At 45.7% G+C, this 143,768-nt stretch overlaps 3 protein-coding genes and 1 long non-coding RNA gene across 9 annotated transcripts; 2 read left to right on the forward strand and 2 right to left on the reverse strand.

The window, feature by feature from the left end:
• Positions 1–7,802: 7,802 nt before the first annotated feature.
• TMEM44 (transmembrane protein 44) lies at positions 7,803–41,679 on the reverse strand. Of its 6 annotated transcripts, none has more exons than XM_068546469.1 (12): positions 41,294–41,678; positions 38,303–38,429; positions 36,496–36,589; positions 35,253–35,419; positions 34,956–35,042; positions 30,108–30,278; positions 27,350–27,478; positions 25,617–25,721; positions 20,576–20,734; positions 15,722–15,885; positions 11,173–11,205; positions 8,120–8,208 (listed from the first exon to the last, which is right to left on the reverse strand). In XM_068546469.1, the coding sequence occupies exons 1-11, from the start codon at positions 41,428–41,430 to the stop codon at positions 11,184–11,186; spliced, it is 1,362 nt and encodes a 453-aa protein (XP_068402570.1). In that variant the 5' UTR covers positions 41,431–41,678; the 3' UTR covers positions 8,120–8,208; positions 11,173–11,183. The 6 variants fall into 6 exon arrangements, 5 of the variants coding, with proteins under 5 accessions (XP_068402573.1, XP_068402572.1, XP_068402574.1 ...); XM_068546468.1 differs by having other exon boundaries at positions 27,338–27,478; positions 41,294–41,677; XR_011074306.1 differs by having other exon boundaries at positions 8,169–8,208; positions 25,621–25,721; positions 41,294–41,679.
• LOC137766349 (uncharacterized) lies at positions 41,098–57,066 on the forward strand. Its single transcript, XR_011074307.1, has 2 exons — positions 41,098–41,382; positions 56,359–57,066. It is a non-coding gene; the product is annotated as an uncharacterized lncRNA (long non-coding RNA).
• LSG1 (large 60S subunit nuclear export GTPase 1) lies at positions 54,292–78,961 on the reverse strand. The gene is made up of 14 exons (XM_068546467.1): positions 78,797–78,961; positions 77,015–77,141; positions 73,041–73,161; positions 72,774–72,860; positions 72,197–72,283; positions 67,084–67,144; positions 65,771–65,947; positions 62,054–62,452; positions 61,524–61,625; positions 61,234–61,377; positions 60,670–60,793; positions 57,852–57,931; positions 56,257–56,430; positions 54,292–54,765 (listed from the first exon to the last, which is right to left on the reverse strand). Exons 1-14 carry the CDS (start codon positions 78,893–78,895, stop codon positions 54,586–54,588), a joined length of 1,962 nt encoding a protein of 653 aa, XP_068402568.1. The 5' UTR covers positions 78,896–78,961; the 3' UTR covers positions 54,292–54,585.
• Positions 78,962–94,251: 15,290 nt separating this feature from the next.
• Positions 94,252–97,395, forward strand: FAM43A (family with sequence similarity 43 member A). Its single transcript, XM_068546474.1, has one exon. The coding sequence runs from the start codon at positions 95,167–95,169 to the stop codon at positions 96,454–96,456; it is 1,290 nt and encodes a 429-aa protein (XP_068402575.1). The 5' UTR covers positions 94,252–95,166; the 3' UTR covers positions 96,457–97,395.
• The last annotated feature ends 46,373 nt before the right edge of the window (positions 97,396–143,768 follow it).

The raw sequence follows: 143,768 nt of genomic DNA on the forward strand, positions 1-143,768 counted from the left end.
AAAGTTAGCAGAAGGAAAGAACTCATAAAGATCAGGTCAGAAATAAATGAAAAAGAAATGAAGGAAACAATAGCAAAGATCAATAAAACTAAAAGCTGGTTCTTTGAGAAGATTAAAAAATTGATAAACCATTAGCCAGACTCATCAAGAAAAAAAGGGAGAAGACTCAAATCAATAGAATTAGAAATGAAAAAGGAAAAGTAACAACTTACACTGCAGAAATACAAAGGATCATAAGAGATTACTACATGCAACTATATGCCAATAAAATGGACAACCTGGAAGAAATGGACAAATTCTTAGAAAAGCACAACCTTCCAAGACTGAACCAGGAAGAAACAGAAAATATAAACAGACCAATCACAAGTGCTGAAATTGAAACTGTGATTAAACATCTTCCAACAAACAAATGTACAGGACCAGATGGCTTCACAGACAAATTCTATCAAACATTTAGAGAAGAACTAACATCTATCTTTCTCAAACTCTTCCAAAATATAGCAGAGGGAGGAACACTCCCAAACTCATTCTACGAGGCTACCATCACCCTGATACCAAAACCAGACAAAGATATCACAAAGAAAGAAAACTGCAGGCCAATATCACTGATGAACATAGATGCAAAAATCCTCAACAAAATACTAGCAAACAGAATCCAACAGCACATTAAAAGGATCATACACCATGATCAAGTGGGGTTTATCCCAGGAATGCAAGGATTCTTCAATATATGCAAATCAATCAATGTGATACACCATATTAACAAATTGAAGGAGAAAAACCATATGATCATCTCAATAGATGCAGAGAAAACTTTCGACAAAATTCAGCACCCATTTATGATAAAAACCCTCCAGAAAGTAGGCATAGAGGGAACTTACCTCAACACAATAAAGGCCATATATGACAAACCCACAGCCAACATCGCTCTCAATGGTGAAAAACTGAAACCATTTCCTTTAAGATCAGGAACAAGACAAGGTTGTCCACTCTCACCAATATTATTCCACATAGTTTTGGAATTTTTAGCCACAGCAATCAGAGAAGAAAAAGAAATAAAAGGAATCCAAATTGGAAAAGAAGAAGTAAAACTGTCATTGTTTGCAAATGACATGATACTATACATAGAGAGTCCTAAAGATGCTATCAGAAAACTGCTAGAGCTAATCAATGAATTTGGTAAAGTAGCAGGATACAAAATTAATGCACAGAAATCACTTGCATTCCTATACACTAATGATGAAAAATCTGAAAGAGAAATTAAGGAAACACTTTCATTTACCATTGCAACAAAAAGAATAAAATACCTAGGAATAAACCTACCTAAGGAGACAAAAGACCTGTATGCAGAAAACTATAAGACACTGATGAAAGAAATTAAAGATGATACAAACAGATGGAGAGATATACCATGTTCTTGGATTGGAAGAATCAACATTGTGGGGCTTCCCTGGTGGCGCAGTGGTTGAGAATCTGCCTGCTAATGCAGGAGACACGGGTTCGAGCCCTGGTCTGGGAAGATCCCACATGCCGTGGAGCAACTAGGCCCGTGAGCCACAACTACTGAGCCTGAGCGTCTGGAGCCTGTGCTCCGCAACAAGAGATTCCATGACAGTGAAAGGCCCGCGCACCGCGATGAAGAGTGGCCCCCACTTGCCACAACTAGAGAAAGCCCTCGCACAGAAATGAAGACCCAACACAGCCATAAATAAATAAATTTTAAAAAAAAATAGTTCCAAAGAATCTACAAACAAATTATTGTAATTAATAGGTGAGCTGAGTCAGGCTTCTGGATATAAGATTAAAGAACAAAAATTAAAAAAAAAAAAAAAAAAGAATCAACATTGTGAAAATGACTACTACCCAAAGCAATCTACAGATTCAATACAATCCCTACCAAACTACCAATGGCATTTTTCACAGAACTAGAACAAAAAATTTCACAATTTGTATGGAAACACAAAAGACCCTGAATAGCCAAAGCAATCTTGAGAAAGAAAAACGGAGCTGGAGGAATCAGGCTCCCAGACTTCAAACTATACTACAAAGCTACAGTAATCAAGACAGTATGGTACTGGCACAAAAACAGAAATATAGATCAATGGAACAGGATAGAGAGCCCAGAGATAAACCCACACACATATGGTCACCTTATCTTTGATAAAGGAGGCAAGAATATACAATGGAGATAAGACAGCCACTTCAATAAGTGGTGCTCGGAAAACTGGATAGTTACATGTAAAAGAATGAAATTAGAACACTCCCTAACACCACACACAAAAGTAAACTCAAAATGGATTAAAGACCTAAATATAAGGCCAGACACTGTCAAACTCTTGGAGGGAAACATAGGCAGAACACTCTATGACATAAATCACAGCAAGATCCTTTTTGACCCACCTCCAAGAGAAATGGAAATAAAAACAAAAATAAACAAATGGGACCTAATGAAACTTAAAAGCTTTTGCACAGCAAAGGAAACCATAAACAAGATGAAAAGACAACCCAGAATGGGAGAAAAGCAAAGAAAAGCAAAGCAACTGACAAAGGATTAATCTCCCAAATTTACAAGCAGCTCATGCAGCTCAATACCAAAAAAACAAACAACCCAATCCAAAAATGGGCAGAGACATAAATAGACATTTGTCCAATGAAGATATACAGATTGCCAACAAACACATGAAAGGATGCTCAATATCATTAATCATTAGAGAAATGCAAATGAAAACTACAGTGAGGTATCGCCTCACACAGGTCAGAATGGCCATCCTCAAAAAATCTACAAACAATAAATGCTGGAGAGGGTGTGGAGAAAAGGGAACCCTCTTGCCTGTTGGTGGGAATGTAAATTGATACAGCCATTATGGAGAACAGTATGGAGGTTCCTTAAAAAACTAAAAATAGAACTGCCATACCACCCAGCAATCCCACTACGGGGCTTATACCCTGAGAAAACCATAATTCAAAAAGAGTCATGTACCACAATGTCCACTGCGGCCCTATTTACAATAGCCAGGACATGGAAGCAACCTAAGTGTCCATGGACAGATGAATGGATAAAGAAGATGTGGCACATATATACAATGGAATATCACTCAGCCATAAAAAGAAACAAAACTGAGTTATTTGTAGTGAGGTGGATGGACCTAGAGACTGTCACACAGAGTGAAGTAAGTCAGAAAGAGAAAAACAAACACCGTATGCTAACACATATATATGGAATCTAAAAAAAAAAAAAAAAAAAAGGTTCTGATGAACCTAGGGGCAGGACAGGAATAAAAACGCAGACGTAGAGAATGGACTTGAGGACACGGGGAGGGGGAAGGGTAAGCTGGGACGAAGTGAGAGAGTGGCATGGACATATATACACTACCAAATGCTAGTGGGAAGCAGCCGCATAGCACAGGGAGATCAGCTCGGTGCTTTGTGACCACCTAGAGGGGTGGGATAGGGAGGGTGGGAGGGAGACGCAAGAAGGAGGAGATATGGGGATATAAGTATACATATAGCTAATCCACTTTGTTATACAGCAGAAAGTAACACACCACTGTAAAGCAATTATACTCCAATGAAGATGTTAAAAAAAAAAAGTGGACGCACGAGAAGCAGGATCTTTGCGGTCGGAGGAGCAAGGCACTGCTGTTTTCCTTCATAAGCCTTTTGTTACAATCTGATTCTCTTTTTAAAAACTGTGTACCTGCACTATATTTCAAAAAACATTTTAAATGTATTTAAAACCAAATAGGATGTTTTACAGTACACCATAAAGGATGCTGAACGCTGTCAATAATTTGGGAACCATAATCTTGTTATCACCCCCTTACAAAACCAGCGGTGTGAAACGCACGGCAGGATCCGCCCTCTGCAGCTCCCTGGAGGCGGCGAAACAGGACCCCGCGCCGGTCTGGGGCCCCGGGGGCGGCGTGGGACGCGCTGGACTCGCGTGAGGCGGAGGCTGCTTAGTGCGCACTCGCTCGCGGGGCCGGGCATTTCTTCTCTTCCCGGAAGTCCCAGGGCAGTGGTTTGAATGGGAAGCAGGCCGCCGGGGTTAGGCCGCTTCTCTGAGGGAGAGGTAGCCAGTAGCAGGTCGGGATTCACTTCTGACGGTGCCAACAGTGGCCTCCTTCGCTGTCGCAGCTTGAGGAGACCACTTACTGCCCCGCCAGGACGGTCGTGGAGGAGCCCAGTGGAGGGTGAAGAGGGGGCGAGCGCCCCTGACCTACGACAGGGACTAAGCCCTCTTGCAATCACAGCTGCAGGACCCCGAGGACCAGGAAGAGAAGAGCCTGGCCCTCTGCCGCCAATATCGACTGCCCGTGGAAACTTTCCAGTGGAATTGGGAGGGTATGCTGAGTTCTCTAGGCGACAGATTAACTGAGACACTGGAAGTTAACGCGCTGTTCAATGAAGTGTCCAGTCCAGAAGCAGCGGTGCTGGATGCCTGGTGCCTTGTTTGGCTTTCAGAGTTGGGTAAGGAAACAGCAAATCAGATGTGCTCTAAGTCACTTGATTTAGCACCATTCCCTGAACTCTAAGACTGTCTCTCTCACGTGATGATGACCTTTAGAATAATACTGGACAGGCACGTGTAAACTTCTTGAAGAGATGTTCGTCACCATTACACCAAATCTTGGGTTCATTCAAGGTAGAGCCTCCTCTGTCAAAACATCGACTTGAACGTCAGAAAAAAACAATGAAAAGTGGAAGAGAGTAGAGCAATGCCCTCATAGTTGGAAACTGTGGAGGGGGATGATCAAGAAGGGACAGCAAAAGAAGTGGAGAGAATCTTGGAAATGTTGCAAAATTAGTCTTGAAACACTAAGACACTGCTCTTCTTTTTCTTAATGATCGATACAGAATTCTTTTTCTGTCACTGGAAAATATTATTCATATATCACATTTTAAAATTTTCAGTACTGGAAGGAAACTGCAAACATTTTAAACATCAGATGCTGTGATCTCTTCTTGTTACAGCAAAGCCTGGGTTCTTCATAAAAGGGGATTTTTATCTTAAATGGATAGTAAAATCCAAACAGAGAGAAGTGTATATTATATAATGAAACCTATCTTTAAAATATATCTGAAATTTCTCTTGATATTGTCTCTTTCTTGAGAGTTTATGAAGATGTCAGTCTTCTGTAGGAAAAAAAAAAATCACTGGCATATTCATAAAAGGTTAAAAACAAAAAAAGGAAAGAAATCTGTCCTTTCATTTTACAGATGAGGAAAGTGTGACCAGAAAAGGAAATGACTTAACAAGTATCACATTGAATCAGACCTAGGAACTGGACCCCAGCCATGCTCCTTGGCCCAGTGACTCTCCTTGCTCTGGAGGAGCTCATACCCAATTGTAACAATCAGATGTGAGTGTGGCATCAGATGACTGCTCATAAATCTCTTCATCATACTGAAGTACTGGGGGAGATAAGCGAATTGGTTCTTCAGGATCTAGACAGGGTTTTAAGAAAATCTTAGGGATAGAGCTCTCCCTAAATCACACAGACTTCTTTCCTTGGGAGATTAAAATGGGTGAAATCCTTTTTTTTTTTTTTTTTGAGTAGCTTATGAAGGGGTTGGGTAATCACTTATTGGGGTTGTTGTCAAGGCAATTCAATCCTCTGAAGTCCCTTCCATCTGTGGGTCTGATTCTTTGGTTACCAACTGGCTTGCAGGTCATATGTGGCCAGGAATTATAGGGAGGAAGGAAACTAATCCCTCTTCAGTGGCTACTTCGAGTCACGTAGTGTTATGCATTTCATATACGTTATTTAATCTTCACAAGCTTTCTAGATAGGTATGATTCTCAGTCTACCCCAGGAGTTCACAAAGGTTAGGTAACAAGCTCCAAGCCATGCAGATAATAGGCAGCACAACTACAACTATTATACCATCTCTCATCTCCAGATGAGTGGGCAGGAGAGGATGATGACACAGTTGGTTCCCCAGCTTCTCCCTAGTGTAGGTAACCCCCTTGCTCTGCTCAGTGGGTCTTCAGGGCAAGTAACTCCCGTTATCCTCCTGGTCTGACTAACGGCTAGGGATGAAGCTGCCGTGGAGGCCCAGGGTGGGAACACTCCTGCTGGGAGGAAGGCATTTGGGTTGGCGTCTCTTCACAAAGGCTCCAGAGTTCCAGAGCTTTGCATAACAGGCAGATTCTCATCGAACAACGAGGCCAAACTTTGCTGCCAAAATTGTCAGTTTAAAAGTTCACTCTGGGATCCCATTTTGAGACCAGCTTGGACACGATAACAACTGGTTTGTGAAGGAAGAGGCAGGGACGATGGGATCTAGAGAGATGGTTAACATCTGGAGCTCAAGTAGTTCGTGCTGTTCAAAGCCAGCGAGAGCATTTGATGTTCTTGAGTGAATGGCCATTTCCATTAGGATCCAACCAATTTCTGGTGCCCCAGGGACATGAGCCAGCCTCCCGTCGGGAGGGGCGATGTGCTAAAGACAAACTCCAGGGATGTCATCCTATCCCCAGGCCTTCTGCCTTTCCAAAGATGAGCCCTCCTCCTGCCCTGCTGTTACTAATCAAATTCAACATGTTCCCCAAGTTGGTACTGTATCCATGACTGTACATTTCTGTTTCTTGAAAAGTTGTGGCTGCAGGGATGTAAAACTCACCAATCAGCTGGGGCCCACCTGAGGCATGTCAGTCAGCTTCCTACTCTGTATCTTGCAACAGCTACCAGTCAGCCAAAGAATTAAGCACCAACTCCCAGGTTCCTTTCCAGCCTCTTCACCCACGCCCTACACCCATTCTGGCCACATCAGAGTCCTCTTTCCTTAGCTAGATTCCCCTCTTCCCTGCTTCCAATCCTCTGTGTGCTTTCATCTGCTGGAATGTTCTCCCAACCTCCCCCTGTCCCCAGTTAAAAGTTTCATCTTCCCTCCAAGTACAGCTTCAGTGATTAAGATCACAGAGCAAAATTGACTTTAGCAAACTCCATTAAAAGACAACCAGGGTCCAAAGCAGTTGGATAAATAGGGTGGCTTTAGGTTCACTTCTAGTTCAGAGATCATGCAGGGGATTGGAATCTGTGCAGAGACCTGTGGAACAACCTGCTTCCCTGAGGCACCCCCTCTTTCATGCTGCTGGGACTTGCACTACCCCTCAGGAGCAACTGGGCAGCTGCAGCTGAGTCACACAGGCTGCCAGGGGCCAGCTAGGAGCAGAGCTGTGTTTCTTGGCATTTCTCCCAGGTCCCCTGGTGGCCAACTTCCGTGGCTGTGCTGGGATTCAGATGTATCTCTGTGCTCCATGGTGAGATACTTCAGTTCACTCAATCAGGATTTATTCATTGCAGCGTTCCTCCCACCTTAGCTCCAAAATAATCCTGAGAGGGGATTTCGGTGCCTGAATCGAGCCCCTCCCACCATGCCTCTTACCCTTTGCATGCTTTCAGTTACCTCCTGAAGCAGACGGTCCCCTTCACCTGCAGACCCTAGCCCAGCACACACTGGGCCAGGCTGGAGCAAGTCCTGGTACCTAGAGCACTTTGCTTTGCTCACCCTTGCAATACCAGTGACCTTGCAAACACTTGGTTGATCGAACAGTCCTCTCTCAACTTCCAGCAGAAAACTCAAGTGGGTGACTGGAGGGCAGGAGCCAGGTCCCATCAGAACCTGTGATTGTGTCCCAAACCCCCCAAACGCGGGCCCACCCCTCTCTAGGCTTAGCCAGGTCTTACGGAGTGGGGCTTTACTAAGATCCAAACATATTAGCTGTTTGTTAGATGAACTCGTTTGTAGCAGATATTCAGAGTAGGGTTGAATCCAAAGGGAAAGGGAAAAGAGAGGCCAAACTATTTTAGACTATATTTCAAAGCAAGATTGGTTTGTGAACTTTGAATTTTCAGAACAAACTCTGGGTGTGTCCAAGTCTGTCCACGGGGCCCAAGGTCTTAGCTCCATTCTGAGCCATGGTGCAGACCAGCCAAGCTCCGTGACAGCTCCTGGTTCCTCACTTTCATGGGCGGCCTTGGCAGAAGCTTAAATTCCTGCCATGGCTGTCTCTGCAGGTTGATCCCTGCTCAGTTCCTGACAAAACCTTGACCTTGGGCTCTGAGCTGCTTGAGCTGGCTCCAGAAAGTGTTACTTATCAGAGGTCAAGTCCACTGGCTTCATAGACCACCTGTGCACCCGGGGTCTGAATATCTCCATGTTGTCTTTGTTCCCTCCAAGGTTTACGTCTTCAGGATCCCACTGTGGAGAAAAGACACAAGAGGTACCTTGGTGGAATAGGCCCTTCCCATCTTACAATTTCCCCAACAACAGCTCCAATCCTGGTTCTCATGACCCAGGCACAGACAAGAACAAACAGGTAAGGACAAGTTAACCAGGCCTGTGTTTCTAGAACCTAACAGGGCAAGTATAACTTTAAATCAAGGAATTAATGGACAGACACCCTGAACAGACCAGCCCTACTTCCCCTCCTACTCTCTGTTCCCCCGTCTTCACCAAGTCCTTCTCTAGTGAGACTCAGTCATGTTCCCTTTATCCTGAGAATTCCCACCTCCCTGCCTAACTCATTCCTGGAAAAGACCAGGTAAACTCAACCCATTCTTTATGGCCCAGGTAAGTTCCTCCTCTTCCAAGAAGCCTATCCTGACACCCATTGAGCTCTCCCCCACTTCTCTACTGCCTGTACCACTGGTTTGCAGCTGAGCGTGGGCAGCCCTGCCCTGGGTGTCCACCTTGTCCTCTCAGGTAGATGACAGAGCTTCTTAGGAGCAGGGCACTGGTCTGCCCTTGCCCCCCACGTGGTGTTTCCTCTAAACTTGAGGTCAGCAGACTTGTCAAAAACAAACATTTAAAACCTAATCCAGAGGGCTTCCCTGGTGGCGCAGTGGTTGAGAGTCTGCCTGCCAATGCAGGGGACACAGGTTCGAGCCCTGGTCTGGGAAGATCCCACATGCCGCGGAGCAGCTGGGCCCGTGAGCCACAACTACTGAGCCTGCGCGTCTGGAGCCTGTGCTCCGCAACAGGAGAGGCCACAATAGTGAGAGGCCCGCGCACCGCGATGAAGAGCGGCCCCCGCTTGCCGCGGCTAGAGAAGGCCCTCGCACAGAGACGGGGACCCAACACAGCCAAATAAATAAATAAATAAATAAATAAATAAATAATAATTAAAGGTGCTAAAAATAAATAAATAAAATTAAAAAAAAAAATAAAACCTAATCCAGAGTGGTGGTCACTGCCAGTGAATATCTCATCACTCTGACTCAGACAAGTACGGGAAATTGAAATGCGCAGGGGTTAAAAAAAAAAAGGTTAAAAGAAAAAAAAAATAGGTGAGCACACAAGCACTGATGAAGCTGTTTGCAAAATCCTCCTATTGTTCTAAAACGACAGATAAAAGGAGAGCTTTTCATGTGGGCCAAGAGCGAGGGCATCGTCTTCAGTGATTCCAGCCACAGAGGCAAGTAGGGGTCGGGCTCAGGTCCTCTTTCTGCCACTAACTTGCTTTCTCTTCTCTGGATCTTGATTTCTCCATGTGTAAATTGGGAGGCTGAATCAGCAACTAGATAATACGATCTCTCATTTCTGAGTTTCTATGACTGGTGATTCTGAGTCATAAGGTTGCATTTGACAGTAGCAAAAGACCCAGGAAACAACAAGCAAAGGCCACATAGGATATGTCAGCCCGGGCCAGACAATCTATCTGGGCAAGAAAATAGAGCCAGGCATGGACATGCACTCCAAGAAAAGTGTTCCACCAGCTACTCAAACCTGAGCAGAATCAAACAGTCCAGTCCTTAGAGGGTCAGGACAAGGTCCTCAAGGCTCCCTGAGCCACTGAAAGATAATGCTCACACCCCACTAGTTATAAAACACAAATTGTAGCTTTGTTTCCAACAGAAAGAGAGTCCCGTTCAATTACTGATTTACTGCTCATAGCTGAACTGAGCTCTACTACTTGGTCATGAAAAACAGCATCATGTTAAAAAGACCACCTCACCCCCCGTAACCTTGCAGGCCAGGGACTGAGCTGATTTCGTTGGTGCAGCTCAGCCCCTTGTACGTGTCTGGGGCTGTGTCAGGCACATGTGTGCTAATTTCTCGTCCACCTGTGGACGCGGACTTGGGGGGACACATCGAAGCAAATTCCTTCCAGACGTTATCAGAGATCCCAAGTAAAAGAGCTCCCCAGCCCCTCAGCCTCCGAGACCCAGTTGCCTAGTAGTGGAAGTGGGGGCCTGTTCCATTCTCTGAGAATGGACAGTGTGCTTTTTGATGAATTCTGTTTTCAAGTGGAGACCCACGTTCTAGATCTCAGTTCTGGACCAGTCTCACCAGGAGGTCCCAGGGTGCTCATCAAAAAGACTGACGCTGGGGACCCACCCTAGACCCTATCTGTGGGTTGGGACCTAAGGCTTGGCATTTGAACAAGCTCCTAGGGTGATTCTTGGCCGCCCTGATGTGTCAGAACTACTGCCCCAGCTCCTAATATGTCTTCTTAAGAGTTATCCTTGCTACTCCTGACCAATTCCGCTGCCGGCAAACAGAAACAGCCCACCACTCTGGTCAGGTGTGCTCTTTAAAGTGGGTTAAGCCTTCGAAAACAATTTAAATCTCTTCCTTCTGAATTCCCAGAATAATGTGTTTTAAAATGTCATTTTAAGTAATAAAAACATCGCTGGAATCCAGGCATTCAGAGAATTTGAGCAAAAGATAATCTACTCTCTTATCAGAAAAAAAATCCTGGGAGGTGACAGGCACAGGTGGCTGTCATGAATCATGTGCTTATTTGTCACTTGGAGGCGAGGAGGGCATAGAGACAGCAGCCAGCTGCCCAAGGTCTCACAATGACAACAGAGGGGAATGTTGATCTCAACTCCTGCAGCCACTCCCGGCACCACTACCATTAGTGACCTGCTGGGCTTCCTCTTGTTCAAAAACTTTTGTTCCAAGCACGTTTCTTCCTTGGGTTATGCATCTTCTCTGAGCCCCTACTAGATGGTTTGGACAAAGCAGAAAGAACTCTGAAATGGAGAGCCTGGAAAAAACCCTCGACTTTCAGACTCTCCTCTCATTTTCAAATTCTTTTCTTTCCTAGAGGAATCTGGCACTGGCCCAGCCATCCAAGGGGGGCTCACAAAAACAGGAACTGACATCAAGCCACAGGAAGTCCCTTGCGGAATAAAGAGAGAGCACAATTGTCCATACCTGCTCCGAGTTTAGGGCTTCCCAATACTTCTGCTGCAGAATAAAAAGAGAGATTAAAAAAAAAAGTGTTGACTAGATTTTGCCACCATCACAGAGCAGAGATCAGCGCCAGCCCCCGTCTGCTCAGTAAGCCAGAAGGCAGGCCCTCCGCTGGTCCGGAGGCAAAGGAACAACTGACTTCAGCAAGCAAAAAGGCAGCAGCTACTAGTGGCTACAACTTAGTTAAATGGTCAGTAGGATAATTGTGATAATTACGAAGGGCTAAAGGTCCTTGAAAAAATTACCATCTATGCAGATTTTTAAATTACTATTATTAGAAATTATTATTAGGCATAATCATAATAATAAAGATTCCATTTATTAACCACATGGCTGAGATGAGTCAACTCAAACCCATAAAACTAAGAAAGAGAGATGCAAATAAAATCCTCATCTTGAAACTATGGGGTATTTGCTACCAGCCAAGATTCATATTTAATCAACCTTTACTGCACGGTTGGTTCCACCCCAAGCCTCAAATATGTCTGGCTCAGCTTCTTGAAGGGTAGCGTCGCTGTCTGCTCTCATTCGTCCAGCACCTCCTGTAGTGTCCAGGACACGTGTGTGTGTGTGTGTGTGTGTGTTCATGAGCTATGAATCTGCAAATGTCTGTTATACTGATCTGTGTATGTCTGTTACACTGAACTGCTCCCAATCTGCACAGTACACAGGATTTGGCTTTATTGTCACATTGAAACAAAGCCCCTACTGTTCAATTCTTTTAAAATTTCCATTTTGAACAACTTCTGTTTGTTTGCTTTTGTTTGGTCTTTCTGAGCTCCTTGAGGGCTGCAGTTTGACTCAACTTTGAGTCTTCAGGGCTGGCAGGGCTGGCACGGAATGCACTCAGCAAGTCTGTTACGTGAATCTGTATGTGCGTGCGTGTGTGCAGCTGTGTGTCTGTTAAGATTATAAAAACTTTATTGAACACCTCTATTTGTCCGCTGATATCTGTGCTAGCCCAGAGATGGGGCTCTGCTCTGGGGCCTGCACAAGTCCCATTCTGGGTCAGAGCTGGAGTTAGGGGTGGAGTCAGGCAGAGAGGTCTGACCCAGGCTGTGCTGGCAGAGCTGTGCCCCAAGCTCCGTGGCAGGGCACCTGGCAGACTGGAGGTGAAGGGCAGAGGTCCCACCCTGAAACTGAGGAGGGCAGGGAAGGGGCACCAAAGCTGGGTCCTTGGTCAGTGCCCCCCACAAGAGTTCCCTGCTCCCTGCTGGGTAGGATGTGGTGGTCGCTGCAGGAGGGAGGGCAGGATATGGGGGTGTGGGTGGCAGAAATGAAGCTTGACAGTCATCTCCCCAGTTTCTCCCTCTTCCCTCCCTCTCCCACCCACCCCTTCCAGGTCACATGCTTCCAGCCGGGTACCTATGAACTCCTTCCCCCGTTCCACGGGAGAACAGAATGGACCTAGAAAACTTGAGCCACCACTGACTTCAGCTGTACCATGCCTTTTTCTTTTGAACAACTTTTTAATTATAAGATTTTCAGTCATACACAAAAGCAAAAGAATAATCTAATGAACACCCGTGGACATATACTCTTTCATTTGCTCTAGCTCCCCCAATTTTTTATTTGCTGAAGTATTTTAAAGTAAATAATTTCATCTGTAAATACTTCAGTATGTATCTCATAGATAAGGACTTAAAAAATCCTAAGCACAGTGCCATTAATACCTAACAAAACTGTGATAATTCCATAGCATTCATCTTTTAATGACATCCTGCTGGGGAGAACATAAACTAAAAAAAAGATTAAATGGAGAGCACACAAAATTACTAAAAATGATGTTTCCACACACACTGCAAAAGACGGAAATGTTGATGACAACATGGGTGGAAAAAGTTACATAACTTCTGCAAATGTAACAGAAATAAAAAGAGAGATGAAAGAAAATATGCTAAGAATAAGAACATGAACGGAAAAACTGGTGAAATCCAAATAAAGTCTGTACTTTAGTTAATAGTAATGTACTAATGTTAATTTCTCTGTGTTGACAAATGCAGCATGGTGGTGCAAGATGTTAACATTAGAGGGAATTGGATGAAGGTATACAGGAACTCTCTGTCCTACCTTTGCAACTTTTCTGTAAATATAAAATTATTCCAAAAGAAAAAGTGTACTTAAAGACAAGCAAACAAATAAAGAAGTTTAAGAGTCCTCCAACTGAATTTGAAATGAAACCTTGAAACCTCCTTTCCAAAATCTTCAGCATCACAACAATCTAAAATTTCAGAAGAGTACCCTCTAGTGGAAGTAGTAGCCAGGATTTCTTTTTTAAGTTACTTTCTAAACCAATGATAATGTGCCTAAGGAATACAATTAACCCAAATCTTTGTAACTGAGGTCTCTCTCCACCCCCCACAAAGAAGTAAAAATAAATAAACATTTTTGTAGTCTTTTCCCTGTTTCAAGAGCAAAATTTGTTCATTTTTGTATAGAAATTTTTTCAAAACCCAAAATAAAGATTGCCCAGAATTCTATCCCTAAAAGAGGGCCTCTATGAACAGTTATTGAATAGCCCTCTGAAATACACACACACACACACACACCCCCCAAATTATGCAAATGGCTCTTCTCTCTTAAAATATAGTGAGCATTTCCACATATCCTTAAATTGTCTTTAGGACCACAATTCCATCATCTCCGTGAACCACAGCATGTAGGGTTTCAATTCACCTCATTTCTAAAAGCACGCTTTTTCGTGCTTCTGAAACCAAGAGGCAACCTATAGGCCCTGTCCAAGGGCACGTGGTAAGTTCTCCTTTGTTCCTGAAGACTCTGAGGTGTGTCTCAGCCACTGAGGAAACAGGGTCACTTTCTAGGACTGGGAGCCGGATGGGCCCTCAGAAACCATTTGTTCAACTCCCTCCTCTTACATCTGGGGAGAAGTGACTTCCCCAAGATGGGGGAGGTGAAATGGTGTTGAACTCAGGACCCATTATAAAGGTTTTTTGTTTTTTCTGATCATAAAGTTTTGACACTTGCCAGATACACACCAGCTACAGTTCCATCTTAGATTTCATCAAGTAGATTTCCTTTTTGATTTTCCTAGTACCTTACAGGCTTTTAAACCTTAACACCATACTCTTCAAAAATCTCATCCTTTCAATTTCTTTAGTTAGTTAATTAAGCAGTTCTATAGCACTTACTCTGGATCAAGCGCAGTTTCACCTCCCATACTTTCTTTCCTCCTCTACCAGCCCAAACTCCCCACTCAGCTCTTCCTTCCCGGGCTGTCGTGAGGAAAATGGGATGTGAGGAAAAATGGATCACAGGCTGTGGAGTGCTGTATGCAAGGCCCATGGTGAACTGGATCAGTGAGAGAGAAGTTCTGACCCACACTGGGCCGGTTTCCCTTATAAAGATGACAGTTTCACTGCAGGGACATGCCAAGGTTGGGATGAAGGGGAAGCCGAGATGAAGCCCTATGTATTATAACGGTGGGCAGCAAGGGTTGGGAGCGAGCACCTCTGAACTCCACTCACAAGGAGATGCAAATACTGTATTTAGGCCAAACTCCAAGACCACCAGTGGGAAAGGCCTTGGCAACCTTGGCTCCTGTTCCTGATTTTTTTTAAATTATTTTTTCCCATTAAAACAGGAGATATAATTGACATAAAACATTGTATGTTCCTGATTTTTTTGGAAGAAATTTTGCTATTCATATGCTGCTCAGAACCAAAGAAGTGACCCAGGGAAGGGCGGGAAATGGCCACGATCAAGTTGGATTCAGGAGCAGGGCTGCTGCAGATAAAACACAGGATACGCCGTGAAATCTGAATTTCAGATAACAAATAATGTTTTAGTATAGGTGTGTTTATCTGAAATTCAAATTCACTGGCCTCTTGTATTTTTTGCCTGTTAAATCTAGCAACCGTACTCAGGAACACAGGGAAGGCTTCCCGGAGGAAGCAGGATTTAGCCAGGGCCTTGAAGGGCAGGAGAAGACAGATGAGCAAAGGAACCCAGAGAAGGGAAAGCTGGCTGGATGTGCAGAGGAAAACCTGGAGAGTTGGCCCAGAACCAGACAATGAAATGTCCTAGAGGTCAGGCCAAGGGGTCTGGACATAAACTGTAACAGAGGGCCTTAGAGCAGGAAGGCCATGGGGCTGATCGAGTGTTGGGAAGACCTTGGGTAGGACAGCCCTGAAAGGAGGGGAGACGGAGGCAGGACCTCAGTCAGGGGCTCTTCCCTGGATTTCAGGCAGCGCGATGGAAATGCTTCTAGAGACTGCGGAGGCCAGAAGACGTTTTCTGAGCGGCACCCAGGCAGACACAGCAGCCCATTTTGCTGGTGGTTGACCCTGCTGTTTTCCTGATGGAAGCCTTTCCACTTCTAAGAACTGACTCAGTGTAATTAACCTCCGCCTAACTCCTCCAGTACACTTTCTTACTTAAGGTCACTTGCTAAATGGGACCTGAAAGATGGCCCAGCTCAAAGCTCAGCATCTGCGGGAACAGTGCTCTGTCGGAGCCTCACCAGCTCCCTGAGCTCATTATCTCCACTTACAGAGCAAGTCCAGAGGAATGAACGGCGTCGCCTGGCTCAAAGGCTCTCAGGGCCAGCGTAGGTGTCCAAGCCCACTTGCAGCCCGTTGTCCACTGCACTGCATCTAGCACCATCGGCAGGCTGGCAGGGCCCCAGCAGCACCCCATTTGATCCTCAGAATCACTCTGTAATGTAAGTAGGGCAGGTCTCCTGATTCCCATTTACAGAGGGAGAAACTAAAACCCAAGAAGTCCAGGGCAGAACCAAGGCCGCCTGGCCGGTCAGCGAGAGCCTGGACAAGCCAGTGTCCACCCGACCCCTGGTCAGCCCTCTCTCTCCTGCTCAGCCCCGTTGCCCTGGGGGGCCTAGTACAGTCTTTCCTTACCCCCAGGGGAACTAGCTGACTGTCCACACATTTCCGGATGCACCATCTCTCACTGCTGCAGAGCACACAGAGGCACACAGATCTGTGCAGGGCAGATACCATGCCCTGAACTTCATTTCTGGTCTTTGGGACCTATTAGAAATTTCTGGCCTCTTTCTTCATATTATATGTATTTACTTCTAAAATTAGCACTTTTAGAGTCAGTGTGTGTGTGTGTATTCTTTTTATTAACTAATTAATTGTTTTTTCCTTGAAAGAATGATTTGGCTTTAAGACTGACAAACATCCAAGGGACTCTGTCCTGGTCTGCTGGTGCTGGAAGCAGGGTCTGGAGAGGGAACAAGCAGTCCTGGTTGTCAAGAGCCTTAGGCACAGAATTAGCAGGACACGGGGGCCTGGGACGCGAGCCTCTTCAGACAGCAATCTGGTGTCTGGCGTTTGGCTCTGTACACACACACACACACACACACACACACACACACACACACACACACACTGAGCCAGCTCCAGGTACAGTCATTCTCAACATGCAGACTTTCTTCTGTTGACAGAAACAGCCTCCTTGCAGAATTCCTACAAAGCTTCAGTGGCATTGCTAGGAAGCACAGAAGGAAAAAAACGACTAAACACAAAGCTGGACTCAATCTTTTCTGGCATCCCAGAGGCTAGGAGGCAAAAAAAAACTTTAAAAGGCACAGGAGCAGTCTCAAGACTGAGGGAATGTCGACCCTGCGCTCATAAAACAGGTGCTGGCTGCCCCGGCAAGTGAGCAGGCCGCTCCGGAAAGCCCTGCTCCCTCTGGGCCCTGGGCCCTCACCCACAGACCATGAGCCGGTGACCCTTCCTCCACATGTGTTCAGAACGCCCTCCGACGGCTGTGTCAGGAGCCAGGCTGCCTGGTGTCGAGCGGCTGCGTGAGTGAGTGAGTGGGTGCAGTCTCCGTGGAGTCTGCCCTGTCTTGCGGAGACGTCCAGGAATCCGCACAGCCCACGCACATGGCCTGTCTACAGAGTCATGGGTCACATTCAGGCTCCACTGGCATTCGTCTGGTGCCCTGACCAGCCCATCCAGTGGACACTTGCGAAAAGGTGAAAATAACCCAGGTCTCCCTCCACGCAAGCTCCCATGCCTTATCTGTCTCTGCTTCACCTCTTTTCATGGGTGTTCTGCATTCACTGGCATTCCTTGTAAATCCCAATGTTTTATCCTGTCTATTAGACAGGACCCTGCCTGAGAACACAGGTAGCGCATAGGTGAGTGGAGAGAGTCCTGTGGAGAGAGTTTTCTCATCTGTAAAATGGGAATGATAGATAAGAAACTCGGCCCTGGGTAGTTCCTGCCGAGGCAGTGGGGTGTAGTGGGTAACAACAGGGTTTCAGAGCCAGACAGAGCTGGGTTCAAATCCCCAGGTCTGCCAATTATAACGATGACAATGAAGACGATGATGATGATGATGATGATGAAGATGATGTTTTCTTGGGCAGGTTACTTAAACTCACTGAATCCCAGGCTCCTCTTCTGGGAAACAAGAATATTTAAAGGTACTTGCCTCAGGGCTGTTGGGAGGACTATACCAAACAGTGCTTGTAAAGTATAGAACATACCACGCCTGCCTCATGACACACACGCAGTCACTGTGAGCAATGAATTTAAAGACGCGTAGTGAGCTGAGAGCTGTGGATACAGTGTGTGTCGTGTTGAGGGACCTCTCTTCTCTCCACCTCCCCCAGCACGGCAGGAAGTAGGTCTTCAAACCTGTGGGTATGTGCCCCAAGGACATGGACACAAAAGCACCCTCTGAGAGTTAAGTCACAAAGTCGTAAAGGACCACAGAGGTGACAAGCACAACACCTTAGCGACAAAGAGTGCCTCCCAAGCCTCCAGAGTGGGAGCGTGCAAGCATTCACTTATGGACCCACGGGTCAAGCAAAAGCCCAGCTGGCTGGCCAAAGACACAGACGACTGTAGCCAGAGAGCACAGACAGATGCCCTGGGTGGCTCAGCCCAGTGTTAGGAAATATCTGAACTGTGCAATCCATCCTGGGAGTAAAAGGAGTCGCAAACCAGAAGAGGTGATGACCTGGGGCCCCGCCTCAGTCCCTTGGGGGTGTGGTCTGGAGGAGCAAGGTCATGATCAGACTGTGACCAATCTACCAAGTACCTCCCACCACGTGTGGTGGGTCAGGCCAGCCCCCCTGCCCTCATGCATTTTTTCTTTCAAATCCCCCCCCAAGAACATGTTTGCTGAATGAGTGACCCAAACAGGTGGGTGAAATGCAGTGTCACACTCGTCGGCTAAAAGACACGCTCTTGCTCCCCTTCAGCCATCAAGGAGCCAGAACTTTTAAGGAATATTGCTCTGAAAAACTGGGAAGCCCACCCAATCCCACCACCCTGAGGCAGCTGATGGTTGATAGGCTTGTGGCTTAACTTTAATTTTCTTCTTTACATCTTCCAAAATTTCTACAATAAACATGTATTACTTTTAAGCAGAGAATATATAGATTACCAGAAGGCCGGATGGGCCACAAGCCTGACAAGCTACACTGTCCCCTGATCACATTTCATCAGTGTCTGTGTTTAGTGAGATTCTAAGTAACTTCCGATCGGGACTCAGAGCTTTGTCATGTGTAGCGTATGGGTGTTTTGGGGAATGAAGTAGGAGGACTGTGCTGGGGGTTCTGGAGGGGCTGGGTGGGGTGGATGGGGGCACCTGAGCTTCTAAAAATATACTCCTTGTTTAACAAGGGCAAAAGCATTCATCTCCATTTGCCTCATGTATGAGTGCGACCCTGTGCCCTTGGAATTTAAAAGGAAAGAGCGAATAGAGGAGAGGGAGAAAAAGGACTGCAAAACACAGAAACGGCCCAAAACAGCCACAAAGACAAATTTCTGAATTTTTCAAGGTCACTGTCCAATCCTTAGCTCAGTTGAGGGTTTCCACTGAGCGAGCTTGCATCCCGTCCTCCCCAAGCCCCCTCCCCCATCTCACCAACTCAACTGTCCCTTCCCCTCACTGAACACACTCTCTCTCTCCCCTTAGCCTTAGACTCTGCCCAGACTGCTGGCTCCGGGCTGCCAAGCCATGCGCCTTGGGTTGTCCGACACATTCTGGGACCAGATCCAAGAAATAAACAGCACCAAATGAAGGACTCGGGGATACACGGACCCCAAATGGTCCTTGGTCTGGAGCAGAATTTCTCCCTCAAAACCCACCTCTCAATGACCAGCTGTGTGTGTTCCAGGATCAAGAGATAAAGATGAGGGCAGCCCAGGCCCCTAGACCTAAAACCCTGTGCACAGCCTGGCCAGGGAGACAGGTCCCTGCAGCCCTCAGGCTACACGGCAAACAACAGCAGGGGTGGAAGAGGTGTATGCTCTGGGCACCCAAGGGGAGGAGGCTTTAATCTCTGGTGTGTACGTGGAGGGGAGGGGAGTTCACACAGGAGGTGGCATCTGGGTAGGATTCTGACACACGGCAGTTGGGCCAGAGGAAATCCCAGGAAGAAAGGCCCAGAGCCCTGGGGATGAGGGAAGAGTTCACGGCCAAGGAGGACATGTATGTGAGGGCAGGGGAGGGGCACGAGGCTGGGGCAGGTGTGCAAGGCCTGAACCCCACACTAAGGGATCTGGACTCTACCCCGCAGATCAGGGGCTCTAAGTCTTTCGGATTTCAGGGTCCACTACGAGTTGAACGAATCTGGGGGACTGACTCAGGACAGCTGATTGATTACTTTGCCAAATAAGGCCATTAAGACCAACACCAAACCCTCAACACCATCTTAGCACTTCCTATTATCGTCAATTCATAAAAGGGCATTTAAATATCAAAAGAGTGGGAGAACCAACAAACCCAGAATGAAGGACGGCCCCTCCCCCTCCTGGTACCACCTGGCCACTATGCTGTCCTTGTTCTCACTTGCCACAGACAAAGGGAAACTTCCTCCTGACCAGGGCTGGGGGCCACAGCTGTGGGGCTGAGAGTAACAGGACCGCAGACCTGAGAGTTAGACCCATTTCCGGTATCCAAAACGTGATGTGTTTTGTTCAAAGATCCAAAAGTTCAAAATGAGGCAAAGCTTATGAAAGTGCCAGGCACGATGCCCATTGAGGGCCCCCGTGTATGACCCTGACAGCATCACAGGGAGAAGCCTGGTGATCCTTGGGGGGGAGACGAAAGCCTTCCATGGTCAAATGGGTTTGGGAAACACCAAGACTGTTTAAAAAGTTTGTTAGTCAGCATTTATTTCTGTAAGACTTGAATGTGCCCCGTGATTCAGCGTGCAGTGTTTCCATGACTCATTTGACTGCGGAAAATCCTCCTCAGCGCAGACAGCATGGGAAAGTCCTTGGGCAGATGCTTATTCACTACTGAGCGGGCATGAGGCTGGCGTGGGCCGAGGAGAACAGAGCAGTGCAGGCACCACAGAGGCACCGGCAAGCACGGGTGATGGAGGCCCCGTGCACCTGCTGGCGGACACAGCACCTACCTCGAGGTCAGAGTTGATGGACGAGACCTGGGAGGAGCTACTGGAGGACACGCGCGCCCGGATGACCTGAACCGGAGGGTACGAGGGGGGCTCCTGCAGGGACGTGGCTCCCGTGCTTGTCTGTCCATCTCCAGGCAGCCTGGTGGCACTGCAGCTCGCCTGCAAGGTGTGCGGGGAAGGGCAGGCAGGAGACTTGGTTGGCATCTTTGTTTTTTGCACTGTCAGAGCATCCACGTGCTTCAGCATCCAAAAGGCACGAAAGGACACAGCCGCCGCCACCCCTCCTCCTGCGGCCACCCAGCTCCTCCTCAGAGGCAGCCGGCCCTCCTTTGTGTGTCCTTCCCAATAGTCTGTGCACACACGAGCATATGCATGTACATATTTCCCCCATTTCCACTAACGGTAGTACACTCTATACTCTCTTAGGCATCTTGCTTTATTTCACTTAACAACATGCCTTAGAAATAGTTTTATAGCAGATTTTTTTTTTTTGGTAGCATGGTAGAGGTGTTCACAATCTATTTAAACTAGTCCCCTGCTGATGGACGTTTAGGATATTCCCAGTCTCTTGCTTTTACAATCAATCCTGGCTGCAGTAAATTATATTGTACATTAAAAATTTCAGGATATAAAGGATAAATTCTTAGAAGTGGAATTGCTGGATCAGAGGGTATGAGCGCTTGTAATTTGGATAGCTCTTGCCAAAAGTGCGCTCCATAGAGGCTTAACCAACGCACCCGCCAGCAGCATGTGAGAGTGAGTTGGGAAGGGTTAAGGGAGGAAGAAACTTGTGAGATTACCTGTCTGTCCGTCTGTCTGTCTGTCCATCTATCTCAGAAGAGAGCTTCCTCCCACAGGCCTCACAAGGGTGTCCCCAGAGATCCTCAAGGCTCTGGGCTGGGCTCTCAGAGCCGGGCAGTCATCCCACAGACACAGCACAGGGGGAATAACCCGCCTTCTGGACCGTATCTTCCACCAACTAACCATATGACCTCGGCAAAAAACTTATCCTCCTGAGTCTCAGTTTCCTAATCCGTAGAAGGGGCTGGTAACCCCTGCCTTGCTTCCTTTGAACTGGTGTCACAGGGCTCAGGTTTAGTAAACGTCCTGGACACATGAGAAGAACAGCTGCTCGTACTGGTCCCCAAATCACGCAGGGCTCCAGCCCTGGATGGGTCAAGGGCACACAGTTCCCTGTGAGAGTCTGGCTGGAAGGGAGGAAAGTCCACAAAGGAGACAAAGACAGCTTTCTGGGTGGCGGAGGGGGGAGGCGGGGCAGCAGAGGCCTCCCAGGCCACAACAAACAAAAGAATCTATAAATTCCTCAGGTCTGACCACACCGGAGTCAACAGATAAAATGGAGTTTTCAAATGCTGCAAGCTGTTGACTCCTAGGACCCCACGCCCTCGGCCTCCTAGGCTCAGCCTGACCCCAGCTACATCTCCTGGGAAATCTCTCCTTGACCAGTGCTCAGGAGGGGGTGCTGGCAAAGAGTGAGCACCACTCTGGCTCTTTTGCCCACTTCCTGATGGTAGTTCAAACAGGACGTGTATCAAGGCACATGGCCAACAGGGTACCAATATCACCACAACATGCCCATCGGGACATTCTCATGAAAAAAAGAAAATAATTTGCTAATGCAGCAGGCCTGAAATGGTGGCATGAAACGGCGGCATAAAAAGCACGTCCTCTCTATAAGAGTTCAGGTGCCAGAGTCAGACAGGATTAGTCTGAAACCTATTTCTGTGATTTTCTAACTATGGGATCTTGGGCAAGTGAGTTAATCCTCCCTGTGCCTCATTTTAAAAGAATAATAAAATGATTAACTATTAATAAATGACAATAGAAATAATAATAGTATCTACCTCAGGTTGTTATAAGAATCTGCGTTGCTAATAATTGTAAAAAACATTTATCAAGCGCTTACTTGGTGTCAGCCATCATGCCGAGTAAGAAGCAGCATAGCATTTTGGGCAAAGGCACAGACTCGGCAGAGACAGGTCTGAATCCTGGTTCTACCACCAACAAACCGTGTGACCTTGAGCAGGTTGCTTAACCTCTCTGGGCCCCATTTTCCTTCTCTGTAAAATGAGCATAATACCTCAAGGGTTGGCTGTTGGATGAAATGAGTTGATCTATGTAAAGCACTTAGACCAGTACTCCAAGCACTGTGACCAGTAAGTACAATAAGCATCATGGAAGTGTTGGCTGTTATTATTTACTCAGAGCCTGGCAGGTAGTTAGCCCGCAGTAAACAGATCACCTAGAGCCCAGTGAAGTGGCTTCTGCCCAGGCTAGAGGGCGGGGCTCCTGGCTCCCTGCTGGGAGCTGTCTTGGCGGCAACTCTCGCCCTCTGGTGGACACAGAAGGAAGAGGCCGAGTGGAAGTATTTGCTCAAAAAGGTGCTGGCCGGCCTCAGTGGAGGAGAACGGAAGAGGAACACAGTCTTCTCTCTAGGAGTCTGCTCTCCAGCGGGCATCCACTCAAGATGCAGGTACTGGAAGGGTTCAAGTGAATGCAACTTTTGCACTATTATTTTTCACAAGTTCCACGGCTTAAAAATTTCTAGTGCAAAGCGTTGGCCAGATGCTGCCAGGGCTCCCTGTGCTTTCCCCAGGGCTTCCCATCACCCACCCACCCACCCACCCTCTTGACAGAAGAAGAGCTTAATGGCCGAAGTGGGCTCTTAATCGTGAAAGCGTGCTCCAAACCTCCCAGAACTCCACTTACGTCACATATAGGTTATTTACACCCACTTTCCAAGGAACAACAACAAAGAGTAAAACCTCTCTCTCAGGCCCAAAGTAGAGTGTCAGCCCGTCCCAGGGGCAGCCCAGCGGGGCGGCTATCACTGCACTCTGCGTTCCAAACACACCTGTACGGACAGCCCATGACCTGACGCACCAGGGTTTTGGCAAACAAGACAGAAGGAGACAAAGTTTATATCCCAGCAGGAAACAGAAAACAAACAAAAGTAAAAGATCACGATAAGTGCTTTGCAGAGCATTTCAAAAGGTAATAAAATAAACAGCAGAGGGGTGGAAGCAACTTTTGAATGAGTGGTGGGGGAAGGAGAAGGTGGCATTTTTACTGAAATTGGAAAGACTAGAAAGAAGCATCCATGCAAAAAATCAGGAGGAAGAGCATGTAGGCAGAGGAACGGAGAGAAATTCTGTGCAGCCAGAGAGAAGTGAAGAGGGGAGAATAGGAGGCAGTGAGGGAGGGGGAAAGCGAGGGGCTGTGTCAGGAGATTAGATTTTATTCTGCGTGAAATGGGAAGCCAGACAAGTCTTTTAAACCAAAGAGGAACAAGATGTCATTTACATTTCTAAGAGACCCTTCTGGTTACTGGTTGTAAATGGAGGGGGTGGGACAAGAATAGCAGTGAGAGGAAAAACAGTTAGGAGGCTCTTGGATCTACTGGGTATTTTCTTTCTTTATTGAAGTAAAGTTGATTTACAATATTGTGTTAGTTTCAGGTGTACAGCAAAGCGATTCATTTCTACATATTTATATGAATATACCTATATTCTTTTTTTCCAGTTCTTTTCTATTACAGCTTATTACAAGATATTGAATATAGTTCCCTGTGCTATTCAGTAAAACCTTGTCGTTTATCTATTTTATATATGGTTGTGTGCATCTGTTAATCCCATACTTCCAATTTATCCCTCCCCCCTACCCTTCCACTTTGGTAACCATAAGTTTGTTTTCTATGTCTGTGAGTCTGTTTCTGTTTTGTAAATAAGTTCATTTGTAATTTTTGGGGGTACTATTTTTTAGATTCCACATATACGTGATATCATATGATATTTGCCTTTCTCTGTCTCACTTCCCTCAGTATGATAATCTCTGGGTTGGATCTACTTTAAAAGAAGTATTTGCAAGACTCACAAATGGGTGATATGGGCACGGGCGTATAGTGAGGGAAAGAGAGGAATCTGAGTTTGACCCACTGCACCGACAGTGGTGTCGCTTACTGACATGAGGAAGGTGGGGAGAGGAGCCGGTCTGGACATGGAAATCCAGAATTCCGTATTGGACACAGCACGTGTGAGATGCCACATGGTGACGATGAAGAGGGAGGATGACGAGGTAGTGGGGCAGCCAAGACTGGAACTGAAGGAGAGGAAAAGGATGGAGACACAGTCCAGGGAAATCAGCCAGAGCTGGCAGGTAGGGCTATGGGACTGGAAGAGTGTACCCAGAGAAGGGAGCCCTCCTGAGGTGGAGCTGGGGTACTGCAACCTTGAAGTCAGCTCACCAGGAGAAGCCCGCAGAGGTGAGGGTGGCGGAAAAACCAGAACAGGGAGGGGCCCAGAAATCAGAAGAAGCAGGTGGCCAAATAAGTTGAACCTCAACTAGGACAGAAATGACCCCGGGATTTAGCAACTGGGAGGTCGCTGTAGCCTCGACAGGAATGACTTAGTGGGGTGTGGGACATGGAGTGGGCTTCTTGTCGCCTCTTTCCCTCCAAACCTCTTCCTCCTGAAGGCCCCCCCGTGCAGGCCAGAACCCTGGGAGTCATCTGGAGCACGCGGTCCTCCTCACCACCACATCCTCACTACCCCCACTGCTCTACCTGCCAACTCCACTGCAGCTCTGCTTCTCCATCGGCTGCAGCCTTGGTTCAGGCCACACCATGTCTTTCCTGGACTTACAACTGTCCCTCGCTGACCCCCTTGCTTTTAGTCTCCACTCCCTAGTCTGCCCCCCAACGCTGCCTGAGTGACGGCTCTAAAATGCACGTCTGACCCTGAGTCTCCAGTCCAAGACTCCCGTCACCCTCTGATGATAGTCAGCTTCCGCAGTGTGACGATCTCACCCTTACCTCGCCTCCACCCTTTCATCTCCCAACTCCCCTTCATCTGACCGCCACCGCCCGCCCCCCACCAAGGCCTCCGAGAGTTCCTTCCTCTTTTTACAGGCTTTCCTGCCTCATTCCGCCCCTCCTGCAGCTAAAATGTCACTTCCTCCAGGAAGCCTTCCAGGACTACCTCCCACCCTTCTGGACACCCGGCTGTGGCCCACAGCCACTTACCTGCTGCACAGGCTCGATGGTCAGCTCCAGGTAGTGGCTGACGGCTGCCATCCTCTTGAGGGGCTTGCAGTACGGTAGTGTGGTGAGAGGCACCCAGTCCGAATTCTTTCAAGCGGGGATGGGGAGACAGAAAGGGGGATTCTTAAAGTCAGGAGACCTTTTCTAAAAATAGGATCCCAGTTTCTTCAAAAGAACCCCTACAGTATTTGTTTTCTATTCTTTTATGGCACATCTCACTTTCTGCTTCCTGTAAGATGTATCTTATCTGTCTCTTTGAGGTCACAGTAGGTGGGTGGGTCCCAAACTTTGCTACACCGTGGAATCACCTGGGCTTCTTAAAAAACCAAACAACTGAAGTTTAGCTCTCACCCTCCCACCCCGCCCCACACCAGACATTCTGATTTAATTGGTATGGATGTGACTTACAGAGTTTAAAAGCCCCCCAGATAATTCTAAAGTATGGCAAAGTTTGGGAATCACTGGAGTGGGTGCTAAATAAATGCTTTTGTAAAGCAGTGGTTCTTGAACTTTACTGCATACCAGAAGCACCCAGAGGACTTATAAAAACACCCCGAGTTTTGGATTTGGTAGAGCTGGGTGGAGCCCTAGAATTTGCATTTCTAACAAGTTTCCAGGCAGTGCTGGTCTGGGGACCACACTTTGAGAACCACTGATGGAAAGACTGCTGAAGAGATTACAAAGGCTCCACTTCCTCTCTTCAAAATACTAAACACACGGGGCCCTCTTTAAATACCTTAGCTCCCCATTGGGATATAATTTTGTAACAGTTTCTAGAACGGAATGAAAATAACTTCCCACTAGAGCCTTCTTGGGAACTTGGATCTTTGGTCTAAGCACCTGTATATCCCCTTTTACCTTGGTCATACCCACACTATCTTCTACTTCATTAACTCAGTCAGATTACACTGTTAAACCTAGAAAATTCCGAGGAGTGGACCCGGTTCACTCACATGGAGCCTCATTTCTACTCTGAAAGAAATGAGGGTAATGAGGAGCCCAGGTAGTAGGCGAGATTTTTTTTTCCTCAAAAAATGATCTTAGAAACGAGGGAGCTGCTTTATGTTCAACTCTTTACGAGCTCTCTTATTATTATGAGGCACTTTCTCAATTATTTGCAACCAAGGACTTTTGACAAAGAAAAATTGCCTCAGTTAGCATAGTTCTGCTTACTTAGAGGGGTCACCTGATTAAATCAGCAAAAGACAGAGACAGACACATTTACTGGTATGACATAATTGTAAAGGGTGGATGTTATTTGTAAACAGCACTTTTAAAAATCAGCTTTTTAGTAATACCAACTTTTTAAAAAAAAGCTGTGTTAGCGGTGGCGATACTGTGGATGTCAGATGCATGCAAAAGTGGGAACTTAAGTTCTTACGAAATGAGGGCAAAAAGCACATTACTTCTAAACTAACGTATTAGTTTATATAGCATGTGAACTTAAATATATATATGTAAATTACCAAATAACATAATAGCAAACTTAAAAAAAAATATTTTGTACTTGAGAAAACAGAGGATCCTATTTATTCAGGGCACTCGGCATTGCGCGTAACAGTAGTTCTTTAAAGTGACCAACTGGCCAAGCTCCATGTGGGGACCCCCAGGATTCCCAGGCCCGGCCCCGGTGAGGCTCGCTGCCTCTGCCCATGCTGTGCACAAACACCGGGGGGGCCCCCCGTCCAGCTGTGAGACCTTGCCTCGGTCCTTGCCTCCTGGTTTTCTTCCTCCTTCTCTGCACAGGTCAAAAGGGCTTGGGTGTCGGCGTTCTCTCTGGCTTCAGAGGCAAATCCCAAGGCATGCCTCATCTTGCTCTTCATCACCCAGGAAAGGAAAATGATCTGAGAAGTGAAGTTAAGGTCCACGGAGGCGGAGACCTTCAGCCACCGGTGCTGCCTTCACCTCTGCACCCTGAGGGCTCCACCCTGGGCTGGTTCCTTCCCTCCCCGGGATCCTCCTGCCGGGTCGGCCCCAGAACAGACCCAGCTCACCAGAGGACAGAGCCAGGTCCGACACTCCCTAGTTCCTGTCCCCCTGAGGGCCCAGCACCCAGCCAGACAAAGCCTCTAACAAGCACTTAGTAGATACTTGTTACACAGAAGGATTTTGAAAACCATTTTCCCTGGCTTACAGGAACAGTACACGTAGTGGGTTGAATAGTGTCCTCCCAAAATTCATATCCACTCAGAACCTCAGAATGTGATCTTATTTGGAAACAGGATCTTTGCTGATATAATTTGTTAAGATGAGGTGGCAGTGGATTAGGGTGGATAAGGTAAGTCCTGTGGCAGGAACCTCACAGGAAGAAGAGAAGTAATGCAGAGACACACAAAGGGAAAAAGGCCAGGTGAAGATGGAGGCAGAAATTAAAATTATGCTGCCAGCTCAATATCAGAAAACAAACAACCCAATCCCGAAATGGACAGAAGACCTAAATAGACATTTCTCCAAAGAAGACATACAGATGGCCAACAAACACATGAAAGGATGCTCAACATCACTAATCATTAGAGAAATGCAAATCAAAACCACAGTGAGGTATCACGTCACACCAGTCAGAATGGCCATCATCAAAAAATCTACAAACAATAAATGCTGAAGAGGGTGTGGAGAAAAGGGAACCCTCTTGCACTGTTGGTGGGAATGTAAATTGATATAGCCACTATGGAGAACAGTATGGAAGGTCCTTAAAAAACTAAAAATAGAACTACCATACCACCCAGCAATCCCACTACTGGGCAAATACCCTGAGAAAACCATAATTCAAAAAGAGTCATGTACCACAATGTTCATTGCAGCTCTATTTACAATAGCCAGGACATGGAAGCAACCTAAGTGTCCATTGACAGATGAATGGATAAAGAAGATGTGGCACATATATACAATGGAATATTACTCAGCCATAAAAAGAAACAAAATTGAGTTATTTGTAGTGAGATGGATCGACCTAGAGACTGTCATACAGAGTGAAGTAAGTCAGAAAGAGAAAAACAAATACTGTATGCTAACACAAATATATGGAATCTAAAAAAAAAAAAATTGTTCTGACGAACCTAGGGGCAGGACAGGAATAAAGACGTAGACGTAGAGAATGGACTTGAGGACACGGGGAGGGGGAAGGGTAAGCTGGGACAAAGTGAGAGAGTGGCATGGACATATATACACTACCAAATGTAAAATAGATAGCTAGTGGGAAGCAGCCGCATAGCACATGGAGATCAGCTTCATGCTTTGTGTCCACCTAGAGGGGTGGGATAGGGAGGGTGGGAGGGAGGGAGACGCAAGAAGGAGGGGATATGGGGATATATGTATATGTATAGCTGATTCACTTTGTTATAAAGCAGAAACTAACACACCATTGTAAAGCAATTATACTCCAATAAAGATGTTAAAAAATTAAAAAAAATTATGCTGCCAGGAGCCAAAGAACCCCAGGAGCCACCAGAAGTTGGAAGAGTCAGGGAAAGATTCTCCCCTAGAACCTCTGGAGAGAGTATGGCTCTGCCTGGATTTCGGACTTCTGGCTTCCAAATCTGAGAGAATAAATTCCTGTGGTTTAAGCCATCAAGTTTGTGGTAATGTGTTACGGCAGCCCTCGCAGACTCAAATAGTACGTGATAAAATCCATTTCTGAACTATTTATGCTAAATCCACAGGTTTTCCACCCCTCCCCCGACCCCACCCAGCATCTCCACTCGCCACTGTCTGAGCTTAGCTTGCCCTTGAGGCCCTCACACCAAGGTCACTGGTGTGTCAGCACATCAGGCAACACCCCCTTGGGGATCAGAAAGGGGGTCAGCAATCACTGACAGCTTTTCTCTCTGTTTCCCCACCCCAGGCTCCAGCACCGAAGAGGACAGAAAGCAGATGATCCCGTGCAGGGCAGGTCAGCTCGCAAAGCCCTTCCCAGCCTGTGAGAAAGACAAGGCAAAGGTGAGGAAAACAGGTTCACAGAGGGCGGGGACCAATCCAGGTGGGGAGCAGCACCGAGACAGGAGCCAGGCTCTTCTGTGATCCCAAGGCCAGGAAGCTTCATACTCCCCTCTGCTGTTTCACAAAGCTCCAGTCAAGAGATATTTCTTCTTATTTAAAAAAAAAAAAAAAAAAAAAAAAAGGAGGAGGGACTTCCCTGGTGGCGCAGTGGGTAAGACTCTGCACTCCCAATGCAGGGCGCCCAGGTTCGATCCCTGGTCAGGGAACTAGATCCCACACGCATGCCGCAACTAAGAAGCCAGCGAGCTGCAACTAAGGAGCCAGCCTGCCGCAACTAAGACCCGGTGCAACCAAATAAATGAATAAATAATTAAAATTAAAAAAGGACACAAAGCACAAAACTGCACATTGCAATTGTGTGTGCCTCCCCCAGGATTCAAACCACCACCCTGGCTACTGGGAAAGAATTCTTTCTAGCAAGAGGGTAGGAGGGCAGATCAGACACAGCAGCCAAGCCCCCTGGCCTGGGGTGGATACGGCGAGGTCCAGCGCTGCACGGCCGAGGGAGGTCAGGAACCAGGGTGTGGCCCGTAGCAGGTATTCAGGCCGCCGGTCATGGGCCACGATGGCCGAGGCGTAGAGGAGGCCAGCCAGGGCCGACAGGAGCCGGGTCCACAGGTAGATGGAGGGAAATGTCTTACCCCAGCACTGGGCAGAGAGAGAAGGGGGCTGGGCTGGGAGGAACACTGCCACCTCCGTCAGCTCCCTTAAAGCTGATTCTGAGACCCAGGCCCCTGGTGATGTAAGAGGTTGGAGGGCAAGCCCTCTGCCCATGGCCAGTCCCCAGAGGTGCCACTTCTGTTGGGCTTCAAGCTGCTTCCAGGAATTCCCTGGCAGTCCAGTGGTTAGAGCCCCTCGCTTCCACTGCAGAGGGCATGGGTTCGATCCCTGGTTGGTGAACTAAGATCCCGCAAGCCGCGTGGCGTGGCCAAAAAAAGGAAAGCTGTTTCCTTTGTCTGGTGAACTCCTATTCATCCCTCAGAACCTGGCTTAAACCCAACTCTGGGAAACCATCCCTTAACACCTCCACCCTAAGGGGAGCAAGTTATTCCCTCTTCAGGGTCCCTCACACCTCTGACGTATCCCTCTATTGGAGTGCCTTTCACCCTGATCATGACTTAGCTCCTTACACATCTGTCGGTCCAACAGACAGAGGGCTCCTGAGAGCAGGGCTGAGGTCCTCACCATCTCGGTGCCCTGAAACCCAGCACTGGGCAGGGGCTCGTGAATGTCAGTGGGGAGAGCAGGACGGAGACTGAATTATGGAGAGCCAAGGGCCCACCCTTCTTGTCTCAGGGCCACCAACTCTGAACCAGGCGAGATGGGAAAGTCAGGAAAATTAGAGATAACATTCTGGAAATTTTGAAGCCAAGGGGATATTTCTGGAGAATGAGCAATGGAAATACTGGTTTTTAAAAAAGGAAACAAGCAATATTTATATGTAAGTATCCTTTACAGGTATAAAGTCACTTTATATACGCATTAAGTATATATACAAATATTATGTATTTCCAATTATATACAATTACATAGGTATTTAAATTAATACATAAATATAAATTATATATATATATATATATATATATAAAACTTAATTTGCTCATTAGATGACCGTACTTAGAGACATACAGGCCTTGGTTAAGGAATGGAAAAAATTCAAGAGAAAAAGCATGCTTTAGCCGATTTTCTCCATTTTAATTTTAACCCTCAAAAAGATTCCTGGGACTTCCCTGGTGGTGCAGTGGATAAGAATCCACCTGCCAATGCAGGGGATATGGGTTCGAGCCCTGGTCCGGGAAGATCCCACATGCCACAGAACAACTAAGCCCGTGCGCCACAACTACTGAGCCTGCGCTCTAGAGCCCGCGAGCCACAACTACTGAAGCTCGTGTGCCTAGAGCCCGTGCTCTGCAGCAAGAGAAGCCACCCACCGCAATGAGAAGCCCACCCACAGCAACGCAGAGTAGCCCCCGCTTGCCGCAACTAGAGAAAGCCCACGCACAGCAACGAAGACCCAGCATAGCCAAAAATAAATTTAAAAAAAAGAAAAGAAAAAAAAGATTCCTGGGAATTACCCGGCGGTCCAGTGGTTGGGTCTCCACGCTTTCAATGCCAAGGGCCTGGGTTCAATCCCTGGTTGGGGAACTAGTTTCCCACAAGCCGCGCAGCGCGGCCAAGGAAAGGGGAAGAAAAAAAAAAAAGATTCCTCAGGAGTGTTACATCTCCCTCTGCATCTCTTCTAGTTTTGTTCCCGGGCCTCCCTGTTCCTGGCCCGCCACCCCCTGAGCAGACGGCACGCAGCTGGGGACGGTGGCCCCTGGCCCACTGGCCCCAGAGGCTGCGGGTGGAGTGTCACCCTGTCCCATCAGCCCGTCCCACCTCACACGGCCCAGGCAGCACTGCTATGGCGGGAAGACTTTGGGGTCCTCCAGCCCACCCACCCCCACTTTACAGAGGACATTGATGGCCAGAGGGGAAGGTGACTTGCAGAGCCGGGCTGGGCCCTGAGCTGGACGAGGCCAAGCTGGGGGGGCCCTCCGCTCTCACTCCAGTGCCAACCCATGCCCAGCGCCCACTGACTCAGAACTCAAGCTCTTCTCAGGGTCGGTGCTAGGGTCTAGAGGGCTCCGCCTGCGGCGCTGAACTCACAGCAGTGCTCCAAGCATCACTGCTTGAAGACTGGAACTGGCTTGGTGACTCAAGATGTGGTATGAATTTCTCCAGCACACACAGGCCTGTCTAGCAGGTCAGGACAGACGGCTGGGAGGACGACCTGCCTGGTGGCTTCCCGGCAAATCCGCACTGGGGACTGGAAGCGGGCTGTGCCTCAGACACTCTTACAGCAGCAGTGATTCCCGGCGTTGTCAGCACAACGCTTTACTGATCAGTGCGTGTTTCACACCCTTTGTCCTATTCAAGGACTTGCTCCTGGAAAAATGGGAACTCTTCCCACCAAAGCCACCCAGCCAGGCTGCTCCTCAGCGCCCCCTCCAGGGTTAAATTAGAAGCGGCTTCTGGGGGATCCAGGGTCCAAGTCCAGGCTGGCTTGGCTTGGCTTCCCATAGCACTGCAACCCTGCTGGCTTTCTCCCTAATGAGGGAACCCTGGCTCTGGGTTATTCATGGGACCAGAGACACTCAGGGCTGGCAGCCCCTCCGAGATTGCCCAGCTCAGTCCCCTTGCAATCTCCCTCTATCTTCTTGCCAAGGGGCCATCAGGCTTGAATGGCTCTAGTGATGAGGAGCTCACTACCTCCTAAAGCAGGAATAACAATACCAATTGTTCTCAACATGCCAGGCACTGGGCAAAGTGTCTAACCCATGGAATTCTTCCTTTCACCGAATGGGAAGCGGCCCTCCCAGTAACCTCTTGGTTATTGATTCTGGTCTTGGTCCTGTTCTCCAAGACTGAGAAGAACAAGGCTGCTCTTTCTGCCCCAAGACAGCCCTCTGTTTCCTGTATCCATGAGCTTCCTTTTTTCTAGGCCAAATGCAGTGATTCATTAAGAAGTGTCTGCTGGAACATACCCTGGGCAGACCCCAAGCACGTGGAACACAGTGCGAAATAGAACAGACAAGGTCACTGCTCTCACAGGGCTGATGCTCTGCGAGGGGACCAGGCAGCAACTTGGTAAATAACTAAAGGAGCTAATTCAGGCTGTGATAAATGCGATGAAGAAAGTGAAGCAGAGGGAGGGACACAGAGGTGGGGCTGGCCTGGGGCTATCTTAGGTGGGATGGTGTTATGGGTTGAATTGTGTCCCCCCAAAAAGATGTTGGAGTCCCAACCGCCAGAGGTAGTGAATGTGGCCTTATCTGGAAATAGGGTTTTTGCAGATGATCAAGGTAAGCTGAGGTTATTACGGTGGGCTCTAATCCAAGATGACTGTGTCCTTGTGAAAAGGGCAAAGTCAGACACAGAAATGTACGGAGGGAAGCCATGTGACCACACACACACACACACACACACACACACACACACAGGGAGAACTCCACACACATCCTGGGGTTGTGCTGCCACCAGCCAAGGAACTACCAGAAGCTTAGAGAAAGGCCTGGAACGGATCCCTCTCTAGGGCCTTCAGAAAGAGCGTGGCCCTGCTGACACTTTGGTATCGGACCTCTGGCCTCCAGGACTTAAAGACAGTACGTTTCTGTTGTTCAGAGTCTGGGATACTTTGTTATGGCAGCAGCAGGAAGCTAATACAGGTGGTCAGGGCACTGCAGCAGTTCCTTCAGAGGTCCTCATGTGGCACGGCGTCCCAGCCCTGACCACACCCTGGAGGCCCGTCCCAGCGGTGGCTGAACTGAGCACAGTGCCCCCCATGCCCCCCTCCCTTGCCCTGGAGACAGCATCTTTGCTGGTGAGGCCCTGTGCCCCGGGAGGTTTCAGGCTGCAGCTCCCACGAGTGGTCAACTAAGCACCCGCCTCCTCAAATCCTGTTCTCCTGGGATTGCTATTAAACCACAGTGCTCTTGGGCAAGACTAAATGATGGGCCGTCACATTTCTGGTGTCAGGCCCGGCCATTTTCACGCGTCCATGATACGTGGCTCTTCGGCAGGCGCTCTCCCGCCTCGGTGGCCTTTCCCGCACACTCGCCTCTGCCCTGGGCGCCTTCCCTTCGCCTCTGCCTCCTCAGACCCCACCTGGCCTTCACTGCCAACCTGGGCCCTCGCTAGCACCCAGTGCCTGGCAGTGTGAACAGTTTTCACCCTCGCTCATTTGAATAATGTAGGAGGCTTCTCTCTTTCTTCCAAAACCCCAAACATTTGATTCTTTCTTAGAGCATTCAAACATCCTGCTTTCCATTTCTGTGTCTTCCTTGGGGAGACTGTGAGCTCCCCAAGGGCAAGCAGGGCATCTCAAGGCACGTCTGTTTCCCCCAAGGGACTGGCCATCACAGGGCTTCCCTCACCCCAGATGCCTGGAAAATATCTGCCAACAAGACACTCTCGAATACACAGACCGCAGGAGCTGCATGATCCTGTTCTCTAAAACCTCAGATCTTCTCATTCCTTAATGGGGTGCTTGCCCATCCAAACTCAGGGGCTCCTTCCGGAGAGTCTGCTTTTCACTTGCTACGAGAAATGGAGAGAACACAGTGCCCTCTCCCTGTGAGCCTCAGGACCCCCCGAGGCCTGGGGGTGGCTGCCCGCTGCCCGCACACACATGTATACACGCACACACACCCACATACACACCCACACGCGCACATGTGAACGGAGACACCACCTCTCCACCCCGGTGACCTGGAGCTGGGAGGATACTCCCAGATGCCCTGAGACCAGACCAGCTGGAACCCACAGTCCCGGCCCCAGACTCACGATTCTGAAGAGTTGGGGGATCCGGGAAGCCCAGGAGCCCAAGGCTGCGATGCCGCCCAGCAGGTAGCCAAGGATTTCAGTATTGTCCTGCGGGAAGAGTGATACACCCAGCACCCTGAGGAGATGCCCATGCACCCCAGGCCCGTCCTTTTCTGCTTTTAGGAGGTTCTTCCCAACAAGGCCTAACCCTGACGCCCACCCCCAGGGCATTTGTTGGAACTAGGAGGAGGGGAGGGGCCCGCATTCCCCCCCCCACCCCCGCCACCGTCAGGTCCCCCTGAGCAGGCTTGGCCTCACCTGTACCAGGCTTCCCAGCAGCCTCCGCTGTGGCCCTCGGATGGGGCCTGAAGCCTTCGGGACAGCAGCCCACAGAGCCCAGCCTGGGCCCAGGCTCAGCGGCAGGACCAGGGCAAATATGCTGGCCCTGAGCTGCTGCCTCCTCTTTCTCTCCCGGGAGCCCTGACCTGCAACAGACACCAAGATCCCACAGGGCTCCCAGGATCTGGAACTCGACAGACAGCTGCGTGGGAAGAACTGGTGTCGACCCCAGACCCGAGGCCAGGATGGGCTCCCACACTGTTCCACAGGCCAGCCCCTCACCCCCCTTCAAGGGCCTGTGGTTGGGTTTTCCCCCCTTCCCCTTATCCCCCCACCCCCCCATGACTGGCACTCTTCCCCCACAGTGTTTTATGTTTCAAGGCAGGGCAACGTGATCCTTTATCATATGCGTCTGCACGCACACAGAGTCGCCCATCCTAGACTGGAGACCGCTGAAGGCAGGCACCGTGCCCGGCCAGTTCTATAATCTGCACGGAGCCCGGCACAGAGTGGAACCAGCACAAGCTTGGTGAATGTATTATGAGTGGGCACACTGGTGCCAAGGCACCAAAGCTGTGAGTAGGATAAGCATCGTCTTTGAAAGTCTCCTTGAAATAGAAGACAGATCCTCCTCTGAACAACTCCAAAAAGAACATTCCTCCTCTGGGCAGCCTCGAGCATCTTACATTACCCCCGATGCAAGCATTTCCTTTTGGGACAAGGGTCCGAGCACACTGTTGCCCCTTCTCAGGAACGTCCCAGTCCCACATGCTTAAGGCTACTCGTCCCATCTCAGTCACTTCCAGCCCCTGCTCGGCCTGAGGCAGCCCAGGTGCTTCGCTTGGAGCCCCTGGACTTGCACACCGAGTATCGCTGTCCATCCCCAAAGCCCTGCCCCCTCCCCTTCCTGACCTCTGCCCATGCTGCTCTTTCACCTGGAAGGCCCCTCCTTGCGGCCCCAGTTCCGACGTCACATCCTTCTCTGACACCTGCAGCCCCTCCCCTCCTCTGGTTGCCCATTGTGTGCCCACACCCCCTTACTAGCAGCGCTAACTACCTTTTAGGCCCCTGACTCCCCCCCTCTGGGTGAAGCCAGGGAGCTCGCCCATTCGTCTGTGCCTGGCAGTGTCCAGGCTCGGGCGTGACAGGGAGAGGCACTCAGCACACTGATGGATGAAATGAGTGGATGGATGAAGACAGGAACAGATGGCAGCACACTTACCTGAATTGGACTTGACTTTGGAGCTGCAGACTGGGAAGAGAATGGACACAAAGTTCACCAGGTCAACAGCTGCTAGGTAGGCACCAGTGAAGACCTGGGAGCAAAGGAAAGAGGGTCTTGGTGTTCAAACGCCTTTCAGCAACTGTAGCACCTGTCATTCTGGATCTCCTCTACCACGTGTGTTCCACTGATGTAGGGTTTCCAGGGACACCTCCAACCCCAGGAAAGGTTGGTTATCACCTCCAGTTGACTAACGAGTAGATGGGGTGCTTAAGTAACAAATTCCATTATGCAGACGCCCATCAGAGAGATGGGACAAGAACTCAGCCCGCCCCACTTGCCACTGGACAGCATAGTCTCTGCTGTGCAACTCTGGCCCAGCCACTGAACTTCCCTGGGCCTCGGTTTCCTCATCTATAAAGCAGGGATAATAACAGTGCCTCCCTCATTGTTAAGTAGATTGTATGGGCCGATACATGGGAAGTTGCTTAGGCCAGCGACTGGAGGAAAGTAAAATGCACCCACCCATACATGCACTAGCTACTGACAGTATAGTTGACACTTGAACAACTCAGGGGTTGGGGCACCAACTCCTCTGCAGTGGAAATTCCAAGTATAACTTTACAGTCAGCCCTCTGTATCCGAGGTTCTGCATCCATGGATTCAACCAACTGTGGATCCTGTAGTGTGTAGTGTGTATTTATTGAAAAAACTCCACGTATAAGTGGACACACACAGTTCAAACCCATGTTGTTCAAGGGTCCACTGTACTTAGTGCTTAAGAGCACGCATTCTGGGATTTGAATCCTGACTCTGTACTTACTAGAGGGTGACTTTAGCAAGGTTATTTAACCTCTCTATGCCTCAGTTTCCACATGTATAAAACAGGGATAATGAGAGCACCCACGTCATAGGTCGATTTGAGGATTAAATGAGTTAATACATGAAAAGCCCTTAATGTCAAGTACATAGTTTAGTATTTAATAAATATCAGCTATTATTATTGGACTTGAGCTAGGCCTCATTATAGTCTATCAGCTAATGAGAACGGGCTCCCAGAATGAAAGGTGATTTGTTTCTGATAGAATGCTGCTCACAGCAGGGTCTAGAACTCTCCAGATCTGTGTCCAACCACTAGGCTCCCCTCCTTCACATCTACCTGGATGGCAAAAGGCCAGGACCAGCCCCCTGAAGTGGGACCCATAGGTCCTCCTTGGGATATGTGTTTTGGGATAAGCCCCTTCTACACAGATTTGTTTGAGGGTCTAGACTTTGGAAAAACTTGAAACTGCTTCTCACTTGCTCCAAAGCCCACATCACCACCTGGGAAAGGATTCACACACCCCTGCCTCAGCTGCGGCTGGGCCCTGGGCTCTAAAAACAGTAAGAGCAACAATCCCTTTTTATTGGACATCTACTATGCTTCAGCTGCTGTTTTAAGTGATGGGGATATGGTAGCGAATAAAAATTTTTGCCTTTATGGAGCTGACAGCCTAGTAGGGGTTAACATACAATAAGCCATAAACATAATGAATAAGTAAAGTCGATGGTATATTAGGGAAAAATAGAGCAAGATGAGGTGGTCTGGAGCACCTGTGGTAGAGGCAGGGCACACTTTTAAACAGGTGATCAGGGAGGGCTTATTGAGAAGGAGATATTTGAGCAAAGACTTAAAGGAGGTGAGCAGTGAGCCACGTGGGTATTGGAGGAGCAGGAAGACCAGCAGGGGCACAAGCCCTGAGGTGAAACTGCCTCGCATGGGGAAGGAACAAGACAGAAACCACTGTCACCTGTGGGCCCAACACACCTGGATGGTGAGCTGTTTGGCCAGAATCGCCCCGATGGTGTCACACAGGCTGGTCAGGAGGCAGCAGGCAGCACACAGCGCCGACTGGTCCCGTCCGGATTTCTTCCCACATCTCAGATAGAGAAGGCTGCGGGGACAGACAGGCGTGTGGGCAGAACACAGAGATGTGAGTTTGGGTTCCCAAAGCAGGTGTCTGAAAAGGGCAATTGTGACTTTATGTCCTTCAGAATCACTTTCTTCCCGATATTCAGCAGGTGGTTTTGACCTTAGTTTACAGATGGGAAAAGAAAGGATGGAAAGCCTCCGAGCCTCTGACCAACAAGCCCATGGCAGGAGGCAGACCTCATGAAAGGAGGAAAGAAATTCCTCCTACAAATCTGGCTGCCTCAAGTTCATGACCCACCACTCAGTGCTGACAAATGAGCTGTCAGCTTTTACGTTTTGAAAGGAAACAGGAGGGTTATAAAAGTAACCCAATCATTGCAGTTTAACTGCAGAGCAGAGTTAATTGCCTGGATTAAAAAGGCAACTTGCTTCTTTGAAATTAAAATGAAATCCTTCTAATCCATCTGTGCAGTGAAATGGCCTGGCTTCTGCCAGCTGCATCCAAACTGATTTCATTTTGGGTGCATGTTTTTCACACACTGGGGGAGACTCCTTGAAGTTGCGATGGCACTTTGGGCTGACCTCCCCCTAGGGGCCCCACTGCTGGCTTCTCTCCCTTACTGCCTGCTTTCCACCCCCAGGAACAAGCACAGGAAGGCAGGACAGACTGGAAGGGGCCAGATGTCTCTCTGTCAGCATCATTGATCGGACCTTGGAAATACTTTGTTCTAGATGTTTCCCTGCTCCATTTCTATGGAGAAACTGAGGCATGATTGCAGTTCTGGTTTCATTTCCTTTAACCACAGGGTGGTACTCACTGTACATCATTAGGACCATTTGACTGGTTCTGAGCGTCAGCCCTTGGGACTAATGAATGAGGACAGAAGGCCATTGGGCTCCCAAACATTCCCCGACTGGCCAGCTGAAGCCCAAAGCTCACAGTGGGAACACCAACTGTTAATTTGGGTCCTGAAACTGTTTCAAGGCCCAGGAGTGAAGACTCCTACATTAGAGACTCTCTGAGTTGGACCCAAATTAGAAATAATTCATTTAGGGCTTCCCTGGTGGCGCAGTGGTTAAGAATCCGCCTGCCAATGCAGGGGACACGGGTTCGAGCCCTGGTCCGGGAAGATCCCACATGCCATGGAGCAACTAAGCCCGCTCACCACAACTACTGAGCCAGCGCTCTAGAACCCACAAGCCACAACTACTGAGCCCGCGTGCCGCAACTCCTGAGGCCTGCGCGCCTGGAGCCCGTGCTCCGCAACAAAAGAAGCCACTGCCATGAGAAGCCCGCGCACCGCAACGAAGAGTAGCCCCCGCTCACCGCAACCAGAGAAAGCCCGTGTGCAGCAACCAAGACCCAACGCAGCCAAAAAAATAAAACAAACAAATAAATAAATAAATTTATAAAAAAAGAGAAGTAATTCATTTCAACCCTCCCATTTGAGAAAGGAGAAAACTGAGGCCTATGGTGAAAGGTGAGTTAATGGCAGGCCTTCTGCTTTACGTGGGGCGGCTCTGCGTGTGCCCTGCGGCTCTTCGGCCACTTCCCCAGCTCTCAGGGGTCACGGATCCCGGGCTGACCCTGACCCAGTCCCCACACAGCTGAGGCAAGGCGAAAAGGCAGAGGCTGTGCTCTCAGCCTGGCCACTGGGCATTCTCGAGGGAGCTCCTTAACCTCTCCACGCCTTAGTTCCTGGAGGGTAAGACGTCTAATAATACTGGCTTCAGAGGGAGGCGGTGAGGGACAAGTGAGATAATGCACGAAAAGTGCCTTGTTAGTTCCCATCCTCTCATCTGGGTAGTTTACCTCACAAGCCCGCCCCCTTCTGTAGGTTCTGGGATTTCGGTTCTCCCCATTCACTCAGGCAAGTTAGTTAACCTCTCAGCAGCTCAGGCTTCTCATCTAAGCGGGGTCAATGACAGTCCCTACCCCATGGGGCTGTGGCAGGGATCAGTGAGTTAAGGCAGCACAAGGCCCTCAGTCACTGTTCTAAGTGTCTTCTTATTCATATTCCAGGGACTGGGCAGTGGGGCTGCAGAATCTCTCCACCAGCGTCAAATGCCTGAGGGGAACGTGATTGCCTGTCGAAGGTGAGCCGGTGCCAGCCTCCCTCAGGGGTGGTCCTTCTCCCCTGCCAGGGAATACGTGGGTGGCACCATCCTCCAGAGCTTGGGACAGGGTGGCAGAAGATCTGGAGACCATCTTTAGCCAGACTTCACCCTTAGAACCCAGGTTATGGGGACCACTTGGCCAAACCACTCCAGGTGTCGGACAGACCAGGGCAAAATCTGTGGCCAGAGTCGGGTACTAGCCTCCCCACTTCTCAGCTAAGAGGGCCAGTAAATTGAGGCCCGAAACATTGAGAGACTTGTCCAAGGCCCTTGCCCTCCGCCAAGGGTTGATGGCAGTGTTGGAGCAATAATAATGCTGTTTAATGAGCACTTAGTAAGAGCTTTGCCAGCACTATTTGATCCTCCCAGCCGTATTATGTGCTATCATCCCCATTTACGTGAGGAAAACGAGCCCCAGGGATCTTATAGCTCGCCCAGCTCACATAGCCAGTAAATGGGGAAAGGCTGACGCTAGAACCCAGGACTGGCTGCTTCCGGTCCACGGCCCCGTCCACTGCACCACCCAGCCTCCTCCTGCTGGCTCCCAGCCCAGCCTCCTTGTGCGTGGAATCCGGAAAGAAGTATCTGATTTCAGTCTACAGCAAAATGTTCCTCTCGATGCTGCAATTGTGCTGCCTCCCGCCTCCTCCCTTTCTGCCCCCTTCCCTCTAGATCTCCAAGCGCGAGTTAGCGGAGGGCAGCGCCCCATTGCCCCCCGCGGCCGCCCCGGTCCCCGCCCCGGCGCCGCCCGGCCCCAGTCCCCATTACAGCGCGTGGACGGCGACCCAGCAGGAAAAGGCGCAGATCCACAGGCCGAAGGAGATGCAGACACGGTGGCGGGCGAAGCAATGGTCCAGGTAGTCCCAGTTCCAGAGCGCGGGCGCGGGGCTGGGCGCCTCCTCCATGGCTGTCTCGGCTCCGCCTGGCCCGGTGCCCGCGCCTCCCTCTGGCCGGGGACTCGCGCGCAGCCTCCCCCCGCTGCCCGCCGCCCCGGGCGCTGCCTCCCCGCGCGTCCCCTTCTCCGAGTCTGTTCCTTCGCGGCGGCCCCAGCCGAGCGCGCCGACCGCCGGCCGGAGATGGGCGCGCCCAGCTCCGCGCTCCCGGGGGCGGGCGGTGGCGGTCAAGACTCGAGGGAAAAGTTTCCGGGAACGCGCGGCTCCCCACCCCTCGCGCTATTGTCGGGGGTCGGCGGGCGGGAGGCCGCCCCCAGCGGCGGAAGCCGGGAACAGCCTCTGCACAAAGGCTGCGCCCCCCGCCCCCCAGACAGCGCCAGCGCGGCTCCCGCGGACCCCTTCGCTGTCACGCACCCCCAAACCCGGCGGCCAGAGCGGAATACAGTGACCTGCCGGCGCACTGTGAGGCACCTCGTCCGTTCATTAACCCACCATATTTCCTGAGTCAAACAATACATACTTGGCGCCTGGGGAGCTTGCTTGGGCGCTGGGGATCCCGCGATGAGTGGGGCTTGGTCCAGATCGTTAAAATGGCACAATACAAAGGGTGCTGTGGGAGGCCAAGGAGGAATCAAACGCGCCCCTCTGCATCCTCCCTCACTCTTTTCTGAGGCTGGAGCTGCACCCTGTGTCCCTGCTCCGTTGCCCAAGCGGGGCTCTGGAGGCGAAGTCCTCTTACCCGGCGACCCCTGCAGCCAGGGAGCCCCGTGATTTTTGCATTCTGTCCCCTCCCATCCAGCCACACTGCCATCAGTTCAAGTACACAGGGCTATTGTTCTTGAAAACAAACTATTATTATGTTTTAAAATTTTCCTTGTTGATTTTAATAACTTTTCTTAAAGGACATGACTATATCATTTCTTATTTTTTATTTTTAAAAATAGCTTTACTGAGATCCCATTCATATATCATAAAATTCACCCATTTAAAGTGTGCAATTCAGTGGTTTTTAATATATCCACAGAGTTGTGCAACCACCGCCATTATCTAATTTTTGAACATTTTCATTACCTGCCAAAAAACCTAGTACCCACTAGCAGTTACTCTCCAGCCCCCCTCAAGCACTCCCAGCCCTAGGCAACCACACATCTACCTCTGTCTCTATGGAGTTGCCTATGCTGGACATTCCTTATAAATGGAATCATCCAATAGTGACCTTTTTGTGACTGACTTCTTTCACTTAGCATAATGTTTTTAAGCGTCATCCATGTTGTAGCATGTATCCATATGTTATTTCTTTTTATGGCTGAAAAATAATCCATTGTATGGTTGTGCCACATTTTTTTATCCTTTCATCAGTTGATGGACATTTGAGTTGTTTCCACTTTTTGGCTGTTATGAATAATGCTGCTGTGAACATTTGTCTACAAGTTTTTGTGTGGACATAGGTTTTCAGTCCTCTTGGGCACATACCTAGGAGTGGAATTCCTGGGTCCCATGGTAACTCTGTGTTTCAAGTTTCGAGGAACTACTGGACTGTTTTCCAAAGTGGCTACACTATTTTATTGGTTCATTCTTTTTTTTTTTTTTTTTTAGATATGTAACTTTTTTAAAAAAATTTAATTAATTAATTAATTAATTTATGGCTGTGTTGGGTCTTTGTTTCTGTGTGAGGGCTTTCTCTAGTTGTGGCAAGCGGGGGCCACTCTTCATCGCGGTGCGCGGGCCTCTCACTATCGCGGCCTCTCTTGTTGCAGAGAACAGGCTCCAGATGCGCAGGCTCAGTAATTGTGGCTCACGGGCCCAGTTGCTCCGCAGCACGTGGGATCTTCCCAGACCAGGGCTCGAACCCGTGTCCCCTGCATTAGCAGGCAGATTCTCCACCACTGCACCACCAGGGAAGCCCTGGTTCATTCATTTTTAAAAGTTATGACCACACACGGGAGAAATAAAACACTATCTGTCAGGCATTGTGCTAGGAGCGGGGGACACATTGTTGAGAAAAACAGATGTTTTTTCTACCTCAGTGGAATTTACAGTCCAGTAGAAAAGAGAGAGATATTAAACAGGCAATCGAGCAAATAAAGATAAAATTAACATGTTATTAAACAAAAGGGGCCAAAATTCAAATAGTAAAATGATTAAGATGAATTGATATAAAATTCATGCCAACTAAGACAAGATTAAAGGGTTAAATTGAAAGGAAAAATATATGTAACCCAAGTTTCTCATTGTGTATAAACAATAAATGCTCCTAGTCTGAAACCTCTGCCTTCTGATTCTTTTTTTGTTTCTTCTTCATCTTTTTTTTTTCTTCTTTGTTTTTGCCTTCTGGTTCTTTTCGGGCTCTTCCGGTGTTTGTCCTCTGTGCTTACAAATGGTCATCTCTGCCTTGCTCTCCTGTGGGTGCTGACCGGTGACTGCCTAGATCCTGGGTTCCTCTAGTGGTGCTGTCTACTTACTGCTCCCAAAGGCAGATCCATCCAAAGATAATCTATTCCACTAATTATCTCACTGAAGTGAGGACACAGCCCACAGTCTTGTGTCACTCTCTCACTAGGCCCTAAGGTTGCCTTATGCTCTCAGTTTTGTTTTGACTTGAAGATACCACTATTTAATTTGATTCAATCTTTGTTCCGGTTTCCTTCTCTCTCAGGTTCAGCATAGACCCTGGGGAGGTGGGCCTAATTTAAAAGTTGCAGGGACTTCCCTGGCTGTCCAGTGGTTAAGGCCCCGTGCTTCCAATGCTGGGGGCACGGGTTCGATCCCTGGTCGGGGAACTGAGATCCCACAAGCTGCATGGTGCGGCCGAAAAAAAAATAAAAAATAAAAGTTGCTTCAGGGAATTCCCTGGTGGTCCAGTGGTTAGAACTCCACGCTTTCACTGCCATGGCCCCGGTTCGATCCCTGGTCGGGGAACTAAGAACCCTGCTTGGCCAATTCTCCTCACCCACCTTGGACCAGGTTTACACACATTAACGTCTTTTTCTTAAATTAGTAATTCTTAAATTACTTAAATTAGTAAATTTAATTTAGTAAATTTAATTTACTTAAATTAGTAAATTAGTAAATCTTAAATTAGTAATTTCTTAAATTAGTAATTAGTAATTAGTAACGTCTTTTTCTTAAATTAGAAATTCTTCATCTAATTTAAGGATGAAGAAAACCTCATCCCTGAAAAATATGAACTTGTGTGCACACCCACACACAGTTTCTTGTATAATCTTAAGGAATTCATGGAACTCCTGAAATTCAACTATGGATTCCATAGCAGAATAGACCCAGACTAAAAACCCCTAGTTTAAGGGTTTAAGTCCTACAGGTCCCCTGCCTGAGCAGTTGAGGCGGTGTGGCCCACAGATTGTCGGTATCAGAATCACTCTGGCTGCCTGTCAAAAAGCAGACCTACTAAATCCAACTCCCTGGTCATGTGTCCTTGGAATCTACATGGGTTAGTTTCCTGGAGTTGCTGAAACAAATCACCACAAACGCAGTGGTTTAAAGAAACAAAAATGTATTCCCTCAGTTCTGGAGGCCAAAAGTCTGAAATCACTTTTCACTGGACCAAAATCAAGGTGTTGGCTGGGCTGCCTCTCCATGGCAGCTCTTGGGGAGAAGCTGTTTCTTGCCCTGCCTCTTCCAGCTTCTGGTGGCTGCCAGCGTTCCTTGCCTTATGGCTGCATCCCTCTGATCGGTCTCTGCCTCCTGCCTCCGTGGCTGCATTGCCTTCTCCTCTTCTGTGTGTTAAATCTCCCTCTGCCTTTCTCTTATAAAGACACTGTGACTGCATTTGTGGCCTACTCAGATAATCCACGATAATCTTCTTGTCTCAAGTTCTTTAACTTAATCACGTCTGCAAAGACCCTTTTTCCACATAAGGTAACATTTACAGGTTCCAAGGATTAGGATTTGAAATCTTTGGGGGCCATTATTTAGTCAACTACACTGCTTTGCACAAGCTTCTTAGGAGATTCTTTTTTTTTTTTAATTTATTTATTTTATTTATTTATTTTTGTCTGCGTTGGGTCTTCATTGCTACATGCGGGCTTTCTCTAGTTGTGGCGAGCGGGGGCTACTCTTCGTTGCAGTGTGCGGGCTTCTCATTGCGGTGGCCTCTCTTGTTGTGGAGCACAGGCTCTAGGCACGCAGACTTCAGTAGTTGTGGCATGCGGGCTCAGGAGTTGTGGCTCGCGGGCTCTAGGGCGTAGGCTCAATGGTTGTGGTGCATGGGCTTAGTTGCTCCATGGCATGTGGGACCTTCCCGGACCAGGGCTCGAACCCATGTCCCCTGCATTGGCAGGCAGATTCTTAACCACTGCGCCACCAGGGAAGTCCCTTCTTAGGAGATTCTTATGAGACACACTGGGTTATGAGATGGCCCTCAGTGGGGCTGGAGAAGCTGCGGGGAGCTGTTCCCAGTCTCTGGATATCTTGGCTCATTGGATGATGCAGTGGGAAGACGTGGGCTTTGGAGAATCTTGACTGGAGTTCTCACTCTGCGTCCTTGCAGGTGTGATTGGGGCGAAGCACTGATTCTCTCTGCATGGGAGTATTTTTACCTGTAAACTGAGAATAGGAGTACCTACCATAGAGTTACTGTGATTATTAGACATCCTGTAGATAAGGCATCTGGCACATGTCAGCAGTGGCAATTATTATTGTTATTGTCCTTCCTAGGAAGAACCTCAGATCCACTAAAAAAAAGAGGTATAAAGAAAATGTGAAAAGGAAGATCAACAATGGAGGGAGACAGAGCTCAGTTCTGAGCTCTCTTCCCTTCCCCACCACGTGCCAGGAGCATCTGCCTTCTATGCTTGTGCCTCCCGAGTGAGTCATCTGCAGCTCAGAGCTCCCAAACTTTAGACTCACATATGCAACTGCCTATGCGTGACATGTCTTGCTTGTCTTAATTGAGCACGTCTAAAACCAAACTGGGTGATTTTCCTTCCCAAATCTGCTCCACCAGTGGTCTTCCCTACAAAGGTGATTGGGCGTCCTGGTCCTGAGGGGGTAGGTGCCTGCTCTCCTCCTCTGTTAGGGTGCCTCTCAAGCGCGATGAGTGTTGTCTTTCTACCAGGGGTGAGCACCTTGCAGCCGGGGTTGGTTAGTTCCTACCTGTCTCTCCAGCTCAGTGCCTGGCACATAGTTAGAAAAATATTTATGGAGTGAAAATATTGATTTTTAAACAGGCCAAAGAAATGTGATATGTACTTAAGAACATACTGAAAATGCTTTGGGTAGTATAGTCATTTTCACGATGTTGATTCTTCCAATCCAGAATGGTACTGAAGAACCTAGGGCAGGACAGGAATAAAGATGCAGATGTAGAGAATGGACTTGAGGACATGGGGAGAGAGAAGGGTAAGCTGGGATGAAGTGAGAGATTGGCATGGACATATATACACTACCAAATGTAAAACAGATAGCTAGTGGGAAGCAGCCGCATAGCACAGGGAGATCAGCTCGGTGCTTTGTGACCACCTAGAGGGGTGGGATAGGGAGGGTGGGAGGGAGACTCAAGAAGGAGGGGATATGGGGATATAAGTATACGTATAGCTGATTCACTTTGTTATACAGCAGAAACCAACACACCATTTTAAAACAATTATACTCCAATAAAAGTGTTAAAAAAAAAAAAGAAAGAAAATGCTTTGGTGATACCTAACATTGCATGTGTGGGTACATTGGGGAAGGCTTTCAAGAAACGCATGAACTGGGCTTTGGAGAATGTTTGCTTTTGGTGGCAAGGCCATGGCAGCAGTCCTGCAAAGGTGCTCCTGGAGGTGGGAAGAGCTGGCCTATGGGCACGGGAAACAGCAGAGGTTCTGCAGCGAGGGGAGATGGGCGAGAGGGGCAGATGGTCCAGTCCTGAAGGAGCCAGGACTTCATCCTGTAGGGAACACTTAGGGTGATGTATTCTAACCAACTCCCTCCCTGCCATTAGGATCCCTCCCAAATTCTTCCAGTACCTTCCATAGGGCTCTCCACCTGATCCACCCTCAGGAAGTGTCTCAGTTCCTTTACCAGGCTCCTCCGAGGCCCAGAAGAGAATGGTTTTTTGGCCATGGTCCAGAGTTTGCCAGAAAGAAAAACTAACAAGAGGACCATAACAGACGTCCTCCCTCACAGCTCGTAAACTTGTCCTGTTGGTAGAGGCACTGCGCCCATCGGCATTATCCTGACGAAGGAAGGGCTGCAGTGGGCTGGGCATTTCTGAGGAATGGGCAGCCAATCAGGCGGTAAATCCCCGCTGCTTGTGGTGGTGGGTGGGACAGGCTAGCAGCTCAACAGCTTTTCTCTTCTGAGGACACATTGCCTCCTGCCAGTGTTCTTTAAAATGCATTATTGAGCGGAAGGGCTTGGGGCTACTCCTCAAACAACAACATTTAAAAAAAAGTTCTGCATCAGTTTCTTTTACCTGCTATAAATACAGAGAAGTTAATTCTAAGAGAATGCAATACTGACTCTTCCAAGTCTTTTTAAAAAATTTTAGAGAGCTCATAAGTGGCTTCTGGATTTGAATATAGTGTTCTGTTTTGTGATCTGGTTGCTGATTACACAGGTGTGTTCACTTTATGAAAATTCATTGAACTGTACTCCTATGATTTGTGTACTTTTCTATATGCATGTGACATATCAATAAAAATTTCTAAAAGAACCCTAAAAAAAAAAAAAAATTTTATTAAATAGAGTTGATTTACAACATTGTGTTAATTTCTGCTGTACAGCAAAGTGATTCAGTTATACATATATATACATCCTTTTTCATATTCTTTTCCATTGTGGTTTATCACAGGATATTGAATATAGTTCCCTGTGCTACACAGTAGGACCTTGTTGTTTATCCTGGCCTTTCCAAATCTTAATCAGTCCCGTTGTGGACAACTTGGAGTGCTGTGATTGCAGCAGGTGGTAGGACTGTTGGGGTCCTGGGTTCTATTTAAAACTCTGTCGTCAACACACTGTAGGATCTTGTGAGGGTTTCTTCACCTTTTTCCCCTCAAGTTCCTCGTAACATCTGATTGCTGAAAGTCACTTCCTGCATGTCACTCAGAAGCTAGGCAAGGGCTAATGGAACGGACAGATGTTGAGATGTTACATCAAGGAAAGTCCTTTTTTAAAGGGGCTTTAAAGCAAGGGAACTCACCTTTTTAAAAAAATTAATTAATTAATGTATTTATTTTTGGCTGCGCTGGGTCTTCGTTGTTGCGAGGGCTTTCTCTAGTTGCAGCGAGCGGGGCCTATACTTTGTTGCCGTGCGCGGGCTTCTCACTGCAGTGGCTTCTCTTTTTGTGGAACATGGGGTCTAGGGGCGTGGGCTCAGTAGTTGTGGCTTGTGGGCTTAGTTGCTCCGCGGCATGTGGGATCTTCCTGGGCCAGGGCTCGAACCCGTGTCCCCTGCATTGGCAAGTGGCTTCTTAACCACTGTGCCGCGAGGGAAGTCTGGCAACTCACCTCTTAAAGCGAATTCAGTACTTGAATATATGCATTGAGATAATTATTTAAAGGAAATGTAAGTTCTCACTGCCGTTTGCAACTCAGAAAGCAACCAGCACCCTGCTAAGTTCCTACATGCCAGTATGGGAGCTGGATAACCCCCCTGCCTAAAAGCCAGCAAAGGCAAAGAGTAAAGACAGAAGCTCTGCATGTTTTTGTTAATCGTGGTAACTGTTTGATTCTATAGTCTTCTGGTGCAATCTTGTCTGCGCTTCTGAATGGCTCCTGAGCCCTTATGGTATTTAACTGTCAACTCTTATAACCCCTCACTCCCTGATTTTTTATTTTGAAAAATTTCGAAACTACAGAAAGTTGAAAGAATACGTACCTAGATTCACCAACTGTTAACATTTTGCCACATTTGTTTTGTCTCTCTGTCTCCACTCGGAACCATTTGAAATTGCAGGTATCATGACATTTTACCCTTAATATGCATCGGCATGTTTCTCCAAGGATAGTCTCCTTAGAACCACACTTCTATTGCACTGATACAATAATCTTATCTAATATGTAATCTGGGATGGGGGTGGGGGAGGAGAAGTGGAGGAAGGTGGTCGAAAATTACCAACTTCCAGTTATAAGATAAATAAGTACTAGGGGTGTGATGTACAACATGATGAATATAATGAACACTGCTGTATGTTATATATGAAAATTGTTAAGAGAGTAAATCATAAGAATTCTCATCACAAGGAAAACAATTTTTTCTATTTCTTTAATTTTATACCTATATGAGGTGATGGATATTCACTAAACTTACTGTGAGAACCACTTCATGATGCATGTAAATCAAATCATTATGCTGCACACCTTAAACTTACATAGGGCTGTATGTCAATTATATCTCAATAAAACTGGAAGAAAAAAATGTAATCCATATTAAAATTTGCCCAGTTGTTCCAATAATGTCCAGTAATGTGGTTTTTTTTCAGTTTAGGATTCACTCATTTAGCCGTGTGCCTCTTTAGCCCAGGTCCCTTGTTTTATAGATTGTCCCAAATGTGGAATTCATCTAGTTGTTTCCTCGTGATTACATTGAGGTTAAATGCTTTTGCAAAAGCGGTACAAGGTGATGTCGTGTACTCGTTAATACACCGCATCGGGGGTGCAGAATGTCAGGCTGGCATTCCACGGGTGATGCTGAGTTTGATCACTTGTTTAACGTAGTGGCTGCCAGGTTGCTCCACTGTAGAAAGCACTTTCCCTTTGAATTTAATAAGTAAGGGTGGGTGATACCTAGAGGGGTGTGGCCATCCAGTTGCACAACGACCCTTCACTCAGTGCTTTCAGCATCCGTTGGTGATCTTGCCTGAATCCTTGATTTCGTTGATGGTTACAAAATGATGATCCTATCATTCCTTCTACATTTTCTCCCTGGGGTGCTTTTGTAAAAAAAGTTTCCCTTCCTCTCCCTTTTTTGAATATTACCATGGATCCAAAAATCCTTTTTAAAAAACCTCAATGGTTTATAATCCAAAGGATTATAAGTGTTTTAATACTGTGTGTTCCCTACTTTAGAAGTAGACAAGATGTATAAATTATAAATGTGAAATTTACCCCTATTCTCCCCCAACTCTGAAAAAAAGCTCATCATACTGACCTTTGATTGTTGGGTCAGGCAGGAGTTAACAATCATTACCTTTAGCAGTTAACTTCTGAAGATGTCACTAGCCACATTTTAAGTGCTTAATAGTCACATATGGCTGTAGTTACGTACTGGACAGCACCAATTATAGAACATTTCCATTATAGCAGAAAGTTCTGTTGAACAGCACTGTATTACAACATCCATGGCAGCACTATTTTAAAAAACCAAATCCAATTGGGTGATAAGGATGTGTTACTGTAGGTTCATCCATTGTAACAAACGAGCCACTGTGGTATGGGATGTTGACAGTAGGGGAGGCTCTGTGTGTGGGGGGACTGGGGATAAATGGGAACTCTCTGTACTTTCTGCATAATTTTGCTGTGAGCCTAAAACTGGTCTAAATAATAAAGTTTATTAATTGAAAAATTAAAAAAACCCCAAACCTGAGAAACCTCTACAAGTCCACCAATAATAAAACAGACAAATTGTGATATATTCACACCATAGAACACTATTTGGCAATGAGAATGAACAATTTATGATTACACATGAGAATATGGACGAATCTCACAAACCCTGATTAAAAAAGTGAGATACGTAAGGGTACATACCGTTGATTCTGTTTCTATGTAATATAAAGTGAGGCGAAAAGGTTAGAATAGCGGTTAGGTGGGTGCTGGTCATGCTCTGTGCCTGCATCAGGGTGCTGGCTGCATCGGTGTGTTGCTTGTGAAAATTCAGCTATCTGTACACTTATGATTGTGCACTTTCTGTATACATAGTGCACTTCAATAAAACATTTAAAAATTTTATTGAGGGTCTACTTTTTGCTAACATAATGCCTTTTGTTTTTAAATTGCTCAAAATGGTTGTTGTTTCCTCTTTATACTGGAGACTTTTTAAAAAGAATATTTATTTGGCCGCATCGTTGCGGTGCACGGGCTCTAGAGCACGCAAGCTTAGCTGCGGCATGCATGTGGGATCTTCGTTCCCCTAACAGGGATCGAACCTGTGTCCCCTGCATTGGAAGGCAGATTCTTAACCACTGGACCACCAGGGAAGTCCCTATACTGGAAACTTTTGAAAGCACCATTTTTCCTTTCTGTAAGGCCTCTCACCCTCATCTGGTATACAGTACGTTGAACGCAACAGACAACAAATGGTTGTTAAGGGTGGAAATTTAAAACGATTTTCCTCATTTCTCCACAAAGACCAAAGATGGGAAAAGGCTGGTAAAACAAGGTGGCAGTAAGTAGATTTCTGGCTTGCTGCCAAATTTTTCCTGGTTCTCCACCAAGAAAACATACGCTGCTATTGGTTTCTTGAGAGAAACCACACTTCCTTCTAATTTCCTGAAAAGTAAACAGATGACAGATGTATACAGCAGGTTCTACTTGAAAAGGGTGGCATAGTCCTTGTAATTAAATATTGGAAAAAAATTTTGAAACAAAAAATTTGATAATGTGATAATGCTGCACTTCGTAACTTTAAGTACTAACCTGTAAAACAAGGGTGAGGATACTTAAAAATAAAAATTGCGAGGATGCTTAACGAGACATATTCTGGGCAGAAGCAAAGGTGAAAATAGAAATTCCCTTTTCGTGGTGTCCTAGTTTGGGTTCCTCAGACTGTAAACAAAGACTTAGGTTTAGTTAGTTAATTTGGGTGGCACTTCCGTGAAGCAGAAATGAGGAAGAGGAGAAAGTGAGACCGGGAAGGGAGAAAAGGAAAGGCGAGTTAATGAGACAGTTTTAGCCGTGGGCAAGTGGGGCTCAGTTCCACTGAGGAAGAACATGTAGAATGTACACACTGGGTGAAAGGGAAGCTGGGGTGCTTACCAACTGGCCCCCATTCCTTACTGGTTGGGGGTTACCCCAGGGAGTGTTAAGCCCCCAGCCCTTCTAGACTGCCCTGTGTGCAGGCTGAGCAAGCTCCTGGGGTGCAGGAAAAGTCCTCAGGTGGGAAAGCAGAAACCACAGGGCTTGTGGAAAGCTGTGAGCCTGCACAGGAACCGTGTATTGGGCTGCAGGCGAGCTCCAATTAGGCTAAGGGATGAGGAGTGGGTGGGGCATCTGCACAGACATCATCTCTTACCAGCAGTACGTGCTAGGAAATTGAGTCAGATACTCTTCACAATTGTTACACACCCATGAATGTTAAATATCAAAGGCATACATCGAGAAATAAGCCCTCACATTTACGTTCCACTTTTGACAGAGTTATCAAAATAATTCAATGGGGAAAGGCTAGTCTTTTCAACAAATGGTGTTGGGACTACTGGATATCCACATGTAAAAGAATGAAGTTGGTTTGTCCCCTACCTCACATCATATACAAAAATTAACTCTGGCCCAAAGACCTAAATTTAAGAGCTAAAACCCTAAAACTCTTGGGAAAAAACACAGGAGTAAATCTTAGTAAGCTTTTATTTGCCAATACTTTCTTAACTATAATACCAAAAGCACAAGCAACCAAAGCAAAAAAAGATAAATTTGGACTTCATCAAAATTAAAATTTGGTCAATGAATACTTATTAATGAACAAAATTTTTTTTTTTTTTTAAAGATTTCATTTTGCCTTTATTCTTTTTTTTTAAATTTATTTATGGCTGTGTTGGGTCTTTGTCTCTGTGCGAGGGCTTTCTCTAGTTGTAGCAATCGGGGGCCACTCTTCATCGCGGTGCGCGGGCCTCTCACTATCGCGGCCTCTCTTGTTGCGGGGCACAGGCTCCAGACGCGCAGGCTCAGTAGTTGTGGCTCACGGGCCCAGTTGCTCCGCGGCATGTGGGGTCTTCCCAAACCAGGGCTCGAACCCGTGTCCCCTGCATTGGCAGGCAGACTCTCAACCACTGCGCCACCAGGGAAGCCCCTGAACAAAAATTTTTAATTTCCCACATATAACAATTTTCAAATATACCAAATACATTATGGTCAGTTAAAGGCAAGGCTTCTTTTTAAAAAAAATTTTAAAAAAAATTATAACACTTTTTTTTTTTGGCCACACCTCATGGCTTGCGGGATCTTAGTTCCCCCACCAGGGATAGAACCCAGACCCTTGGCAGTGAAAGCAGAGTCCTAATCACCGGACCACCAGGGAATTCCCAAGGCAAGGCTTCTTAACAGTGAATTCATGAACTTTGGGGACCTGTGAATCTTCTGATACATTTTGCAAAACTGTGTAGGTGGGAATGTGCATTTTTCTGGAGAAAGCATCCATAACTTCCATTAGATTTCCAAAAATATCTATGACACAGAACAAGGTAAGGATCTGAATTAAGGGAATAATGAGGCTCAGAGAAAAAGAGAGACAAAAGTAAAGAAGTGAGAGGCTGAAGCAGCCATAGTGTATTATAAAGGTGATTGTAAAAGGTCAACTGCCCTTGTTGGTCAACTACTCCTGATGGTCCTAAGTGCTAAGGACATCAAGGATCCCTACACCTAAAACAAGAACCAGCTGCTTAGCTGCCTCTTCCTCACTCGCTGTGGGTTTGGCTATAGAAAAACCCACGCTCCCCTCTGGGGAAGAGACTCACGGTGACTTTCAACAGACGATTATGCTCTTCAAGGGCTTTTAAAAATCACCTGTACTAGCCCCTATTCCAAGATCTGATATGCCTTCTGCCATATTAGGGGTGTGTGCTGGGTATGTGTGTGAGGTGGAGATCACAAATCTCATAATGTGCTCAAAAATCCATCTAAAATCCCAGCATGTTTTAGCAGATTAAAATTGTTTAAATAATGTGAAATGTCCAAATTGCAGCGTAGTTACATGAACAAATAAAAAATCCATAAGTGGCAATTTAATTTTACTATCTCTTCAAGATATTCCCAGTTTACAAATTACTATGCATTTGTATATATGTTTACACAAATAAACATACATCATTCATTCCCTCATCTCACATTCAGCCTCCTACAGGAGCAGGTTTCTGGGGCTCCAAGACGACTCTGTTAATTGGAGTTGGTGCTCTGAGGAGCCCCTCGGTCTTGATATCAGCTGTTGGGTGTGAATCACAAGGGCAGGGTCCACCCTATAGCACCACAGATGCACAGTGCAGATGCTACTTCTGTTGCAGCCCAAGTTCACGTATCCAGGTGCTTATAGAGTCTACGACTTTTCTCTTTTTTATTTCTGTTGCCATGTTTTTTCCAGGGCTTCCCAGCCCCCGTCTCAGAGCTCACAGTAGCTGCCGTCACCAGGCCACTCCCAGGCTTGTAGCCCATCACAGCCTGGACTCCTTTGGTCAAAGCTCTCACATTTTCCTAGGAAATAAGAGAAAATATTATTGGCGATGTCAGCAGTCTCCTTTACAGGATATACACAGGATTGCTTATGGAGAACTCCAAGAGAGTGGACTTCCATCTCTCACTGGTCCTCTTTCTCTCCCCATTCCTTAAATAAGCTTCTCAGCGTTCTGTCTTCACTTCATTCTCTTTGTCCTCAACTTTGTTTAGTCCATGGCTTCAAACAACATCTATAACTAGACTCAATACCAGCTATTTTCTGGAAATCTCTATCTCGATATCAAACTTCAACCGGCTGCAACCCAAAGTTAGTTAGAAGCTGACTCTCCATTATTACGGCTAGTGGTATAAGAATCTGCCCAGCCCTGAAGATGGCACACACTCTGTCTTCCTTATCTATCACATACAGCCAGTCACTAAGTTCTGTGGATTCCACTCTCAAGAACTTTGTACATCTTTCCCCCTCTTCTCCATCCCCACTGCTCTAACCCAGGTGTTCATCAGCTTTCACTGGACCACTGCAAGACTCCTCAAATCCAGTGTGCACATTTCTATCAGAGTTCTCTATTCTGTATCTCTCTAGTCCTGTCCTCACAGATCTCTGATGGCCGCCTGTGGCCTGGGGAATCAAGTTCATATTCCCTCACATGGCATACAAGGCCACCTACAACATGGGCTCTTTACTGAAAAAATCCACACTCTCACAACTTTTTGCCTTTGTTCATGCTACTCCTTCTGCCTGGAAATCTGGCCCTCACCGCTTCGTCCAACTGACACATTTTTATTTGTTCCTCAAAGTCCAGCTTAAATATCACTTCCTTTCTGTAGTTTAGCAAGTATGTGGAGAAATTAGAACCCTCACACATTGCTGGTGGGGATGTAAAATGGTGCAGCCACCTTTGGAAAGTTTGGCAGTACCTCAACTGTTAAACTTAGAGTTCCCACATGACCCAGGAATCCCACTCCTAATGTATATACCCAAGAGAAATGAAATATATGTCCACACAAACACTTGCACATGAATGTCCATAGCAGCATTATTCATAACAGACAAAAAGTGGAAACAACCCAAATGTCCAACAACTGATTAATGGATAAACAAAATGTAGTCCATCCATTCAATGGAATATTATTTGGCAATAAAAAGGAATATAGTACTGATACATAGGTGAACCTTGAAGCCGTTAGGCTAAAGCCAGTCACAAAGGACCACAGAGCGTATGATTTCATTTACATGAAACATCCAGAATAGACAAATCTTTATATAGAGAAAGTAGATTAGTGGTTGACAGGGGCTGGGGGCAGAGGGGAGTGGAGAGTGAATGCTAATGGGTACAGGGTTTCTTTTTGGAGTGAGTGGTGATGGTTACATAACTCTGCAAATATCCTATAACCTACTGAACCGTATATTTTAAAAGTGTGCATTTTATGGTATGCGAATGTTATTTCAATAAAGCTGTTATACAAAATGTACTGGATCAGAAGTTAAAGAAAAACTTCAAAACTTACCTGATGGAAAAAAGTTTTGTCCACTACATTTTCAATCTGATTTGCTTTTTTATTTCTGCGTGGCTGCATTTTGATTTCCCCACCATTCGCTTTTTTCTCTAGGAGTCGCTGGTGTTGATACTGAAAGGTCACAGGATCTCTTCCAGGAGGAGGATGACAGTACAGGAGTTTACCCTGCAAAGACAACATGCATGGTAACTGCACATCCTCAGGGCCATCTGTGTGAGAGTCCACAGAGGAGGCCTCTCCACCGTGCACACTCTGATGGAACTTCCGGCCTTTTGACAGCTGAGCTGAGTTTTGGTCACTGCAACTGGAGAGTCCCAACTTGCACCCCGATGATGATCCTTAGTGTTTTAGAGGTCTACCTCTTCCCACAGCTCCCACACAAGAACGAAATCTTCCCTGTGCCCCCTTTTACCTTGTTTACCGTACTCTTCAGTACATGTATGTGATTATACTTAGGAGAATATTTTCCAAAACAAAAGCCAGGACGTAGTGGGACAGTGTGGCTGTACTAATGGGGACACTGGGCCTGCTGCTGTTGTCCACTGGGTGCCAAGTTTCCTCTTTCCACCATAAACACTCTAAAAACTGTGGTTGTTTTTAACTCATCTCCCCCACCCTCCACAGTTTTACAAATGGTAAATGAATAAATAATTCATCTATACAAATATTCTATTAACTGTTTTCCTCCCGAATTTTAAAAAAAGAGAATATGGTTGCCCTCTTTTATTTCTATGCTCCAAGCTCCACTGATGGTGTATTGAGAAGAGGAGGGAATAAAGTGAAATCCTCACAACCAATTAAGCCCCTGGAATGCTTTTTTGTAGAAAGAAGTAGCTTAATAAATAAAAACTACTGGGGCTAATTATGTGCCAGGCACTGAGCTTAGTGGTGTGTGTGTGTGTGTGTGTGTGTGTGTGTGTGTGTGTGTGTGTGTGTGTGTGTGTGTGTGTGTGTGTGTGTGTGTGTCTGTGTGTGTGTCTGTGTGTGTCTGTGTCTCCACACACATACACTGTTCTCATTTATTTCCCATAATAATCTCATGAGATAGGTACTATTAATTCCTATTTTACTGATGAAGAAAACCCAAAATTTAGCATGTCCTCACTTGTAGTAGGAGAATAATACTTCACAGACTTACATATTTTTAATGAGATGACAAACGTAAAACATTTAGAACTATTCCTAGCAGGCCTAGCTTTGAATAAATGTTAGCTATGATTATTATTGTTACTGGACAAGTGTTAGAAGACAGGTATATAAACAGCTACACTACAAGGTATATTGTAATATAGCTGCAGTAGAAACACCCAAGGGCTGGAGGAGATGGAAAAACTGGAGACATAAATTTTTCACCTTCACTGCAAAGAGGTATTCAGAGACCTTCATCTCTTTCATATTATGTCAATCACTTCTATGATTTATATGATGCTAGCTCTGCTGGATCAAGAATGTAAGTCCAGTTATGGCACAATATCAATGAGAAGATATCTCCTTTATAACCCAGCTGGTTGCCATTACCCTAAACATACACTGTGGAGAAAGAAGACCTACTTATTCCAGAGGAACGAGAAGCAGGGTTCACTTACATTGACATAATCCTTCAGGATGTAGCGTGCAGATCGAGGTTGGTCTGGCTGTCCATGTGCTGTCATGAATCCTCGCATACCTGTGAGGAGAAATGAATTTTGCAAAACCTAAGTTAGAAAACATCACAACAAAGACAACTGAGGTGATGGAAATCTAGTCTTTTCTGTTATTACACTGTGCATTCTTATTTAACCTTAAAAAAAAATCAATTAATAATGTAGAAAATATTTTGGTTAGCATTACAAAAACATCTGATAATCCAGAATAGACTATATTGTTACATCTGATCTTCTGACAACCACCTAGCAACATGCTGTGACACATTCAATCTCTCTCTACTCCAGTCATTTCTTCTATCTCTCTGATTTTAATTATTGATTCAAGGAGGCTACTTGTACAATGCTATGTCGTCAATATTATTAGCAAAACTCAAAGCAATAGAGCAAGTTTTCTTTTTTTTTTTTTTAAATGTTCTGTGTGTCATTGCATTTTTTTTTTTTTAAATTTTATTTATTTATTTATTTATGGCTGTGTTGGGTCCCCGTTTCTGTGCGAGGGCTTTCTCCAGCTGCGGCAAGTGGGGGCCACTCTTTATCACGGTGCGCGGGCCTCCCACCATCGCGGCCTCTCCCGTCGCGGAGCACTGGCTCCAGACGCGCAGGCTCAGCAGCTGTGGCCCACGGGCCTCGCCGCTCCGCGGCACGTGGGATCCTCCCAGACCAGGGCCCGAACCCGCGCCCCCCGCACCGGCAGGCAGACTCCCAACCACTGCGCCACCAGGGAAGCCCAAGTTTTCTTATTTAATGATATGTCTACACCTTTTTCAGTTTCCCAAACATACAACGAAGATCCCTTTAATACTAACTCAATTAGAAGGGAGTAGCAGAGCACAGTGGGTAAGAACACAAGCTTTGGCTGACAGGTTCAAAACTCAGTTCCCTCCCATACTAGCTGTATGTTGGCTCCTTCAGTTTAGAAGAAAGTATCAATAGTTAGAACCGTACAGAAAAACACATTTAGGAAAAGGGGAAAAAAAAACCCTAAGATTTAAAAAAAAAAAAAAAAAAGGATTACAGTAAAATAGTTTTTCCCAAGTAAAACACCGAACCCAACAAAACTAAGAAGGAAAAACATTGCTGGGCTTCCCTGGTGGCGCAGTGGTTAAGAATCCACCTGCCAATGCAGGGTACATGGGTTTGAGCCCTGGTCCCAGAAGATCCCACGTGCCGCGGAGCAACTAAGCCCGTGCGCTACAACTACTGAACCTGTACTCTAGAGCCCACGAGCCACAACTACTGAGCCCATGCACTGCAACTACTGAAGACCGTGCACCTAGAGCCCGTGCTCCACAAGAGAAGCCACTGCAACGAGAAGCCCGTGCACCACAACGAAGAGTAGCCCCGGCTCGCCTCAACCAGAGAAAAGCCTGCGCACAGTGGCAAAGACCCAATGCAGCCCAAAAAACCCCCCTAAAAAACAAAAAGAAAACATTGTTTACTAAGTCGTTAACTTCTACAGGGCTAAAGAAACCATAAATAAACACTGGGAAAAACATCTGCAGCACAGGTAACAAAGAACTCCTACAAATCATTACGACAAAAACAAATGATGCATAGAAAAAAGTGATTCTCAGAAGACAAAATGGCTAACATATATGGACAGATGTTGAATTTCACTAATACTTTAAGAATGTTTACTCATCAGTTTTTATAAACTGGTTTTGTCCTCACTCTCTTTGATTTCATCAGAGAGAATCAGATGAAAAATCTTAAAAGACTCACATTCCTTTCAGTTTTATCTGGAAATCAAACCAGATGCAAAGTTTAGTACAAAGTCTACCTTTCCCCATCTTTCAGGTTAGCACACTGGAGAGGTCTAGATTAGGAAATCTGGGTTCTCACTGAGGCTATGCCACTAACCAGACACCACCTTGGGCAAGTCATTTCATGCTCTGATATCAGATTATTTGTCTTACGAAAAGGGGGATGAGAGGTGGGGGAATCTTTAAGGCCCCTTCTTGTCCTATGATTTTGTGACTACAGCAGTCTTGCAACAAGTGCTTAGTATTCATCCTCTTTAAAGTCGCTCAACTAAAGTAAATTCAAGCTCTGATTTTAACCATATAACTGTGGTTTATATCAAATCACCTTTCTCTGCCAGTAAATATGCAAATAACCTGAACTCCTTCCCGGCTGGGGGCAATTCCTTACAAGGCAAGCCACACATGCATGGAAATTTTTTTAACACCGCTTTTTCTTTAGGTAGATACGCGTCTTTCCAGATTACCTTTAAAGTTTGTGTTTAAGGTAAATAAATCACAATGAATTGGAGAAATGACAAAGATAATTCCCATGCAGAAAAAGAAAAAGCCAACATAGCCTTAGATCAGAAGCCCTGTGTCTACACTTGGGTCCTAGGCCTCCTATAGGAAAGGGCCTGAGAGAGCCTGGGAAGATGTGTCTCCCAGGCACTTGATTTCTATGATGAAGACCTGGGGAAGAGGCAAAGGATACAGAGCATCTCCTTCTTTAACTCTAGGATACAGAGCATCTCCTTCTCTAACTCTAAAAAGCACTTAACACTGAAGTAAAATACCACTCAGGCAGTGGCCGGCTCTCCCTCCTTTACTGCTGGACCAAGTCAGCTACCTGGAGGCCACCTGGTGGGCAAGACCAACAGGACAACAAAAATATCAAGCCTGAAAGATGACATGACAAATGCTAAGGAAAAATTCTGAACTTGTACCTTTGCAGAGTATTTCTCTTAGTAGCTATACTGTTATTTTTTGTTCATGTTTTAAAATAAATCACAACTCACATCCATAAGCCGTCAACAGTTCTTCTGATGTTGGAGGTCGCTGGGGATCTTCATCTTCTCTAGGTTTTATGATGTCAATGCCGTACGTAGCTTCTAAAACACGTCTTGGAATATTCTGGCAAACGTAAGATTGTCAAGGAATCCGTTTCTTTGAACTGACCCTCTCCTCCTCCCCATGGTGTCTTCTAAGAACATGGTATTTCAGCACATCTGTGACAAAAAAACTTTTCACCTCTCCAAAGTAGTACGATTACTCGTTAATTTAAAAGACTTTTCTCCCCTCTTTTAAACAAAGCCTTATGCACAATGATCACTTCCAAATGTATCCTTTAAAAATATTAAAATATTATCTCTGAAACAGACCTTAAAGATGACATTTTATGTAAATACACTATAGATTTGTGAGATGACCCTAATTCAGACGTAAAGCACCGAGTCTTTGTTTCTAATCCTTACAATTATGTAAGGAGTGATTATTTTTTCCTCCCCTGTCTATTACCCAGATTTTTCTTAAGCCCTAATATACACATAACAACGAAAAGTTTGGCACAGCACAGAGGATATTAGTGATATAGGTGGGAGGTGATCTCTCATCTGGTCAATCGGGAGGATTCCACCGCAAATCATCTCGGCTTTGGTAGAGACAAAGGATGGCATCACCAGGCCTGGGCAGTCACATAAGCAGAGGCCAGGTTCCACATAGAGAGTCTGAAAGACAAGTAAGAGGTTTATGCTGGGCATACAGCACAGGAAGGGAAAGGAGAGCAGCACATGAGTGGCAAAGAACTTCAGAAAACACCCAGAGGGAGGAACTGACGGAGAAGGAAATACAGAGGCCGATGCTGCAGAAATACCTGAAAATGCTTGGTGTGACCGGGCGTGGCAGACACAGACACCTTCTTATTGCCCATGATGGTGTTGATTGTCGAACTCTTCCCAACGTTTGGGTAGCCCACCTAGAAGGGTGTCAGAAGGAATGTTTACAGTATAAGTTGGCAAGGATCACAGGATGCCGAAAGCCTGCCCTATCTAAAAAGCCTATCTAAAGGTAAGAACGTTGGACTGGAAGTCTGAAGACAGCCCTGAAAGCTCTCATTCTAGTATCTCTTGTAAGTGACGTGACAGGTAGGGATGAACTGGGAGACTGTAGAAGATAATTAATATGAACAGGGGTGTAACCAATATAAGCCTTGAGAAAGTTCATTCTTTGAGTTGGGCTTTGCCTGTCACCCAGCCTGCTCCCAGGATGCCCGTGGGCAACAAGAGGGCATCAATGTTCCCTATGACGCCAGGGCCTGACTGATCCCTGGAGTTCCAGTGTAGCTACCAAAGGATGAGGAATACAGACCCTCACGGAACAATTTTATGACATATTTCATCTTACCAGTCCAACAGTAAGTTGTCCATTCTTCACGTTCTTTCCAGAGTGTAGCTGCTTAAAGATCTCCAGTAATTCCTGCTTTGATACCAGGTGGCTAAAATTGCGTATTTGCCTCTTCTGTGGGGTTTTCCTTCCTTGAGCCTCAGAATCCACAGTGCAGCTTTCCTGCCAATCCTGGCCACAGGCCTCCTCATCAGGGCTGCTGCCCTCTTCTGAACACGTCTGCCAATCCTCCTCCTCCTCCTCCCGACAGTCCTCATACTCGCTGTCATCTTCATCACTCCTGGCAACTTCATTAAGTGAAAGATGTTCAGTCTCTTCGTGTAGAATTTCAGCTTCGTCACAACTGGAGTTTCCAAACTCAGCTGTGATGGCTTCTCCACTGTCTCCGTTTACTTCTTCCTGATGAAATAACAGAAACCTCAAAAGTTCAGAAGTGTGTAACAACTGCACTCTTCACTCTGGTGAAAAACATTCAGAGTTGGTTATCTAAGATGAGCAGAGAACAAGGAAAGTTATGAAGGAGAAAGAAAAAGGTGAATAGAGGGAGAAGATAGCATGAGGATATAACCAAACTATCAACAGTGGTGTCCTCTGGAGTGGTGGACCTTCACTTTACACATTTTTGTATTATTTGAACTCTGTACAAATAACATGTATTACTTTTCTAATAGATAACTCTTTTACCTATTAAAAGAAAGCAAGCGTTTAGAAAAACCTGTATCAAGCTGAACTCCTTGGCAGTACATTTTTTTTTGCAATGGGCTGTAGAATAAAACAAAGCATTTCTCATGAACGATAAAACATTTAACATTCTCTTCTCTGCACAAAGCAAGAAGGGTATAATTTGTAATCTGAGCTTCATTGTATATTTGCATTTTCGAAGACAGTGGTTTGCATAGTTAAGGAAACTGCTATTCTTTTATAACTGCCTTTAATAAATCATAGCACCATGGAGCATAGGTCCCTGTGTGTGAAGTATGAGAGCAATAAAACTTAACTCTGCGCATGGAAATTATTCACCAACCAACGATTTCCTTTGGAAAGAGAAAGGTAAAAATCATTTACGATTCATGGGTGTGTTAATCCTTCTGAATTCCTAGGGATAACAAACCAGAAATAATTTATACTATTACCTACTAGTATCAGCAAGGGAGAACTGATTCAGATTTAGAAGTGATGGAAACCTTCTATCATTTCCAAATAATCTAGCATTACAATGAGTAGCCGCCACAGGAGAGGGCATGATGGACTCAGTTAAACAGGCATCCTACATTTTAGGAAGGAGATATTAAAAAAAAATGTCAGGGAAAAAAGGTATGATTTCATTGTCATTCCTGGCAACTCAAAAAGAAATATGGATTTGGAAGCAATTTCTATGATAAATGAGCAATAAATGTAAAGAAGTCACTGTGTGCTCTTCTGCAGAACACAAGAATGTAAACTGAACATGAATGTGTATTTGGAAAACTAAGGCTAGAAGCAGTTTCGGTTCAGGAAAAATGATAAAGGCAACAAAAGGACTTTGCAGTAGTGACATCAAAAATAGAAAGAAAGAAGGGAAAAGTCAGTCTTTTGGGGGAACACAGTGCAATTTAAGAGATGGCCAAGAGAAAACCAAAGTACTCAATTCAAAAAAATGTCCTATTTTTTTAAAATAAGAAAGGTTAGGCAACCATAGAGAAAGAACCAAACTTCAGATAGGTGAGAAAACAGCGAATATCTATTTTTAGTAAGTTCATGTTTGATACTCAAATGACAGATGTGATTAGATATATCACAATGGTAGCTGGTTACTTGACTTGGAAAATCATGAATAAAAGATTTCAGAAGACCTGGGAGGAATAAATAGGGTTCAACTTTTAAAAAGAAAGAAAGAATATCTTCCATAAATCATGCACTGTTAATCCAGAGTCTGACAGGGAAACAATTCCTCAAGTTAGGAAATTCCTCCAAACAATTCCTCCCCTGACAGCAACGGGAGGCAACAAGGGTTCCCTGAGAACAGATGGTGCAAACAAATCCCACTTCCCTTTGCAATCTACTCCTTGGTTGATAGGTCAGGGAATACCACAGATGTAAAAGATGAAATGAATAAAACACACAAAGTACTCAGAATAGTAGTGCCTGGCTAAGAATAAGTTTTCTATGGGTTAGTTTTTATTAACAGTAATAACAGAATAACTATTGTTATAGCCTTTCAAATACATCTGTATGCATCACACTAAAATGCTTGGTACTGAGCGCTTCTTAAGTCCACAAAAGGTCACAGAGCTCTATCCTTGGCTCCGGTCTACTCAACAGCGTTATCAATGACCAGAAAGAATATATAGAAGGGCCAATACAAAATCTGCAGATGATTCAAAGCTGGAAGAAGAGAAGAGCAAATGACACATGCAAAATGATTCTACCTTGTTCCCAAATCACTGATATTTAAGAGGAACAGGCATGATCTTAAGCTGAGCTAAAACCAAAATGAATACCTTTTGCCACATGTAAAGATAGGATGAGATCTGCTCAGTAAGTCTTGTCTTTTAAATATTCGAGGGATGTGGTTGTTCACAGGTTCAATGAGCCAAGAGCATAAGCTCCTTTGAAAGGGGGTGAATCAACAAAAACTCTGAATTACTGGGAGTATCCTGATCACAAGAAATAAGAGTACATGTCCTGGGCAAACCACACCTGGAATACTGTACTTAACCAGCTGCCACCCATTTTAGGTGTCTGACACAGGCAGACAGGCGCTCAGGGTGAGGAGTGCTCTGGAGGTCATGTCTATAAGGAGCAGGAAAGCAGACAATGTATCTTCTGCAGAAGAGAGAACAGAGGCAGAGAGGAAGAGGCCTCAGAGCAAAGGTAGGGAAGCTGACTTAGCTTCACTGGACTGAAGAACTTTCTAACCTTGGAGATAAAAAGGAATGAGACACCTGGTGTCTGCCATTTAAAGCAGTCACAGAGACAGCAGGCGACTGCCAGGGAGGTGGAGGGGAGAACTCCTTCACAGAGTTAGAGCTCGCTAACTTGTGAGCTCACCAAGGGAGGGTGCTGTATTCATAGCACCCAGCTCAGCACACTAACCAGTCAGCAAATAGTTGATAAATAGAGGTGAGAGGAGAGGAGGTGGATAGGAAAAGATATGACTTTAAGTCTCTTCCAGCTCTAAGATTCTATTACTAATTTCTTTTCATAGTTGGTTATCATTAATTTTTACTAGAAAATAACTCCTAAACTGTTTCTGTAAAAAGTGGATTAAAAGATACAGAAAATAACATGGTATATCTTAATTTAGGACTACTTCATTTCTTTGTTTTCAAAACAAAGTCAAAAGAGAGTCTAATCAAGTCCAGAGAAGTTACTACATTCAGTTTTATCTGACTTTTTGTTCTGACTTCTCTTAAAAGCAATTACATACAAGGTCAGTATGAAACTTCCTATACAATTTTCTGCCTAAAATTTTAAAAAATTAAAAATTATAGCTACTATCAGTGTGCATCATAGACCCCTGGGATAGCAAGCAGACTATTTAAAAACCAGAGAAAGCAACCTTGTGACTCACTTTTTCTATAGATCACCCAACTATCACAGCACTTAGGGAAAAAAGAAACAAAACTCCACACATCAACAATAAAAAAAAACAAAAAAAAAAAAAACCAGAGCACACTTAACAGAAGCCAAAATCCTCCTCCTTGAAACCCAACCTGAAAAAGTCCCCCAGGTTACCTTAGAGTCACCAATCAGTTGAATGGCTTCAGACAAAGCCGACCAGAAAATGACTTTCACATTTTCCTTTTCGAAGAACTCGGCCCAGGCACTCCGCTGCTCGGTAGTCAGCAAGTCAGCCTTATTTATCAGAATAACATTCTCCTTGTTGTCATCAATTGTTTTCACATAACATTCCTATGCAAGATAAAGATATTCAGATATTTCTCCAAAAGGGGAAAAATTAGGCTAATTATACTGAAGATCCCCAGCTATGACTAACAGTTTTTACTGCCCCCAGTTTTAAATCATTCCTAATTTAAAGATTTTTAATCATGATACATTCTATGGATCCTTTCAGCAGGCTCTGAAAAGAAGTTAGGTCATCTATACTTAGAAAAAATACTCTTCACATAAGAAACTGGAGGGTAAAAAGAAATGCTTTCCTGCCCAGTTTAACAGCTTCTTATTTCTTTAAATTATATAGTTCCTCTCTTTAATAACCCTGAATTATTTCTTTTAAGCAAAGATAAAGAACTGTATAACTAGATTTGTCAGCCAGCAGGGACTATCTTCAAGCCAAGTGATGATAGCTAATAATAATCTTACCTATTAATATAAAAAACTATTTTTGAAGTCTAAAAGGAAAACAAGACCCAGTGATTAAATTAATTCCCAAGTACAGCTCTCCATTAGGAAATATACCAGAAGTATGAAAGCTGAATTAATAAGAGCTTCCCCATTAAGATTGTTATTCACCAGTGGATTTTAAAATAATCAGTACTATTCCTACTCTGGTCCTCAAACAAAAATAGGAATACTTCATGTGTGTTCAGTGTCTTATTAATTGAAAGCCTGTATCACATTATTTCTTATGATCCTCACACCTTAATGATTACCCCCTGTGGTGTTTTACACACTTACTTCATTTGTAAAACACCACAGGAGGTAATAACTACGGTGTGAGAAGAGAAAGCTTAGTGGGATGGGTAAGTGAAGGGACTAGGCATATGCTAAAGTACGCAAAATGCTATTTCAACTAGAGTCTCTTAAAAAATGAGAAACACTGGCAAATGCCTATTAACAAAGTGGCTTCTAAAAGTAGAAAGTTCAAGTGTTTGTGCCTTCCTGCAGATGGAAACAACTGTTTGAAGAAAACATCTATCTAAACAGTCCCAAAATGCAGGCTCCTGACCTTGGGAGGAGCAGGAGGCCAGATTAAACAAAGCTAGAGGAGGGTGCAAAGGCCTGCCTAGGGTCACTGCTATCGGTGATGCTGTCCTCCCACAGCTGCCCAAGGACTTAAAGTTTGAATCATGTCACATTTTACTTACCAAATCCTCACACCTAAATAGGAGTGGATTTCGAGCATCTACTATCTGGACCACGATATCACTGAAAACAAATGTGAGGTACACCAATCACTGTGAAGTGAAAGGAAATAGTAGCAAACACTTTCCACATATTAAGCACGGATATAACATTTTAAGGTACAATTATCCCCAGTTTATATACGAAGAGACTGAAGTTTAGAACAGCTAAGTGGCTTGTTCAAGGTCACCAGCTACTAAGTGAGGGAGCTGGAATGAGAACGCAAGCACTCTGGACCAGAGCTTGTTGTCTCTGATGATGTTTCATTGTTAAAACTTTTACCTGTATCTTCTAGTAAACTCTCCTGGAGAGATCAAAGAGTATTCCAAAGACTTCAATCCAAGGTGAGGTCTACTGTACACTCAGTGCCTAGTTTACACTTGTGTTAAGTAAGGCCTCAAAAACCCCTAATATATCACCTGCTCACAGCTGCCACCATCAAAGCCTATATCTTATTTAAACCTAGGGCTGATAAGTGTACATGTAGCAAATCATCATCCACCAGTTCCAAGAATGTGTTTAAATGGCAAAAATACAAAACAGCAAAATATCAACTTAAGTTGCCATAACGGAGCAGGAATGATGAGTCCAACGCCTTCCATCACATGTAAGATGATGTAGCAACATGAAAACTCTCTGCGGCTGACAGCAAGCCCCTCGAATCCCTCACAAATGTAGTGGGGACGACAGCAGCTGAGCACTGTAAGAATAAATACTGCACTTCTCCGGCAGAATCCTCCCTCCCTTCAGACCCTGTGGCTAGGAAAGCTGCTTTAAGGGCCAGCTGTGACCGCCACTGGAAGGAAACAAGCTGTGGATGTGCTACCACCTTCCACCAGTCTCCCCCAAATCCGTATCTGGTCAGCTTTTCCTGAGGTAACTCCTATGCAACTGAAGGAAATGTATTAAATCAAGGTTACCATTTAGGGCAGAGCTTTTGACAAAGTGCATTCTCCTTCAGAATAGTTAAATTTCCAGCATGATCTTGTGAGTCAAAGAAACTCACAGACCTGCTAATTTATGACAAATTGCTTTTAAGTTCTCTAGTTAAGTGGGTCCTAGTATTTCCTTCTTTAAGGTAATATCTACCACTTTCCAACTGTGAGGATTTAACAGTAAATGTAAAAATGACTGCAAAAAATGGACAAAGCCTAATGAACTAAAATTACAAGGTCCACACACATTATGTTTACCTACCAAACAGGTAGAAAGAATAACCAGCTTAGACACACCAGTAAGAAAAGAAGAAAAGTTTAAGGCAGCTTGCTTCGTGTGCTGAATTAGGATGCCTAGCAAAGTGCCAGCTATGTACCAGGAAGGGTTGATGCAATACAATGGAAGCGCCTTGTCTTACTGGAATACAGCGTTCTGCCCTCCGTGCCTCGGCAGTTTCCGCCATTTCAATGACATATTATACATCAAATCTTTTCTGATAACTACTCTTGAAATTAAAGAGGCAGATGGCGTAGCTAGCCTGTTACCAAACAGGAGACATCTGCTGTACAGAACATATCAATAAATATTTCCTATTAAAAGACACAGCAGTAGTCACTTTATTGATGTTTCTATGTGACTCAGATCCACTTCTGTGTGATATAAACTATATTCCCTGGGTCAGAAACATGTTCTCTCTTATAAAAACACAGAGAAATATCACAAAAAAGTAAAAGAGCAAGTAATGCTGTAATCCACTAGAAGCTAGAAGTTTCAATAGTACAGGCTCACTCTGGGGAAACAAATTGCTTATTTAGGGGCATGAAAAGCAAGGGAAGGGCCTTGCTGTTAAACCTGGAAGAACACATATGGCTACCTCTGTTCCCTCTCAAAGCCTGCAAAACATGAAAGCAAAGACTGGAACTCATCAGGACAAACGGAAAGAAAGAACAGCAACTAAGAAATGTCAGCCCAAAGAGAAGTGAGCCTGTTCACGCCCCAGAGCTCCGAGAAAGCTCAGGATTAGAAGCAACACGTCTAGCTTGCATGGCGAGAGTGAGGTATAGGACTGAAATCATTCTCAGCAGGGAGCAGTTAGGTCCACGCCCCTGTTCCATTCAGCCAGGCAGCCGCACGCCACCCCACAGCCCCTGTGGAGAAAATGAACCCATGGAGAAAATGAACCTGAGAGGCTCCTGAACTGGGACCTCAAGCACAGGAGAAGGTGGGAAAGAGGTGCTGTACTGAAGAGAGGAGGATTAAACGTAAGTCTACACCCCAAATGATGGAAATGCCCAGCTCCCTTGTATTACACCACCACCTTCAGCCCTGTTCCTGGCAGGAGACAGTCCTCCTCCTTAAGAAACTGACTGATCCTAGGGAAAACACCCATAGATATTGACATCTTGGCATATTCCAAAAAAATAAAATTGATCCCTGCTCAGTTACTGTACAGTGAAGTTCACCAGTGGGCAAACTCCACCCAAACAAAAGTCCTGTCAATCAGCTTTGTAATGCTTTGTTCTTAAATATGAACAGACAACAAACATCACTGGACATCGGAGGAAGGCCTCTTATGTAAAAGTCAGAAACCAGAATAAGTAGGAAAAAAAAAAAGGAATGCAGAGGGAAGACAGACAATAAAGGAAGTAGGAGAAAACCTACAATTAAATAGTAAACTATAAGCCTGCAAATGGGGGCATTCCCTCAAGGGTGAGGTTTCAATATTTCACATTGTTACCATTTATCTTTGGAAATAAGAAAACAGACATTTTCAGCAGTACATACCCCAAATGTTAATGAGGCCCTGAAGGAGAGATTAGCTCACTCTGCTCCCTGGGAGAACCATACTGGGTCTTCCCAAGCCCCATTCAAGCCTGCATGGAGCCCGCGATCAGGAGCAAGCTTCCCCTTTCTTCAGGCTTAGAGATTTGCCTTGCTACTCTGACCTCCTCACATCCCAGGCCAACAGCCCTCTCTGCCCCTGAGGGAGCAAGATGAGGGGCGGGAGGTATATAAGTGACTTAAAAAAAAAGAGAGATGTAATTCACATATCATAAGATCCATCTTTTAAAGAGTACAGTTCAGTGGTTTTTAGTATATTCACAAAGTGGTGCAACCATCCACCACTATCTAATTCCAGATCATTTTCATCACTCTAAAAGGAAATGTAAATAACTTCTACAAATTTAATCCAAGTCCTTTTTCTTAGTAATGGTGCTAAATGTGCTAATATTCTTTCCCGAGAATCCCAGTTAAAGCACCCTGTTTCCTAATGTTCTTATTGGGTATATTTTATGGACTAAACAAACAAACAAACCAACAAACCCACATCCTAAGGGCTCCTTGTTAAAAGCATCATTTCAAATATAAGGTTCATTTATGATCTCCAAAATTTACAAGCAGCTCATGCAGCTCAATATCAAAAAAACAAACAACCCAATCCAAAAATGGGCAGAAGACCTAAATAGACATTTCTCCAAAGAAGATATACAGATTGCCAGCAAACACATGAAAAGAATGCTCAACATCATTAATCATTAGAGAAATGCAAATCAAAACTACAATGAGATATCATCTCACACCGGTCAGAATGGCCATCATCAAAAAATCTACAAACAATAAATGCTGGAGAGGGTGTGGAGAAAAGGGCACCCTCTTGCACTGTTGGTGGGAATGTAAATTGATACAGCCGCTATGGAGAACAGTATGGAGGTTCCTTAAGAAACTAAAAATAGAACTACCATACAACCCAGCAATCCCACTACTGGGCATATACCCTGAGAAAACCATAATTCAAAAAGAGTCATGTACCAAAATGTTCATTGCAGCTCTATTTACAATAGCCAGGACATGGAAGCAACCTAAGTGTCCATCGACAGATGAATAGATAAAGAAGATGTGGCACATATATACAATGGAATATTACTCAGCCATAAAAAGAAATGAAATGGAGGTATTTGTAATGAGGTGGATGGAGTTAGAGTCTGTCATACAGAGTGAAGTAAGTCAGAAAGGGAAAAACAAATACCGTATGCTAACACATATATATGGCATCTAAAAACAAACAAACAAACAAAACATGGTCATGAAGAACCTAGGGGCACGGGAATAAAGACGCAGACCTACTAGAGAATGGACTTGAGGATACGGGGAGGGGGAAGGGTAAGCTGGGACAAAGTGAGAGAGTGGCATGGACATATATACACTACCAAACGTAAAACAGACAGCTAGTGGGAAGCAGCCGCATAGCACAGGGAGATCAGCTTGGTGCCTTGTGACCATCTAGAGGGGTGGGATAGGGAGTGTGGGAGGGAGGGAGACGCAAGAGGGAAGAGATCTGGGGATATATGTATATGTATAGCTGATTCACTTTGTTATAAAGCAGAAACTAACACACCATTGTAAAGCAATTATACTCCAATAAAGATGTTAAAAAAAAAAGGTTCATTTATGGAATCCTTATAAATAATTCATACACTCTTTGACAAAAATAAAAACCTTTTAGCTATCAGGATATGGAAAAGACTTAAAAAATCTCCCAGTCTCAACTTATCAAAGGCATTCTCTTGTTTTCAAAGCCCAATTAAAACAAATCACTCCTTAATTTCCCCCAAAACTACTAACTGCTCCTTCCTCTGCTCTGACTCAGCCCACTACCCTCTCTCTAATACAATAGGAATCACACTCCAGTTTGTATTTTACTAATACCTTAGTGCAACGATTGCGTTTCATCCAACTGTATGACCCTGGTGCTTGGCCCTTTTCTTGGCCTCCCCCATTAACATATTTGCTCTTTGCAAGCAGACACCTACCCCTCTCCCAGCCATATTTTCCGTATCACCGGTAGGAACTCATATACATTTGCTGAAAAACTACAGGTGCTTCAGAACTCATCTTACAGAAGATAGTCACCATTCTTGCAAGTTTATCAATGTGTTTATCTAATAACAAAAACCCCTTATATTTAAAAAGAAATATAGCATCATACTTTCAGGTTTTATAATAATTCTCAGTAGCCCTGTGCATAACTTGATCCTGTCCCCTCAGCCCCTCCCTGGGCTCCCAAACATATATAACTTCCCAATCTAATATACCGCCACCACCACATACTCCTTACACAAAAAGAAAACGGTAACCTACCTTCTTTCAATCACCCTCCAGAGCTGGCGCCAAAAATCCAAATTTCTTTCAAATGGAGTCAATATCAGGTCTTGTTCCTCTTCCAACCTGGTTTTAGAATGAGAAGTTTAACACCCAAATTCACTGCATTAAAAAAATAAGTACACAAGTATTAACTGTCAAGTGATTTTTATATACTTTCTGCTGAATCAATATGCAAATCAAATGCAAATTTTATACTTAAGCTTTTTAAGCCCTGAAAGTTTATTTAACACACGAAGTGACATTTCTCCCAGACATCTCTTCCTGGAAGAATGCTCCAGAGAGCAGTGATCAACTCCAGGGTGACTAATGGCTAGAGAAGGGTATGAAAAGGAGAAAAGGCCAGGAATGGAGCAATCAACTCACCATCTTTGTGCAAGGACGCATGTGCACAAAGCAATGCGGTTTGCACACACACCAATTTGCACTTATAAGATGAAATCTACCATTTCCCTTTTAAAAGAACAAAGCCTTCAAAATGCAAATAGCAATGCAAGCACACTAAAATGCCTGACTCAGAATTTCAAGGCAAATCTTCCTGTAGGCTAACACTCACCGGACAAGTTGACGTCTCCATTCTAGAAAGTTATCTTTCTCTGCCTGTTTGAGTTCTTCTGGGCTAGTTTTTTGGTCCCACTTTGGTCTGCAACAATCATAAAGGAAAAAAAAAATTCCACATGAGTTACCAAAATAATATAGGAGATTGCGATTTAATAATAGCAGCTGAGAAAAGAAAGCAGAAAAACGTGAACACCAAATAAAAAATTTTATATTTAGTGGCCTTGTTATGCCTTTTAATGTCCTATATTTTTATTCAACTCACCTCCTTGGGATACACAAGAACTGTTTGTTTTCTTCATGGAGTTTCTTAATTCTCTGGTTCTCCTCAAAAGACAGTAGTCCAGTTCTAGCCTCAGGAGGCACAAATTTAATATTAAGCTTCTCTGTTTGTAGGAAAAAAAAAGTACTGTTATTTAAGAGGAAGTATAGAGAGTGAATGTTGGTCATTACTTAGAAAACTAAAAATATGAGCACCTAAAACAGAATTTAAGCTTTCTTGATTTAGATAGATTCCCCTAGCCTTGAATTAATTATAATTTCTAAAGGAAGTTTTCTAGCCACCCCCCAAGAAAGAATACAAGAACAGATCTTTACTAAAACTTTCAAAAGATCAACCACTTTTTCAAGTACTGATTTTATAAAACTCCACATGCTAAATGCATTTCATGGAAACAGAAGCAATAAGAGTGGGAAGGGATTGTAAACATTCATTACAACCAATGTCCTCATTTTACATGTGGAGAATAATTGTAAGCCAATGGGAGTGAGGGGGGAAGCAAAGATTCAGCAAGGAGACTCACTCCAGTTAGAACTGGTAAATTACTACACAGCTATAATTTATATGAAATATTTATGAACATCCACAATTAAGCTATATAAGAATTCAAAGGAATAAAAAAACGTCCAGTCTATGTATGAACCAGAGACCTCTGCTCTAGGGCTCTATCCCCCTCAAGTTGCTCCAGGCCCCTCTACTGTACCACACATGGCCACCTAGTCTCCTGGGCAGGTGACTCCACTGAGATAAGCACCTGAGAAGCCAGCTAAGCTTCTTACCAAAATGCCAAGGGGAGGTCCTATCCAAGGATAACAGGACATCTTCAGCAATGTTCCTCTCAACCTTTAAGCAAAGACTGCAATCTGCTACCCTCATTGGACCACCAATACTGCACGGTCCAGTCACCTAGCGCAGCAGTCCCCAGCCTTTCTGGCACCAGGAACCAGTTTCATGGAAGACAATTTTTCCATGGACTGGCGGGGGGTGGGGTGGGGTGGGATGGTTCAGGAAGTAATGCGAACAGTGGTTCAGGCGCTAATGCGAGCCATGGGGAGCGGCAGATGAAGCTTAGCTCGCTCGCCCACCGCTCACCTCCTGCTGTGCGGCCCAGTTCCTAACAGGTCGCGGACTGGTACCTAGGTTGGGGACCCCTGACCTAGAGTACAGCCAATTTTCAGTCACCATTCTCATTCATGTCATCCTCAACCAACAGTCAGAATACACATCCCTTTAGCCCCATACTGGATAATTCTTTCACATTATTTCCTCCTTCCAATGGTGATCTCCCACCCAGTGTTCCCACTTTGCTTGGGCCAACCTCTGTAAACGTCTCCAGCCCCTTGATTCTTTCCTCTTCTCCCAGTGTACCACCCAGCTTGCAGCTTCACTTCTTTCCCTATTTGGCTAAAACCACGTGGTCCATCCATTCCACCACTCTCTGACCAAACATCAAATTCCTTAGCCCACTGCACCGAGCCAACTATCCATTCTCGTTCTCATTCAGCAATGATGCTGAGTTCTGCTGGAGGTAATCACACAATAATGCAGCCACCTGTCTCTGAACTGTTTTTACTACCAACACTTCTGACACCGAATGTGTGGGTTTTCCCACACCAACAACCAGTTCTCCAACTCTCCAGACACCAACTGGGTGTCCTACAATTCAATTCTATTCTGACACTAACTATCAAGTGACTTCCCCACTTCAGATGCCAGATCTCTGAATGTATTTTTATGGAGGCCCCATAGATTAAATCATTGGCCACTGGTGATTAACTCAATCTCCAGGACATCTCCGCTCCCCAGTGGTTGAGGGAGGAGTTTCTGAAAATCCCAACCCTCAAATCCCAGGGTTGCTTCCTGTGGCAATCAGCCCCCACAAAGAAGTTACCTAGGGGCCCACCGGTCACCTCATTAGCATAAACTCTAGTAAGGCTGCAAGAGGCTTATTATGAATAACAAAAGACACTCCTCTCACCCCTACCACTCAAGAAATTACAAGGGTTTTAGAAGCTCTTGTATCAAGGATCCAGAGATGAAGACCAAATATAAATGTATTTCTTATTATACCACAATATCACATCTTCCTCTTACTTGCTGGACATAAGAAGTGAGTACGGCCTGTGCCATCTTTTAAAAGTAAAGAGTTCCCAGTGAACACTTAGCATTTCTCATTGTTTTGCTCTCCTTTGCAAGGTCAGGGATCCATCCATGTGAGAACCGGCTTAAAAACCATGGACCTAACCTGATTCAAAACGCACTCTGTACACACACACACACACACACGTACAATTTTGCCTGCAATCTGAGGGGTTCACAGACAGCTGAAACTTGTAGCCTCCAGGTTAAGTCCCTGGCCCTGTGTGTCCAGGAGACAAGTGCTGTCTGAAGGCCACAGAGAGTTGAGACAAAATTCTATCACTTCTACATTATTAAGGAAAAAGGGAAAAAGGCATGAAATTAATTTCAATGAGGAATTCTTACCGATTTTTGAAAGGCTTATGGAAACTTCATTATGTAGGTATGTAGGTTCAAGTCATTGGTCATTAGTGATTAACTTAATCTCCAGCTCCTCTCCTCTCCCCAGTGGGGCTAAAAATTCCAACCTTCTAATTATACTTACATTGCTCACAGGACCAACCCCCATCCTGAAGCTATTTAGGGGTCCTCATTAACATGCAAAAAGACACTCCTCACTCTTCACTTACTCCACCCCCTCCATAAAGTCTGCTTTATTCTAGCCCACTAAAAATCTTGTTCCTATTCTTTTCTCCATTCTTCTACTACTACGATTGCAGTTCTGGCCTGATTCTCTTGCTGGACTAAAGCAATAGTTTCCTAACTAGTCTTTCTTCCTCAAAATCCATCAGTGATCTTTCAAAAAATGTTTCCTACTTGCTTACATCCCTCTAAAGACTCCTTTAAAGCCCTTATTCTCTCCTGGCCCTGGCCCTCCTCCCTAGTGTTTGTGCATCACATCCTGTCCCCATGTACTTTAAGCACCAACAGGGCGAAGCTCCTAACCGTTTTCTGAACAAAGTAGACTGCTGCTCAGATCTTAGTTTCAAGTGCTCTGCCTGCCTGTGTATAATGTCCTGTGTCATCTCACCTGTCCTGCTAACGTCTACTCATCTTTTAAGACTCAGCCCCAGGGTAAAGCTTGCCCTGACTGGCCCTAGTTTTCCTTCAGACAGAAATGAACACCAACTCCATCTTTTATGACCCCATTCCCTGATACAGACTTCTTTTATAGCACCTTAGACAAAATTCTGCAGAAACAAAATTTGTCTTAGTCAACACCATACTTTCAGGAGCCAGTACAATACCTGAGAGTAGCTGGGGCTCAATAAAAGCATTTTGAACAAATGAATGAATTTGCTAAACAACATAATAACACTTATAATAAGAGAAGAGCAATAGAGATGGTAGTTTATAATGCTGTCTCTGTGCCAGGTAGTTTTCTAAGTGCTTAGAAAAAACAAAAACAAAAACAAAAAAAGGGAAAGCAGTGATTAAAACAAATTACATGCATGGAAAAATTCACTATTATGTGTTAACAAGTGCTTTAAAATACAATTCAAATTGCCTAAGTTACAGCAGCAGGCCCAGGATTTTGCTTCTAACAATGGTATCAGAAAACATTTTCTGAAAAATGCTGGTATTGTCACTGTAATGTTGACTGGTCTCTTTCCTTATGAGAGACTGAGGTTCTTGAATTTGATATGATGGATAACCTGAAGTGTCTTTTAGAGCTGAATTTGAAAACTGTGGCACATTCTGTACCTCCCAGTTGAGTTCATCTGGACCTTCCCACACTGCTTCTGGGATATCTGCCTTTGGATTAAAGACAGCTCCTTTATTATGAGTTTGGTAGGATCGGCAAAACACTTCCAAGTAGACTTATTTGTATATAGTCAGCAAAGACACAAATGTGCTGTAGGCACTCAGCAACAACTTACCAGCTACAAACTCTGTTCCTGCAAGTTCCGCAGTGGCAAGGAAGTCATCCAGGGAGCTCTGTTCAGTCACGGACTGAAGATTAAGACGACCCCAATCATAGCCATCATTGAGTTCACTTGTGTGCAACTATGAATAAAACACAAGGTGGTAATACAGCTGCTCTCTTCCGCTCTTAACATCCAAACTAACTCCCAAGTAACTATTCTATGGTCTTGAGGGTGGTATCAGCCCCTTTAGAGTCAATACTAATAACAGTTAACATTTAAATGAGCACTTTCTTACCTCATGATAGTTACTCTCTATTTATTTTCTCATTTTATTTTCAAAATCTTTTAAGATAAATTTTATTGTATCTCTATTTTACTGATGAGGAAACAGGATTAAATTAGATAAAATAACTTGCCTATAGTGGCAAGCTAATACGTGGTAGAGGTAAGAACCTGAACCCATATACCATATACTCTGGTCCTGGCAGCCACTGTTAGTCACATTTTTTTGATGGAGACCCACAGCAAGAAATACATTTCACATAGTGACCCAAATGCTGTGAGAAACTTAGTGATACAACCGTGTACCATTCAGTATAGTAAAATGGAAACAAAGGAATCCTGAAACAAAGTTACTTTATTACATGCCACACAGACTGGTATTTTCCTGAATTCTATTCTGTAGGGTGAAAAACCTGGCTAGTTGCGAGCTACTGAACTGATTTCCAGACACAACCCACAGTTTGATAAGATAAACACCATCCTAAGCTCTACACTCTGTACAGGTGCAAGTAAGTGAAAAAATTGAAGGTTAAAAGGCTAGGTGGTTTGCCCAAGGCCACAGAATCAGCAAAAATCAGCATAAGGATTAGAATCCAGTTCTTTAGAATTCATAATCGAATCTTCCCACTGCTTCCTAATGGGTACATTAACAACAAGTTGCTTCAAAATCAATTAAAATTACTCGTAATCTAATGTCCAGAGTAACTCTGACCTGATGAATATTGATGAGCTCTGTATGCTGTTTATTCTGCAGATTACACAGATGGAAGTTAGATGGTGTGAAGTGCACATGGATAATTAGAGACACCTTTGACTTTGCACAGATTCTTACAGAGAACTTCGTGAGTTCTCAAATACATGAGGGAAAGAATGTCAAAATGACAAACACAAGTCAAACTACTTCATCCGCTTTTCAAGGATCCTAAAAATGATGATCGTTCCCAGGCCCAGGGAACTATTAGGCCCGCCAAACTTTGGAGATAAGTTGTTCAGCTGTGAGTGAAACCACTAGGGAATAAAAAGAGTGAAGCAGGAATTTGAGTTATTTTGTACTTCTGGTACCAACCAGCGGCTATTGGAGGGTCAATTCTTTGAACAAATGAATACAAAAAAATAGTTTTTATGTCTTTCCTGTGCAGAAACTTGCAAACGCTTCCAGGGCTTACAGGGCAAAGACCAAACTTTCATCCTGGCATTCAAGATCTCACTGCAACCTCATCACCACCACCTCCACCTCTGGGCCCTGTGCCTTGCTAGAAGGAGGGCCTGTTTATCTGCCTGGGAGGCTCTAAGGGACTTGAACATTTGCGCATTGTGGTATCCGCGGGGAGTTGGGGGGGGGGGGGTGTCCCAAACCGACCCCCGCGGTTAAGGGAGGACGACTGTATTCATCCTTAGAAACCCTATTTTGGCATCATTTCCTCTGGAAAATTTCACTGTGACCTCTGACCCCAAGCTTCACAGCTTTCAGACTCATAACTAGACAGACTGGGAAAGATGACAACGTCTTACCCAGGAGTCGGTGGGACGATGGCTACGGCTCCGCTGAACTTGCTGGCGGATAAGAGCCCGGCCAAGGGTCCCAGCCTCCGGCGCTCTCCTCCGACCCATAGCTGCCCCGTCGGCGCACGAATCTTCCTTGCCGGACCCGCTCCTGTTTTTTGGACAGTTAGACGATCGATCTCCGGAAGTGACGTATGAGCTAGCCCAAGTAGTGAAGGCCCGAAGTTGAAGGGAAACACAATAATTGTTTCAAATCGCCACTTATATAGCTCATATTTGCCACTGTGATGGAAAATAAATGTAAAGTGGTCTGAGGACTTAATTTTCAATGTATATTCCTAGGAATATCTCAAATTTTGATAAGTTGATTAAATTAAAAGAATGGTACCTCCCAAACTTGTGCATCGGTCTTTAGCGTCCGGTGTAGAACTAGGAGACATGGAAAACGTGGCCGTTCATATTCGGGATACGAGCCCCGCCTCCCGGCTACTTTCGTCAGAAGGAGGCGGAGACCCGGGTGAAGGGTGTTCCCGCAGCGCTAGGTGGCGTTGCTTCCTGGCGCTAGTTTTCGGCCGGTGTTCTAAGGTGTGTCCTCGCCGCTGTCACGGCCGGCAGCTAAACAGCTTTTTGTATACTTGGTCTTCCGGAGCTGTGAATTGGTGAGAAGAGTCTCAGCCTGGATGGCAGTTCGGAATGGAAAGAGCTTGGCAAGGTTGCAAGGAAAGCCAAATGGATCTGACTTAAATGCTTTTTTTTTTTTTCAAATAATTTTTTAAAAAGCGTTTAAAAGTTCCACCTAGAATTGTATTTAAATTTTCCTGTAAATTAAAATAAAGTGAAAAACAGTGACCCCGCTCCACTCTTTGCGGCCTGGATTTTGTTTCTCACTTTATCGTTAGAAAAGTCGGGTTAGAGTTGTGTGGGTGTTGGGCGTTTAAGCTCCATTCTCCTCAATCAGGAGAAGCACCTCAATGTCGTGATGCTCCGGAGAGGAAGCAGCTTGCCCGAGTCAGAGATGAAATATATTCGGAGTCAGGCATCAAACCCAGGTCTCCTCACTATTTTATTCGTTCCTGGGGCAAGGGGAGAATGACGGTTGTTAGTGTGTATCTCAGAATCCAGTTCTCAAACTTTGATGTGCATGTGAACCCCCTGGGAATCTTGTTAACGTGCAGATTCTGATTGATAAGGTCTAGGGTGGGGCCGGCCCTCTGTACTTCCAGGAGATGCTGATGATGCTGGTCTGGGCCACAGGCCACTCTGAGTAGCAAGAGAAGTCCACTGCCTGCTAGTGAAGACACTGAAGTGGACTGGCTAAAAGTCAGTCACAGCAAGTTTGGGTCAGGAAGAGCTGGGACCCTGACCGTTGTGTGCTACACCTCACTGCTGACTCTTACTGAATTGGAGTGAACTTTGGGAAACACCCAAAGGGCTGCTGACAAGCCATGTAGTAGCTGGCAAGGCTTTGGGAAGGCAGTGCTCACAGATCAGTGAAGGAATACATTAGAACATGGTTTCTCCCATTTCTCAACTTAGAAACAGTGTATCTTTAAAAACCCTGAACATCATCTCCAGAAGTAAGATATGGAGAAGACCCATGGAAGAGAATTAGCAGACAGTTTCTGGCATTCTCTTGGAGCTGAGTGGTTAAAGATAAAACTAAGTCATACAGTAAGATTCAATGAACTTTATAGTCTAGTGACAATAATAATAATAGATGACATATATACACTACCAAACGTAAAATAGATAGCTAGTGGGAAGCAGCGGCATAGCACAGGGAGATCAGCTCGGTGCTTTGTGACCACCTAGAGGGGTGGGTTAGGGAGGGTGGGAGGGAGACTCAAGAGGGAGGAGATATGGGGGTATATGTATATGTATAGCTGATTCACTTTGTTATAAAGCAGAAACTGACACATCATTGTAAAGCAATTATACTCTAATAAAGATGTTAAAAATAAATAATAATAATATTAGATGATAGAAAGAAACCTGCCACCTCATTCCTAGAGCTCAATCAGAAACTTGGGACTTCACCCTCATTTCCTCTTCCAGATTTTGTCACCTTCAGAGATTTAAGGAAAACAAACACTTTTGGTTTCTATTGTCATTCCTCTTATGGGCTCCAAAAAATCTTGACCAAATAAAGTGATAGTTTAATCAAGATGGGTGGGGCGTCAAAAAGACACTGACATTATAAAATTAAAATAGCAGCAACTATTCTTAGCTGACAAATAAGTAAGGCATAAATAATTCTATCCCCCCAAGATGCTCCTCAAATCTACCATTGAAAAAGAACTAACCGACCGAGCCTCAGTTTTCTTATCTGGTTCATGGGGATAATAATAATTCCTGTCCGGCAGAGGTAGCAAATGAGATAATGCTGCAAGTTCATTGCCTGGTATTTTGTGGGGTACCCATTTTCACAACTGAACAATTTTTTCCCCAGAAGTGGACAATGCAGGTGAGAATCCAGATGTATAATTGGTCCATGTTGAGGGATTATGAGGCTAGTTCAGTGAGAAGGGCAAGGAGGAAGGGGACTTGAGGATGCTGATGAGACACGATCATGGTATCCAGATTCAGAGGAACCAAGTGAGATGAGGAGGGAGTGATGATGGTGGTGGTGAAGGATGGGGAAGGTGTTGGCTGCTGCTCCCGAGTGAGGGGGTTGCAGAGAAGATTCAGCCCAGTCCCTGCCCTCTAACTACAAAAGCCATTCCACCCACACACTTCAGGGAACAACACAACCCACTCAAACTCCTCTCATCACTTCGTCACGATAGTGGAAATGTTTCTGTCTGGAAGACTGGTCAGATCCTCCTGAATGCCCATATAGCTTAGACCTTCTCTTGAAGCCAAGATTTTCTGAATAGCTGACCCTTGGAGAAAGTTGCATTGATTTTGAGATTGGAAGCCTCATATCCAGTTTCCAGATAACAATACGGAGTGTTCTTCATTCATGATGTTGCATACTACTTGATTTACTGTGATTCAACAAATGTAGTTCCAAGCCCCGCAAACCCACACTCAGGAACAAACCTTGGAGTAGCTTTCTGCTCTCCAACTCCACACTGTTCTGCCTCTGGGCTCCACCTCTCTCTGGGAGTGGAGAGGGGTGAGTAGGTGGGTTTCTGTTTTGGTTTTCTTTTCACCCCTTGGCCAACAATGTGTCACTGGTAGAAAAATTGTTCCCAGGCAAGCTTGCAACCCTGCCCATCCCTCTCTCCCATTCTCTACACCAACTACTTCCACAAGGACATTAAAGCAGTTTGCATAATGCTGAGAGTTGTGAAAATAGAAGTCTGGCAGTCTCTGCAGAGTCACTGAATCAGTAGGGAAACTCCCTTCGGTCATCTGCGATTCTCAATTTATCCCTGTTGAAAATGAATGGATTCTTACACATAATCAAGTTTCAGTAGTTCAGCAGCCCTTTGTGGTTATTATAAATGATTAATTTGAGTCACTTCAAACATTGATTTCATGCTTGTGCAAGTCATTGTGTGTGCAACGAAACGTGTAAATGACCTCTTGTTTTGGTGTGTAGGCTACAAGATCCTACGTGTACTGTATTTGAACCTGTGGATTTTTTTCCCAACTCTTGTAGTTATATGTCGAATTTCTGGGGTCTTTTATTCACAGATGACTTTGCCATTCTTTTTTCCCTCACAACAGTCAAGTGAGAAAGGGCACTGTTGTTTTTCTGAACTTTTAGTTGTAGAAATTGAGACCCAATAAAGTTCAGTGGAGTAATACAAAGTAAAGAAGGCTCCAAGTAGAATGAATAATCACCAACTCTAAAATCTGCAGATGGAAAGTGCCAGGTTTCTCTTGTTCATTCATTCATTCATTCATTCGTTCATTCATTCATTCATCTCTAGGCTCTGGGGATTCAGCATTGGACAAACTCCTTGCCCCTATGAGCTTGTATTTTAGTGGTGATCAGCCTGACAGAGGGACTCATCCGAGGTTAAATAGCTCAAGTCGCTGATGGAGCCACGAACTATACCACCAGGTAGACCCTAATCCACTGGGAAAGTCTTCTGACAACTGGCATTTTACTTTTTGTGTCTAACTGTGGGCCCTCCCCTAAGTCACTTTAATAGATACATTGATAATGTTAGCAGGTACACTTGCATGGTGAGGGAATGAGGAAAAGGTGGAGGAAGTATGGCTAGTCTCAGGAGAAGGTATGATGGGCCATTTCTATTTATGTGAAGGACTACCCTAGGACAGGAGAGAAGAGAGTTCTGAGTAGACGTGAGGCAAGCAGAACTAGAACAAATAGGGAGAAGCTACAGAGTTGCCACTGCCATCTGTCTGAACCTACTTACAATTGGAGTGGTTCAAAGATGGAATGGATAGCTTTGAAAGGTAGTGAGCTCTCTGCCACTGGAGGTGTTTAAGCAAAGGCTAAATAACCAGGCATGAGGATGTTCTCAAGTAGGTTCATACTTCAAAGTGGGTGTTGGAATACATAATCACTAAGGTGCTTAACAGACTCCTTACCTCAATGGGTTCCCTTCTGCTTCATGCTACCCTTTGTTTCACCCCAGTCTCTGAAATAACAGGGGCACAATGACGGTCTCAGAAAAGGTGCCCAGGCTGTCAATAGCAGGGTGGTTCCTTCACCATATAACCCAGGGAGAAGACAACATTGCGCCCTCTTTGTCATGTGAGGGTTGAGGGCACCATGAACCAACCATCTAGCAAATGTGGTCATCATTAGTTACAGTACTGTTAGCACAAATGGAAAAGTGAAGATACAAGGTTTCAGTTTTCAAGGGAACCATGCAGGCATAGCAATTTCTCTGCCCTCTGCTTTTGGAGGGGACAAACTTGGCATTCCTTGCCTCTGGTAGCACTGACGAGAAAGGCTCACTTGCAAGGCTCATCGTTTCACTTCCCTTGACTGCCTTCTTATGCCTTTGCATTTCTGCCTGGCCCTCGTCCAGGTGGTAAATATTCCAAGCAAGCAGCGCATGAAAGAAGGGGCTTCAGGGCAAACAAGGTCATGGTGACAACATCTCTGGGGGCTTCAGACACAGGGTGACCTTCGGAGTTTACAGACATCTAACTTGTCTATTTTCTTCTCTTACCCCTGCAGTTTCCTATCATGGCCTCTGCTTTGAGTTGAATGGTGTCTCTCAAAAACAGAGGTTCCAAAAAAAAAAAAAGGGCTTCCCTGGTGGCGCAGTGGTTGAGAATCTGCCTGTCAATGCAGGGGACATGGGTTCGAGCCCTGGTCTGGGAAGATCCCACATGCCGCGGAACAACTAGGCCCGTGAGCCACAACTACTGAGCCTGCGCGTCTGGAGCCTGTGCTCCGCAACAAGAGAGGCTGCGATAGTGAGAGGCCCGCGCACCGCGATGAAGAGTGGCCCCCGCTTGCCGCAACTAGAGAAAGCCCTAGCACAGAAACGAAGACCCAACATAGTAATCAATCAATCAATAAATCTTTAAAAAAAAAAAAATAGAGCTTCCAGTCTTAACCTGGATGTGACTTTATTTGGAAATAAGATCTTTGTAGATGTAATCAAGTGAAGACGAGGTCGTATGTGATTAGAGTGGGCCCTACTGTAATGACAGATGTCCTTATAAGAAGACACAAATTTGGGCACACACAGAGAAGACACAGGGGGTGAACACCATCAGAGGACGGAGATAGAGATTGGAACGATATGTCTACAAGCCAAGGAACGCCAAGGATTGTGGAAACTAGGAAGAGGCAAGGAAGGATGCTTCCTTCTTCCAGCCTCAGGATCTGTGAGAGAAAAAATGTCTATTGTTTTAAGCCACCCTGTTTATGGTAATTTGTTATGGCAGCCCTAGAAAACCAACACAGCCTCCTATGATCTTAGAACCAGAGGGGAATTTGCTCAGCTCACAAGCAGGAAGGTGAGGGCCAGAAAGGGGCAACATCTTGCTCTGGGACCCTCATTGAGTGAGAGCTGGGATGTGGGTGTCTGAGCTCCGGCTCTGATCAAGGCACGTCCCTACTCAAATGCCTCCAGTGACTCACCCAGTCTGTGAGATGCCTCCACCTGCTATTCAAGGTCCTCCAGAGTCAGGCCTGACCTGACTCAACACAAAGAGCATAGGCTTTGTATGGACTGGGAGAAAAGACTTGCAAATGATGTAACTGACAAGGGCTTAATTTCCAAAATATACAAGCAGCTCATAAAACTCAATAACAAAAAACCAAACAACCCAATCGCAAAATGGACAGAAGACCTAAATAGACATTTCGCCAAAGAAGACATACAGATGGCCAAGAGGCACATGAGAAGATGCTCAACATCGCTAATTATTAGAGAAATGCAAATCAAAACTATAACGAGGTATCGCCTCACACTGGTCAGAATGTCCATCATTAAAAAGTCTACAAATAACAAATGCTGGAGAGGGTGTGGAGAAAAGGGAACCCTCCTACACTGTTGGTGGGAATGTAAATTGGTGCAGCCACTATGGAGAACAGTGTGGAGGGTCCTCAGAAAACTAAAAATAGAACTCCCATATGATCCAGCAATACCACTCCTGGGCGTATATCCAGACAAAACAATAATTCAGAACGATACATGTACTCTTACGTTCATAGCAGCACTATTCACAATAGCCAAGACACGGAAACAATCAACAGATGAATGGATAAAGAAGATGTGGTACATATGTACAATAGAATACTACTCAGCCATGAAAAGAATGAAATAATGCCATTTGCAGCAACATGGATGGACCTAGAGATTATCATACCAAGTGAAGTAAGTCAGAAAGAGAAAGACAAATATCATATGACATCCCTTATATGTGGAATCTAAAATATGACACAAATGAACTTATCTACAAAACAGAAACAGACTCAAAGACATAGAGAACAGATGTGGTTGCCAAGGGGGAAGAGGGATGCGGGAGGGATGGCTTGGGAGTTTGGGATTAGCAGATGCAAACCAGTATATATAGAATGGATAAAAAACAAGGTCCTACTATATGGCACAGGGAACTATATTCAATATCCTGTGATAAACCATAATGGAAAAAATATGAAAAAGAATGTATATATATATATATATATATATGTATAACTGAATCACTTTGCTGTACAGCAGAAACTAACACAACATTGTAAATCAACTCTACTAGAATAAAATAAATTTTAAAATAAAAAGAGCATTGGAAATCTTTGGCAGGTTTATTTTCTTTCTTTTTTTTAATTGAAGTATAGTTGATTTACAATATTATATTAGTTTCAGGTGTACAGCCTAGTGATTCAGTGTTTTTGTAGATTATACTCCATTTTAGGTTATTACAAAATAATGGTTGTAATTCCCTGTGCTATACAGTATGTCCTTGTTGCTTATCTATTTTTTACACAGTAGCTCGTATGTTAATCCCATACCCCTAATTTGTCCCTTCCCCCCAACCCCAACCTTTCCCCTTTGGTAACCACTTGTTTGTCTTCTATGTCTGTGAGTCTGTTTCTGTTTTGCATATTCATTCAATTGTATTGTTTTAGATTCCACATATACATGATATCATGCAGGTGTCAACTTCTCTTAGCCTCAGTCCTTTCCTTGTGTAAAATGAAGGGAATATCATGAACCTCACAACAGTCTTTTTTTTTTTTTAATTTAATTAATTAATTTATTTATTTTTGGCTGTGTTGGGTCTTCGTTTCTGTGCGAGGGCTCTCTCCAGTTGCGGCAAGCGGGGGCCACGCTTCATCGCGGTGCGCGGGCCTCTTCACTATCGCGGCCTCTCTTGCTGCAGAGCACAGGGTCCAGACGTGCAGGCTCAGTAGTTGTGGCTCACGGGCCCAGTTGCTCCGCGGCATGTGGGATCTTCCCAGACCAGGGCTCGAACCCGTGTCCCCTGCATTGGCAGGCAGATTCTCAACCACTGCGCCACCAGGGAAGCCCCTCACAACAGTCTTAAGAGGATGAAACGTTCAGATGGATGTGAAGCATCAGCGCAGTGACTACGTGTAGCAGGTGCTCAATACGCTTGAGTTTCCTGCTCTTGCCCGTCATTTAGGGTTCAACACTAACGCCATCGCACAAGCCCTTTCCTCCCTCTAGACTTCTCTCTCCCATCTCTGTCCACACCAACCTGCCCATCCTTCAGTGAAGCCTGTAACCCACCCCCTCCATGAAGAGGGCCCTGGTCTCTCACTGATTGGCTAGAACTTCTTTTTCCCTTTGAGCCCTCAGAGCGCTTTAGCTCAGCCTCCACTATCTCAGACTAAACCTATTTGCACCTATGTTTCATCCCCTACGACAGAGGTCCCCAAACTTTTTGGCACCAGGGACCGGTTTCGTGGAAGACAATTTTTCCACGGACTGGGGTGGGGTGGGGGGATGGTTCAGGCGGTAATGTGAGCGATGGGGAGCGATGGGGAGCGATGGGGAGAGGCAGAGGAAGCTTCACTCACTTGCCCACCGCTCACATCCTGCTGTGCGGCCCGGTTCCTAACAGGCCATGGACCGTTAGTGGTCCGTGGCCCGGGGGTTGGGGACCCGTGTCCTACCACATACCCAAAGTACCTCCTCAAGTCCTCTCTGAATCAGTGAACACTGGATTATAACCTCCGTAAGGGTGAGACCCTGTGCGTCTCCCCAGCACCCAGTGCGGAGAGGCCAGTGCAGTTAATATTTGCGATTGAAGAGCTGTGACTTTGCCAGCTCATTTGTGTGGCCTAGTTAGAGATCCGTCAGGCCCACATGCCCAGAGAGAAGTTCAAAACTGAGAGACAAACTAAAACACAGATTGCATAATATCCTCTCTACCCTCAGTTTGAAAATCTCCAAGTATTTACCACACTCATTTCATTTTACCGTACGTCTTTTACTATTTCCTGAGAAGTAAGAACTGCTACAACGCTCATTGTTTTGGAGGTGAAAACCCCAGCGAGGCTGAGGGTTACTGGGCAGAGCAGAGGAGCCCAATGGGCCACCAGACTGTCGTGGACCTGGGTGAGATCTCAACCACTAGGGGGACCAAAGTCCGACCATGTAGATCCCACGACAGTCATGTTTGCCTTGAACCTCTTTGGTGGCATGAAGGCCAGTGACAAGGGGACATTTCAAGGGACCCAGTGAGTGGCAGCTCAATCGTGTCACAGGGAGATGTACGTTTGATTGATGAGGGCGGCTTCTGCCCAGTCCCCCCATGAGTCCCCAGACATAGCCCTTCATAGAAGGGAGAGAGTGCAGAACATGTGTGCCACACATTTATGTGTTTGAAAGCCTCTGGCTTTATGTTTAGCTGAACAGATTACCTGGATTGAGATTCAGGCCACATGCGTCCTAATCTTGGCCTGGTCAGAAAATAACTGTATGACCAGTGCGTGTACTCTCAGGACCTGATTTTCCTGTCTATAAAACCGAGGGGCAGGCTAGATTATCTTTTTTTTTTAAAAGGAACTCCTTTATTTATTTATTTATTTATCTATCTATCTATCTATCTATTTATTTATTTATTTTTGGCTGTGTTGGGTCTTCGTTTCTGTGCGAGGGCTTTCTCTAGTTGCGGCAAGCGGGGGCCACTCTTCATCGGGGTGCGCGGGCCTCTCACTATCGCGGCCTCTCTTGTTGCGGGGCACAGGTTCCAGACGCGCAGGCTCAGTAGTTGTGGCTCACGGGCCCAGTTGCCCCGCGGCATGTGGGATCCTCCCAGACCGGGGCTCGAACCCGTGTCCCCTGCACTGGCAGGCAGATTCTCAACCACTGCGCCACCAGGGAAGCCCCCAGGCTAGATTATCCTGAGGGACCCTTCCAGTCCTGCCAGTCTGTGCTTATGACAATTCGATTGCTATGAAAATAAGCACATGGTTGACGTCCAGTCCACAAATGTTTATCTTATACTGACTTGGTGGCAGGCCTTGTGCTAGGAACTGGGGACAGAAAGATGAATTAAATACAGTCACTCCTGTTGAGGCGCTCACAGCCTAGTGAAGGAGGCGGAGAATTAAAGGCACTAGTACGACAAGCAGGTGATCACAGAGGTCGAGATACACACAAGGGGGCGTGGAGAAGGAGTTAGGGATCTCGGGACATTTTCCTGGAGAGGGTGGGACCCCAGTCCGGGTCAGCCAGGGGACATGGTAGGAGGAGGCCGTTCCAGTTAGAACCACATAAGCAATGGCAGGAAGACAAGAAACAGTCTCACGAGCCCTGGAGAAGCATAGGCTCTTCTCCATTGCTGCAGCATAAATTACGAGGCCAGGAGAGGCGACGAATGAGGCTGCAGAGGTGGGCAGGTGCCAGACCCGAACATTCTCACGTGTTATACTGAGGAGCTGGGGCTGTAACCTGTGGCTGGTGGGAAGCCACTGCAGGGTTATAATGAGAGGAAGTACAAGGTCAGATTTGTGGTTTGGTGAGAGCGTGAAGGGTGGATTTGAGGGAGGGGCAGGCAGAGAGATGGGAATGGGTATAGATGGAGCTAAGTGACCGGGTTAATTGGGGTTGGCACACAGTTAATGTTGCTCTAATTGCCTTAGTTTTTTTAAGGAAGCACCAGGTCCTCTGCTTGGCTCTGATGGGGAGTGGGTGCCTTCCAGAAAGTGCGAGGATTCAGGGTACACATTGAGGGGAGTGACAGAGGAATGGACAGCTAGATGGGAGGTGTACTGCTGCTGTAACAAGTTACCACAAGCTTGGCTTAAATCAACATAAATTTACAATGCTGCAGGTTACAAGTCCAATACAGGTCTCACTGAGCTAAAGTCAAGGTGTCGGTAGGGCCTCTTTTCTGGAAACTCTAGGGGAGAACTCGTCCTTGCCTTTTCCAGCTTCTGGAGGCTGCCTGCATCCTTTGGCCTGTGGCCCCTTTCTCCATCTTCAAAACCAGCAAGGGAGAGTTGGGTCCTTCTCATATCACACTACTCTGACCCGCTCTTCTGCCTCCTTCTTTATTTAAAAAAAAATTGAGGTGAGATTCATGTAACATAAAATTAACCCTGTAAAAGGGAAGAATTAAGTGATATTTAGCATATTCACAATGTTGTGCAACTACCACTTCCATCTAGTTCCAAAATATTTTCATCACCCCAAAAGGAAACCCTGTATCCAGTAAGCACTTGCTCCCCCTTCCTCCATCCCTCCAGCCCTTGGCAACCACCGATCTGCATTCTGTCATTATGGATTCATCCATTCTGGATGGCTCATATAAATGGACTCATACAGTATGTGACCTTTTGTGTCTTCTTTCACTTTAGCATAATGTTTTTGAGGTCTCCACTTTCACTTTTAAGGACCCTGGTGATTACATTGAGCCCATCTGGATAATTCAGATTATTCTCCCTTTTTAAGTTCAGCTGGTTAGCAACCTTAATTCCATCTATTGTAGAATCTTCCTTCCCCTTTGCCACGCACTGTAACATATTCACAAGTTCTGGAGATTAGGACATAGACATCTTTGGGGGGGGGGGGTCATTATTCTGCCTACCATAGGAGGGGTCAGAATGGGTTGAGGCACTGCCTGAACGGCTGAGGGATTCTACTCAGCATTGTAGCTCCAGAAGCAGAGCATAGAGATTGTGGTAGTGGTCCAGGGCTGGGGTGGAGGCAGTGCACAGAAATTGCGGACCCGATGCTCATCCAGAAGGTCCTGGATGGGGAGGAAGGCAAGGATAAGAGGCTAGGAAGGAGTTGATAGTGGGAAAAATGAAGTGGGCTAGGGCAGGGCTCACTAAACTTTAGTAACTGTTCTATCATGGAGGAGTTTAAGCATGTATACCCCCAGCCCCTAACTCCAGAAATTCCCATTTAAGGGTGGGATCCAGGACTTGTCCCAGGGAATTCTGATGCAGCCAGTGGGTGAGTCTACTTGTGAGGAATGCTGATGTAGATCCTGGAGGTCTGGCGAAGGTTAAATAACTGATGTGATAGAGTAAGGAATGAAGAGGGCTGGAAGGGCAAGAGGCTGTGATCCCACAGTGGGATTTTGAAGCCAGAGAGTCCTTGAACCCACTGGAGTCATTCCCACCTTGGGGACTTCATATTGGGTGTGTCCTTTGCCTAGCACAAAGCTGTCCATATGTATAGTTTTAAATGTTCTAGCAGCCACATTAAAGAAGTAAAAGGAAACAGGCAAAATCAATTTTTAATAGCATATCCTATTAACTCAAACTAGCCAAAATATTATCATTCAATATATAATTACTGCAAAATTATTGAGATAGTTTACATCCTTCTTATCTTACTAAGTCTTTAAAATCCAGAGTGTATTTCATGTTTGCATCACATCTCAGTTTGGACCAAGTACATGTCAAGTGCTCATCAGCTGCACGTGGCCAGTGACTACCACTTTGGCCAACACGGGTTGGAATGTTCTCCCTCCATATCTTTGCCTGGCTGGCTCCATCTCATCCAGGTCTCTGCCCAGAGATACCTTCCCTGGCTCTGCTGTCTAAGCCAGCTACTTTCTACTCCTCACACTGTTTTCTTTTCCTCAGAGACTTGCCACTATCTGATATTTTATTCGTTATTTGTTTGCTGATTATCTGCCTCCCCATAGGATATAAATCCCATGAGGGCAGAGACCCGTCTGTCTGCTTTGGGGCAGTATCGCCAGCAACGACATCACCTCCACAAATATTTGCTGAATGACTTTGAAGATCCCAGATATGTCATTTGTCATCTCTGAAGCCCATATTCATTCAGCGGGGTGTAGGGGGAGGGGGACCAAGAAGCAGGAGCGTTATACAAGAAATAAGGTGGGAGAAAACCAGCCTGAAAGCTTCCTGCGCGCTAAAAGGCTGACTCTTACGTGTTCCGTTAGAGGCTGGGTTTCTTTCCAGCTGTGACTTGGCTGTGTATTGATTCAACCACTGGCTTATCCAGTTCTATGAGAAACCATCTCATCAAGTGTCACTTCTGCCTGGCACCAGTAGATGGGGCAGTGTCATAAAAAACAGGCGCAGTCTGCGGTCCCATGCAGCTTCTAAGCCGTTTCCGGCTGACTTTGCTGAGGTCTCTTCTGTGTCTCAAATCTGCACAGAGCGGGACTCACGTGTCAGAGTGTTGACATTTGTCTAGAATTTCTCTGTCCTCCCCAGGTTGAAAACAGGCTTATTAAGAAGACAGTCAGGAGCAGGCTCTGTGGGCCTGTGCCTCTGGGTCTGACACTCTGGCTCCACTGGAAAGCCTGGCCCGCCAGTGGAGTCCTCCCTGCTGCTGTGGTCCACTGGTTTCCCTGCCACCGCATGAAGCCCAAAGAGGTGCCTCTCGCGGAGGCTGAGAGCAGCCTTAGCTCCCACCACTCTTCCCTCCTCCTCCTGCTCAAACACTTCTGGTCCCTGGACCTCTGAGTAATTTGGAAATGTTAACTGCTTGAACACGATGCCTGCTTTTGTAGAGTCCAGACTTTGAGATTATGGACCAGCTAAAGGTCACTTAGCACAGGTTAATTTGGTGGGTTTTTTAATCGGAATTTTTTGTTGGGAGCACATACCATCTGCTTCATTGCCACTGCAAGATATTCCAGAAATGTGAGCAGAAGAGGAATTAACCTCGGTTTAAATGGGTTATTATAGTCCTAACCAGCTCATTCCAACACCATACCTCCATTAACCCATCAGTGCAGCTGAGGAGTAAGGCATTAGAGCTTTGGTCTAATGACATTCTGGGACCAGCCAGCCATGAAAAGGCCATTCCTTCCCTCAGAGACTAGGAGGGCATGATCAGAAGACTTCCTTGTTTGATCAGGAAATGTTCTTCTTTCATTGTCACAATTGTCAAATGCCATCCTCAACTACACACGCGCACGCATTTTTAGGTTCTATAATTTTGCCGTTCTCTATATCTGGAAAGGCCTTTAATTCTTCCCTCCATGGCAAAATCCTGTCCATATTTCAAACTTCACCACCTCCATGGAACCTTTTCTGATTTTCCTAGTCACAAAGAACCTTTTCTTCCAGCTTCTCAGAGTACTTTGGGTCTTTCTCAGGGCATTTAGTTCACTCTGTCTTCTTGTTCACATGCATGTTTCAGTCATTCATTCAACAATTAAGTAGTGTCAGGCACTGGGGGGAGATAGGGTGCTCTCACAGGACTTACATTCCAGAAGAAGCCCAGAGGTGGGTGAAGTTTACATCCCTCATTGGACTGGGAGCTTCTTGGAGACAGGAATTAGGTGTGCTCCCAGCTCAGGGCCTGGTGCCAAAATGTACTCAGGAAAGTTAGTTAAATTGAAACGCAGCACCAATGACTCTAGAAAATTGCGTTAGAGTTCAAAGAAAGGTTAAAAGTTAGCAAAGGTAGAGGGCCAGAGAATTTCCATGAGGAGCTACAGTTGTTCTGAAATCAGAATCTGGCATGGCAGCCAGAGACATCCAGATACCCAGTAGACTGGGCCTGGGGAGTGGGAGGGCCTACTCTCCTCCTCTGGGATGAGTTTGGAAGTTTGATGCAGGGTCATCTGGACATTTATCACACATTCCAGCTAGAAGTGGTATTGCTTTGATTGAGCAGACCATAGAGGCAAGCCGGTTGTTTCGAGGGCCCAGAAATGAGTTACTAGCCAAGGGTCAAGCTGGCCAGTTGATTGAAGCGACATTATCCAGCTGGCACAAGAGAAAAGAATGATTAATGCTAACCATTCTCCGTGGAGGGTGGCCGGGCATTATTTGACACAAATAAAAAACGTCATTTGAATTTTTACTAGGAATTCTCATCCATAATGTGATAATGATGTAATAAAACTGAATGACTGGCCTGCCAAATTATAAACTGAGTTCTAACCACACACAAGCATTACTTAGAAATTGAATATATCTCAGAAAACTGCTCTGCTCTGAGGCCTGACAGAAGGAGGGGGCACTGCTGGGGGTTAGGAGCTGGAAGCACCTTATTTACCAAACACATACCATAGTGTTCACTCTAGTCATCCTATTACCACTCATCTCTCTTTTCACTATCTGCTCTTTGCCTGTGGAGAAAGGGCTCCAAGATAGTGAAAGATAAGTCTCAGCGTTTTCTTTGCCCCTATTTATTTTCTTTAATAGAATAAAATTCTGGAAAAAAAAAATTAAACAGCACCCAGTCAATTTCAGAAAGCTATTACACGCGGAAAGAATCACTATTTCCCCAACCTTTTTGTATTTTATAGTGTAAATCCCACCTTCCACCACCTCCCCCAGAAGTTCCGATGGAGACAGACATCAGTGAGTTGCAACTCAGGCTGGGGGTGGAGTGTCAGAATTCAAGTTGCTTTTCTTGCGGGGTAACCAAAGGTCTTGGCGATTTTTGTAGATAAATTCTACAGAATTTCTGCTCTTAAACTTGGGATTTAATTGCCAGGTTGGACCGTTCTCCCCTTTCCCTCAACCAATGGCTGCAACCAGGTCCCTTTAAGAGACCAGGAACCCGCCGGGCTTCCAAGCCCGAAACAGATCCTCTTCTCTGCTCCTCCCCTGTCCCCGCGCGGCGAATGGTTCGCGCCGGCCTATATTTACCCGAGATCTTCCTCCCAGACGGCAAGGATGTGAGGCTGGCGAGGCAGCTACCGCTCGCGACACCGGAGGGGGCGCGCAGCAAAGGCGGGCAGCCGAGCCAGGGGATCCCGGGAGCGTAGTCGGACACCCTCCGGAGGGAAGAAATGAGGTAGCGACCATCTCCGGAGCCGACCATGCGCACGCCCCGCCCTCGGAGCCTGGCGCTGCCCTGGCGGAGCCAGCCCGGACAGTGAGCCGGAGAAGCCCGAGTCCCCGGCGTCCTGCGGGAGAGAAGATGCAGTGAGCCACGGCGGGACTGCTGCTCTGGGCCCGCCGCGGCCAGCCGGACCCACCATCTGAGCGCACCTGGGGCAAGCAGCTGATTCTGGGACCCGCTCAGCCGAGGGCCTCTCTGCCTCCAGCACCCCTTGGGGGTGGGGAGTACCGACCCCTGGGCACACTAGCGGTTGAGTTTCCGCGGTTTCTGGCCCTAGCCCTGGGGATTGTGAGTGTGAGAGGGGGCCCCTTTTCACCTTCGCCGGGGAGTTCCTGCGTATTCTCGCACCATCCCGGCTGCTTTTGCTGCACGCGCGCATCCCTTTTTTCTAGAGACATTTTCTGCTCCACTCTCGTGCTTTCTCTCATTTTGCTTGCCCAAGACTCTTTGCCCTGGTCCTGCCCAGGCTGGGGTAAATCTGTGTGCTCCTCCCTCCCCACCACTCCTTGCAGTTAAATCCTCTTAAAAAAAAATTCTACCCCTACCTCTTTCGGCGGGGTTCTCGAACATCTCCCCCGCCCCCACTCCCTCCGACTGGGCCACTCCCAGCAGAGTTTTATTTTTCGGTCTTGCCCCGGCCGGGCCCGGCCGGGGCGGGTGGCTCAGCCGGGCTCTCAATCGGCGCTCCGCCGCCGCCGCCGCCCAGCTGCGCTGGGGCGCCCTCCGGAGATGCTGCCGTGGAAGAAGCACAAGTTCGAGCTGCTGGCCGAGGCGCCGCCACGGCAGGCGTCCAAACCCAAGGGCTACGCGGTGAGCCTGCACTACTCGGCGCTCAGCTCTCTGGCGCGGGCGTGCCCCGAAGGCGCGCTCAGCCGGGTGGGCAGCATGTTCCGCTCCAAGCGCAAGAAGCTGCACATCACCAGCGAGGACCCAACTTACACCGTGCTCTACCTGGGCAATGCCACCACCATCCAGGCGCGCGGCGACGGCTGCACCGACCTAGCGGTGGGCAAGATCTGGAGCAAGAGCGAGGCGGGCCGTCAGGGCACCAAGATGAAGCTGACTGTGAGTGCGCAGGGCATCCGCATGGTGCACGCCGAGGAGCGTGCGCTGCGCCGCCCGGGCCACCTCTACCTGCTGCACCGCGTTACCTACTGCGTAGCGGACGCGCGACTGCCCAAGGTCTTCGCCTGGGTGTACCGGCACGAGCTCAAACACAAGGCGGTAATGCTGCGCTGCCACGCGGTGCTGGTGTCCAAGCCCGAGAAGGCGCAGGCCATGGCCCTGCTGCTTTACCAGACGTCAGCCAACGCTCTGGCGGAATTTAAACGGCTCAAGCGGCGGGACGATGCGCGTCACCAACAGCAGGAGCTGGTGGGCGCGCACACCATCCCGCTAGTGCCTCTGCGCAAGCTGCTCCTGCACGGACCCTGCTGCTACAAGCCGCCGGTGGAGCGCAGCCGCAGCGCGCCCAAGCTCGGCTCCATCACCGAGGATCTGCTCGGCGAACAGCAGGAGCAGGAGCTGCAGGAGGAAGAGAGAGGGTTGCACACGGAGGGCTGCCCGGAGGAGGAGGAGGAGGAGGAGGAGGAGGAGGACCGAGCCGGGGAGGGAGACCCGGCAGAGCAAGAGGCCGAGGCGCAGCGGGCGCTGGTGGTGGCCATGCACTTCGAATGCGGGGACTTGCTGGACACGCTGGAGAGTGGCCGCGAAGAGGCGCTGGGGGGCGGCGGGGTCTCGCCGGGTCCTGAGGCTGTGTCCCCGTCTCTGCTGCTGGGCAGCACCTCCGACATGAAGGCCGAGCTGTCCCAGCTTATTAATGATCTGGGAGAGCTCAGCTTCGGCAACGACGTACGCAGCCTGCAGGCCGACTTGCGAGTGACGCGCCTACTGTCGGGTGAGAGCACGGGTAGCGAGAGCTCCATCGAAGGAGGGGGCCCGGAACCCACCACTACCACCGCCGGGGACCAGTCCGACCCCGCCGACTGCGCCAGCTCAGACGAGCCCCACTCGGGCTGAGCTCCCAGCAATGTCCTGTGCGCTCCCCTGTTGCCCCATCGTGACCCCCCCACCCCGTCTCTCCACCACTTCCTTACCTCCCCGACCCACCCCCCCCAAAGAAAGGGGAAAGGGGACACTTGAGGCCCAGACCCTCCCCCACCCCCATACGTTTGGCTCTGTTTGAAGCAGGGCTCAGATTGCACGTGGAGATATGGGGGAGGGAAACTCTACAAGGAAGGGGAGAGAGGCAGCCTCTGGGGTCTGGGGAGGGGAAGGGCAGCTGGTGTTAGCAAAGCCCCACAGGCGTGAGGTGTCTGCCGGCCAGTTTCCTGTTTGTGGGGCAGCTGGGGCCTGAGGAGGAGGGGTTAACTTCCTCCACCAGCCCCCAACTGGGAGCGGCCTGGCGCTGTCATTGACATGTCATTAAAAAAAAAAAAAAAAAAAAGAATTTGCTCTCACAATGTTTGAGGCTTTAGTGCCACCTCCTTGCCCCCAGTCTTTTTGGTGCGAGAGCTTGGGTTGTTTACCTCAGACTCAGACCCTTGAAATTCTGCCAAATTCCTCAAATAACTGGTGGGGAAGGGAGGGGGGGAGAAAGAAAGTTGCATTTTGTTTACAGTTAAAGACATCTAATATCTAAAAAAGGAGTTTTCCTTTAGAAACACACACACCTTGCTCCCGCTCAAAAGATCTCACTCCATGATACTGTGTAAAATATTTTTGCACTGTTGTGAAGTATTTTTGACATCTTTTTGGTTTTTTTTTTTTTTTGTACATAACTGTGTTCTCAGAGTCCAATGTTTATATCTTTTGCTGTGCAAAAGGGACATGTAAAATGTTGTTCAGCTGTATATACAGAAATGTGTATAAAACATTTTGTTATTTTTAAAGAGTAGCACTGCTCTGGTTCTGTTTGCCCGCCAGTGGGGAGAGAATAAAGAGGAAAATTTAACAGAACAGGTGAGCGTCTAGACCTGCTTCAGAAAATGCTTGGCCGTGGGGCTGGGCGGCAGAAGGTGCGACCATGGCTGGGATGGGGTGGGAGGACAGTCTTTGTCCTTTGCGGGGCTTGGAGGTAATTAGGGAAGGGGAACCCACTTTATGCGTAGCCTGGGGCCTTTCTGGTCCTCTGCAACTCTGGATGCTGCAGCTGGGACCATATTCTTCACTTATTATTAGTTAATGTGAGTGTGGGCTTTTTCTGACTTCTTTGAGGCAATTCTTGGAGATGCCGGGTGAGTTCTGTTCCTCATTGCCAGACCTATGAGGTTATTTAGGGAGGGGTGACTTTCAAGGTCTTCTGAGGTTTTACCACCTCCTTCTGTGGTTCACCTTTTCCTTTCCAAACAGCTCAAGGAGCTTTAAAGATGTGAATTAGAGAGCTAAGGAAAGTCCCCATGATGCTCTCTGAGGAGTGGGAACATCTCTGTTTTTCCTGGGAGGAAAGTCAAGGAGAGAGGAAAGTGGAGAGGTTCCAGTCATGGCTTGAATGAGTCATGGTGCACGTGGGGTGGGGTCGGGGCAGGGGCAGGTGGAAGAGCCTATTTCCTTCCCTTCTACAACCCAGCATGACCCAGTGGGAGGATGGTTTGGAGGTCAAGGCGGAGAAGGACTGCTAGAGCTTGGTCTGTGTGTGTGTCTTAGCGTTTTCATGCTTTCCGTGTGTTTGTTTCTGTTGTAAACTCCAAACAGATGTCTCTAGTTTGGCTACACCCGATCAGCTGGAAGCTGTAATAAGATTCTGCCAAAACTGTGCCTTCTGCAAACTATTTTTTCCCTTTGCCCCTATGGGCCCCTTTTCCTGTGTTGCAGAAATTGAGCGCTCTCCTGGCCTTCCCTAGTGTAGTGTCCTGAGGCCCTTGGTTTTGTTTTCATCATAAATACGTTCTGAGCAGCTAGACCCAGTGATCCTAAGGAGTCTGGAATTCACTGGAGCCGTAGAGGAAGGGGGGTGGTAGACTTTCTTCCTAATTAACAGGAGTGGTTCAGGCATAAGATGATCTTTAGAAAAGCAAAGGGTGGGTGGGTGTGTGGGAAATTGAAAAATATTCAGAGTCACTTTCTGAGGGCATTAGAACAAGGCCTATCTTATATTTCTCTTCTATTATATTTTGCTTTGGTTGAGAGTCCCTATCCCTTTCCCTGAATACCTCAGCTACACATTATTGAATGATGTTTTCAAACCCCCAGGTAGAGAGAGGGCAGGAAAGTCAGCTGCGGGTCATCGCTAGTTTGCATGATTAGATTTCACATTTCAGTAATTTCATATTTCAAATTGTTTCCATGCACTGCCAGTTCCTTTGCTGTTTGAAACTGATGAGAACGTTAATCACGGTGAAGATCATTTGATGAATACTTGGGGGGTGGGGCAGGGTCTTCATGTCTTCCTTCTTAATCCAATTGATGTGTCCAGAGAGAATGCCAAGGTGGCTTTCGTCTGTGACTGATGAGGGTATGGTGATTGGTCAGAAAGTTCAAACAAATGACATTTACACCAACACCATCAATAAATATAAGGCAACTGTCTCTTTAAAGTCTGATTTTTCCTGTTATCTGATTTATAAATAGGGAAGGGCTGTTTAGGGGGTGAGGAAGGAGAAAGAAGAAAATAAGCAGACTGCAAAAGAACCAGCTCTCTTTTTCCCTCCCCCACCGGCGCCCTCCCTTTCCCTCTTTCCTCCCCTCTACTTTTTGGCTTTTATCCCCACTGCACCCCAGGGCTCTGGCTGATGTAATTCTAGAAGAGATGCGAAGGTGATACATGATTCACCTCTTCTTACATCTCAGTCTTCCAGGGATGACATCACTAGCGTAAGGAGAGATGTTTTAAATGAAAAAACAAAACAAAACAAAACCGGAAAACCAATTTACTCTTGACACTCAGAGGGAAAAGAGTGGTGTGACAAAAGCACAGCGAAGCAGAGGAAATACACGTTCCAGAAAGCACCTGAGGTCTGGCTTATTCATCAAATTTAGCTTTTCCGTCTTGCAGGGTGAGGCTCACGTTTCTCCTTTACTACCTGATGGTACTTTAAATGCAGTGAGACTCTTGCCACAGTCTTCCCCAGCCTAAGTTATCCTCGGTGTCCAACAATGCAGCCTTGACGGCACGAAACACGGAGTGACTTCCGGCTGAAAGAAAGATGGTTGCAGGGGTGGCCGCGTGCGTCCACAGAGGAGGTGTTTCTCCACCTCTCTCGGCACAAACATCCCATTTGTACAACTTTTGTGTGTGTTGAGGCAGAAGGAGAGAGGAGTAGGACAGTAAAATAGACAGTGGTATTACATAGCCTCTCAACTATTACAGTGTCAGACAACACCCACTCTACACACACGCATGCGCCCCCCCTAAAGAAAACCTTCCCTCTCACTGCCCCTCAGTCAGCAGAAGAGTAGATTTTAAACAAATTAGAAAGGCTCTGTTATACTGAGAAAGCACAATGCCCTCCCAGGGACAGAGTTGCTTTTAAGGGTTCTGCTTGTGAAAGGAGAAGGAACTGGCTGGTAGAATCCACCCCTGGCACCACACTGGAGATTAGAAAACCTCATGGGAGTCACCAAGAACCATGAGAAACGTAACAATTCTATTAGGAGCTCGTTGCCCTCATTTCTAAAGGGTTTAGTAATGTAATAAGAAGAACTCTTTCCTCTGTGTGGTATGCAGCCGTAGCCTTAGCATCTGCTGGTAAGTGATGCATGACAGAGCTAGCAATGTGCAGGGATTGTTGGTGCTAGGAGCCTTGCCTGACACATGGGAAACTACTCAGGGCTCCAGGAGGGCAGGAGGCCCCTAGGGCCAGGGCGCTCTATACTCTTGGCACCAGGTTTTTCTGTACTTGGCCACATCTGTCTCTAGGTATTTTTTGATTCCCTCTTTGATTTCTTCAGTGATCCATTGGTTGTTTAGTAGCATATTGTTTAGCCTCCACATGTTTGTGTTTCTTTCAGTTTTTTTCTTATAGTTGATTTCTAGCCTCATAGTGTTGTGGTTGCAAAAGATGCTTGTTATGATTTCAGTTTCCTGAAATCTACCGAGGCTTGCTTTGTGACCCAGCATGTGATCTACCCTGGAGAATGTTCCATGTGCTCGGCCCCATCTGGATCTGGCTTTACGGTTAGCTGGGGCCTTTCCTGCTCCTGCTGGCTCATCCATGTTCACAGTGTGCCTGGGACCAACCCCACTTCCCGCCCTCCCCCCCCGCCACCCCCCCCAGCTCTGGAGTGACCCAATCTGAACAGCCTTGACTAACCATCATTTTGGTGGTTTGAATGGCTAGGTGGCCCTGGAGCTTGGCACTAATTCCTTCACTGCTCTAGGGCTGTTCAGTGGCACCAGCAAAGGCCCTTGTTTCTAACCCCCAGGGAGAGCAGCCCTTCTGACCACCTCCTTTCCTGTTTCTCTTCTTCGTCTACCTCCCACCCCACTTCCTCCTGTAACACATCATTCCCCTTGGGCTTCTCCTATTACCCAGCTTCCCACCTGATCCTGGCTTCGTTTTTCCTTCTTCCCACAAACCTAGTTCAGACTTTAATCACATGGAATAAAAGAAAGCCCAAACTTTAAAGGAAAAACAAACCAAGCACACAGTCATCCATCAACACCAATCCTGCAACTCCAGGGCATGCTTTGGCCCTGCCCACCCCCCACTTAGAAATGAACAAATGAGGTACAGAGGGGTGATGTCCTGCCCAAAGTTATACAAGGAGACACCAAGACCCAGGGTTTCAAACTCCTAAACCCATGCTCTTTTCACATTCCTCCAGTTTTTATGGCTTATGACTAGATTTTTAGCTTTGGGATGGCAGAAACTGGCAGTTGAATTGTTCTTTGTTTCCCCCTTTCTTAGCTACCCCTACATTTTACACATGGTAGGTGCTGGATGATAAACTTGTGTGCCATTCTTTAACATACCACTCTCACCAACAAGTGCGCATGAGTGTCTACTAGCTGCACGATGCTGAAGGTAGAGGGGCCAGGTGTCTGTCTTCCTGGCAAGGATGCTGCTGGTGGGTGGGGTGGCCACCCCCAGAGGAACTTGGTCTCCTCTTGTTTCCACCCCTGAGGTCTGGTCTGGCAAGGCCTTGCCCTAGAAGAGCAGGTGTAGTTTGAGGGTGGAGGAGCTCTTTCCCTTGCACCATATTTATTAATCATCTGTATCCCTCCTGGTTGGCTGAGTTCTCCCAGGACAGGCATGTGACTTTAGGCATCTCTGATTCACCAAACTTAGCATAGAGCCCAACACCTAGTAGGTGCTCAGGAAATGCTAAGGAGGGAGTAAAGGGGGTGATTCCACTTCATGCTATGAGAATAGGGCTGATAAAGTTCAAGGTCATCACCCAGATGGAGGAGCCAAGGTTTTAAGGATATTATGTTTGGAAGGGAGGGAAGATTGGGATTCAATTGACTCCTCCACTCCATATCAGGTAGATTCAGTTCTCAAGATTTTCCTTGGAACTTCCCCGACCTTCTTAGGGAAGGGATGGTTCTGGTTTGGAGAAGGATGGTTTACTTGGAATTAGCTTTAATGGAATTGTAGTCACCAAAGTTATTGCCCATATACCTCCCTGTAATTTGAGCCAAATGAAGGCTCGTAAAATGTGGTATGGCAGAAGCCTGAAGGAAGAGCCTTGAATCCAGGCCTTGAAGTGATCGAGACTCTGTCTGCACTGACCCAGTCAAGTCACTTCCCCTCTCTAGCCTTGGGATCCTCATAGGTAAAATGGATGGATGGCATTAGATAATAGCAGAACTAATGTTCTGAATTAAAGAAGGAGCAAAGGTTAAAGTCAAGCATGTTTCTGCCTTCCTCCATCCCCTAGTGGGTGAGAATAGAAGAAACATCTGACTGTGGGCTAGAAACTGTCTGGGGCTCTGGGGACATCTTTAGGACTCACTGTGGCCTGGACCCTCACCAGAGTCTAATTTGGAGGTGATGTTCTCTTGGCCAAGCCAGAGCAGGAGTTGCCTGCTAGACATCCCTTTCACTACCTCAAAACTTGGAGGCCATGCTGTGTCCTAAAATGCAGGCTGATACTGTATCTACGGGCCAGGTTAGGAAACATAAAATAACTTGCCCTAAGATCACTCAGCAAGTTGGGGCCAGAAGTCAGGTCTCCTAACTCCAAGTCCTACCCTCTCTTTCTCTGTATTTTTTTGGTTGGGATAAGTTAGTTTGAAAGCAACCCAGCCACTCTTCAAGGAAAGTTGGCAGAGCCCAGGCATCTGATCAAAGACCATAAGGGCACCTGGTAGCACGGTGTTTTGTTTTCCTAACAAGGGTGATCAGGACCCACTGGCAACAAGTCTGGGAGTAGGAGGGAGTAGGCATCCTGGGGCATCTTCCCCACCCTCTCGCTCCTCCCTACTCCAGGACCCATCCCAATCCTGGATCCCTCTCCTAGGGGAATTTATTCTTTGCTGCCTGTCGGGGATTCTCCCTCTCCTCTGTTCCAGGATTAGCCAACAATGAATGGCTCAAGAGGTCACCAGCTCGCTCCAAGATCATCTACTCTCCCTGAGAGCCTGAGAGCCAGACAGAACCTCAGCGCACTTCCAGACCAGTCCCTTCCTTTTATAGATGAGGACACCGAGCTCAGAGAAGGGAAAGGACTCGTTCAGGTGTTGCAGGGAGCTTATAGTGGAGCCACGATTAGAACTCAGGCTTCTAATTTCTCCCCCCACTGCCTTGGTGACATGGGCCAAGTGTGTGTGTGTGTGTGTGAAGCACAGGGCCTGCCTCCCTCCCTTCCCTAAGTGGTAATGTTCGCACTTTTGCATCCTCAAGCAATTGTTCCTAAAGCCTACAGTGTGTCCCAAACTCTTACCTAAGTGGCCTTTTCAGGGAACTGACATTTTAATAGGGTATTCTTGGATATTAAAAGCCTTTGAGATATAAGACCCCATAATAAGAGAATTTCAGGCACCGTGATGTAGGAGGCCACAGTAGGCAGGAAAAAATGTTTTAGTGCAGGGAATACTTCTCCTAACATTACAGATATTCTAGCGTCATAAGCCACGTTCCTAAAGGTCACACTCTTGCAGCTGAACTCATACACAGAGAAAGTGATGTTGCCAAAGTCTCATGGGTTCAAGGAGGGAGGGTGGGTAGGGCCACTGGGTCCTACTATCAGTTCTGTGTGCCAGATCAGGGCTTGCAAATGATTCCCAGGCGCCATCTAAAGATCTACAAAACCATCAGCAGTTCCTTGTCCACAGCTGCTGTCTGTCCTGCACCAAGGCTTCCTCTGCAGGTAAACCTGTCTTAGCCTTTGCAGGCCAACTCATCCTCCACGTCCTCGATTCCCAGGGAAAACGCTCACACTACCTGATTTCCAGTAGAGGAGCTCATCTCTTTAAAGGAGCACCATGAGATCAGGTGATCCTGTTTGTGCCCGCACCAAACCACACTACTGCCCGAAGGAGATGTGGAGCCACACCAAGGTGTGTGGGACCCTTCCTCTCATATCTGTAGCAGTTGTTGCTGATGAAGGAAGCTCACGGAGCCCGTGGCTGGTCAGACCCTTTTGGAGGTGTTCACGTTGATGAAGTCCAAAGAGGTTTTAGTTACGTAATATCTCTGCCACTTCATTTCTTTGACCCAGGTCTTAGCAAATGTCCAATATTAACTGACAAACGAAATAACTGGGGGACTAGGGTGGGGTGGGGGGTAGTATTCTTGTGGATGAGTCTGTGGGTAGAGCCAAAAGAGAATTGGACTTGAGACCTGGTTCTAGCCTTGGTTTTCCCGTATATCAGCTCTTTGACTTTGGGCCAGTTTCTTTTTGTGAAATGGAGGTAGTAATAGCTAACCAAATGATCTCTCAGGTTGCTTTGAGGCTCAAAATCTAAATGTTGGATAAGTCAGTGCTCTCGGTAAAGAGCAGTCCAGGAAAGGAGTGGTGGCTGCTGGAATACTCAGATTGAAATAACACGGTCGGGATGAGTGAGCCTCAGTGGGGCTCCTCCACGGAGGGAATGTATAGCTGGGCAGGGACATTTTCCATGAAACATGTTCCAGGGACCCAAGGAGGGAAAACAGGCAAACACAAGGAAGTAATCTATTAAGAATAGGAAACCGTAGGTGGGCTTTCAAATGGCATGCTTTATGTGGAAAGATTATGGGCCAATTTTCCGTCTGAAGCTCTAGATAGCCACCTGAACTATGTGGCTCCACCTCCAGCCCAATCTCTTCCATCGGCTGTGGCGGGAGAGCGTGGCAACTGCCTGTGTTCTCTGGCTAGATTTTTATTTGTTCTCTGTAATTAGATTCATTTTGTCAGCATGTGATGATCAGCCAGATCAGTATTTCTAGTGTGATTACTGTTCTACACTCAGACTGACAGACACACACACACACACACACACACGCACTACTTCCTGAAACTTTCCACAAATATTCACAATCATGATTTCATTTACTTCTCAAATGGATGTCCCTGAAATGGACACGGTTCTCTTAGAGTGATTCTTTAGACTATTTTCTAGAAATGTGGAAGTTCTGAGGTGTTCCTTGGAGACATGCTATGTAGATAGAGTACACACAGGAATAATTAGGATCCTCCTGTTCTGATGGAACTGGTGTGTGTATGTGTGTGTGTGTGTGTGTGCGCGCATGTACAAGTTCCTGTGGGTATGCCTGGGACTGTGCTCTAGGACGCAGCTGAGCTGTACTGTAAACTCAAGATGTTGTGCTTGGCATTAGTGTGAAATGATCAGTGAAAGCTCACAGCGCAATGAGAGAGCTATGCTGATCCTCCCAGATTTCGGCCAAGAAAAACTTCAAATCACGTCACCCTTTCCTTTCCTTTGTACTCTGAGTCTCCTTTTTGGCTTGTTTTTAATCTTAAAGGATCCTTAAACTAATAGAAATCACCAATTTCCTTGAGGAATGCTCTGTATCGTGGGAGACCACGATCCACAGGGGCCTCTGCTAGGATGACCACAGATTCTGGTTTGCTCAGGACAGTCCCCATTTGTGCCTGATGTCCTCACATAATTATAGTAGAGCCACATTTCACTCTCAAAAGTGTCCTAGTTTGGATGATAAATTATGTTTCTCTACCTATTACCTAGATAATTTTGACCTTAACCTGTGCATGTCTTTTTTTTTTTTTAACATCTTTATTGGAGTATAATTGCTTTACAATGGTGTGCCAGTTTCTTCTTTATAACAAAGTAAATCAGCTACACATACACATATCTCTTCCCTCTTGCATCTCCCTCCCTCCCGCCCTCCCTATCCCACACCTCTAGGTGGTCACAAAGCACAGAGCTGATCTCCCTGTGCTACGCGGTTGCTTCCCACCAGCTATCTATTTTACGTTTGGTAGTGTATATATGTCCATCTGTGCATGTCTTTATCCATGCATTCCAGTTCTCTCCTTCACTGGAGAAACATTTATAATGCACCTACTGTGTGCCAAGCACTGTGCTGGCTGTGGGGTGAGGTGGGTGAGTCTGAGGTGGGGGATGGGGTGCACCTAGGGAAACAAGAAGGCATCCCTGCTGTAATGGAGCTTGTAATCCAGTGGAAGAGACCAAAGCATGTAATACCTGTACAAGCTAAAAAGAAGTAAGGTCAGTCAGTGTGTAAAGTATTGAGGGAACACAGGACAAGCAGCCAACCCACCGCTACCCAGCCAAGTGAGGGAAGGGTGGTCATAGAGGGCTTCACAAAAGAGATAGTTATCCTTTTCAACCATCAAGATAGTCTTCTCAAAGGCTCTGACTGAGTTAAAACTTTGCCTCATCTAGGTTCTGGGGGAAGTAAAATCCTCCAGAACTTTTTTTTTTTTTTTTAAAAGGGTGAGATTGGAGGATGCTTTTGAAAATTTCCTACCTGCAACCTCTCTCCAGCCCTGTACTTCTAAAGGCCATTTTTGAAGAATATTTGGGTTTTCTTCCTCATTGGTCCATTTCCTGATCCATGAACCTGGCAACCAGAAGGAACAGAATATGTTGGGTATAATTAAATAGGGTAAAGACTGTTAACTGCTTTAACAAATCCCATACTCTTACTGGCTTAACATAAGGAGAGTTTATTTCTCACCTATGCAATATTCAGTGTGAATACTTGTGGTTGTCAAGCAGTCATTTAGGGACCCAGGTTCCTTCTACATTGTGGCTCCACCATCTTCTAGAGCAGGAGACGTGGGCCAAGTTGGACTTGCTGGCTGTTTTTGTATATGAAGTTTAATTGGAACACATTCATGCTCATCCATTCACGCATTGTCTATGACTGCTTTGCACTATGGCAGCAGACTTGAGTAGTTGCAACAGTCTGTATAGTCCACAAGCCTAAAATATTTGCCATCTGGTCCTTTAGAGAAAAAATTCGCTGACCTCTATCCTAGTACCTCAAAATTCTCTCTGGGTCACCTGCTTCCAGCTAGAGAATGTCTTCCAGTGGACAGAGAAAAAGTGTGCATGATCATTTGGAGGTTTTAATGGGCAGGCCTAGAAGTGACACACACAACTTCTCACCATGTTCCATTGGCCAGAATTCAGTTCGTGGTTACATGTAACTGCAAGGCCAGCTGGGAAATGTAGTCCAGCAGTGTGCTCATAAGGAAAGGGAAATGGACTTGAGGAAGAGATACAGTCTCTGCAACAGAGACTCTTCATCTTATGACCACAGGCCCAGGTTTAGATGAGCTGAGACTTTAGGAGGATCAGAGGAAAACTGTTATTTATAAAAGTTTGTGAAGACAGTCATCATTCAGTCTGCACTTGGTCCTAAGGGCTGCTTTGAAGAACTCAGGACCCAGAGTTCAAGTAACTTTTCAGAAACAGTTGCTGTAAACATTAGCCCAACACTAGAAGGATTTTTGAGGGAAACTGTCCCCTCTCTGGGGGCTCTGTGAATTCCTACGGCCTTTGGGAGCAGATCTCTCTTTCTCCTGAGACAACCCAGCCCCTGGATGACAGCTCTGATTCTTGAAAAGTTCTTCTAAGATTTGTCACAGTGCCCTGTGAGGCTGTAGAGAACAAGTCAGCGAATTCTTCCTTGGTCAGACCCAGCCGCCTGCAGGGAGATGCCTGGGTCCTTCTCTCCTACAAAGGCCTCAGCTCCTCCCACCAGGGACCCAGACACCTGGACAGAGGACGGCTCTGCTTTTCCAGTGAGAGGGAGACCTGGATAGATGCGTGAGTGGTCACTGCAAGTTCTGGGAAGGCCCTAAGTGAATTGCACTGTCCCCCAGAGGTCTGAGAGAGGTCTCACTGTCCCACGTCAGAAATGCCTCTACTGGGCTTCCCTGGTGGCGCAGTGGTTAAGAATTTGCCTGCCAATGCAGCGGACATGGGCTTGAGCGCTGGTCCAGGAAGATCCCACATGCCATGGAGTAACTAAGCCCATGAGCCACAACTACTGAGCCCTCATGCCACAACTACTGAAGCCTGCGTGCCTAGAGCCTGTGCTCTGCAACAAGAGAAGCCACCGCAATGAGAAGCCAGCGCACCACAATGAAGAGTAGCCCCCACTCACTGCAACTAGAGAAAGCCCGTGCGCAGCAACAAAGACCCAATGCAGCCAAATATAAATAAATAAAATAAATAAATTTATATATATATAAAAAGAAATGCCTCTAGTAAACAGCTCAATCTGCATACTGACCTGAGGGAGGGCAGGAGAGGGGGACTTTATATGATAGTAGACTGGCTGAATTTTTATTTTATTAGCACGCTACATTTATAATAAACTAATCTAATTTTTAAAAAGCACTGTATAGTGCATTTTAGAAATATTTTAATTCAAAATAGTATTTTTAAAAAGGCTTAGGGTACCGAACAGGATTAACTGGGAAATTTACTGGTGTGGGTGTTAATGGAATATGGCATTACTTTATTCATTATTATTCTTTGATAAGTTTAGAGATAAACTAGCAAATAGTTTAAATAAATGCAACATTATCGAGAAAAAAAAAAAGAAGAAAGGAAGGAAGGGAGGGAAAAAAAAGAAAACAAAGGCAACAGGCTGTGTCTCTTCCAGAGGTAACCACCACACGGATAGAAGCACAGGATTCCAACTCAGAGACCTGGGTTTGCACCCCATTCTACAAGGCTCCCTGTGTGACGTTGCACAAAGAGGTGCATTTCTCCTAGGTCTGATAAATTTGTAAACAAGGTAATTATGCTTCCTTATGGCATTGTGCAATCCAAAGGAAATCACGTATATAAGCCACTTCTTATGGAAAAGCATGACACAAATGTGAGGAATTTTCCTTGCTGACAGTTGGGTCTCAGGCGGATCGGGAAGCATGCCCCGGAGAGATTCTGGCCATGTGGTGGCCAAGCCTGCTCTATCCTTCTCTAGTTGCTTCCTGGGAGTTCCGCTTCCCCCAAAACTTCTTGAGGATGGAGACCTATTTCCTAGAGACCTGCATTACTAAAGGCTAGACCCTAGATTGGGGTCTGTCCAAGGGACTCTCCCCCCGGGAGGCTCTTCTGGTCAGTGATCCCTCCAGCACTCCAACCCTCCCTCCTTCTGAGGAGGCCACCCTTCTGTGTAGCATACCTTACAAAGGATGCTCTTAGCCATTTTCTCTTCTGACGCTCATAACCACTCAAGGGAGGCAGGCTGGGCAGCATAAATAACTCAATTTTCAGGTGAGAGACCTAGGGGTTAAAGAATGGAATGGAGTAGAAAGGAAGGCCACCACAAGTGTTTAGCACCTACTGTATGCAAGGCAAAGTGCTGGGCACTTCAAGTGCATGCATCTCATGGTGGTGGAGTAAGTAACGGGCAGATCTGGGACTGCGGTCCAGGCCTCCAGATTCCAAGTGCTCTACAAGCACAGAATGGCATGAGGCAGGGGGATTATGAGCAAGGGATACTGGGAGATGGCTGGGTAGACAGGCAGGAGAGGAATAGGGAGGGGCAGGTCGGGGTGCGGAGGGGAGGTGGACAGCTGCTGGCAAGTATGAGGCTATTGATGGGGTCTGGGCCATAGTTCCCATTACGTGGCTGTCATCAAAGTGCCCAAATAAATAAAGGTTTGCAATTACAGGGAGACATGGGTTTGGGACTCTCCCAGCAGCAGAGCCCAGATGTTAATTAAGCCTAAGATAGGTTATTATCTCTCTCCATTGGATTGAACAGAGAGAAATTGATGCAGATGGCAGGTTGGGGACTTGCCCATGTGGCTGTTACGTGTTATTATTTCTGGTTTTTAAGAGGCACCTAACTTGGGGCTCTGGGGTACAGCCGAAGGGAAGGAGGCCACATTTAAGTGCTAGTCACATTTAAGTGCCTGCCTAGGCACTCAGCGTTTGCCCTGTGGCTTTCTGAAGCCACCTGACTTACGTTCCCACAATGCGGCTGCCACAGAGCCAGAGAGCAGAGTGTGGGGTGCAGAGTACAGGAACCCTGCAGGCTGTTCCATCCTAAAGTCCTCAGTGCAGCTAGGCAGGGAGGTATTAAAATAGTCAACAACCAGCGTGGCATGTTCAGCTACCCATCTGAATGGACACTGGCTGTAGCACTGGCCTAGCACGGGTCTTAGGGACCTCTGTTTGGCCAGGTGCTAACTGTTTGATTGCTGGATCTTGGACAGGTGTGTGTGTGTGCGTGTGTGTGTGTGGGAGCGGGGAGGGGGTCCAGAGGAAGGGCCCGGTGGTCAGAGTGACCCAAGAAGCACTACTGCAGGGAGGCTTGGGTCAGTGGCTATTTACCAATAGATATGGAAATAATTCAATGTTTCACCAATCAATATGACTGTACTAGCAGAATATCAATCATGAGAAAAGTACTTTTTTATCTGTAAAGTAATTTATGAGTATCAAATATTTCATAATAATAATAATATTTTATTAATAATAAAATGATGACATTTAGTCCCTTCATAACAGCACTATTGGACTTTGCTTTCATGCCTATTTTCTAATGCGCTGCCTTTCAGATACCAAGAAGTTGTTCCTTTTCTTTTCTTTTTTTTTTTTATAAAGAACAATAATTATGTTTGAATTTCACTTTCTTTTTTTTTAAATTAATTAAGTTATTTTTGGCTGTGTTGGGTCTTCGTTGCTGCAGGCAGGCTTTCTCTAGTTGTGATAAGCGGGGGCTATTCTTCGTTGTGGTGCGCGGGTTTCTCATTGCGGTGGCTTCACTTGTGGCGGAGCATGGGCTCTAGGCACACGGGCTTCAGCAGTTGTGGCATGTGGACTCAGTAGTTGTGGCTCCCGGGCTCTAGAGCGCAGGCTCAGTAGTTGTGGCGCATGGGCTTAGTTGCTCCGCGGCACGTGGGATCTTCCCGGACCAGGGCTCGAACCTGTGTCCCCTGCATTGGCAGGCAGATTCTTATCCACTGCGCCACCAGGGAAGTCCCAAGAGGATGTTTCTGATTGGCTGGTCAGTGGACTGGGAGCCTTGGTTAACTCTTGCTTTTGGGGTGGTGGGGAGGGTAAGTTTTTCTTTCTTCCTCAGTGTCTTCCATCAGTAAGATACATTTACATTGTTGCAAGATAGATGGTCACCTGTGGGTAGGCCACCTGTGTCTGTCCACCTTTGTAGATCAGGTAACTGTATATTGATGAACAAGTGGGTTCCTTAGGAGTCAACCTTTTATTCTAAGCATCAGTTGGAACCACTGAACAGAAACTACACTCCCAATATCACGTGTGTGGTGCGAGGTACAGAGGGAGGGCTTGGGTGGCCAGGGTGGCCAGGGTGACACAAGCAGGAGGACCGCAGGGAGGTCTGGGTCAATGGCTATTCACTCACAGGTGTTTACCAACAAGTACTTCTCTACTAATCTACCGAGCAAAAGAAGAGTGTCATTCTTTGGTTGGGGGCTTGGAAGAGTGGTCAGCCATCATTTTCAAGCAAAAGCTGTGGAGTGACATGGACTCCTCTTGTTGTCCCTGGCCTCAGTTACCCCCGGAGTCCCAATTCTCAAGGACACTATAAAGATTTCCTAATTAGACTTTTACTGTGCTTGGAGACACGGGTATGTAGGCTGCTGAGCAGAGTGTGCCCATGATCTTGAAGATCAAAGTAAGACATGGCTTACTTCTGAATCTTGACCTTGGTTTTGAAGGGCTGAATAATAATAATGATAATAAAAAAGATGGAATGAAAACGTTTTGAAATACTATAGTGACCTAGCTACACTCCACCTGGGAAAGGCGAACAGGCATGAGTTACTTTGATTCTCTTCAGCTCATCTGTTACAAGGCTGACTGAACATTCAGGACAAGCCTTAGAATAAACCGGCATGCACAGACTGTAATGGCCGGTCCTTTGCGTAGATCCTGTGGAATAAAAAAAGCCATAATGAAAACTGCTGATACAGGCCTGGCCTGTAACTGTCCATAGTTCACCTAGGAGATGTCTGACCTATGAGTTTGCCCAATTATGTGAAGAGTCCCCATTTAGGAAGTCTCGCCTTTAATGTACTCTCGCTTTTCTCCTAGATTCACAGTCACCATGATGACTACCATCATGTTAAAATCTATTTAAATCACCCAGGAATGTTTATAAAAGACTTTTAGTGCCCTCATTAAATTTCACAAATAATAATACTAATATAATTATAGCATACAAGAGTATTTTTATGTCCATTATCTCTTTTGATCTTCACTAGCCCTCTGAGATGGGTAGATATTATGACCATTTTATAGATGAGGAGATTAAGGCACGGTGAGGGGGAACTGGCTTAGAATCGTAGCACCAGAGATATTAGCGATCAGCTGGTCACTGACTTTCTTTTTCAGATGGAAAAACCAGCTGGAGGGAAGAGACTTGCCGAGTCTCTTAGTAACTGGAGCAGAGATAACTTGCCAAAGGTGTTTTCTCACAATTATTTTAAGGAAAGTACCTGAAATCCAAGACATTGTCCATTTGACCTGGGACTTAAGTTTGAATGTGTTTGGGGAAAGGGGAGTGGCTGTCCTCCAGCCTCAGGATCAGAGCCTGGACCAGAGCCTTTAACATGTGGCCCAGTGGTTGTTTTGAGCCCATAATCACCAATTTAAAGCGACGTAACAGACATAGAACCTAAGAGACGGGTTTTAACTCTGCAGAGTGGGGCATTCAGTCCCAGAAGAAGGAAACAGATGGGGGAGGAATCCTGGGAGCCTCAGCCACCATAGAGCATTCTGGAAAGGCTCCTGGTCCTCACTCCCCTCCCTCACACTCCCCCACCTCCCTCAGCAACCTGTACCCCTGTCTGGCAGGAGCTCCGAGGCTTTGGGGTGGGAGAGGTGCTTGGCTGGGCACATTCCCACCGCCTCACCCCACTGACCTCGTAGCACCACCCTCCCTCTCCAGAGCCAGACAGCCTCTCCCATCACGCAGGACACGGTGCCAGGCACGGAAGAGTAGGAGACTCACTCGAGGCTCCTGCCCTCAAGGACCTTGTGGCTTTGGTGGGGGGAGAGAAAGGCAGAGGCACACAGAAGCAGCCGTGGTTCCCCGTAGCAAGTTCCCCCACTGAGTTCTCCATAAAATGCGTGGGAATGTGGGGCAAGAGGGGCTGGAGGAAGAGGACAACGCTGATAAGCCCAGAGGGAGGAGTGGGGCAGTGACCGGAGACAGAGCATTTTAGGCTGTAGGAACGTCAAGGGGGGACATGAAGAGTATCACGGTTCCTCAGAGAAATGCCTTGGGGCTCAGTGTGCGTGTGTGTGTGAAGATGGATTGGTGGATGGGGGTCAGATCATAAGGAGCTTGCACACCCGACAACTCTGACCTTTCCATTGAAAACCGTGGGTTTGAAGGATCTGAAGCATGGGCAGCACAGTGCCGTGAGACGACCGGTGTAGGAGCGCTCACTCCTGATGCTGGGGAGGAGGGGTGGGAGTGAGGAGGGAGGAGGGGTGGGGGTGAGGAGGGAGGAGGGGTGGGGGTGAGGAGGGAGGAGGGGTGGGGGTGAGGAGGGAAGAGGGGTGGGGGTGAGGAGGGAGGAGGGGTGGGGGTGAGGAGGGAGGAGGGGTGGGAGTGAGGAGGGAGGGCCCGGAGGCAGGGAGAACAGGGAAGAGGCTCTTGCAATAGTCCAGGCAGATGTTGATGAAGACCTGGGCTGAGGGAGAGATGCTGGGCATGGGGAAGGGGGACAGGTCCCAGGGACATTTCAAAATCATCAGGAGGACAAGAGTACGGGAGAGTGAGGTGTCCAAAATGCAGGGATGTGCTGGAGCCGGCTGGCACTGGCTCAGGAGACGGACTGTGTACATCTTTTCCTAACTCTGCACTCAGGAACATCATGTTGGCAGCTTTAAAGCAGCCGTGGGAGTAGTATTAACACCACAGAAATTAAAAATAGTCTACAAATCAGGATTTTTTCTCCTCAGAGAGCTGGTTGTTAAACATTTACCAACACACCTTTGCTGAGCTTCTCCTGCTGTGGGTGGTGCAGAGGGCGGCATCAGAGGCAGTGGCCTCTGGAGATTTCAGAGGCATTTGAGGTGAGCCTTGGGCAAGCGATAAGTTTGTGGTCGGTAGGGGGTACGGGAAGACATTTTTAGTGAACGCTCAGTGTGAGCAAAGGCCTACCTTCCTCTGGGGTATCTCGGCACAGAGAATGGAACTTAAGAGATGCTTGGTGACCGTTTGTTGGCTACTGCTAGCAGAATCTTCAAGCAGATCTTTATGAATTGATAGATCAGATGCACCAATGAAATGTTCTTTAAATACTTACAGGTACGTGATGCACGTTTACCAGGAATTAGTCTATTTGTGCCAGGAGTTCATCTTTACACAGAGCATTCCCTGAATCCAGCTGTAATGGTTAATTAATTACCTTAAGAATGACTCAGAAATTTTCCTAGGTTATTTTTAGCAGGGGAGCGCCAGAGAGTGTTCCAAAGACTTTCTCAGGATCACAGCTAGTTAGTGACCTTCCCCAGGATCAACACTTTGGAGGTGGAAGTTGTAATAGTTATCTAAAACTGCAAAGCACAATTCCTCCCAACTTTTAAAAAACAGTTAAAAAACTGGCTTAAAACAACAAAAAACATTTATTATCTCAGAGTTTTTGTGAGTCAGGAATTCAAGAGTGACTTAGTTGGGTGGATTTGGCTTGAGGTCTGTATTTAGCCAGGGTTTTCCAGAGAAAGAGAACCAATAGTTTTACATATATATATATATATATATATATATATATATATATATATATATATATATATATGATATATAAACTATTGTATATTATATAAAATTTATATGTTATATATAAACGATATAACTATAACTATATATAACCTATATATATTATGTATATATAATTTATTATGAGAAATCGGCTCACACAATGTGGATGTTACGAAACCCCATTACCTGTTGTCTACAACCTGATGCCCAGGAAAACTGGTGTTGGAATTCAGTCTGAGTCTGAAGGCCTGAGAATCGGGGGAGCCAATGGTGTAAATCCAAGTCTGAGGGCAGGAGAATGTGAGATGAGGTGTCCCAGCTGAAGCAGTGAAGCAGGAAGAAGAGGGATGAATTCTTCCTTCCCCCACCATTTGTCCTATTCAGGCCCCTCGGATTGTATGATGCCCATTCACACTGCGGAGGGCCATCAACCTTACTGTTTCTCATCCAGAAACACCCACACAGACACGCCCAGAAATCATGTTTAATCTGGACACCCCATGGCCAGTCAAATTGACACAGGAAATTAACCATCATGGGGTCTCTCGTGAAATTGCAGTAGAGACGTCGGCGGGGGCTGCCATCATCTGACGGGTTAGAGGATCAGCTTTCACAGGGGCTCGCTCACGAGGCTGGCATATTCGTGCTGGTGTGGGCAGGAGGCTGCAGGTCCTCACCGGGGGCCTCTGTAGGGCTGCTGGCATCCTCACAGCAGGGCAGCTGGTTCCTCCTGAGTGAGTAATCCAGAGAGATCAAGGCAGAAGCTCCAAAGTCTTTTATGACTTAGCTTCAGAAGTCATCATCATCATTTCCACGATATCCTAGTGGTCACACAAGTGAGTCTTATTCAGTGTGGGAAGGGATAATACAAGAGTCAGGGATCACTGGGGACCAGCTTGGATGTTGGTTACCACAGAACCCAATACAGGAAGTGAGTTAAAACCGGGAGACTCTTGAAGTCAGAGGACATGATCCTGCCATTTGGTAGGTAGGGATCCCGTTAAAGACTCAACTTCCTTTACCTCTAAAGTGGGACAATTGGTCCTGCCTGGTTTGCCATAATGAGTTGTGATGAGGACCAAACTGCAAAGAACAGTACAGATGTTAGTTCCGGTGATTATTCCTAAGCCACCTTTGTTTAAAAAAAAATGCAAGAGAGAGAACCCTACATCCTTGCTTATTGATGGCTATTCAGCAAAGCATGGGGATTCAGGCCTCCAGGGGAGGCAGCTGCAGTACGGTGGGTACAAGGATGGGCTCTAGAGTGAGGCTTCCTGGGCTCACAACTCAGCTCCACCACTCACCAACGGTGTGACCCGGGGCCAGATACTCAATTCCTTTGTGCCACAGTCTCTGCACCTATTTCCGTGGAAATGATGACAGTACCTGCTTCATAGGGATGTTGTGAAAATTAAATTAGCTAATTCAGGTGAAACATTAAGAACAGTGCCTCCTGACGTTTAGTGACTGCTTGATATAAATCCTAGCTTTGGCTCCAGAGTGGCCACAAAGTCTGGAAACAGAGATATTATTTTATCACGTGTTATAATGTGATATCCATAAACCATTTATTATATATTGGCCTGTGTTGCCAGACTTGGTGGCCAACCTCTACTATGCCCTCTGATCCTGATTGCCCAGGCAGTTTACTCTGTCCTTTAGTTGTGCCCGTAATCCAGTTGGCTGATCTGGTATAAGATCCTAATCTCTCATTAGAGAGGAGAAGGCCCTCATTATACTTATTAACGTTGACCCCACCTCCAAGCTTCCCCAGATGTGGGTGCTACTAGCACTGCTCTCCAGGGTGTTGCTCACCCCAGTGGGCCTCTTTATTACATGAGCACACAGGGCAGAGAAGCTAAAAAAAAAAGTAAAATTAACCAGTGATCCTTAAATATATATATATCTATCTATATCTATATCTATATCTATATCTATCTATATATATATATATCTGAAACAAATATGGAGAAGAATGTTAGGATTTGACAAAGCCTGGTGATGTGCACAAATTATATCATTTTCTATACTCTTTCCTTTTGGAAGTATTTCATAATAAAAAAAGCTATTAAGTTGGTTTTGCAAACCGCAGTGGCCAACTACCTAATGGCATAAAGATACACCTCACCTAGAAGGGTGCAGGGTACCAGACATCACATGACAAGGGTTCCGAACAACCTGTAAAATTGCCCTAGGAAAGGAATGTTCCAGAGCTGGAAGGTTTGGAGTTGCAGAGATGTATCTCATGTTAATAATATCAAACATACAAAACTCTGAGCCTAGAAACTGGTAGTTTTGATGGCGTTATAACTTATGTTATAAAACGACTCTTTGCAAATAATTTACCAGTTTCTGTAAATACCCAGCTCTCTGGTTTGTTTAAACATTTTTTATTTTCTTTTTTAAAGGATTTGAGGCACATCTTTCTGGAGAACATCTATCACCTAGGTTTTCCCAAAATGTGTTCTTGGAACACTAGTCCCATGGGGTGTTACTGGACGTTACATTAAAAAAGTTTCAGTGATCAAATGAGGTCAGGAAACACTGGATTAAACATAGTTAAACAAGCTTCCTTTTTACAGGACTTCTCAGAGCCTTTAATATACTAATATTCCTTATGAATCTCTATGAGGGTGATACAATCTAAAGTTTTTCCCACATTTATTTGATCATAAACTGTTTTGGGAGGGGGGATATATTTCAGAAAAAGTATTCAGCGGAAAATAGATACAGGAAAACATAGACCTAATAATTGCAAACCTACCGTTTCATCTGCGTGCCACATCCACATTCGATTATTTCTGGTAACACCATACCCCTCTCTTGAGAACTGCTCCCAGCCCCATTCATGTGGTCCCCAAGGGAGCTGGCATTTTCTTGACCACAAGCAACACACCTCGAAGCCATAGGAGTGAGCACCAGACCTGGGCTGGGCCACTCAGTCCCTTTTCTGAAATCTTTGGATTTGGGACCAATGATTCTTTCCCTGGTGGCTGAGCCTGTAAGACATAAAATGTGAAGAACTGTTAGTTGTTATGTTTTCTCGTATCCAGAGAAAGCTGTTCTGTGATGGTGTTTAATAGTACTAACAGGCAGAGGGGAAAACATGGGAGACGGAGAGACAAGATGTATTTGACTCTTTGGTTCTGGCTCTGGACTTCTCATTCCATTCCCACTTTTGTGCAGTTTGGATAATCTATGTTGGTACTACTCAAAGTGTACTCAGGTGTGTTTGTGGACCAGTGCTGTTTCCCAAACTGCATTATTTGTCTGTAGTGAGGTAAATTCAGAAAGTGAGTGTTTAGTAAATTAAGAGGCATTTTATTTTTCTAGTAATTCGTATTGATGTAATTTACCAAAGTATTGATCTACAATGGATAATAATAATAATAAAACCTGGGCCTTGGAGCTTCCCTGGTGGCACAGTGGTTAGGAACCTGCCTGCCAATGCAGGGGATGCAGGTTCGAGCCCTGGTCCGAGAAGATTCCACATGCTGCGGAGCAACTAAGCCCGTGCGCCACAACTACTGAGCCCGCGTGCCACAACTACTGAAACCCACGCGCCTAGAGCCTGTGCTCTGCAACAAGAGAAGCCGCCGCAATGAGAAGCCAGTGCACTGCAATGAAGAGTAGCCCCCACTTGCAGCAATTAGAGAAAGCCCACGTGCAGCAATGAAGACCCAACGCAGCCAAAAATAAATAAATAAAATAAAGAAAAAAACCAAAAAAAAACCCCTGGGCCTTCAGCACAGATAGTTTGAGAAACACTGGCCTATGAGATATTCCAGCAGGGCTGCTATATACGGTTGTGTAGGTAGTGCACTGCACAACTCTAGGAAGTGCAGTTCATATAGGTGGCAACGTGAATGATTCCACCCTGCCTGAGTTGTACAGTGTACAACTGGCCCAACAGCTGACACAGTCCTTTGATCCCAGTATCCTTCCAACAAATTCCTTTTTGTTTTGCTTAAATTAGCCAGAGTCTTTTTGCTGTTGTCACTTTCAACCTAAGGAAATTTAAATAATACATCTTCTACTGTCCCAGTGGCCTATTTCAAGTGTCTACTATATATAAGAGACCTGGTTCTGGAGTCTGACTTTCCCACAGTATGATTCATCCATTTTGCTGTCTTGTTAGTTCTCATGGAGGGAAAGCAGGTTAGTACATACTGCTTGCGAGGACGCCAAACATTCTACTCCACCAAACCAGACAGTCTGTGGCTGAGCACGATGGCATTTATAGGTTCCCTTTCCTTCCACATCTGAGCCCCAGTGTAACAAGCTCTCCCAATTAGCTTCAGTGAAGGTAGGCCCGCTGGGCATTCTGAACACTTTGTTGGTGGGCTCGTAACATGGGTGCCTTTTACAATATCAGTTTTATAATATCTAAAGCTTTAACAATGCTCTTTCCCCTTCTGCGAATTATACTTCTAAGATCCTCTCTTAAGGATCTGAAAGATCATCAAAGATTTATCCCCAAAGACGGCCACTGCATTTTAATTGTAAAAATAGAAATCAGGAATAAACTAAATATCCAATATACAGTTGACCCTTGAACAACACAGGTTTGAACACAGGGTCCAAACCTGTGGATTGGATTTTTTTCCAATAAATATACAGTTGGATCTCCTTATTCGTGGGCTTTGCATCTGCAGATATGGAGGGCCAGCTGTATTCATTGTACTCCACCATTTTATATAAGGGACTTGAGCTTCCCAGGATTTTGGTATATGAAGGGGCTCCTGGAACCAATCCCTAATGGATACTGAGGGGGATTAAGTAGATAACTGAGTACCTAATTAAGTAGATAACAGAAAATGAGTAAAAGAATAATCTGAATCCATAAAAAGTATGTTTACAGAGTTTCTAACAATATGAAAAATTATATAATGTTAGGTTAAAAATCAGAATACAATAAAATATATATGTAAGGGGAAAATGCTAAGAAAAAAGACTGAAGGTATTTATGCTAAAATGCTAATAGTGACTGTTTCTGAGGAATGATATTTTATCTTTTTTTTTTTTTAATTTTATGTATTTATTTATTTTTGGCTGCATTGGGTCTTCTTTGCTGCGTGTGGGCTTTCTCTAGTTGTGGCGAGCGGGGGCTACTCCTCACTGCGGTGCCCAGGCTTCTCATTGCGGTGGCTTCTCTTGTTGCGGAGCACGGGCTCTAGGAGCGCGGGCTTCAGTAGTTGTGGCTCGCAGGCTCTAGAGTGCAGGCTCAGTAGATGTGGCGCACGGGCTTAGTTGCTCCGTGGCATGTGGGATCTTCCCAGACCAGGACTCAAACCCGTGTCTGCTGCATTGGCAGGCGAATTTCTAACCATTGCACCACCAGGGAAGTCCCAGGAGTGCTATTTTAAATGATTAACATAAAACATATTTGTCTAAAATTTCTAAAATTTATGTTAAGAATACATATTACAGATTGTAAATCAACTATACTTCAATAAAATTAAAAAAAGAGTACATATTACTTTGATAGGGGAAATAAAGTTAAATATTTAAAAAGAAAAAATAAAGACAGGGCAGCTGTGTGTTTGAGGTTGGGCCCCAAAACATAGCTGGTGAGGTCACTGCAGTCTTCAGGTCTCAGTCGAGCAGGTTGATTTTCTTAGCTCCTGGAGAACATCTGGACCAGAGGCCCCGATTCACTGACAAGCACATTCAGCCCAGCTCAGAGTGGGCACTCATGCATGTACTGAGAGCATATGTCCAGCGGTTTCTGTTTCCATGGTTAACATTTCCTGATCTTACCCTTGGTGCCAGGAGTGCCTCTGAAATACCCATGATAGCAAGGTATGGGCAAAGAGGCTTAAAAGAGACTGAGGCATAGATGAAGGATATGCATTCCCCCAGCCCAGCAGCTCCACCCCTGGGTACATAGCCTGGACAAACCCACACACATTCACGAAAACTCATTATACCATTGTTTGCAATAGTAAAAAATTGGAACACTGGGAAAAAAGTGGACACATTGCCTTCCATCAAAAGGAGAATGAATATATAAATCATAAATTTTCATACAATGAGATACTATTCAGCATCAAATTAAATGAGTTAGCATTAACATAGATGAATCCCTGATCAAGAATATCAGCAAAAAACAGAGCAAGTAGCAGTTTGATTCCAACTGTATTAATATCATATTTATTTGTTTATTATCATATTTCATATATTATTTATTATATTATATAAATATAATTTATTAATACTATATTAATTTATATTGTTTACATTTATGATTCCATTAAGTTAAAATATGTGAAAACAACATTATTTATGGATGTCTACTTGTAACGAAAGTAAAGTCATGCATGGGAATAGTAAACATCAAATTCCAGAGAGTGGTTTCTCCTGGGAATAGAAAAAGAAAAAGCAATCAGCCTATGGAGGCTTCAAAGGTATCTGTGAAGTTTTGTCTTTAAAAATATATATCTGAGGGCTTCCCTGGTGGCACAGTGGTTAAGAATCCGCCTGCCAATGCAGGGGACACAGGTTCGAGCCCTGGTCCGGGAAGATCCCACATGCCACGGAGCAGCTAAGCCCGTGCGCCACAACTTCTAAGCCTGCGCTCTAGAGCCCATGAGCCACAACTACTGAGCCCACGTGCTACAACTACTGAAGCCCATGTACCTAGAGCCCGTGCTCCACAACAAGAGAAGCCACCACAATGAGAAGCCTGTGCACCGCAACGAAGAGTAGCCCCTGCTTGTCACAACTAGAGAAAGCCCGCGCACAGCAACGAAGACCCAAGGCAGCCAAAAATAAATGAATAAAATTAACTAAAAAAAAAAAGTAAAATTAACCAGTGATCCTTAAATATATATATCTCTATCTATATCTCTATCTCTATCTCTATCTATATCTATCTATATATATATCTGAAACAAATATGGAGAAGAATGTTAGGATTTGACAAAGCCTGGTGATGTGCACAAATTATATCATTTTCTATACTCTTTCCTTTTGGAAGTATTTCATAATAAAAAAATATATAGTAACATAAAGAAAGTAGGGCACCAACCAGGATGTTCTGAGCATGAGACAGGTGGAGATGACCAGGGGAGAGATGGGCTGGCGTGCACTCGGGATGCAAGTCTGGATGTGGCAACACCAGGCTCGAGGGCCCTGGATGCCGCCCTGCATGGTGCAGTCTCGGTTCTGCCCACCAACACGTGCGGTGCCTCTTTCCCCTTCCTGTTTTCATGTCCGATCTGGTGGCTCCTCTCTGATCTGCTGTCTGCTGGGAATCACACGTCTCAGCACCTGCCTACTTGTGCACTGGTGAACTGCCTGCCCGCGTGCGCCTCCTTGGGTGGCTCCAGCCTTTGTACTCCTGGGGCTGTGTAAGAAGAGCACAAGTTCACATCCACCTCCTGCCAAAGGACAGGGGAATCTTGGAGGTTTGGAGATCCTGATTGGTTTATCTCCCTCAGGCTTTCCCAGGTGCTCACATAGTGCATGGGTCTCCGATGTCCTGGTTTCAGGCACTTATTAATCTGTCTACCTCATCTTCTTTATTCTTCATAAAAATGGGTTGAGTCCAGGTCAGTGCCAACATTCCAAGGAAATCCAGTCTGGGCCTCCTCATCTGGTCTTGGAATCTGGAGACCTACCTGCTCTGGAATCCCAGCTCAGCCAGCAAACCGTGTCTCCTCTCTGGACCTCCCTTTCTTCCCCTGGTAAGTGGGTCATGGACCTCACCAGGTTGGCATGATGTCATGATTGCATAATGTCTCACGTGTCAAGGCTCCAAGCACAGTGCCTGCATAAGACACAACACATTAATTTAACTTTTCCTAGGGACAAATTTAGCAATTAATGTTGGCAGGCCTTTCAGGTTCTGATCGTTTTTCTTCCCACCAAGCTACTTCCCCCTCTTCCTTCCTCTGCCCCTCTCTTCTCCCAACTCCCTTTCCCTAGGTTACCTCTGAGTGCTCAGACTCCTACAGAACAGCCTGAACCCCAGCCTCCAGCTCTGGATAAGACTTTCCAACAGTGATTCTCAAACTTGCAGAAACTTAGAATCCCCTAAGGAGCTACAAAAGCACCAAATGCCAAAACAGCACAACGACAACAGTCTCCCAACCAACCCCCAGCCCCACCCCCTGGAGAATACGATTCACTTGGTCTGAAGCCGGGGGGAGGGGGGGGAGGGGGCAGGCATTGTATTTTCTTTTACTCCCCACCCCTACTGGGGCAGGTGATCCTCATGTCTATTTGAAGACTCTTATCCCTGAAAGCACTACAACTTCCTCTTGGGCCCCTTCCCTCCTTGGCATGCTCCCCTATTATCATAACAATGGGGAAACCCACCATACCTTCATTTTTCCATTTCCCAAACTCTTTTTTGAGAAACATTTAATAATTTACAGGTTCTTCCTGAAGTTTTCCCTTAACTTTGACCTTGGATAACTTGTATGGTAGACAGAACAGAAATAACCCCCAGGCTGCCCTGAAGGGTGAATTGGGTTTTCCTTCCAGAGCCGATATGTACTTCTGTTTGGCTTGCCCTGGGACCCAGCTAGCAGTCTGCACATAGGGCTCACTTTTCCTTTGCCACAGATCTGGAATAAATAGGCAACATGGAACCCAGCTAAATCAAGCCCCCTGTGAAGACTCTGTATTCAGGTAATGTTTCCTGCTTATTTTTGGCTCATCTGCTCCTGAGACACAGGTGCTCCCCCATGGCTGACACCTCTGAGCAGCCCTGGTGTTCTTGGCCCTTGCAGGCATTGTGGGCTTGAGGAGCCTTCTGAAACCTTCTACATTAGCCCATGTCCTTCCATCTATGGCTCCTCCTAGCTATTAGACTTCCCAGATGTGTATGACACAGCAAGGCTGGGAGGTTCTGGTTCTCTCTGAGGCTGCTTCTCCAACTCCAAGCACAGACCCCAGGCTAATGGAGGATCTGAAGCCTGGAGAGTAGAAGTGGCTTACCCACAGCAATTAAAAATGGTGTGGTTGGTGGGCCAGTGCTTGGAATTCTTGGCTTTGCTTCCTTCATGTCCAGAGCCTAGGGTTGGGATGTTGCATCTGGAGCCGCATACTTAGATCAGCAGCATTTAGCTTTGAATGAGCAGCATGGCTAAAGTCTATCTTCTGGCTAAATGAGGTGGTGACCCCCTGGGAGGTTCCACAGGCCTTGGCTTCGAACTTGCTGTGAAAGGTGAGCGGGAGGCTCACTTATACTTTAACAGTCATATCAGGATGAGGTTAGAACGAGAGAGACAGGAGTACCAAGGAAGGTTGGCTGAAATTTGGGGAAAGCACCAACAGGTTGAATATACCTGACTATATATGTTTTGATATTTGGTTAGGCTCTTGATGGGTAGGTGGAATTTCATACTTTACTCCCCTACTCCTGTAAAACAACTTGCATGCTTATGCCATTTGACGGCTTATGCCATTTCAGCCTCACACCACCACTGGTTGAGATTATCATTGTTTTACAGATAAGGGAGCTGAGGACCAGAGAGGTGTGGGCTGGGTTGTCAGAGGAGCTGGGAAAGGCCATGGCTCCTTCCTCTACAGCATTCTTCCTCCAATTTTTCAGCATTAGCCCATCAGTTTTCCAGGTTTCTACTTCACCGTTGCACACCAGCCCAGTCCATTTCAAAGCAAGGATTTACCTGCTGGTAAGACTCTATGTAGTCCAGGTGATCATCTGACTCACAAAAGGGAGACATCAAAAACTATGTTGGGGAGAGAGGTTTTGTCTCATGTTCTGAACCCCCTTTAGTTCCCATGCCCTCCCTCCCTGCCTTATACCACTATGGTAAGAATCACTAGCCAATTAATTATTTCTCTGCATATTTGCTGAGTACCTTTCATGTGGAGGGTCCTGGAAAGGGCTTATGGAAAGACAGAGATGAATTCGATATGTCCCTACAGGAATGGCAGATGTGTGGCTCCAGTAGACCCACTCTCCTTTCTATAGCCCAGTTAGACATCACACATCTATCAGCCATTCCTTCCCATTAAGCCTGAACATGACCTCTCAAGATTCTGATCTAGGCATCCATGAACATTCAGTGGAATTTGTACTCAAGTTAATAAGAGCTAGAATTTGATAAGCACTTACTATGTGCTGGGCACCATGCTTCATTCACTATCACATTACTTCCCCGTAACTCCAGGAAGCAGGCGCTGTCATTATCCTCTTTTTACAGATGAGCAAACAGTCTTAGAGAAGTTAAGTATCTTACCCCCACCCCTACAATGGTTCTAAGATTTGAACCCAGCCAGTCCAACTCCAGAGCTTGCATCCTTGTTCGTTTACTCTTTACTGCTATCTAGTTTCCAACCCTGAGCTGCTGTCGTGTCTGCCTTTCTGAGCACAGAGCTGGTGCAACTTGCGGGTGAGAATAAGTTAACATCTCCTGGCTGCTCTGCCAGCTCCCCTGATGTTTCATAGCCAATGATCATGAGCCTCATTTCACAGAAGGAAGCACGTATGGGCTGTGACATCTCCAAGGTGACAGCTCAAATGACAGGAAGAAATGGGAGAGGGAATAGTGAATTCCCAAACCCAGACCTCTACGTCAGCCCAGGAACCTTGGGGACTTTGGGGGTTTTCTAAATGCCTCTTCTCATTACTCAAAGCCTAACACAGTTTAATTTTGCAAACACACCTGGGGTGTGGGGCTGAAGAGCAATATAAGCAATAGATCTGGCTAAAACCTGCCTCAGGTTTTGTAAAAGAAAGTTGCTGACGAAGTAGAAGCAACTGGTGTTAAATGATTATCTCATAGGAATTCCTACAAAGTCTCACTATCAGCCTGGGCTCCCCTTTGAGCTTCCTGGGGCCATCTAAATGCATAGTTACAACATTAAATTTGAACAATAAAAGGAGTTCGCAGTTCAGTTCCTTTGTGTGTGTGTTTGTTATATAGTCTGTCAAGCTTCATTAGGAAAAAACTGAATTCATTACACTTTAACTATTACATATTTCCTATTTCTGAACACGTATGGAACCAGCAAAATGGCTAAAAATGTGGAATAAAATCTAAAAAAACAAAAGCACAATACCTGCCTTTTTCATCCCTCTGTATTGATAACACTTAAAAGGCCAACCTAATTAGCCAAATTGTTTTCCTTTAACTATGGGCAGATGGCTTTCTTTCTAAAACTCTAGAGAAGGATTAAGTATCTAACTAGACTTACAGGTAGACTGCGATAAATGTTTCTACCACCTGCATCCTAAGAATGAAGAACAAGAATACCCACAAGTAGTATATGAGCTGTTCTGGGTTCTGTAGTGTCCCCTCCAATTTGTGTCCTCCTGGAACCTGTGAATGTGATCTTATTTGGAAATAGGGTCTTTGCAGATGTAATCAAGTTAAGTTGAGGTCATACTGGATGAAGGTGGGTTATACATTCAATGACTGGTGTCCTTAGAAGGAGAGAGACACACAGAGACACAGGGAGAAGGCCATGTGATAGCAGAGGCAGAGACTGGGGTGGTGCAGATGTAAGTCAAGGAATGCCAAGGATTGACAGCAACCATAAGCTAGGAAGAGGCAAGGAAGGATTCTTCCCTAGAGCCTTCAGGGAAAGCGTGTTCCTGCTGATCCCTTGATTTTGGACTTCTAACCTCCACAACTGTGAGAGAATAAATTTTTGTTGGTTTAAGCTACCTAGTTTATGGTACTTTGTTACAGCAGCCCTTTAAAAGTAATAAATAATGGAATTTGAGATGGAATTTGGACTGACATTCATTCCAAACTTTCTTTCTCAGAGACCCTTAGATTGAGGCCTTGATGTGGGTTAAGTGTTCTCCAGATGGTCTCCCTCCCATTTCATCAAGTGGTGAGAAAAAGGAACCCAAACGGTGTATGACGGTTTCTGGAAGTCAAGAATAGGCAACATTTATGAAGGCTTTTCTCTAGCTACCTGATTACCATATCAACTGATAAATGGAGACCAGAATCCACTTTTATTTTAGAGAAACAAATGCTCCTCCCAGAGAACTGAGCTGACTAAATGCAATAGCATTGAGAGTCCTGCTTCAGGCATGGGCACATATTTATTGAGTGGCAATGAGGGATACCTGCCTACTTCTAGTTAGGAAAGAAAGTCTGACATGGTGTTTGACTGGGCACATTGGAAGAGCCCAGAAACTTTAAAAAATACTGATGACTGGGTCTCATCCCAGAGATTCTGATTTAACTAGTCTGGGGTGCCACTGGGCATCAACATTTCTAAAAGTTCCCCTGGGTGATTCTGAAGTGCAGTTAAGGTTGAGAAGTAGTGGCGTAAGTACCTGTAGATTCCAGCCATTGGGTGATATTTTCCAATGGTTACAGTAAATTACGAAAAATTAGTAAAAACATTAAAATATATATTGAAGAGAGAGAATAAGATAAACAAAAAGTCAACATCCAGGATGCAATCAAACTCTATAGTAAGGTCCTCAAATATTTAAACAATGCAACAGCTATTTTGTAAAGAATGGTCCCTCTCACAAGTGCAGATCTGAGGTCAATGAAATGAGTTTGAATCATTTTGTTTATTGGCGCCTTCAGCACAATACCTAGCACAGAGCAAGCTTCAAGAAACATTGGCCAATGTCGTCTCTTTAAGAAAAATAGAAAGCCATGGTTCAGATTTCCCTTGGCAGCTTCTCTTCTTCTCCAAAGAAATCTAGATCATCCAAATTACCCCTCAAAGGCTTCTTAATTATTAAGAAGGCAAACCCAATTCTTTCAGTTAAAAAGTTAATTACCATTTACTGAAGTTCCTATATTCATTTTAGATGGGTTAAACTGATGATTCAGGAGAGTTGGGTGTTCTTACGTGGTATTTGAGCACTTTATAAACACTGACTAATCGACATACATACTTAGGCCCATTTTAAGGGACTTTAAAGTTTCACACTTGAATTAATCATAGGAGGCTATTGTTTGATAATTTTGTATGACATTGTTGACCATCTTTGTGATTTATTTGCTGCCAAGTTCTTAATTAGAAACACAACCTCCATTTATTCTATTGTTATAAGAAAACATTATCCACTTAAAATATGATTTTCAGGAGTATACCTTGGTAAAAGGTGGGAATTGCCCATCCTCACATGAACTAGTAGGTGCTATGTGGACATTTAAGGGAGGGACGATTGTGGGGTGGAAATACTCAACTCCCTGGGGGTGGATGGGTTTGAATCTAGCTTTCATGGCATAGCACTACTGCTGTCATCTCTTTTTGGTTTTGAGCATGTATATGTGACTATACAAACACTTAGCAAGGACCAGACAAGAGAGGCCAATTAGGCTTAAACTTGTTTGCCAAAAGTGATACATCCATTGGCAGTGACTGCTTGGGCTACTGGGTTAAAAATTGTTCTGTAGAAAAATTGTTCTGAAGCCATTTGGACCGTTTCCAGCTTTTAATCCACATTCAGAGGGAAAGAGTACCAAGACTGATTAGCAATGTCTTAGAGCATGCAAGAGGAGGGAAAGGAAGCATGAATGCCAAACATTTGCTATGATCATCTTAGACCCTTTTTTGGAAAGACAAGAGCCAATAGGCCTTACACCAGTCACAGGAAATCCTCCTTATTTTCTAAGCAACTATATGCCCACGTTGGAAATTCAGTGTGTGGTGTAAAGCTGGGTGAACTTTGGCTAAGAGTCCCAGTTGAGAAGTTCCCTAATAAGGTGAAGCGTTTAGTTTGAGACCAACTAAGGTCTGCACACTGCTTTCCATTTAAGGCTGAACAGTCGCTCTCTACTACCAATTATGCTATTTTTATTCATTCATAAAAAAGAACTTTGTTGTTTGTGAAGTGTTTAAGAATATAGTGCAAGAGGTCACACTCTGCTTCAAAGAACAATGGTCAATGTCCAACCTTGATGTTCAGGCTTGTACTCAGCAGTCCTTTAAAAAGCTGCACGTGACATTACTACCCCACCCCCTCTTATTTCCCACCATTCAGCACCATGATGCTCACAGTTTGACTTCACTGTATGAGAGAAGAGTCAGGATGACCATTTTGACCTGAGGAACTGGAGTTGCCTTTCTGGAGATGAGGATGATTGTGGGAGGAGCAGGTTTTAGGGACAGATCATGAGATCAGTTCTGGGTATGTGAAATTTGGGATGCCTATTAAATATCCAAGTGGGCAGCTGGACAGATGTGTCTGAAAATCCAGAGGGGGAAATATGGGCCACAGATATATATCTGGGAGTCATCAGCTTATCGATGGAATTTAAAAACATGGAGCTGAATGAGATCAGATAGTGAAGTTCAGATAGTTCAGAATCTAATAATTTCAGAAAGACTGAGCTTTGGGGTAACTTCAGGGTAAAGAGATCCAGAGATGAGGAACCTGCAAAGATTGAGAAAGAGCAGGGTGTAAAGTAGGACGAAAGCCAGCAGAGTGCCCTGGTAGCCAAGTAAAGAGAGGGTTTCAAGGAGGAAGAGTCATCATTAACTAGGTCACATGCTGCTGATAAGCCAAGTAAGGTGAAGACTGGAGAACTGACCACTGGGTATAGCAGTGTGGAGGTCACTGTTTTGATGGAGTTCTGGTAGGATAAAAAGTGGAAGCTGCAAGCATTAACAAAGTTTTTAGGAGTTTTGCCAAAAAGAGAAAGAAGTGAAGGGATAGCTGGAGGGGGAAATGAAGAAGTGAAGTGATAGCTGGAGGGAGAAATGAAGGTCAAGAGCATCTTTTTTTTTAGGGTGGTAGAAATGGTTGCACCTCTGTGTGCTAGTGTGAAAGGCCCAATAGAGAGAACAGGCTGGTGATGCATGGGAGAGAGGGGGCATTGCTGGAGCCATGTTCTTGAGTGGATGAGAAGGGAAGGGGTTGCGTGTAGGCGTGGAGGATCTGATCTTTGCCAGGAGAGGACAGTTCACCCACACGACCGGAAGATAAAAGGTTGATGTGATGGGAGGTACTTTTGCAGGGTCTCAGCTGCTTAAAGACCCTTCAGTGGCTCCTGATTGTGCTTGACACCATAGAGTCCATTAAACTCAGCCTGGGGTACAGGTTGTATCTCCCTCCTCTTCAACTCTTGACCCTTCTTAATCCCCCTCTCCAGTCTGTACTTACACATGTGGTTGTCTCTGCCTGGAATGCTCTTCAAGATCCATTTCAAATGTCGCCTATACTGTCCCTCTAGGTTCACATATTTATCAGCTCGAATCTGCATCTCAGCCTTTTATCATGTTGTAATTTTTCGTTTACCCATCTGTCTTCCCTCAAAGCTGTGATCTCCTTGATGGTAGATGTTTTCTCTTCTTATTTGTCTCTGTATGCAGTCACCTCTATCCACCCCTCCCCCAGGACAGTGTCTGGCACAGAGGAGGAAATGAAAATCAGAGATCCTGGAGACTGAAAAGGGTCCTATGCATATTTTTAATGTAAACTTTTTCTTGAACTATTATATATGTGTGTGTATATACACACACACACACGTGTGCACACACACACAAAAATGTGTTTTCAAAGCAGACATACCTTTATCAATAAACAGAGCCTTACCAGCACTCCAGAAACTTCCCTCATACCTTCTCATTACTCAAAGGTAGCCACTGTCTTGACTTGTAACATCATGGATTTGTTTTGCCTGTTTTTGAACTTCATATAAATGGAATCAAATAGTATGTACTCTTTTATGTCAGACTTCTTTTACTCAACAGTTTATTTCTGTGACCCATCCACTGTGTATGTGTAGCAGTCATTGTTCATTTTCATGGCTGTATAGTATTCCATTGTTTGAATATACTGCAATTATTGATCCATTCTACTGTCACTGGACATTTGGACCATTTCCAGGTTTTATAAGTAGGCCTGCAATGAATGTTCTTGCACACATTATTGAACACATGTACACTTTTCTGCTGGATATTTACCTGAGAGTGGGATGGCTGGGTCATATATCCAAGTGCTATATATGCTTTTGGTCATATTCTCATTACTCAGCTAGCCCAGGAGCAGAGTTCTAGATCCTGGAACCACACAGTCTGAGTCTCTGCAGTCTATGGCCTCTGAGATGGTTTGTCCAGACCCTTCTTTTTCGTATGAGAAGCCTGAGACTCAGGCTGTGTGACTTGCCCCAGGTCTCCTCATTTCTGGGCCAGTATGAATCAAGACTCGTGTTAGTCAAATACCTCTTAGTATCCACATGGGGGAACTCTCCTCTCTGACCCAGGGATGATCACACGCCCTTGCAATTTGTCTAACAAACACTCTTGTTTATTAAGTATCTGTAAAGTGCTGGGCACACGGTGTCATATGTTTATTGTGTGTCATATGTTTAAATTATATATTATCTCTAGTCCTTACAACAACCCTTCAAGATGGGTAGTATCAACTCTGCTTTTCAGATGGGCAAATGCGTTCAGAGGGGATGAATAACTCGCTCAGGTTTCCACAGGACATGGCAGAGGTGGGATTGGAGCTCTGCTTGTAATTCCTTGGGAGACAGAGGTGTGAACACCTTCTTATGAAGCTATTGCTGCTTGGGTGCAGGGAAACATTTTCTCTCCCTCAGGCCCTAGGGCTCCTCCCAAGCATAGATAGTCCAGTTTTCTATCACGGACCATGTGACTAAAAGAAGGCAACTCAACAGGCATGCGCTTAATGTAGCTCCAGCTTTCCCTGTAAGGGACTGCTGATAGTCATTGTGAGGATAAACATCTCTCTTCGAAAGCTACAGAGGGGGTGAACTCTTGCTCCCTTAGCTCTCCCCAGAAGCCTGTAGGGCAGTGAAGCTTGGTGTTCAGAAACTAATTGAACCCATTTCAAAGGAGCTAGAACATGGTCTTCATTATTGCAAGAATCTTTATAGATATCCATTTCCTGTTCCTGTCCCATATCCTGTATGATATCTCAAAGATAAGAAAAAGATAAATGATAATCATCAACATGTATTAGGTACTTACATTGTGCCATGTACTGACTGATTACTCTTATATGAATGATTGCATTTAGTCCTCCCAGTGACATTTTGAGGTAAGATCTGTTATTATCCCCATTTTACAGATGAGGAGGCAGATGTTTAGAAAGATGAAGTAACTTATCTAAGGGCACACATTAAATGAATGAGCTGGGGCTTCACTGTGGGCCTGCACAGCAGTGGTTCTCTGTTCTTGTTGGCTGAGTTGATGCACAGATGCACAAACGAAATGCAATGCTTGTTTCCCGATTGATACGTCCCTTTGATTAAGGTTTCTGTTGTTGTTTTCTTGTTGTTTTAAATCATTCATCTGGGAATGTTCATAGTCTTATCACAACCACCACAAGCTAACAAAGTGAATCCTTTATTTGTGAGGACAAGTATCCCCTACCCTCCACCTTGGAAAGAGAGAGGCTTTTTTTTTTTTTGCTTACTGAAATCAGCTTAAATAATCGACTGAGTTAAGAAAGAGATGGGTGGGGGAGGAAGAGCGGTTCAGGGAGAATGTGGGTGTTGAGGGGATTGGAGATGGCAGCGTGGATAGTACCATGCAGCCGTGGGGTTTGGTTTAGCCTCTAACTGGCCCCCTGTGTCTTCTTTGACTGACCCTACTTCAGCTTCTTCTCCTCTGTCGATAAGATTTCCAGGTAGCTGGCTGGTGGGGTAAATGTATCTGTGGACTATTATTTTTAGGATTTTTGAAAAACGTTGAAAGGATCTGTGCTGTTTTGAAATTCACTGATGCTTTTAGGGCATAGCTCTTAATTTTTTGTTTTGTTATTATTTTATAAAGAGAACAAATTTTATGAAAAGAACACTTCAGGTTTTAAGTGTTCATCTCCTCTGTTTTACAGATGGAAACTCAGTGTATTACCAAGTGATCCATCTCTGTGGGAATACAGATTTCCTGCTCATTCTAGCCTCTCCACAATTGGCATTAACTAAAGAGCCGCGGCTAGATCCACAGAATCAGCAGGTGACTCTCTGGGCCACATGCCGAGGAAGACAGCTGTTTTACTTAAGTTCACTGAAAGGGGAATGTAAAAGGCACCTAAAAGTCTGCTGGCTTATCTCTCTTCTCCCTCTCTCTTCTCTCAAAGTCCCTCCACTGACTGAATGATCTTGTGTATGGGTGTAGGGGGAAAGAGAGAAAGAGAAAGAGAAAGAGAAGGAGAAGGAGAAGGAGGAGGAGGAGGAAAGGGGCGGGAGAGACTGAGACAATCCTGGGGCTTTCTGTTCCGAGGCTGGCTATAACACACAGCCAAGAACTTCCAGTCTTTTAAGACTCCTTCCCATTTTTGCCAATACCTGAAAAGGTAGAGGTAAGGGAAAAAAAAAAAATCCTTTGGGAGGAAAAATGCTGACTAAACCATTTTCCAAAGCCACGTTCCAAGAGAGAACCCTGGAAACAAACACTTGAGCTTCTTTCTTTCTTCTGAAAAAAATTGCTTTGTGCTTCTTTTCCCTCTAAAACTCTCATTTTACCACTGGGGACACAAATATCAATCAAGTTGGTAATGGAGTAATCTCAGATGGCAGCTAAGAGCCAGCACACGAATTAACTGCATGACCAGCATAAGTGACTTCACCTGTCTGTATCTTAGGGTCCACACATGGCAAAGCTATTGTACACTGTTAGGAATGATTCAGACTTGAGAGACGAAATTTGTCAGTGCTTGGCGTGTGTTGGGAGGAGGTCAGGTGTGGCAATATCATAGATTTATTGCCATACCCACAGTGGTCCTATAGACACTTTGCAACAGAGATTTCCAACCTGTTTGGACAAGAAACTATTCTCAGTTTTCCCTAGTGTGCAGTGAAGATGTTAAGAATTTCAGTTACCCCTCTGATTAAAATCTAAATGGTTATTACTTTCAAGATAATATGGAGAACACCACCACTTTGGGGCTCTTTTAATTTTCCTTTGTGTTCAGGCTTTCTATACAAGTTACCTGGAACAAAATTAATTAAGGTAGAAGAGCTTTTATGAGTCTAATAAGATGGGACTCAACTTAAAATGCCTGGGGATTATCTAGATAGGACGTTGATCCTTTGAAATACAGATTATGACATGGCAGGTGCTGTGTTCAATTCGTGCCCTTAAGGATGCTCACAATGTAGGACCAGGCCAGGGGGCTATGGGCTTACTCTCTCAGTCTTATTTGATGAGCACTAATGCAAAGCAGGTGCCCTTGAAGTGACAGGGGCGTGGCTTCACTAGAAGAGCTGTCATCCACATGGACCTTGCTTTGCACTTCAATGGCTTCTCATGTAATGCTCACAGCAAAGAGAACTTCCAAGAAGGGACACAGCTGTGAACTTCAGGTTCTCAGATTCTGAGTCACTAAAGAAGTCCTTGACCCAGAGTGTCAGCCGCAGAGGCTGGGGTCCCTGGCAGCCTGCCAGGCTTCTTGGAGGGTAGATTTGACAAGAGCAAGTGCCCATGCAATGAGTTTCCAACAAAGAGCCTGTTCCACTGGCACATGAAAAGTGTTGTGTGGGAAAGTGCAAATTTCAAGAGCCTCTGAATTGTTGGGAGAAAATGTCTTGTTCAGGGAGCGACTGGAGTCAGGTTCTTATCTGATCCTCTTGAATTACTCTATTTTTTCTCTGCTGCATTTAAATGATGTTTGGGAATAAAGTGTGCAAATATGAGACACAGGCTGCTACTGTGGAAACAAAGTGGGAATAATTATTACTTTGCGTTCCAAGCAAAAGGTTAGGTATTCTAACTCTAGAGATCTAAGAACGGAAGTTAGAAGGAATGAAAATTAAATAGAGGAGAAACATATCCTAGGGCAGAAAGGGAATCCCCAAAACTAATGTGCCCAAGAGGTCCTTATTTATTCTTTAATAGAACATGAACAGTTGTAAATGATTTATTTTAAAGACTTGCCTGTGTTAAATTTTTAACCCATAGCCTACACATCATGCCTTTGGGACATGCTGTGGTGCTTCATGCCCACTTTCTGGCTGTCTGGAGAGGAAATGGAAAGTTTAAGTCACTCATTTAAGTAACTGAACCAATAATTAAACTGCAGATGACAAAGAATTCCCTTGGCTCTGGTTGTGAAGGCCACTTTCAAGCACAAATGTTCTGACAACAGAGGGAGCAGGGGAATTTGTTTCTTTAGGGGATTTATTCGCACCTCCACTTCTGCCATGTCACTGCTAGTTCCAAAGTCTGTTTGGGCCGGAGGAGTCTGAAATCAGTACCCTCAGCAACAGAAAAGCATAGACCAAGTGGGGAGGACCCTGGGAAACCAAGTAACCCAAACTCCTCAGTATCATTCTAAGGATTCCCAGTCCCAAGGTGGGTTGGGATTTGCCTAAGGTCATAGGATTGATTGGAAGGGAGAGGGGCTAAAATGCCATCATATTTGCATTTTAAAAAGATCTCTCTGGATATATATCCAGGAGTGGAATTGCTGAATCATATGGTAGTTCTATTTTTAGTTTTTTGAGGAAACTTATACTGTTTTCCATAGTGGCTGCACCATATATCCAAAGAAAACAAAAACACTAATTTGAAAAGATACATGCACCCCAATGTTCAGAGCAGCATTATTTACAGTAGTCAAGATATGGAAGCAATTTAAGCATTTATCAACAGGTAAATGGATAAAGAAGATGTGATGCACACATACACAGTGGAACACTACTCAGCCAAAAAAAGAATGAAATTCTGCCATTTGAAACAGCATGGACGGACCTGGCGGGTATTAAGCTTGGCGAAGTCAGACAGAGAAAGATAAACACTGTATGTTATCACTTATATGTGGAATCTAAAAAACACAACAAATGACCGTATATAACAAAACAGAACCAGACTCACAGAGGTAGAGATCAAGCTAGTAGTTACCAGTAGGGAGAGGGAAGGGGGTGGGGCAATATAGGGGTCAAGAATTAAGAAAAAATCCCATGTATAGAAAAATAAGCTACAAGGATATATTGTACAGCAAGGGACAAGAGTCAATATTTTATGATAACTTTAAATGGAGTATAATCTATAAAAATATTGAATCATTATGTTGTACACCTGAAGCTAATATAATATTATAAATCAACTGTACTCGAATTAAAAAATTTTAAAAATAAGAAGATCTTTCTGGCAGCTGCAGATCTGAGACCATCAAGGTCATTGGGCTCTAGAAGAGCCATAAGAGTAGCTTTGGCCAGAGTGGTAGGGGTGGACATGGAGAAGAATAGACAGGTTTGAGAGGAGATGTCCCTTTTGCTGACCGTCAAGGCCAACTGATGTTTCAACATACGAATGAAACGTTGGATTGGAAACCTGGCCTGGGAAGGTGAGCTGAGAGATCTCGTGAATCATGGCTGCATAAGGCACAGAAGTCAGGCCTCCTTCATTTCTCACTCAGAGAAGCCCCAGAGCCTTGTTCCTCCTACGCCATAACAATTTCTTTTATCTGTAGCTCTTAAAGCATTTTGCAAAGATGCTTCAGCATGGGAGGGGTGAGACGGACAGCTAGGCCTGCCATTAAGTGACTTGAAAAGTCACCGATTTTACTTTACTGTAATTGCAAACTTGGAGGCAACCCAGGTGGATACAAGGTTATTGGTGGTATTAGTTTCACCCAAAGTAAATAGGATTCAAAGACAACACTGGTTTGAGAAAATGGTCCTAATCCCTCTTATTGCCCTCATGTTGAAGGTCACCAGCCTCCTCATTCCTGAAATACTTTCAACTTTGACCTGCTCAGAACAAGAACTTTTGCTGCCCATTCAGGTATTAGGATAATTTTTCTAATCAATTAACAGGCATTTTTAATATGCTTCCTTTAATAATATAATAACTAAGAGTTATTGAGCATTTGCTGTCTGCCAGGTACTGCTCTAAGCCATTTACGTATAGTAACTATGTGGGGGGAGAGAGAGACCATCTTACAAATGCTGTGAGAGGCAAACTGGTTTCTAAGCCAGGGCTCCAAGCACCACAGCACCCAGCACTTTGTTGGATGCTGTGAAGAGAAATCCATCACTGGGCATTTTTCAATTAATATTCACCAGACCTAGGAAGCTTCCTTGTATTGACAAGGCTGAAGAATTTCCTTTCTGTCCTTTCCTTATCCCCTCTGACTTTCCCGTTTTACCCCAACTCTTGCTATCACTTGGAATTTCCCCTTGTGACAGATCCCATCACTGCCTGGAACTCCCCAATTTCCCCCATCTCAACTCTCTCTCTCTCTCTCTCTCTCTCTCTCTCTCTCTCTCACACACACACACACACACACACACACACGTGAGAGACACTTCCTCTCTCTCACCCTCGTGGTGGGGTTGTGGTGGCCTGAGGGGAGGGGAGAAGGGTCTGTACCATCCACACAGATGCTGTCTCACCAGGTGATGGCCCCATCATGTTGGCTTCATTGTCACATTGCCATGGGTTTTCAGGAAGGGACATCTTCATAGACTCTGGCTGGAGCAGGACTCAAGAAATGAGGGCTGGGTTCCTTGGGGTGAATGAGGGAGCCTCACCCTCTGCCAGACCTTCACAGAGCCTGAGCTTCTCCGCTCAGGGCCTGACTCTCACTTACTCTGGGTCATTCCTTGCTCAAAGGCTGGGGCAGCTATGGAGAATATGGCTCCTGAGAGGAATCGGGGAAGGGTCTGCTCTGGGGACAGGCTGGATCTCCTCACTAGATTCGGAGACAACACTGAAGCCTGCAGTCTTCCTGGAAGGAGCAACCCTGCAGAGGACGGGGGACCCTGGAGTGTTACTGACAATCCCTGCTCTCTCTCCCCTCGAGCTCATCCTCCAGGGTCTGGAGACATCTGCTTTTCAGCCCCAAGGTCCCTCTGGTCACCTCCCAGGCACTTCTAGTCAGTGGGGTGGGGCAAGTCCAATGGCCGTCTCTCCCCCTGCAGGAAGATTGTCCCATGACAGGCCTGATCTCCGTGTCGCAGACCTCTTGACTGGGAGAGGAATTGTTTCCCGGACAGCGGCTTGCTGTGTTCAGCCCTGGGTGCGAAAGGCCAGTATCTGATCCAGGCCACCAGCCTGGCTGAACGTTAGAGCCTTGGGTGCACGCCTTTCTTGGGAGAGGAGCCCTTCTTCCCCACACCAATTCCATGTATTAAATTCCATCTCCACTTGTTGACTCAGAACTCAAATCCCACCTCTTTCTAAAGCCTCTCTGATGTTTCCTCATTTCCCAAATTCTGGACCTGAAAGATCTCTACCCCTCCTCTGACCACGAGTACTGCCCTGCCCCGGACTCTGAGCCCATGGGAAGCAGGGACTGTGTCTCCTCTGTCTCTGCTTGGCTCTCAGAAGGCGCTTGATCAAAGTTCATTCCTTCATTCTCGTTTTTGTCTGGGGAACAAAAACGAGAATGAAAGAATTCTTCTCGGTCCCTGGCCTTGTCTTGAGGGCCCAAAGAAATAGAATTGCAAGAGCCTCTCACTGGTTTACCTGCCTCTCTGGCTGTAGAAGGAAACTGGGCTTCGAGGAGCAGCCGGTGGCCAGCCAGCCCCGCGTCCTCTCATCCTCGCCCCTGGAGGGGTGCTGCGCCTCTGCCCCGGGCCCTGCTGCCGCCGCTGCGGCTCCTTGCTTCTGCTGCTCTGGCTTCAGTTTCTGCTTTCTGCTCTCTGACTTGTGCTTTTCCTGCTTCTGCTTCTTCTGCTGCTGCTGTTTCTTGTGCGACGGATCCTTCTCCTACTTCTCTCTCCTCCCTCTCTCCCTCTCTGCTTCCTCCTCCTTTCTTTTCTTCCTCTTCATCTGTTTCTTTCACTTCCGCTTCTGCTCCTTTTCTGCTTGGGCTGCTCCCGCCTCTTATGTTTTCCTTCCGCTTCTGCTTTTCCTTCTTTCTCCCCCGCCAGCTTTTTCAGCGGCTGTGGCTTTGGCTTCAGCGTCTACTTTCGTGACTTCCGCTTTTTCCACTTCTCCTCCTTCTCCTCCTTCTTCTGTCTCTTCTTCTGCTTCTTTCACTTCTGCTTCTGCTTCTTCTGTTTGTACTTCTTCTGCTTCTTCAGCATCTCCTCTGTTTCTTCTCCTTCTATGTTGGCAGCTGCTGCTGCTTCTGCTTTTTTTTTTTTCTGCTATTGCTGCTGCTTCTTATTCTACTATTTCTTCTCCTCCTTCTCTTCCTCTTCCTCTTCTGCTGCTTCTGCTTTTTCTGCTTCTCTTATCTTTTTCTGCTCCTCCTCCTCCTCTTCCTGTTCCTCCTCTTTCTCCATCTCCTCCTCCCGTTTCTCCTCCTCCTTTACTTCCTCCATCTCCTCCTCCTGTTCAGTTTTTCTTTTTTTTAACATCTTTATTGGACTATAATTGCTTTACAATGGTGTGTTAGTTTCTGTTTTATAACAAAGTGAATCAGCTATACATATACATATATCCCCTTATCTCCTCCCTCTTGCGTCTCCCTCCCACCCTCCCTATCCCACCCCTCTAGGTGGTCACAAAGCACCGAGCTGATCTCCCTGTGCTATGTGGCTGCTTCCCACTACTAGCTATCTATTTTACATTTGGTAGTGTATATATGTCCATGCCACTCTCTCACTTTGTCCCAGCTTACCCTTCCCCGTCCCCGTGTCCTCAAGTCCATTCTCTAAGTCATCATCTTTATTCCTGTCCTGTCCCTAGGTTCTTCAGAACCTTTTTTTTTTTTTTGAGATTCCATATATATGTGTTAGCATATGGTATTTGTTTTTCTCTTTCTGACTTACTTCACTCTGTATGACAGACTCTAGGTCCACCCACCTCACTACAAATAACTCAATTTCGTTTCTTTTTATGGCTGAGTAATATTCCATTGTATGTATGTGCCACATCTTCTTTATCCATTCATCTGTCGATGGACACTTCGGTTGCTTCCATGTCCTGGCTATTGTAAACAGAGCGGCAATGAACATTGTGGTACATGACTCTTTTTGAATTATGGTTTTCTCAGGGTATATGCCCAGTAGTGGGATTGCTGGGTGGTATGGTAGTTCTATTTTTAGTTTCTTAAGGAACCTCCATACTATTCTCCATAGTGGCTGTATCAGTTTACATTCCCACCAACAGTGCAAGAGGGTTCCCTTTTCTTCACACCCTCTCCAGCATTTATTGTTTGTAATCTGTTCAGTTTTGAATGTGCTGTTTGTGGTACCCAGGAGACATGCATCCATCCTTTCTTTAGATTTTCCTAGTGCTCTCTAAGAGCTACAAAATTTCTGCCAGCTTGGGACTGGCTGGCCAACCTTCAGTACAGTCTCTTTAGTAAGTGACAAATATTAACAAGAAGCTCTCACAGAGGGACAGTGCTCTATAATTAACTCAATATTAAAAAACCCATTGGTTTACCTGATTCTTACAGTAGCCACAATGGGTAGAACAGGGGAACCAAGGCTCAGAAAGATTCCATACTTCCCAAAGCCACACAGAAAGGTGCAGCGCTTTTATAAGAACTTAGGGCTTCATTCTCTGTCCAGGGTTCATTGTAGGGCCTAACATTTTTGTTTGCTTGTTTGTTTTTAATAGACTTTACTTTTTAGATAAGTTTTAGGTTTATAGCAAAATTGAGTGGGAAGTACAGAGTGTTCCCTCAGGACCTTACATTTTCACAAAGCTTAAAAACTTCCTTTGCATCTGCGATTTCACTTATTCAAGAAACACTTAGATAGGATATCAGTCCAGAGAGGCGTGAGATTCGGCTGTGGCCACTCAGCCAGGTAGTGACATCTGATTGGGGTGAGACCCTCAGCATCTTGTCCAAGGGCTCAGAAGGGGCTGGTGCCATTCAGGAAATCAGGGGGCGGTGAGTGGTAGGGGTGGGCACTGGGCCAGTATGTCACCAGCCTCTCTCACTCAGGTCCTGGCACTGGAGAGACATCCAGATCTGGTTCTCTGAGCTCTTCCATCCTTAAGGAAAATTCTAGTGATGCCAGTTCAGAGCAGAAAACCAATAAACACAGGATTAGCTTTTTAAGAAAGATTCAATTGATAGGTTGAAAGTGCCACAAGACCACAGGACAATTAGAGTGTGCTAGGCTTCAGACTCTGAGCAGATGCCATCCTGGTTGGGAGCCAGGCTCTGGGAATAGAAACGTAAGCCCTTCTGTACCAGTCCTGGCAGGGCCTGGCAAGGCAGCTGGTCTCCAGCCAGTAGCTCCCCTCTACTGCCAACACTGCATGGGCCCCAGGAGAATGGAAATGGAATTTGGCAAAATTCACACCTCTTCTTTTGAGAATGGTTGGGAGTGGCCCCCTCCTATGGGAAGTAATACATTATCCATCAGCCCCATGAGGGCAGGCCTAGCCTGCTTTTACTAATCATCATATCCTGTTAAGAAAAAATGATTCAGTGACACCATTGAAGAACGATAAGGCAGACCTTATTCAGGGAGACCAACACGATAGGTGAAGGTGGGATTTTGCAGTGGGGGAGAGAGATTGGGATCAACTCCAAATGCAGCATGGTGAGGGGGAATTTATAGCTGATGAGCAGCATGTAGATCAATGGATGGAAAATTACTAAGAGGAAACATCGGGGCTTATAAGTGGGGTTCTGGCTAAACTACCTTAACAGGATTATTGCTCAAGGCAGACCCTGGTGATCAGATATCAGCTGGGAGCTGGTGGAGGGTGAGTACAGTTCTGCTCACCAGTTCCAATGTGTGGAGTTCCCCCACCCCCCTACCCCAAGCGATTCTTCTACACTAGCTGGGTGTCCTACAATTCAACTCAGTTCTGACACCATCTACCTGGAGAGAGCATCGGATTCCACAGGTTAAGGGCTCAGCCCCACAAAACTGCCCTTGACTTCAGATGCCAATCACAAGTCCAGGGTATTAACTGTGCTTCTGACAGGCTGGCTATAAATCAGAGGCTCCTATACCCCCTCCTTTGCTAGAGTAGCTCAAAGAACTCAGAGAAACATTTTACTTACTACATTACCAGTTTATTATAAAAGAATATAACTCAGGGACAGCCAGATGTAAGAGGTGCGTAGGGCAGGGCATGGGGTAAAGGAGAAGAGCTTCCATGCCTCTCTGGGTCCAACCCTCTCAGCATGCCCATGTGTTTACCAACCCGGAAGCTCCCTGAACCCCGGTCTTCTGGGTTTTTATGGAGGCTTCATAAGCATGATTGATTAAACCAATGGCCATTGGTGACTGATTCAACCTCCAGCCCCTCTCCCCTCCCCAGTGGTTCCCACCTTTCAATCACAAGGTCAATTCCCCTGGCAACCAGCCCCTATCCTTAGGTGATTCAAAAAGTCACCTCATTAGCAACAACTCAGGTGTGGTTGAAAGGGTTTTTTTAATGAATATTAAGGCATATTTATATCTCTTATCACTTAGGAAATTCCAAGGGTTTTAGGTGCTCTGTGCTAGAAATGGCGAGCAAGACCAAATACATATTTCTTATTATAAATCAAACTATCACAATGAGGACCCTGACTACACACCAAGAGGATGAGGGATTCTAGCTAAACTGACTTAGTAGGATTCTTGCTAAAATTGGACAATGAAGAGACAAGGAAGTTAAGGAGAGAATCTTCATCAATCCTCAGGGCTAAAACTAGTACCAAGCATATAACAGGTACTTAAAAATATTTGTTTATTGCTGCATACATGCTGAAGCCAGGGAAGGAGATTTCACTACTTCTTAACATTTCCAACTCCAGCATCTTTATGTTTATAGGACTCTCGGTGGGTTCTGGTTAAGAGCCTGGTGTCTAGGGTAGGGGTGGAGCACCAGGAATAACAGGGTAATGGCTTCCACAGTCAGGCTCAGTTTTAGAGGAGGTCCAGAGGATAAAGGGATGGACATAGTTTCAAAGGGGAGAGGTAAGCTGGCTATGCCTTGGTCTTGTAGGAAGGTAGGAAAGGAGACCTCGGAGAGCTGTCTTGAACACATTGCCTAGGGCTTAACTGTAGAAGGGCTGGTATAAGCAATCTTGTCATTTAGCCATTCACCAAACATGCCTGCCTGCTCTTTGTGATGAATTTCATGGAAAAGTATTGCATCTCTGTGGAGAGAAAGGGCTCCTCCTGGGTCAGTTCTTTCCAGGAAGTCCTTTGAAGGCATGACTTGCAATCCAGGTGTGCAGATGCCAAAGGCACAGCATGCCACTGTTGCACTGCCCCCCTGAAAACAGCAACCTTTGGGACTCCATTGGGACCACGTCTGCCTACTAATAAGGACAAGCTCCCAGGCACACTGATCATGCCTCAGTGTGGTGCAGAGGAAGGGCGTGGCTGCTCAGAGGTGGGAATCTCTGGAGGAGGCGGCAGGGGCTGGACTTCAAAGGGTGGGGTGGACCTGGCTGTAGTGGGGGCAGCCTCATCAAAGGCGAGGAAGCAGCAGTGTTGTGTGTGGAGCTGGTCTTCCTGTTTGACCTGAGTGGGAAGTGGCAGCTGAGGTTGGGAATCTCAGCCTGGGCCAGCACAGAGATTTCTGTGTCCTTCCTTTTGATGTTTTTTAACTTCGAGGGGAGAGGATTGAGTTAATCGTGTTCTTCACTTCATGACACGTTGTCATCATTGGTCCCTACAAATTCCCTCTCTGTTTTATTTATTTAGTCCCATTTCCTCATCCATAAGCCACACATTTTAATATGCTTGACCTCTTTTGTTCTGTTTGTACATTTTCTCGTATAAGGTGCATTGTTGTTGAGTTGCTTAGAAGGCATGTTATTCTCACTTATGTAAATGAGTTTGGGTTTTCTCTGTCTCATTCCACTTCCGATGTTTTATTTGACACTGTGGTTTTAAGATCCATCCATCCTGCCTTGTGTGCCTCTGGACAATGGTTAACCGCTGCATAGTACTGCATGAAGTCTACGCACTGCATTTTGCCTATCTGTCCCCCAGGGGTGGACATCCGTGTTGCCCAAAACTGGCTCCTTTGCAAAGGAGTGCCATGTCGAGAGCTGCCTTTGGGCAGGCTGGTGGCCTCACAGGGCTGTCACATGCTCCTCATTCAACAAGAAACTTGTGAGGTCAGCTGGATGTGTCCAGCCAGAGCAGAAGTGACTATGACTTCAGATCCTGAGGCACCTGCAAGGTTGCTTACAGGCTGTCCACGTTCATGGTAACCATGTAATGTGGTGATGCATGGGATATTAGGTCTCAGTCCTGGCTTTGCAAGGACAATGTGTTCTTTATGCATAAGAGAAAGTTTAGGAAACAAATCCAGGATGTGTTTTCCTGAAGGTCTGAAGGTCGGCTTGTGAGTAAACATGGTCTTCGGTTTGATGCGGGGACAGGGTTGGGGGAGGGGCAGCACATACTCACAGCAAGGAAAAGGGGTTGGAATGCAACTGGGAAAGAGTGTGTGTGTGTGTGAAAGGGTGACTAGGCCAGAGTGGAAGGTGGAAGA

Source organism: Eschrichtius robustus, chromosome 6, assembly GCF_028021215.1.
Source record: "Eschrichtius robustus isolate mEscRob2 chromosome 6, mEscRob2.pri, whole genome shotgun sequence".
In the NCBI taxonomy this organism is placed as follows: Eukaryota; Metazoa; Chordata; class Mammalia; order Artiodactyla; family Eschrichtiidae; genus Eschrichtius; species Eschrichtius robustus.

Coding starts and splice junctions, on each gene's coding strand:
- TMEM44 (XM_068546468.1), bottom strand. CDS start 41,430: ATGGAGGAGGCGCCCAGCCCCGCGCCCGCGCTCTGGAACTGGGACTAC. Junction 38,430..41,293: donor TGGGTCGCCGTCCACGCGCT/GTAATGGGGACT, acceptor CTGTCCCCGCAG/CCTTCTCTATCTGAGATGTG. Junction 20,735..25,616: donor CCATCGAGCCTGTGCAGCAG/GTAAGTGGCTGT, acceptor CACACCTTGCAG/GCGAGCTGCAGTGCCACCAG.
- FAM43A (XM_068546474.1), top strand. CDS start 95,167: ATGCTGCCGTGGAAGAAGCACAAGTTCGAGCTGCTGGCCGAGGCGCCG.
- LSG1 (XM_068546467.1), bottom strand. CDS start 78,895: ATGGGTCGGAGGAGAGCGCCGGAGGCTGGGACCCTTGGCCGGGCTCTT. Junction 72,284..72,773: donor TGGAGACGTCAACTTGTCCG/GTGAGTGTTAGC, acceptor TTCTAAAACCAG/GTTGGAAGAGGAACAAGACC. Junction 67,145..72,196: donor TGGAGGGTGATTGAAAGAAG/GTAGGTTACCGT, acceptor ATTTGTTTTCAG/TGATATCGTGGTCCAGATAG.